At 45.5% G+C, this 144,179-nt stretch overlaps 1 protein-coding gene across 2 annotated transcripts; it reads left to right on the forward strand.

Annotated features, from left to right (window-relative positions):
• The first annotated feature begins 30,589 nt into the window (after positions 1 to 30,589).
• Positions 30,590 to 107,949, forward strand: LOC115076171 (hyaluronan synthase 1-like). Of its 2 annotated transcripts, none has more exons than XM_029577315.1 (5): positions 30,590 to 30,778; positions 83,696 to 84,402; positions 85,315 to 85,540; positions 85,749 to 85,881; positions 106,376 to 107,949. In XM_029577315.1, the coding sequence occupies exons 1-5, from the start codon at positions 30,700 to 30,702 to the stop codon at positions 107,139 to 107,141; spliced, it is 1,911 nt and encodes a 636-aa protein (XP_029433175.1). In that variant the 5' UTR covers positions 30,590 to 30,699; the 3' UTR covers positions 107,142 to 107,949. The 2 variants fall into 2 exon arrangements, with proteins under 2 accessions (XP_029433175.1, XP_029433176.1); XM_029577316.1 differs by having other exon boundaries at positions 30,636 to 30,810.
• Positions 107,950 to 144,179: the final 36,230 nt, after the last annotated feature.

Raw genomic sequence — 144,179 nt, forward strand, 5'->3', positions numbered from 1 at the left:
CGATCCGGGTAGCTATAGACCAATGAGTCTGACTTCAGTGCCTGGAAAAATAGTGGAAACTATTCTAAAGATCAAAATCGAACAGCATATAGAAAGACATGGTTTAAGGATATGCCTTCCAATGGTTCAGCTCATTCCTCGATAATAGAAGTTCCAAGATCACGATCAACAATAAAGAATCTCCTAACTTCAAAACCACTCTAGGTGTTCCTCAAGGCTCCTCTCTTTCCCCCACACTCTTTAATATCTATCTACTGCCTCTCTGCCAGCTCCTCACAAACCTTAACCTAATTCACTACTTATATGCGGATGATGTTCAGATCCTGATCCCTATAAAAGAATCCCTTCCAAAGACGCTCTCCTTCTGGGAGGACTGCCTCAAGTCCATCAACCACCTACTCACCAGCCTGAACCTGGTCCTCAATGCAGCCAAAACGGAAATTCTTCACATCTCCTCCGACCATTCTACCAGCCATGATCAGACAACCTCTACTCCTCAGACCACTCATGTTAGAGACTTAGGAGTCACCATTGACAATCATTTAAACCTAAAAAAATCAATCAACAATATTACAAAGGACTGTTTCTTTAAACTACAAGTTATGAAAAGACTCAAACCCCTCCTCCATCTCCAGGACTTCAGAACGGTCCTCCAGTCAACCATATTTTCCAAAACCGACTACTGCAATACTCTCCTCTTAGGACTCCCGATCTCTGCCACTAGACCACTACAGATGCTCCAGAATTCAGCAGCCAGGATATTAACCAACACTAACCGGAGAACTCATATCACCCCTATACTTAGAAATTTACACTGGTTACCCATTAAATACAGAATTTTGCACAAGGCACTCACCATTATCCACAAATCCATACACAACCAACTTCCTCTAGACCTTCGGTTCCCTCTCAAACTATACACATCTACAAGACCCATCAGAGCGGCACAGAAAGGAATCCTTCAAGTTCCCCCAAATAAATCCACCCGTCTAACCTCCACGAAAGAAAGAGCATTCTCCACAGTTGGCCCCATCATCTGGAACAACCTGCCAACTGACCTAAGACTGGAGCCTTGCCTGATAACATTCAGAAAGAAACTCAAGACTTGGCTTTTCGTCCAAGCCTTCCCTGAAGCCTAACAGTGCAACAGTTTTCTTTCATATAGCCCAACAGACTAAATGTCAGACCCAACCATTGTTCATTCATTCGTGTTCATTCTCCAGTTTTTTTCTGTCCTTAATTTCCTGGTTACTCTAGCCTCCAAGTTTAATATCCTTGTTATTTGTATCTGCGCCTCAGCCTTCTTGTTATATGGTTTTGTTAAGTTAACCCTAAGCTTGATGTAAACCGGCCTGATATGAAGCTTGTCATGAAGTTCGGTATAGAAAAAAGTTAAATAAATAAATAAATAAATAAATAAATAAAGGAACACAGTCAATATGGATTTACCCAAGGGAAGTCTTGCCTAACAAATCTGCTTCATTTTTTGAAGGTGTTAATAAACATATGGATAAAGGTGAACTGGTATTTGGATTTTCAGAAGGCTTTTGACAAAGTCCCTCAAGAGAGGCTTCTAAGAAAACTAAAAAGTCATGGGATAGGAGGCGAAACACTGAAACACTATGTTTTGGAGAATGCACTCCTTCTTCAGGGAAATATAAATCTCTAAGATTAAGCCTCAGTGGACATTATTGAAAGATAAGTAAAGGGTAACTTTATATCAAATTTCTCCAGTTTTTTCTGTCCTTTATCTCCAGTTTTTTCTGTCCTTTATTTCCTGGCTACTCTAGCCCCCAAGTTCTTTCTCCCTGTTATTTGTATCTGCGCCTCGGCCTTCCTGTTATATGGTTATGTTCAGTTAATCCTTAAGTTTGATGTAAACCGGCCTGATATGAAGCTTGTCATGAAGTTCGGTATAGAAAAATGTTAAATAAATAAATAAATAAAAATAAATCAAGAATCCATAAAACTATAGAGTGACTGATGATTATGAAACCCTAGCACTATAAAAGGGTTCATTTAAAATAAGCCTGAAGTGCTATATGATGGTCACTCTAAAATTTACCAACAAGGTTTGCTTATGCCCTTACAGTAATAGTAAGATTCTAATATATTGGACATTCCAAAATTGAGAGCATGGTTTTATTAAAATGGGAACCCCCAGAAACCGGTTTAAAGCCGGTTTAAACATTTCTCAAAATGATATCCTCTCCCATTGGAGGTTCAAGAGCACATATTTCAGATCCACAGAGTAGATACTTTGGTCTCTGCAGTAACCAGAAAATGACAATTCTTGTGGAAGAAAGGCATCTCTTAAAAATCCACAAGTTAAGAAAATAGAGTTTATATTGAAGCATGTCCTTTCAACTAATAGTGCTACTATTCAGAGGGCAATTGGTTTAAGTTATGTATCAAGAGCTCTCTTACACTAGAGTCAACAACTACCAGAGGAGAAGAGACAGCAAGGCTAGAATATGCAGCTGCATATTTAGCAGATATATTATACAATCTCATAAGGCTTTCCTCAAGGTCTCTAGCTTTATATGTAGGTGCTAGAAGACATCTATGGCTTATGCATTGGGCAGCTGACTCATTATCCATGGTCCATCTCTGCAAGCTACCATTCCAAGGACAACTATTGTTTGAAGAGGAACAAGAGAGATTATTAAAGAGCCTGGGAAAACTAGACCACAACGTCTGCCAGAAGACAGAAGCTTGAGGCTTTGAATGGCTGAAAGGTATCACTCTGGTAGACAATTTGCAACACAACTGGTCAGATTCAGGGGAAGAACACAGACATTTCAAGGAGTGAGAAAGATAAGGTCTGATTCTACAAGACTAATTTTACAATTAAGAGTCAACAATGAGGGATTTCAGATCAACTCTTTGATTCAGCAAATAGGAAGGTGACTATAGAACTATTTCAAGGAATGGGCCTGTATAACTACAAACCAGCAGGTCTTGGATATGATTCAAAATGACTATTCTTTAGAATTAGCTTATCTTATTTATTTATTTATTTAAAACTTTTCTATACCGTCGTATAGTAGAGCACCATCACAACGGTTTACAGTCAGGCACAAATATGTGGTTTCTCAATTATCCATAGGGTGCCATTATTATACGGCTACATAGTTCAATAATGTACTCTAAATGGGGAAGGGTGTGGTTACCATTTCTGATTAGCTGTCTTTCTAATTTAATATTTAATTGTGAGAAAATAATAAAAATAAGAAATTCTGCTTTTTTCTTGTTGACTTCCTGCTTTGGGTATTGTTGTTATTCCGCTACCTCACTGTGAAATGCTTTTTTGAAGAGCCATGTTTTTAAGCCTTTTTTAAAGAGTTTTAAGTCCTTCATTAGTCTTAATTCCAGGGGTAATGTGTTCCATAATAATGGTCCTGCCAAAGATAGTGCTCTCTCTCTAACTTGGGTCAACTTTGCTGTTTTGACTGAGGGTATGGTTAGCAGAGCTTTATTGGCTGATCTGAGATTTCTTTGAGGGACATGTAATCGTAATGCGGTGTTTAGCCAGTCAGAATTTTCGTCATTAATTAGCTTATGAACTGTGCATAGTGTTTTAAATTGAACTCTCTGTTTATAGTGTCTCCATGCTTGACTCCCACAAAAGAGAACATGGTACAAGCAACACTAGACAAGTTAAAAAGCTTCAAGTCCTCTGTCCAGTACCTTAAGGCAAGGTTGTTACTCAATATATTTTGTCATACTGAAGAAAGATCGAATTTACCAGCCTATTCTAGACCTAAAAGGGGGTCAACAGAAGTTTACAGGTTCCACATTTTCGTGTGGAAACTCTGTTCAGTTATGTTGTCAGTTGATAAAGAAGAGTTCCTGTCTAAATCAAAGAGGCATATTTCCTTATTCCAAACAGGGAAGATCATCAGAGATTCCTTTGATTTTGCAAAACAGAAAAACATTTTCAATTCAGAGTGCTCCTTTTCAGGCTAGCAACTGCACCAGAGACTTTCATCAAGGTGATGGTGGTTGTAGCATCCCACTTAAGAAAGGAAAGCATTATGGTTTATTCATACCTGGATGATTGGTTAATCAGAGTGAATCTCTTCAAGATGGAATCAGAGATAGGACCAGGGTGATAGAAGTCTTATAATTAGGTTGGGTAGTCAATTATATGAAAAGCAATCTTCAACCATCTCAATCAATAGAATTTTTGAGAACACACTTCAACACCATGGAAGGAAGTGTATATTTAACCAATAAAAGAACAGAAAAGATTATCAAGCAAGTAAAGAAATTCATTGGTTTAGAAGTTCCGAGAGCATGGGTATTACATTCATGGACCCTTAGGCTGAGGCAGGGATGATACAACCAGGCAGACCTAAATAACCTTGCCTTTACCAGCCCAAGTTCCCCTCGGGTACAGCCTTTGGGTGCTGGGGCCGGCAAGTCTTATGTGGGAACCTCTGCTAGTGGTAGACAGATCCATTGAGATGGCTGGGTTGGAGTAGACAATGGTTGGCGTATCTGGTGGCAGGCAAGAGTCAGAGACAGGCAGCGGTCTAGCATATCCAGGGACAGGCAATGGTTGTGGCAGGTGTAAGTCAAGCGTATTCAGGAACAGGTAGTGGTCAGTGACAAGCGGAGGCCAAGTGTATCCAGAAACAGGCAGTGGTCAGTGGCAGACAGAGGTCATGTGGATCCAGAGGCAAGCCAAGGTCAATACCTGGTATACATCTAAAAGTAATGGCTGGATGGATTGGCAGGGCAGGAAGGCAAGAAGAAGAACAGGTGGGCAATGAGGGAGACAATGAGGAACTGAAGAACTAAAGACATGGACACTGGGCTTGGAGAACTGAAGATAAGGATGCTGGACTGAAGAACTGAAGATAAGAATGCTGAGCTGAAGAACTGAAGACAAGGACACAGAAACCAAAGACAGGAACGATAGAAAGAGGACGCTGGAGCAACACGCACTATTGCTGGAGTAGGGAGACCTGTTGCTGAGGCATTGCTGGAGTGTCAGCAGGAGCCTTTTATAGACCTGAGTGGTGATATCATCAAGAGGTGCCTTCAACTCTTTCCTGCCGTGGGCCCTTTAAAACAGGTGACATAGGCCATGCACACACCCTAGTAGGAGCGGGGCCAGGAGATGGTGGCATCCAGTTGTACGTCATTGGTGATACACTGCCACAAAAAGGAGCAGGGTCTGCAGGAGGGAAGTGGCATCCTGCCGCGAGGGTGCCTTGCTGTGGCTGGAGCCCAGCTTGAGAGGTAAGGACAGCAGTTAGCGGGGTTAGCCTGTAGATCACTGAATGCAGCAATGGGTCTATTTTCAATAGTTGGGATCAAAGTCAGCAACCATAGATGCAGTGCCCCTTTAATGTTCTCTTGTTTCAGGTTGGAAACCACAGCAACACAATTAAGATCATCTTCCTCTCCCATTGTCAGTGAAAAAGTGTTGCATCCTGTGGGTCACAGACAGCTGTGACTGCTCTGCCTCACCTCTCTTCTACCCTTTCCCTCCTCCCTGGGAAGGATTTATTTATTTATTTAAAATTTTTATATACCGACATTCATCCAGGATATCATATCGGTTCACATTGTAATGCAAAACAAACGCACGGCATGGTGCTTTACATTGAACAATAAAAACATGATAACAAGGCATTAACGAGGGGGGGGGGGGGGGAAATAACATGGGAAGTTTTGCACTAAAATTATAAAATTATAAACAAAGTTTGCAATTATATACATATGTACAAATGAAGAAAAAAGAAGAAAAAAGAAGAAAAAAAGAAAAAAACTATGAGGTTAATTTTAATCAGGCTAGGAAGTGAGAGGGGGCAGAGGAGAGAGGAAAGCGAAGGAGGAGGGGGCAGTGCGGAAGAAAAAGAAGGTGGGGGAGAGGAGGGGAGGGGAGAGAGGGGCAGTAGAATGGGAAAAAGGGGAGGAGAGTGGAGGGTGGGGACAGTGGGGAGGGAGGGGAGGTAGAGTGAAAAGTTAAGTGTATGCTTTAGCAAAGAGCCAGGTCTTGAGCTTCCGCTTGAAAGATTTGAGGCATTCTTCTTGTCGTAGTTCTACAGGCATTTTGTTCCAGAGGGTCGGCCCGGCTATCGATAGTGCACGGGCTCGTGTGGAAGTAAGTTTATAGAGTTTAGGAGAGGGGATAGGCATGGTTGCGAGATGTGCTAGTCTTGTGGGCTTGTTAGACTGGTGTAGACGGAAGGATTCATTGAACCAGTTCATTTCGGGATTGTATAAGGCTTTGTGGATGAGAGAGAGAGCCTTATATTGTATGCGGGAAGCTATTGGAAGCCAATTTAGGTCTTTTAGAACAGGTGTAATATGGTCATGTCTATGTAAATTGGTCAAGATCCGGGCTGTGGTGTTTTGTAAAATTTGAATGGGATGGATGGCGTTGTTAGGTAGGCCGAGGAGTAGGGAATTGCAGTAGTCAGTTTTGGCGAAGATTGTGGTTTGGAGAACTGTACGGAAATCGGGGGGATGTAATAAGGGTTTGAGTTTTTTTAGTGTGTGGAGTTTAAAGAAGCCGTCTTTTAGAATGTTGTTTATGAATTTCTTTAGTATGACGTGACCATCAAGAATGATACCCAGATCACGGACTTGTTGAGCAAATTGGAACTGCAGAGTAGGGGGGAGAATAGGTTGGTTTTGGGGTGAGATGAGCATAATTTCCGTTTTAGTGGTATTAAGAGCAAGGTGGATGGAGGATAGAAGATTGTTGATGGAATGGAGGGTTTCATTCCAGAAATCCATGGTTTTCGATAAAGAGTCAGTGATGGGTATAAGCAGCTGAACATCATCAGCGTATATGTAATGAGGGAGGTTTAGACTGGAAAGGAAGTAACAGAGGGGCAGAATGTAAATATTGAATAGGGTTGAGGATAGGGAGGATCCCTGAGGGACACCTCGGTTGAGGGGAAAGGCCTTGGATACGTGATTTCCTAGCTGAATTTTGTAATCTCTATTACTGAGGTAGGAGTTGAACCAGTTGTGGGCTACACCTGTAATACCGATTTCAGTCAGCCGCTGAAGGAGAATGGGATGGCTAACTGTGTCGAATGCTGAGGAGATGTCAAGGAAGGCAAGAATGTATGATTGCCCTTTCTCAAATCCTTTGATAATGTGGTCTGTCAGGGAAAGTAAAAGAGTCTCAGTGCTATGAGATTTTCAAAAACCGTATTGTGCGGAGGCCAGGATATGATGGCTGCCTCCGGTGCTGATTGCCGAAACCCTCAGCGTCTCCGACACAGCATGGGCGTCCCCGTCCGCCATGCTTCTTCCTGAGGCCTCCTAGCCGCATGCACGCATGCCACCTACACTTTTGAATATGTCATGGCGGGAACCTCGGGGGCATCCCCACCGCATGACGTCAGTACCTCCGGGTATTTAAACCTCCACTCCGAATTAGCCCAACGAGTTAGTAAGGACTTTGGTTTTGCTACTCTAACCGCTTCTAAGCTGCCCACTTGGATTCCTCGCTACCCTCCGGGGTAACTTGCTCCTACGGAAGCTCTGGGTACCCTCTCCTCGGGGGCCTCTCGCTTCTATCTGCCCTTCGGGGTTCAACTACCTAACCTAGGACACCCACTCCTCAGGGGTCCTATCTACTTTCTTCCAGGATCCTTCGGCACTCCTAGGTACTCGCTCCTCAAGGGCCTAGCCTGCTCAGGGTATCCTGTATCTCGAATCTCGGGTCCCTCTCTCCATTCTCCATTCTTCTACCAAGGAAGTTACCAGCACTGCCACTCTGTGAGTATAGCTACGCTCCAGCTCTCGTTATTCCACCCTTCAGGTTCGGCTTATCCCGTGCTGCGGAACATTACCCAACCTTGTTACACCTGGGTGAGACCATCATCTATAGAGACTGTCTGAGCTTACTGTGATATCGCTGGCCTACCGTACTATCCCTTCCTTGAATCAAGATTCAACTTACATCAGCAGTACATCAGTGTCTGTTTGCTAGAGTCTAGCCTATCGCTGTGGTTCCCCACGGGGTCCCTCCCCATGGTAGAAGTCATCGCCACTTCGACCAAGAGTCCACAATATGCCACAAAACACAACAGATTGCTAACTCTATGGACTCGGCTCAGCTCGCGGCCTTGCAGACCATTCCTGGCCTAGCCCAGCGGATCACCGAGCAACAAAGGTTTCTGGAAAGCCTAGCTACTGCCTTCAGTTACATGCACAACTGAATACTTCAGCAACTCCAGTGAAAGAATTGCTGTCTCCGGTGGTGATTATCAAGACCACCGTACCGTTATCCGCTCCTACCCACTTCACGGGCGAAGCACGGATGTGTAGAGGGTTTGTCAACCAATGCAGTATGCATTTTTCTTTCCAGCCTACCCTCTTTTCCACAGAAGCTTCCAAGACCACCTCTATCCTATCTCTACTTGAAGGAAGAGCCTTGGCTTGGGCTTCACCTTTATGGGAACGTGAAGATCCTATCCTGAATGATCTATCAGGATTTCTGAAACTTTTTAAGTCTGTCTTCGATGACCCGGCTCGCCAGACCGTCACTGGATCTGCTCTGCTTAATCTCCAGCAAGGTAATAAACCACTTACAGACTATGTAATTGAATTCAAGACTTTAGCATCTGAACTACACTGGGACACTGGATGTCTTCGTGCTTGAAGGATGAACTGGTGGCTCGTGATCTGCCTGATACCCTTCAGTCTCTTATGGAACTGGCTGGGATAATTGACCGCCGTTTTCGAGACCGAACTCAAGAGGGTAGGAGTCCTCGAAAGTCCCCCTCAGGAGCTAACCATCCTAAACCTGTGCCTATTGCCTCAAGCCTACTGTCTGCTCCCTTAGAAGAAGATGAGCCTATGCAACTAGGCCGAAGTCATTTAATTTCTAAAGAAAGACGTTTTCGCAAACGCATGGGGTTATGCATGTACTGTGGCCAATCTAGCCATGCCGTCCAGACCTGTCCCATCTGTCCACGAAACTGACGGGCCTAGGATCTGCAGGAGGACTTCTCCTAGACCTCACCTCTCCAACTCCTCAATTATCTTTACCAGTCTCACTACTCTGCGGAAGCCTTGAATTTCAGACCCTCGTTCTCATAGACTCTGGAGCTGGAGGAAATTTCATCTTAAAACGCTTAGTAGAACATCTATGGATCCCTACCACACCAATAGTTTAAACCACACCAAAAGTTTAAACAAAAACTTAAAACATGGATTTTCTTACAAGCATTTAACTAACTCACCTTCACTCATATAATAACTGTAGGCGACTACCTCCCTGATTGCCCCCTCAGCTCTCCACTTATTTTCAATCTTCTTGATAATCTCCCTCCTATTTTACATATCTTCAATTTTTTGTTCATGTTTTCAACTTGTATTTTATCTCGCAATTTTTATTATGTGTTTTGATTGTATAAGTATGCCAATTGTTCTTTAGATTTAACCAGCTTGTTTATTATTCTATCTCAACTGTTCAATTGTAAAGTGCCGTTGCTATCCATTATGTTAAATGGAAATCGATGTGATGTTACTAACGAATGTCAGTATAAAAAAGCTACAAATAAATAAAAATAAAATAAATAAATAGCTAAGCAATTGCTATTGTCTTCAATCCATGGGGAACCACTTCCTGGAGAAGTTTCATTGATTACCCAGGCCATTGGCCTGTGCACTGGAGCTTTACACTCTGAATCCATTTCCTTCCTCTATTGGAAAAGGCCATGCACCTGGTGGTACTTGGACTGCCTTAGCTACAAGATCATATGCCACAGTTTGATTGGGCCACGCTGGAATTATCCCAGTGGGGACCTGGCTGTCATGGTCGGTGTCTCGCGGAAGACTCGCCGCTAATGTGCATGCCCACTACACCATCGTTACCTGGCTTACCTCCACAATACGCCTCCTTCCAGGATGTCTTCTCTAAACAAGCAGCAGATGTACTCCCTCCGCACAGGGTTTTTGACTGCTCTATAAAACTGAAACCTAATGCAAAGCCTCCAAAAGGAAGAGTTTACCCTCTTTCTGCAACTGAGACTAAGGCTGTGTCCACCTATATACAAGAGAACCTTCAAAAAGGATTCATCAGACCCTCCAAATCCCTGGCTGGTGCAGAATTCTTTTTTGTAGGGAAAAAGGATGGCACCTTACATCCCTGCATCGACTACAGGGGTCTGAATGAAATTACCATCAAGGACCGGTATCCCCTGCCCTTCATTTCTGAACTATTTGACAGACTTCAGGGAGCCAAAATATTTTCTAAACTGGATCTCAAAGGAGCTTACAATTTGGTGCGCATTCGTGAAGGAGACAAATGGAAGACAGCTTTCAAACTCCGGCGATAGACACTTCGAATATCTCGTCATGCCTGTCAGATTAAGTAACACACTTGCAGTCTTTCAAAATATGATGAACGACATCTTACGGGACTTACTATATCAATATGTAGTAGTATATCTTGTTGATATTCTGATCTTCTCACAAGATCTGCAAATACATCAAGAGGACATCAAGAAGGTTCTAAGATGCCTGCGGGAATACCACTTATATGCAAAACTAGAGAAGTGCGAGTTCCACGAAAAGTCTGTACCCTTCCTGGGCTACATTGTTTCTAAAAACAGGTTTCAGATGGACCCTAAGAAATTAGAAAGTATCCGGGATTGGCCCCAACCTAGAGGCCTGAAGGCACTGCGCCACTTCTTGGACTTCACGAATTACTACCGTTCCTTTATTAAGAATTACTCATCACTGACAGTTCCTCTCACTGCTATGACCAGAAAGGGAGCCAATTCCGCCAACTGGTCTCCTGAAGCCATATCAGCCTTTTTGACTCTCAAAGAGGCTTTTCAAAAGAAGCCATGCCTCCATCATCCAGATCCGCATCGCCCATTCATTGTCAAGGTCAACACATCGGACATCGGCGTGGGAGCGGTTTTAAGCCAGTACAATGAATCCAATGTGCTCCATCTCTGCTCCTTCTTCTCAAGGCAATTCTCGCCTGCCGAAAGAAATTACGAAATCGGAGACAAAGAGTTACTCGCAATCAAGATGGGCTTTGAGGAATGGCGTCCTTGACTGGAAGGCGCACAATACCAGATAGTAGTATACACAGATCACAAGAACTTGGAGTATCTTAGACACGCTCAATGACTCAATCACCGTCAAGCAAGATGGTCACTCTTCTTTAACAGATTCAGTTTCCTCTTGAAATAATGTCCGGGAGAGAAAAACACTCGGGCTGATGCCCTGTCACGATCCTTCTCACCTCGGGATGTGCCTGATGAACCCCGTCATATCATTGACCTCGAGAGAGTGGTTCTTGCAGCCACTCATGTTGTACCTGCCGAGAAGATGGTTGTGGCTAGAAATCAAAGGAAGAAACTGTTGAAGTGGGCACACGATTCTCGCCTAGCCGGCCATCCTGGACAGAGTTGCACTTTGGCTATGTTACAGCGGTATTACTGGTTGCCAACCATGAAAAAGGATGTACAAGCTTATTTGGATTCCTGCGCTGTCTGTGCCAAGCAAAAGCCACCAGCCGGATGTCTGTGGGGTCTGCTACAACCCCTGCCAGCACCAGATGAACCCTAGCACATATAACAACCGATTTTGTGGTAGACTTACCACTCTCCAACGGGAACAATATCATTTGAGTCACCATTGACCACTTCTCCAAGATGGCACATTCCGTAGCCTTACCAGGATTACCTTCTGCTGTGGAGTTAGTGAAACTCTTCATCAAACATATCTTTCACCTTCATGGAATGCCTAAAAATATTTTGTCCGACAGAGGAGTACAATTCACAGCCAAATTCTGGAGAGCCTTACGTAAAAAATTTGATATCTCCTTGGACTTGACCTCCGCTTACCACCCTCAGTCTAATGGTCAGACTAAAAGAATGAACAGAACAGAACTGCTGCCTTGGGCAGAATTTGCTATCAATTCGCATCCTGCCTCATCTACAGGGTCTTCTCCCTTCCAACTCATCTATGGACGACAACCGCTTCCTCCTCAGCCAATTCCTTTATCTGTCAGGACAGAAAGCAAAAAAGATCTACGATGTTCACCATCGAGAGGCACCTCAGTTTCAGCCTGGAGACAAAGTCTGGCTGAGTACCAAGTTCCTCCATCTTAAACTACCTTCAGCACGCTTTGTGCCTCGCTATGTAGGACCTTTTGCTATCCTTCGGCGCTTGGGAAATCTGACATACAGTCTAAAACTACCTCCATCTATGAGATTACACAACGCTTTACATTTCTCTCTGTTAAAACCCTTGATGCTCTCAGAGTTCTCCAAGAAGACCCCAGAACCCACAAATCTGGACACTGAGGATGACATTGAATATGCCGTAGATGACATCTTGAATGCCCGTAAGAGAGGCAAGACATGGGAATACCTCATCTCCTGGGAGGGCTATGGACCAGAAGAAAACTCATGGGAACCTCTGGCCAACATCATGGATAAAGACATGGTATGTCAATTTCATCTCGCACATCCTCGAAAACCCAGACCACCAGGAAGAGGTCCTGGAGAGGGCCCCTTGAAGGGGGTACTGTTGTGTCCGTTGGTTGCAGATGGTTGCGACCACTCTGGTGTATCGAGAGGGTGCCGAGAGTTGCGTTGGAATTACCTGCCCAAGATCACCCACAGTGGCCTGCACAGGGCCCTGATTAGAGCGGCCCCCCGGAGCCACAGGCGGGGATGGGCAGAGTGGGGTTCATGGGCCCCAACACCTCAAAGCATTGGTTCAGGCCCTCCACGGCGAGACAAGGGTATCCAGGGTCTTTTGCTAATCCTCAGGTGCTGGGCCATTTCAGAATGGCCTGGCGGGCAGATGCCTCCACCGGGTCCATGGACTTGGCAATCTGTTATGCTCAGGCTTGTGAACCCTTGGACCGACGGGAGGATGGTATACCTGAGGAGGTGGATCCCTAGGTTCTCCGGTCAGGTGGCGAGGCAGAGCAGAAGATGCGACCAGCTGACCCTCGGCACTGGAGACTGAGGCGACTGTGGAGGCGGACGAAGAATTGTGACATCAAGGAGAGGAACTGTGTCTTCGCCACTGGAAGCCCACGGTCCCCCCAGGAGGAACCCGTAGGGACCCAGACCGCTGGGACTTAGGTGGACCTTTGAGAGGTCAAGGAGTCGATAGATTGGTGCAAGGGTGAACTGGAGCTTCACCCCTGGAAGCCCGTGGTCCCCCCGGGAGGAGCCCATAGGGACCCGGGCCGCTGGGACTTAGGTGGGCCCTTGGAGACGATGGTCCAGAAGAAGTCCAAGGTCAAGTGCCAGAGGGTCGTCACTTACCAGTCCGAGGTCACACACTAGGAATCACTGCTTGCCAGTCCGAAGTCACACACCAGGAATCACCGCTTGCCAATCCGAAGTCAGGAACCAGGAATCACTAAGACGAGACAGGAACCAAGAAGCAAGGGTCCGAAAAACAAGAAAACTCACCAAAGCAAGCAGACTCCAACAACGCTGAAGGACGTTGCCAAGTCAAGGAATGAGCAGAGGAAGCCTCCTTAAATACTTCCTCTGCTCTGGCTCATTGGAAACAGCTGTAGGTAGTGAAAGGGACGAGGTCCCTTTAAATCTAGCAAGGAGTCACGGCCTCACATCCAAGATGGTGGCGGCCATCTTGGATTTCCTCCGCGGAGGAAAGGCTGCCTGACGCCGCGAGGGAGGAGTAGGGATGGCTCCCCACCTGGCGGCCATCCCAGGGGCCCACGCCGGAGCGATGGGCATGGACTCAGCAACTTCCCTTGAAGCTGCTGCGGTGGGTCGCTGCCACGGGTGAAGTAGGGGACCGCGGTCGTGGTGAAACACAACAGCACCCCCCTCTTTAGGGCGCCTCCCTGGAGGCCTGGGCTTAGACGGATGGTCTCTGTGGAATTGCTCAAGCAAGCCCCGGTCTAAGATGTTGGTCAACAGCTCCCAGGTGTTTTCTTCGGGGCCAAACCCTTCCCAAGCTAACAGGTACTCCCATTTCTTTCTATGTTTTCTCACGTCCAACACCTTTCGGACTTGAGAGGTGAGGTCGTCTTCGGAGGCAATAGGTTGGGGAGTCAGAGGCATACTGGAAGGCCAAGATAGTTCCAGAGGCTTCAAGAGGGAGGCATGGAACATGTTGTGTATTTTGAGCGAAGGTGGCAACTGCAACTGGTACGATACTGCACCGATTCGTCGAATGATGGGGAGCGGCCCAATAAATAGAGGGGCCAATCGCGCTGATGGCAGCTTCAGGCGGATAAAATGGGTGCTCAGCCAGACCTTTTGACCCGGTCTCAGAGGAGGGTACGGCCTCCTTCGCTGGTCGGCATACCTTTTCACCACCTAACTGACTTTAATCAATGCGCGCCGTGTGGAGACCCACAGGCGGTGCAGTTTGTTTTCTGAGAGTTGGGCTACCGGAGACGTGACAGAAATGGGAACTGGCAGCTGCGGGCGTGGCTGCTTCCCATAGACTATCTGGAATGGAGAGGATCCGGTAGCTGTAGAAAGGTGGGAATTGAGTGCAAATTCTGCCCATGGAAGCAAACTTGCCCAGTCGTCCTGTTCTCATTCACGTAGATACGGAGAAACTCCTTTAAGGTTTGGTTTGCTCTCTCTGCTAGACCATTGGTGTGAGGGTGTGGTAGCGAACGTATAGTCCAGAGATGACGTCAAACTTCTGGCAGAGGGCCCTCCAGAATCTGGCAGTAAATTGAGGACCTCGGTCCGAGAGAATGCTCCTTGGTAGACCATGCAGCCTAAAAATGTGCTGGATGAACAGCTGGGCCAACTGTGGTGCAACCCAGGGAGGGGCACAAAGTGTGCCATCTTACTAAACCGGTCATGACCACCCATATTACAGTGTTTCCAGAGGATGACGGTAGATCAACCACGAAATCCGTCGCAAGATTGGGTTCATGGTTCCGAGGGAGCTGGTAAAGGCTGAAGCAAGCCTGGGGTTCACACCTGGAATCCTCTTATGACGAGCACACTGACTGACAGGACTCTACAAATGCCCCAGACATCTTTATTGACCTTAGGCCAATCGGCGAAGGGTCTGAAAAGTCTGATATTGTCCCTGATGACCGGAGCAACGGGAGTCATGAGCCATGCCAGGACTTATTTCCGCAGGTGCGGTGGAACCAGAGTTTCCCGGGAGGGATGGTCGTGGTGGCAGACAGTAGAACACGTGATGGCTTGATGATTGAACTGAGGGTCATCCGAAGTCTCTGTAGTCTCGAAGACACGTGACAAGGCGTCGGCCTTGAAATTCTTCCCGGCTGGTCTATAACTTAGGAGAAAGTTGAAGTGGGTGAAGAATAACGCCCCAATGTGCCTGTCGAGGGTTGAGTCGCTGTGTCCGATGCAGGTACTCAAGGTTTTTATGGTCCATGTAGACCGTAAACTGCTGCTATACCCCCTCTATGCCAAGGACACTATTCTTCTAGAGCCACTTTGATGGGCTAGGAGCTCCTTGTCACCAATGGCGTTGTTCCGTTCTGCCGGAGAGAGAGAATGATGAGGAGAGGAAGGCACACGGGTGCAGCTTGTGGTTCTTTGACGTCTGGCTCAGAATGGCGCCTACGCCTTCTGAGGATGAGTCCACTTTGATGATGAACGGCTGTTGCGGGTCTGCGTGGCGTAAGCACGGCTGCTGTAAAACGCCTCTTTGAGTCGAAGGAAGGCGGGCCTCCGCTCCCGGAAGGCCAGTTCTTGGGGTCCGCCGCCCTTCCGGGTCAAGGCTGTCATCGAGGCAACGATGGACCCATAGTGGGGAATAAAGGTCCGGTAATAATTGGCGAAACCTAAAAACCGTTGGAGTGCCTTCAATCCGGATGGTTGCGGCCATTCCTGAATGGCTTTTAGCTTCTGGGAGTCCATATGGAATCCCTCACTAGAGACGATATACCCCAGGAAGTGAAGGTACTCCCGCTCAAAAAGGCACTTTTCAAGTTTTCTCTCAGGCGTTGCAATACTTGGACGACGTGCTGGCGGTGAGTGGTCAGACAGTCCGAGAATATCAGAATATCATCCAGATACACGACCACATACTGATACAGGAGATCGCGGAGAATCTCGTTCATGGTGTTCTGGAACACTGCTGGAGCATTACAGAGCCTGAACGGCATCACCAAATACTCATAGTGGCCATTTCGGGTGTTGAAGGCCATTTTCCATTCGTCACCCTCCTTGATGCGAATCAGATTATAGGCCCCTCTGAGATCCAACTTGGTGTAGACCTTCGCACCTTGCAAGCGGTCGAAGAGCTCTGAGATGAGGGGCAAGGGGTACCAGTCCTTGACCATTATCGCATTCAGGCCCCGATAATCGATGCAAGGATGAAGGGTTCCGTCCTTCTTCCCAACGAAGAAGAACCCAGCCCCCGCTGGGGACGTTGACTTATGAATGAAGCCCCTCTCGAGATTCTCTTGGATGTACTGCGTCATGGATTGTGCCTCCGCAGGCGAAAGGGCATAGGTGCGCCCTCGAGGAGGCTCAGTGCCCGGAAGGAGGTTGATGGCGCAATCGAATGACCGATGAGGTGGAAGGATCTCGGCCTTTTGTTTGGATAAGACATCTGCGTATGAGGCATAGGAAGCTGGCAGGCCTTGGAGACTGGTGAGAGTGGTGGAGCATGGGACTGGAGTCACCGATTGGAGGCAATTGTCATGACAATTCAGCCCCCAGTGGGATAGTTGCAAGGATTTCCAGTTGAACTAGGGATCGTGTTCCTGGAGCCAGGGGAGGCCCAGGACGATAGGATGTATGGAATACTCCAAGATATGGAATGGCATCCGCTCTCGATGAAGGATTCCAACCCTCAACTGGACGGGAACCATGATGTGTGTCACACCGTTCTGGAAGGGGTTACCTTGGATCGATGATGATGACCAACGGAGCTGGAACACAGGTCTGTGGAATCTTCAGATGCTCCACCAGACTCTTCATAATGAAATTGCCGCCGGCGCCAGAGTCTACCAGAGCTAACGTGTGGAACTCACTGTTCACAGATGTTAGCGCCACCGGTAGCGTTAATGGAGGTGCAGGTGAGGTTAGGCCCAGGAAGAGACCTCCTTCAGGTCCTAGGCCCGGGAGTTTTCCGGCCGTGCCGGGCATGCGGCTATTTGATGGCCCGTTGCGCCGCAATAGAAACAAAGTCTTTCTTTAATTTGCCACCGACGTTCTTGTGGAGAAATTTTCCCACGGCCCAATTCCATGAGCTCTTCGGCTGGTGTTCAAAGGGCTCCCGATGCGCCCTTGGGAGAAGGCGAGGACCTCCTTCCTGCCTTTACTTCCGGAAGGCGAAACAGCATGCGACGATCCACTTGGTTAGCCAAATCTACCATGCCATTAAGATCGTCCGGGAGTTCCCTCGCTGCTAGTTCATTCTGAACTCGCGGAGCTAGCCCCTCCAAGAACATAAGAACATAAGAACATAAGAAAATGCCATACTGGGTCAGACCAAGGGTCCATCAAGCCCAGCATCCTGTTTCCAACAGTGGCCAATCCAGGCCATAAGAACCTGGCAAGTACCCAAAAACTAAGTCTATTCCATGTAACCATTGCTAATGGCAGTGGCTATTCTCTAAGTGAACTTAATAGCAGGTAATGGACTTCTCCTCCAAGAACTTATCCAATCCTTTTTTAAACACAGCTATACTAACTGCACTAACCACATCCTCTGGCAACAAATTCCAGAGTTTAATTGTGCGTTGAGTAAAAAAGAACTTTCTCCGATAAGTTTTTATGTGCCCCATGCTAACTTCATGGAGTGCCCCCTAGTCTTTCTACTATCCGAAAGAGTAAATAACCAATTCACATCTACCCGTTCTAGACCTCTCATGATTTTAAACACCTCTATCATATCCCCCCCTCAGTGGTCTCTTCTCCAAGCTGAAAAGTCCCTAACCTCTTTAGTCTTTCCTCATAGGGGAATTGTTCCATTCCCCTTATCATTTTGGTAGCCCTCCCGTGGAGGCAATCCTCTCTCCAGTTTAGCTCTGCGGTCAGGGTGCGGAACTCTGTCGCATACTCGGCCACTGTCCAAGTACCCTGTCGCAACCGGAGTAGTTCTGAGACAGCAGTAGGTTTACGGACAGGCTCATCAAAAATCTGTCGAAAAGCGGACAGAAACTAGTCCAGATTTCCAAACACTGGGTCTCTTCTCTCCCATAGGTGAGAGGCCCAGATCAAAGGCTTCCCGTCGAGCAGGGACATAATGTAACCAGTTTTGACCAGGTCATTAGGAAACTGCGCGGGCAACAAGGAAAAGCGGACCTGGCACTGGCTAAGGAATCCCCGACACAACTTCACGTCTCTGGCGTATCGAGACGGCGCCGAGAGTTGCGTGGGAATTACCTGCCCAAGATCACCCACAGTGGCCTGCATAGGGCCCTGATGAGTAGAGTGGCCCCCCGGAGCCACAGGCGGGGACGGCAGAGTGGGGTTCATGGGCCCCAACGCCTCAAAGCGTTGGTTCAGGCCCTCCACTGCAGAGACAAGGGCATCCAGGATCTTTTGCTGATCCTTCAGGCGCTGGGCCATTTCAGGAATGGCCTGGCGGGCAGATGCCTCCACCGGGTCCATGGACTTGGCAATCTGTTATGTTCAGGCTTGTGAACCCTTGGACCAATGGGAGGATGGTATACCTGAGGAGGTGGGTCCTTAGGTTCTCCTGTCGGGTGGCGAGGCAGAGCAGAAAATGCGACAGCTGACCCTCTGCACTGGAGACTGAGGCGACTGTGGAGGCGGACGAAGAGTCGTGACATCAAGGAGAGGAACTCTGTCTTCCCCCCAGGGAAGACAGATCTTCCTTTGGGATCTGGACGCTGGGGCTTAGGTGGACCTTTGAGAGGTCAAGGAGTCGAGAGATCGGTGCAAGGGCTAACTGGAGCTTCACCCCTGGAAGCCCACGGTCCCCCCGGGAGGAGCCCATAGGGACCCGGGCCGCTGGGACTTAGGTGGGCTCTTGGAGATGATGGTCCAGAAGAAGTCCAAGGTCAAGTGCCAGAGGTTGTTGCTTACCAGCCCGAGGTCACACACCAAGGGATCGCCGCTTGCCAGTCCGAAGTCACACACCAGGAATGACTGCTTGCCAATTCAAAATTAGGAACCAGGAATCACTAAGACGAGACAGGAACAAAGAAGCAAGGGTCGAAAAACACAAGAACACTCACCGAAGCAAGCAGACTCAAACAACGTTGGAAGGACATTGCCAAGTCAAGGAATGAGTAGAGGAAGCCTCTTTAAATACTTCCTCTGCTCTGGCTCATTGGAAACAGCTGTAGGTAGTTAAAAGAATGAGGTCCCTTTAAATCTAGCAAGGAGGCGCGGCCTCACGCCTAAGATGTTGGCGGCCATTTTGGATTTCCTCCGCAGAGGAAAGGCTGCCTGACGCAGCGAGGGAGGAGCAGAGACGGCTCTCCAACCTGCGGCCATCCTGGGGGCCCACGCCAGAGCGAAGGGCATGGACTCAGCAGCTTCCCATGAAGCTGCCGCCGCGGGTCGCTGCCGCGGGTGAGGTAGGGGACCGCGGCAGATAGTGGAGAATGTGGGTTTCAAGCATTTTCTGAAGGTCGTAGTTCCAAATTACAAAGTCCCCTCCAGAACCAGATTTAGCAGAAAGGTCATCCCCAGCCTGTACCAGCAGTGTCGCAGTCACATCCAAGCGCTGCTAGCTAAGGCAGAGGGGAGTGTGCATTTCACCTGCGATATCTGGACCACCATGAATGCTGCACACTCTTACCTCTCCCTGACAGCACACTGGTGGGACCTGGCTGAGGCAGGGGCAGGCAGCAGCTCTATTACTGAACAAGTATCAGGGTGGAGGAGGGCTTTACTGCACACCCACCTGACGGACCAGGTCCATACCACAGCCAATATTCTAGCATGCATCAGACAGATGCTGGATGGCTGGCAATTACTCCAGCGAGACAGGAATCCTCAGGCAGGGTTCTTTGTCACAGACAATGGAGCAAACATGGTTAAGGCAATAACCGAGGGGGTGCTTTAAGAACATCCGATGTTTTGCAACACACTCTGCACCTGGTAGTGAATTCACCTCTGGGGTTGGAGTCCAAGCACCAAGAGAATGGATACCTGCAGGACTTAATACACAAGTGCAGGAACATAGTAGCGCACTTCCACAGAAGTGTGAAGGCGGGGCACATTCTCCGACAAAAGCACACTTATATGGAGATGCCTCACAAGCGTCTAATTCAAGACATTGCCACCCAGTGTGTTTTAACCGTCCCTTCCCAACGGCTTCACTCCACCTACCTTTCTTTATTTTCATCTCCTCTTGCTGTCGATGGACGCCTGGCTGCCTGCCATCCTCTCTGGTGTCCCCGGACCGGCTTGGGCGCTGCCTCCCGCCATGCTCCGCTGGTACCTTAGGACATCTGTGCGCATGGCCCTCACTCTTATTTCCTACTTGGCGCGAAACATCAGGGCTTCCCCCTGTGATGACGTCACACTGCCCGGATATTTAAATCCTACGATGTTTGCTAGCCTTTGAGTTAGCAAGGGTATCTTATGGATGGGATTCGCTCTCCATACCCAGCTACTCTGCCTCTCCAATTTTCCATTGGACTCTTAACCCTAACGGGTACCTGCTCCTCAGGGGCATCACTTGCTTTTCAGGTCGCTATCAGGAAACCGGTACTCGCTCCTCGAGGGCCCATGTTCCCTGACTCACTGCCTGCTCCTACCTTCTCTTCTGCCTGGAAGGATTCGCTATCTTCAACATCAGTGAGTAAGAACATAAGAACATAAGAAATTGCCATGCTGGGACAGACCAAGGGTCCATCAAGTCCAGCATCCTGTTTTCCAACAGAGGCCAAAACCAGGCCACAAGAACCTGGCAATTACCCAAACACTAAGAAGAACCCATGCTACTGATGCAATTAATAGCAGTGGCTATTCCCTAAGTATAATTGATTAATAGCCATTAATGGACTTCTCCTCCAAGAACTTATCCAAACCTTTTTTGAACCCAGCTACACTAACTGCACTAACTACCTTCTCTGGCAACAAATTCCAGAGCTTTATTGTGCGTTGAGTGAAAAAGAATTTTCTCCGATTAGTCTTAAATGTGTTACTTGCTAACTTCATGGAATGCCCCCTAGTCCTTCTATTATTCGAAAGTGTAAATAACCGAGTCACATCTACTCGTTCAAGACCTCTCATGATCTTAAAGACCTCTATCATATCCCCCCTCAGCCCGTCTCTTCTCCAAGCTGAACAGCCCTAACCTCTTCAGCCTTTCCTCATAGGGGAGCTGTTCCATCCCCTTTATCATTTTGGTTGCCCTTCTCTGTACCTTCTCCATCGCAACTATATCTTTTTTGAGATGCGGCGACCAGAATTGTACACAGTATTCAAAGTGCGGTCTCACCATGCAGCGATACAGAGGCATTATTACATTTTCCGTTCTGTTAACCATTCCCTTCCTAATAATTCCTAACATTCTATTTGCTTTTTTGACTGCTGCAGCACACTGAGCCGACGATTTTAAAGTATTATCCACTATGATGCCTAGATCTTTTTCCTGGGTGGTAGCTCCTAACATGGAACCTAACATCGTGTAACTACAGCAAGGGTTATTTTTCCCTATGTGCATCACCTTGCACTTGTCCACATTAAATTTCATCTGCCATTTGGATGCCCAATCTTCCAGTCTTGCAAGGTCCTCCTGTAATGTATCACAGTCTGCCTGTGATTTAACTACTCTGAATAATTTTGTATCATCCGCAAATTTGATAACCTCACTCGTCGTATTCCTTTCCAGATCATTTATATATATATTGAAAAGCACCGGTCCCAATACAGATCCCTGAGGTACTCCACTGTTTACCCTTTTCCACTGAGAATATTGACCATTTAATACTACTCTCTGTTTCCTGTCTTTTACCCAGTTTTGTAATCCACGAAAGGACATCGCCTCCTATCCCATGACTTTTTAGTTTTCATAGAAGCCTCTCATGAGGGACTTTGTCAACGCCTTCTGAAAATCCAAATACACTACATCTACCGGTTCACCTTTATCCACATGTTTTATTAACCCCTTCAAAAAAATGAAGCAGATTTGTTAGGCAAGACTTCCCTTGGGTAAATCCATGTTGACTGTGTCCCATTAAATCATGTCTTTCTATATGCTCTACAATTTTGACCTGAGAATAGTTTCCACTATTTTTCCCGGCACTGAAGTCAGGCTCACTGGTCTATAATTACCCGGATTGCCCCTGGAGCCTTTTTTAAATATTGGGGTTACATTGGCCACCCTCCAGTCTTCAGGTACAATAGATGATTTTAATGATAGGTTACAAATTTTAACTAATAGATCAGAAATTTCATTTTTGAGTTCCTTCAGAACCCTAGGATGCATACCATCCGGTCCAGGTGATTTGCTACTCTTTAGTTTGTCAATCTGGCCTACTACATCTTCCAGGTTCACAGTGATTTCGTTCAGTTCTTCTGAGTCATCACCCCTGAAAACCATCTCCGGAACTGGTATCTCCCCAACATCCTCATTAGTAAACACGGAGGCAAAGAATTAATTTAGTCTTTCTGCAATGGCCTTATCTTCCCTAAGAGCCCCTTTAAACCCTCTGTCATCTAATGGTCCAACCGACTCCCTCACAGGTTTCTTGCTTTGGATATATTTTAAAAAGTTTTTATTATGAGTTTTTGCCTCTACTGCCAACTTCATTTCAAATTCTCTCTTCGCCTGTCTTATCAATGTTTTACACTTACCTTGACAATGCTTATGTTTTATCCTATTTTCTTCAGATGGATTCCTTCTTCCAATTTTTGAAGGATGTTTTTTGGCTAAAATACCATCTTCACCTCAGAGCTGTTACCTGGAACCAGGTACTCGCTCCTCGAGGGCCTGCCTCTGTTCCAGCCCTAGTGTCATCACCTACGTGGAACCGCTGTGTGAGTACATTACCTTCAAGCCTCTCAGCTCTCAGGGATCAGGTACTCGCCCCTCGAGGGCCTGCTTTCCCTATCCTGGGGTTCTCCATACTGGAGCTTGTGCACTATACTCATTATTCTCAGTTCTTTCCACTACAGCACTGCTACCGGAGAAGTCGCTGTTCCAGCACCTGAGGGATACTAGCCCAGCTGGGCTACTTCTGCTGCTCACTACTGCCACCTCTGGTGGCTTCATCACATTGTCTAATAAAAGATCAATCTGTATTTGTGTGTCCTAAGCTGAGGCCTGACCTGTGGCCCCTCACGGGACTTCCCCCCGTGGTGTGGTCAGCTGCCACAGTGTCCAAGGGTCCACCCAAACCTCACTAATTATAACACGGTGGAATTCCACCTTTATGATGCTGCAGAGGTTAGTGGAGCTGCAGACACCCCTTCATGAACTTTCTGGTTCAATGGACATAGTTGTGCAGAATCCCCTAGGGCATCATGATTGGTTAGTCATGAGTCAGCTGGTAAAAATCTGCAGCCCTTCAAGGATGTCACGGAGGAGCTGAGTTCCAATGGCCACCTTGGCTGACATCATCCCTATAGTTAATTTCATGGATGAAAATTTGGAGGCCTTTAAACAGGAAGAGGGAATGACAGTTGAGGTGCTGCATTATCTGGACATTTTGCAGCAGCAGGTGGAAGAGAGATTAAGGCCTTTAACAGAAGAGAACACATACATGCTCACCACAGTGTGTGATCCCCATGTGAAAGGGAAACTTGCACTACAGTACGATTGTCTCCTATTGGTGAAGGACCTGCTGTTAGCAAAAGTCCGTGAACAGGAGCGCTATATAGGCAGAGACAGATTAGGCATGAAGCAGAGGAGGAACAGCGGGCACTTCAGAGAGTTGTGCTAGCCCAAGCAGAGCAGCACTCTGTCAGCGACAGATAGTCCCTCCTCCTCCTCCTCCACTTCAGAACGCCAAAAGGCATGTTGCCCATAAAGATTTGTCTTTTGTTCCAAGGGCTAGAGAGAAAGCAGCTGGCATGAATGACTCTCAGCCCACCCAAGCAAGGAGACACTAGCACAGCTGACAGTGACACGGTATCTCGCAGAGCCCACAGAGAACATGCAGACAGATCTGCTAGCATATTGGGCACACAAGTCCTCCATCTGGCCACACCTAGCCAAAGTGACTCAGCGATATCTGTCATGTCCACCAACCAGTGTTCCCAGTGAACGTGTCTTTTCAATGACAGGGGATATCATGAGCCCTCGCCGTTCAAGGCTGGCACCAGAGTTGATGGAAATGCTAGTGTTTTTGAAAGTAAACCTGCCTTTGCTTGGGTTTCCAAATTTTCCCTGTGAATGGCAAGATGAATAAAAGCAATTGAAAGCCTTGCAGCAGCTCCAACTGCCTCCTATGCTCCAGATAATATAAGCATTGCAGCACATGTACCTACCTGAAATGCTGGGCCTGTCTGTCCACTGTCCACTGGGTATTCAAAAATAATCTCCAGCTCAGTTCTTGCTTCACAAATGGCAGTCTCTATTGCTCTAAAAGCATCATCTGTAGAATTATCTTTCAGAAATGAAAAAGATGCCATTTTCTTCTGACAGTGAACCAGTTCAGGAAGAAGTGACAGGTCAAACCACAACATACCTGCACAAGGAAATCCTCGAATGCTGTGCCTTTCCATCTAGGCCTTATGTCCCTAGAAGGGTTTGACCTCTGTCCTTGAATGATGTGCTTGCCTGTTTGTCCAGGCCTTATGTCCCTACCTGGGCTTCACCTCTGTCCTTGAATGCTGTGCCTGTCTGTCAAGGTCTTATGTCCCTACGTGGGCTTCACTTCTGTCCTCGAATGCTGTGCCTGTCCTTCTAGGCCTTATGTCCCTACAAGGTACTTGCCAGGTTCTTATGGCCTGGATTGGCCACTGTTGGAAACAGGATGCTGGGCTTGATGGACCCTTGGTCTGATCCAGTATGTCATGTTCTTATGTTCTTAAAGGTTTGACCTCTGTCCTCGAATGCTATGCCTGTTCGTCCAGGCCTTATGTTCCTACTTGGGCTTCACCTCGAATGCTGTGCCTGTCCATCCAGGCCTTATGTCCCTACATGGGCTTGACCTCTTTCCTTGAATGCTATGCCTGTCTGTCCAGGCCTTATATCCCTACGTGGACTTCACCTCTGTCCTCGAATGCTGTGCCTGCCTGTTCATCCAAGCCTTAAGTCCCTACAAGGACTTGACCTCTGTCTTCGAATGCTGTGCCTGTCTGTCCAGGCCTTATGTCCCTATGTGGGCTTGACCTCTGTCCTCGAATGCTGTGTCTGTCCATCCAGGTCTTATGTCCCTACAAGGGTTTGACCTCTATCCTCGAATGCTGTGCCTGTTCGTCCAGGCCTTATGAACCTACGAGGGCTTGACCTCAAACACTGTGCCTGTCCGTCCACATTTGGAATGTACGAACATAAAAAGCTGACTTAAGATGTTTAGAGCTTGCATATTTCATATGCTGAATAGTTTTCATGACCTTCACAATATGGGCCATGTTCCCTCAATCTTTCCTAGGTGTCAACATTAATGTTTCTTCTAGTACTATTGAAAACTAGTGATAGTGGGACTCTAGTTCATCCTCTGTGTTCCCATAGTTTTCACAGGCACTTTAGGGTACAAAGTCAACATAGGTTGATATTGTAGATTTGGGCTTGAAATAACGTCAGCGCTTCTTTTGGTCCTAACAGCTGAACCCTCGTTGCAAAGGGAAACCTCAGTCTCTGGCAATTCAAACTACTAATCTTTGACAGCATGGATCCTTAAATAAAACAAACAATTTTCTTTAGTTTCAGGGCAGAGAAGAGAACTTCCTCCGTCTTGCTCAGGAAGTCATGATCTGTTTGCAAATGCTTAAATCCCAACAATTTGTACCATTATATACTCTAGGGGCCAACCCATTCTAGGGAGCCCTTTCCTGCTCAAAGGAAAGGGAACTCTCCCTGGGTATAGCAGCCTATCTCTTAGCACCTATTGGCCCATGTTCAGAACTAGAAAAGAGCTCCAAGATACTTAGACTGTGGCAAACACAGTGAGACCATGCTCACAGTGAGACCATGCTCCACGTCGCCACACTTTGAAGGCTTGAGCTCCACTCTAGGGGCCAACCCATTCCGGGGAGCTCTTTCCTGCTCAAAGGAAAGGGAACTCTCCCCAGGTGTAGCCAGCCTGTATCTACCCTCTGCCACTCTGCCTTGCTGCCATACACCAGATGACTCACTCAACTCCTTGTGGTGTTCTTGCCACTATCATGGTTCCTCATTGTGTTGGTGCTAGCCTTTCTGCTTGCTATGTTCCCCCTTCATTGTGCTTTAGGATGTTGATGCCACTTGTCTTGCCACTTTGCCTGTTGTGCTGCCTTTGAGGGTTCATGCATCTGTTATCGGTGCTCTCTTTTGAAGCTGTGGTGTGTTTTTGACACTGCTGCTGCTGCTTTGAACCTCTATTAAAGCACTCTTGACACTCCTGGTACCCCTTTGCCTCTTTAAAGTACCTTAGGCTATTCATGCCACTTTGGTGCCACTTTGCCACAGTCTACCTTGGAGCTTTTTTTCTTGTTCTGATGATTGCTCCCCAGAGGTTTAATCAAAATTGATAAGAAAACCCTAATACTGCAGCCAAAAATAGGATGCAAATGTTATATAGTGGACCCTTAACCCGGAGCGAGAGGTCACCCACCTGAGGAAACTTGGTGCCCTTTGCTTCCGGAAGGTGGAAATCCTGGAATAGCCAACCCCTCAGGACCCTTCGCAAAGGTCCACAGCAATAGAGATACAGGCCAAGGAACCTGACACGCAGTTCCGGTTTCAGGCAGGGGTCAGAGTCCGATTCGGGTCCAGGCAGGTAGCAGACCAAGCAAGGTCAGAGTCCAATCCGGGTCCAGGCAGGCGGCAGGCAAACAAGGTCAGAGTCCAATCCGGGTCTAGGCAGGCGGCAGGCAAAGCGAGGTCAGAGTCCAATCCGGGTCCAGGCAGGCAGCAGGCAAAGCAGGGTCAAGGCAAAGCAGGAGTCAAAACAGGAACGCCACAGCACGAACACAGCAAAGCACGGGACCTGTTGTGAAGGCAATCCGTCCCTCACTGAGCAGCGTTTAAATCTCCCTCTTTGGCTGACGTCATCTTCCGGGGACGGCCCCTACTCCGCGTCCCGACCCCTTAAGGGGGCTCCTCGGGGGGAAGCCATTGCTGTGCCGCGGCCCGTGCGCCGCGGACCGCCTGAAGGGAGAGCCGAGACGAGCCCGCCGGAGGAGGTAGGGGGACCCGATCGCGTGCGGTCGCGATCGGGCCTCACAACAGCAAATACTTCCCCATTGACTTTAATGGGAATCGGAAAACGAATGAAACGTATCAACGGATCGGGGGCGCTATTGAACAAATGCAACGTATTTGGCCCCCCGACGAATACGAATACTGAATCGGACGAATCGTCTCTTCTGCACATCCCTAGCATGCACACATGTACGCCCGATTTTATAACATACATGCCGAGCCGTGCTGTCTTCCTCCGTTCCCCTCACAAGCCGCTCCGAAATCAGCATATTTGTTGAAAGGTAGACAAGTTCCAGAATTAATAATAGCAGCACGCTCAAAAAGAGCACATTCAACTTCATGGGGAGAATTAAGCGCCATAAATCCAGCAAAGATTTCTAAAGTAGCTACTTGGTCATTCTTACATACACTTATAAAAACATTGCAGATTGGATGTTTATGCAAAAGATGACAGTGTACTGAGCCAGTGACCGTAGAGCAGGGTTAATATCCTTCCACACAGAATAGTTGGTCTTGGGTAATTTCTAAATGTTCTGGACTGGTGTATCCGAAAGACAAGGAAGAAAAAAATCATTCTTACCCTTACATTTTCTTTCCTTTATTTCGGATACACCAGTCCAGAAATCCATCCCAGACATTTAAAAAAAAAGATATTCAAAGGGAGTTTGTTCAGATGAAATGATCAAGACCTAGCTTTTTCTCTGGCACATATTTAAGAGTTAATTTCTATTTTTGGTCTTCAAATTTTTTTTAAATTAGCTTTGTTAGAGAAATACTGGTTTAACAGGTTCCACACTTAGTGCAAGTATTGTAGTGATGTCATAAACAACCGAGTGCTCTGCCTCCATGAATTGGAAGAGAGTCAAACCCAAACATTCTGGACTGGTGTAGCAGAAGTAAGGGAAAGAAAATTAGCAGGTAAAAATTAATTTTTCCTATAGTACAAAAATGAAATTGTATTATTCCTAGGGACCTTCGTTTTCAGTTTTCATTTTCTTTTTCCTAGGGCATTACAACAAGTACATTTCCTAGTACATTACAACAAGAACAAAAAAGATATTTACCTTGAAAAATGATGAGTCATTTCTTTCCACTGATTTCTCCTGCTTTTATGCTTGCTGTAACAAACACAGATTATTTCCTGGGTAAAATACAATAAAAATCTAAAACAAAGGTCCCTAATTATTCCTAAGACTCTTGAAGTGGATCCTTCCTTCATACTGCAAGCAGCAGCCTTTTCAGGGTAGACAATTCTGCTCGTGGAATTCAACAAAATTTTCAGGCTCTCCACTATGAACATGCATGAGTTATATTTGCATGCAATCTCATACATATTTATCATGGGTGTTTGTGGCATTTGGGGACTGGAGTTGCCTACCCCTGAGCTTTCTCTTCAATGATATCACAAGCAGACACAGAAAGGCAATCAGTACCTGGGGTCATACCCCTCCACTGCTGGAGAGGCACTGCACCCGCAGCAGAGATAAATAACCACTTATCTCATTAGGTTGGCAAGAAAGTACCAGAACGTATGGTGTTTCAGATTTTTTTTTTTGGCTCCAGTTCTCCTGAACAGGCTTGAGCTATACTGCTCCAGTGTAAACTCGCAAACCTGGACATGATCCCTGTCCAAAATAGGGCCGCAAACTGCTGAGGTTTTAAAGATATCTGCAATGAGTATGCATGAGATACATTTGCAGGCATACAATCTCAATTGGGAGAGGAGGCAGCTACTAATAAAACACAGCCTGCAGTAGGGGTGGACTGACCATTTGCACAATAGGACAGTGCCCAAGGGCCCGCAGTACCCACCCCTAGCCTTGGATGGCTGGTTAGGGACAAATGACTATTCAGTCTGCCCCTGACTGGCAGCACAATAGAACAGTGAAGCTCAGACATCCTTTATTTAGCATTTTTATATACCGAAATTCATGTAGCAGAGTTACAAATCAATTCGGTTTAATCCTTGTCAAGCTTTCAGGATAACCCTTGTGCATATATATGAGATATATTTGCATACATTGGAGGCAGTGCATGCAAACCTATCTCATGCAAATGGACGAGGGATATTCTGAAAACTTGATTGTCTATGGTGAGGCCTGAGGACTGGTTTGAGATCCACTGTAAAAGAACTAGGCAACTAGCTAACAAGTATTCCATTACAGCAGGGGTTCTCAGGACACACTCAGCCAATCAAGGTTTCAGGATATCCACAATGAATATGCATGAGGTAAAATGGTATGCATTGCCTCTATTGTATGCAAATCTATCTCATACATATTCATTGGGTTGAGAAGCACTGCATTGCAAAACTCTCATTTATGCAAATCTATTTCATACATATTCATTGGGTTGAGAATCACTGCATTGCAAGACCCTCTGAGGCAGGGGTCCCCAAACTCAATCCTCGAAGGTTTTAAGGATTGTCCCAATGGACATGTATGAGATTTGTGTGTGTGCACTGCCTCCACTGTATGCAAACAGATCTCATGCAGATTCATTATGGAAAATCTGACTGGGTTTGCAGCCCTCGAGGATCAAATCTGGAGACTCCAGCTTTGGGAAAATGGGATGGAATAAATCAACAAATCAGGAGAGCTGCTGTTCCCTCTTTTTGCTTTTGTTATATGGTTGAATGGCAACAAGGGAGTAATAGGAAACAAGTCCCCAAAATATTGAAAAAAAAACATTCATCTTTTTTTTCTTCACAGTGCTTTTATTTTTATTTTGTGGGTATAGAGCACTATAAAGCAGCACTACACACCTTGCCCCAGCTGGTTGTTGCATGGCATTTCTCAGAGGGGTTAAGCCTCTCCTTCCCCAGAAGTGCTTGCCTTACCTGACAGGGAGGGCACATTAAGGACCAAATTTTCAAAAGGCCCAGAGGCCGCAGCCTGGTTCCTGCATGAAAATCTACGTTTGAAAATTGAATCAGGATCTCTGTGTGTAAAAGGACAAACACAGCAGGATTTTGTACAATCGTATGTAGCTGTTCAAAGAGGGGCAGCGTGTGGGAGGGGGGGGGGGGGGAGGATTTATGCATCTACTTTCAAAAAGTCTGCATGTAAATCTACATGCACATCGCTATGGCTGCTGCGCCAGGGCCTGCACGCACCTGTGGATTTTCAAAGCAGATGCACACGCATAAATCCACGTTGGAAATTTGGGCTAAAGTCTGTGGGTAAAATCTACCTGGAAGACTTTAGTCCTGTATGGGCCATTGAAAATTATCCTCCAAATCCTTATTGCTTTGTAATGTGGAGAAACAGAAGAAAAACAGATTCAGAACTTCTGTGTCTGGAAACTCTCTCCTCTGCATGCTTTCTGAAGTGTCCATTATGCTTTGTATTTAAGAACTTGCAGCCAGAGGGTCAAGAGAGACCGAATCCCACCTGGGTCCATGGCTCCGCCTTCCTCCCTTAGTGGGAGCTGAGCATAGGAGGAGGAGGAGGACGCCCTGGTAAGACTGTGGCAGTGAACATGAAAAGCAGAGAGGAGGAGAATGAGGCACGAGACCAGCGCAGCTGCAGCAGAGCCCCAGTAATGATTTCTGCTGAAGGTACTTCATTGTTTTCAGGATCATTCCACCAGGTAGGAGCAGGTTCTTCAGGCACAGCCATAAAAAAAAAAAGGTCTTCTTTATGGAAATAATTTAGCAACTCCCGATTCTTTCCCTTGGCAGATGGCCTTGGGTCTGCGTTTGAAGCTTGAGTGGTGAGACCTGAAACCTCAACTTCTAGTCCCAGTGCTGTCACTAACTTTCACTGTGCAGCCTTCAGAGCTGCGACACTTGCATGTCCAGCTTCCAATCACTGCTACCAGTGATTTTCATTATCAAATCCATTCAAGCTGTGTTGCATACAGACACAGCTTCTGATCCCACTACTGCCACCAACTTACTATGTAAGTCAGTAATTTAACTTTCCTGTGCTCATACTTAGCTTAATGGATTATTCTATTTCATTAAAAGAAATACTATTGCAAACATATGTATGTCTTCTTGTAATGCATTCTGCAACGATGGAATAATTAAGCTTTGTTTTCACACTGAAGCAAGCTTGTCTAGGAACTGGAGATTCTCTGTAAAAAAAAAAAAAAGTCAAATATTATACATGAAAAAGTATGGGTGAATTTAAAAAATGGCCAAGCACTTTTGATCAAGGCAATATATTAATGGTGCACATATCCTATCCACTTTGAGATGCCTGTATAAAGCAGAATATCAAGTTTTAAAAAGTAAAGTAGTGCTCAGGGTTCTCCTAGAATCAAATCAGTTAAATATATGGCAAGAGTCTTTCTCTCCCTTCTCTGTCACGTTCGTCTCCCTCTTTCTCCCACCTCTCCCATAGTTTCCAAAGCTGGATTGGGCTCTCTTTCTGTTGATAAGGGACAAAGAATCAAGAGGATGGAAGTTCAGCCTTGCATGCAACCTTATCCGTGCTTTGCTGCACTGCAGCTCTTGCTCTCATTTCCTGGCTCCGTTACACTGTTGCAGCCAGGAACAGAGCATCTTGCCTTGTGAGGCACGGAGACCTCCTCTCCCTAACATTCATTCTCAGGGTTTCTCAGTTTCAGACCCTGTTGAAAAGAGCATTTCTTTTTTTTTTGTTACGGGACACTTTCACCTCATCTCTCCCACGCTAGTACATTGTACGGCCTTCAGACTTGCATTGTAGCAGGTATTTCCCCTTTAACAAATGAAAAGAGACTGACAGAGAGAGAGAGAGAGAGAGTTAGAATTTTCTACACAGTACAGGGTGGCTAATAGAAGTCAAAGATTTGCCATCAGCCAAGGTGCTCCCTGCACTGAAATGTGCAGACAGATCACACTGGGCTCTGATTCTGGGAATGGTGAGTTAGTGAAAGAAAAGCTCCCTGCCTCTGAGGTGTGCAGTCACACCACACTGGGCTCTGACTCTGGGAATGGTGAGTTAGTGAAAGAGAAGCTCCCTGCCTCTGAAGTGTGTATACACACCACACTAGACTGATATTGGGAATGGTGTATTAGTGAGAGAGAAGCTCCCTGCCTTTGAGGTATGCAGACACATTGTCCCAGAGTCTGATGCTAGGAATGGTTCGGGGAAGGGGTTTGACCTCGTGGTTTCTATGATTTGCATTATAATGTTCAGATTTGCAGCAGTAAAATTTTAAATTAGAAGAGCCCTCCAGCATGTTCATACTGGTTATTTTGGCACATTCATCAATCTACACTAGATTTGTTGAAATTTAAACCCTATACCTTGGGCCCTGGAGATATTTTATCTCCCCACTATTGGAGAATCTACACACTGGGGAAGTTGAAATGTGCAAGGACTTAGCCCTGGGACTGAGAGTGACCCCCCTGCTTTCTCAGCACAATCCAGAAGAGCAGCTATGGGTCTTTTAGTGAGAGGGATGCTTCTTGCTTTGGGATGTGCAGATGCCTTTGCTGGGTTCTCATACTGGGAATGGCGTATCACTGAGACAGAAGCTCTCTGCCTCTGAGGTGTGCAGACACTCCACACTAGGCTATGCAATTCATAGTGTGCCTTGTGAAGGAGAGCAGACAATGGCTGATATCTGAGACTCTCCGTGGACATCTGTTGCCGTGGCCCCATGGCTCCTCCAGGTGCCCTGAAGAAATAGTGAAAGGATTAGTTCTGCAGCCCTAGAAACACTAGCTGAAGACCAAATCTCTGTGCCATTCAAAACAAGAATGCCAGATACAAAATCAGAACCACCCTCCCCCCAGACGTGCTGACTCCCTGCACTACCTGCATCATAGGGAATACTTAGATTTCATGCTGACACCTCTTGTCTGGGTTTCTCCTCACTTGATGTGAAAGATAAATCAAGACTTCTCAGGTTTTTCCTTCATGTCTTTCATATTGTTTGCATGACCACTATATGGGTGGGTGGGAGTTACAATTTCTATTTTTTTCATCGGAGCTTTGAAAATTGCCTTTGCTATGAGTCTGTAGCCAGTTTTCTTGCACCTGTGCTCTGACTTCTAAGTGACGGCCCCTTCTCCGAATATTTTTTCTTGCCATCTCTTCCTGTTCAGTTCTCTTTATGCCAGGGTTCCCCAAACCATGAGATGTATTTACATATTTACATATACTACCTGCACTGTATGCAGATATACCTCATGCATATTCATTGTGGAAATCCTGAAATCCCAACTGGATTGCGACCTTTAAGGACCAAATTTGGAGATCCCCCTGCTTTACACTCTTTTTCGATTCTATATTATTTAAGGTGTCCTAGTGATGCCTCTTGCTGCTGGCCATGTCTCCAGCCAGTAACCTCCTCTGATTGTGCGTTGCTCGTGTAGCTGCAGCATTAACATTAACACTGCTGTTTATTGTTTGTTGGCAATGATGCCATCCTTACTAAGGACATGATAAAGATCGGTTCTGAAAGTGTTTTTAATGGCCCCAACATGCACTGCTGTTGACTCATTGCTCGTGAAGCCTGTTAATTGGGAATGAGGGGGTACACAGTGCCGGTGGGAAGGGTGTCTAGCTGCCCTAGGCGGTGATGTCAACACGTGATCTCTCTCTCTCTCTCTCTCTCAAATTGCATACAATAACCCAACCCAGCTCCTCAAAGAAATACATATCCCAACCCTCTAGCTCCATGCCTCACCCTTGCCACTTCTTATCACGTCTGTCTTTTCAAAACTGGCACCCTTACTGGCTACTCTGTCACCGTGCCCACTTCCGGCACCCTAGGCCACCGCCTACCCCACCTAATGCTTCTGCTGGTCCTAGGGGTACAGCCCAGTGGCCTTGTGACTTTGTAATGCTTTCATAACGCACAGGCCCCAGGGGCAGGCAATTCCGGTTCTCGAAGGCCAAAAACTGGTCAGGTTTTCAGGATATTCCTAATGAGAAATTTGAATGCTCGCTGCCTGAGATGCATACAAATCTATTTCATGCATATTTGTTAGCATGGCCTGTGGGGGAATGGCTTGGAACGCACTTCTTTTCAGACTTGAGAAGCAGAGAAAGAGGAATGTTCTGCTCCAGCCCCTCCCCTTCAGGCCACCTGCAAGGAAGAGGGGAGCACTGAGGCTTTGCTTTCTAATTTAGCCCCTCCTCTCCTTTTCTACAGGGACAGGAGGGGAAGGGGTGTTACTGAAGCAGGTACTGTAGAGCAAAGAATAGACTCAGAAAATGTTTGAATTAGCAGACGTTCAAAATATGATCAGTAGTGCCTGTCAAACAGGCTTAACTCTGGCCTTGATGATTGTCACTACAGCTCACAAATTTCAAACTTCTCCTAATTCATCCCCTTTTTGTGTCTGTTATCCAGGGCTTAATTTATGGTGGAGCAACCCAGAATGGTGTACTGTCACCTTTTTTATGGAATCCAAGGTGTAAGTCAGTTCTGGTTCTCCCACAGAAATGGAGCAGAGCTAGCACTGTAAATCACTTCCAACACCCCTGCAGAAGTGTACTGCTTTTAGTGCTTTATATCATTTCTGGCCCCCCTAGGGCCCCAGAGGAAGCAAAGCAGAGTGTTGGAGCTGCTTACCCTGAAATGGGACAACCAAATGGCCTTTATTTTTTGTGCAATTTCCTAGCACAATTGAGGAGACTCTGAGAGATAATGACCAAGGTCAAAAAGACGAGATGAATGCAGGGCCAGTGCAAGGGGACTAGGCGCCCTAGGCACCTTCTGCCTTGTGCCCACCCTGCTTATCTCGCTGTCCCCACCCAGTCATGCCACCCACCCCCCCTGGTCATGTCACCACTCTCATTAGTGGCTGCAAGTCATGTGGGGCCTTGAGTGTCAGCGCCATGGAGGCAAAGAGGAGTGGAGATTGCCGAATCTCCACTCCTCTTTGTTGCCACTGCTCGTGACCCCACATGGCTCCTGTCCCCTAATGGTCGGCGTCCTAGGCCCAGGCCTAGTTCTACTGCTTCCGCTGGCCCTGGGTGTCAGACCCCTGCTTTTGCTGCTACTGGGTGTGTCATCTTCCTGGATAGATTGCTGCTTACTCTGATGACTTGCCGGGCCCTACTGCCAATGCTGCTAGTGACCACATTAGGAGAGGGAAGGGGAAGTGAATGAGGGATAGTGTCAGGGGGGAGCAGAGGGTAGAGAGAAGGGATTAGAGAAAAGCAGAATGAGGGTGGAAGAAGGACAAAACAGTGAGGGAGGAGACGAAGGGGGCACGAGTGAGTGAGGAGACTGGAGGGAAGGGAGGGCAAGTGAGTAAGGGTATTGGTGGGGCTGTGGGTTGTATATGGGGGAGAGAGTGAGTGAGGGGAGCAGAGGGACCGTGAGCTATGAGTGAAGTAAGAGTGAGAAGCAGTCTGATTGTGTATAAGATAAGAACATAAGACTTGCCATACTGGGTCAGCCCAAAGGTCTATCAAGTTCAGTATCCTGTTTCCAACAGTGGCCAATCCAAGTCACAAATACGTGGCAGGATCCCAAGAATAAGCAGTGGATATCTGCAACTCAACCTTAAGAATGGTTTATGGACTTTTCCTCCGAGAACTTGACTAGACCGTTTTAAACTGCAGCTACATTAATAGCTTTCACCACATCCTCTGGCAACAAATTCCAAACCTTAATTATATGTTGAGTAAAAAAATATTTTCTCTTATTAATTTTAAATGTATCCCTTAGTAAATTCATTGTGTATTCCCTGTTCTTTGTAATTTGAAAGAGTAAACAACTGTTTAACATTTACTCATTCCATTCCACTCATTATTTTACAGACCTCTATCCTATCTCCCCCTCAGCCGTCTCTTCTCCAAGCTAAAGAATCCTAACTTCTTTAGCCTTTCCTCCTAAGGGACTCGTTCCATTCCCTTTATCATTTTGGTCACCCTTCTCTGTACCTTTTCTAATTCTGCTATATCCTTTTTGAGATGTGGGGACCAGAACTGCACATAATACTCAAGATGAGGTTGCACCATGGAGCGATACAGAGGCATTATATTCTCTGTTTTATTCTCCATTCCCTTCCTAATAATCCCTAGCATTCTATTTGCTTTCTTGGCTGCTGACATTTCAACTTATTATCAATGGTGATGCCCAGATCCTTTTCCTGAATGGCGACCCTTAATGTGCATTATGTAGCCATCCTTAAGTGCATTACTTCCACATTAAATTTCATTTGCATGCCCCGTCTCTCATTTTTTCAAGGTCCTCTTGCAATTTCTCACAGTCCTCTTGTGAATTAACAACTTCCAATAATTTTGTGTCATTTGCAAATTTCATCACCTCACTCAATGCTCTCATCTCTAGGTCATTTATAAATATGTTAAAAAGCAGTGGTCCCAATACAAATCCCTGGGGCACTCTACTAGTCACCTTTTTCCATTGGGAAAATTTAATATTTAGCCCTACTCTCAGTTGTCTATCTTTTAACCAGTTGGCAATCCACAATAGGACACTGTCCCCTATCCCATGACTTCTTAATTTCCTAAGTAGTCTTTCAGGAGGGACTTTGTCAAATGCTTTATGGAAATCCAGATACACTATATCAACTGGTTGGGCAGGGGTGGCTCAAGGCAATCTGCTGCCTGAGGCGAGGAAAAAAACACCCAGGGCCAGTGCAAGGGAATTAGGCGCCCTAGGCGAGCCTTCCTCCCCCCTCATTGCGCCGCCACCGCCCGATCTCAGCCCCCACCCCTACCTCATTCTCGATCATGCCTGTTGACTGTGTGGTTTTCTGGGTCATGAGCAGGTTGGGCACTGCTCGCGGCCTGCCAAATCTCCACTCCTCTTTACCATGGCTCACACCCAGTGGCGCACCAAGGGTCTCCGGCGCCCGAGGGCCAAAGCATTTGTGTGCCTCTCCAGCATCCTCCCCGTAATGCTTCTTGTACTAATGCAGAAAATCAGTGACATCTCTAGACAGAAGAATTTTTTTTGGGGGGGAGCCAAAATGACATTTCTTCATCACACCCACCTCTATAGCATGGATCCTGCTTTAAAAATGGTTATAAAAAAAGTGTTAACAAAAAAGTCCAAAGGGTCTTTGCGTAATTTTAAAAAGCTGGCCAGTTTCACATTATAGTAAAACTACTATAAAATTATTTGATAGCCTCATTCAACTAATTCTATATGGCTGGAATTCTGGAATATATAGGAAGGGACAGAATGTCAATACAAATCTTGCACCTCTAGTTCTGTAACTCTGTAATCCACTGAAATTCCCCCAAACAATGGAACTTGGATGTTTCCCTTACAGCTCATTATACTAAAAGATATTTTCAAATTCTGGTGTCACCTCACAGTAACAGCAGCACAAACACCTTTCACTGCCAGACACATTGTGAACTAACACAAAATCCCACAAAAAAGACATTCCAAATCTATACTGCAATCCCATCATAACATAACAGTAATAACACCAAGGACTCAAACAACAATAACCCTACCTGTGAATAAGCAAGGGAAAATATTACACTGGGTCCTAGAATACCAATACACCACTTACTGAGGAAACAAAACAAACCCGATTGCTATAGATCCCTATACAGACACTACATGCTAGCAGAATCTCTCATCATGGTCACACACACAGAGCAGAGACAAATCCTCACCGAATACAGAATACAAAATAAAGGGCACAAATTAGAAAAAACTGAAATGGAAACCCCAAGAAGCCAGACTGTGTATTAACAATGGTAAAACAGAAACACCATTCCTCATAAAACAATAAAATCAAGAAACATAAAGCATCAGTTATAATAGTAAAACCATACTAATAAAAGAATATTTTAAAACTACTGATAAATAGAATTTCTATTAATTAAAATCATATTTATTTATTTATTTTTAGATTTTTATATACCGGTGTTCCTATATGAAATAAAGATCACATCGGTTTACATTGAAACAGAACATGAAAATTGCCAAAAGGCATTACATAGAACAAGGTTATGAAACTTGGAACAGTGTACATAAGTTCAAAATTTAATGATAACGTTGTAACATTGATGACCAAAAGATAAAGGAGAAAAAAAAAAAAAAGACTTAAACAATTAAGTTGACAGGTCTTATTGAGCATAAACATTATAACGTATAAGTGAGAAAGTCTCAAGTGTCCTGCAGCAAGAGATTAGATACCGAAGTAGGTAGTGGTATGGAAAATGGGGGTTTGTGAAGAAGATATGTTCTTGCTGGTTGGAGGGGAAAAAATGATGATCATGGTCCTGGAAAAGCTTGGCTAAAGAGCCAGGTTTTAAGTTTTTTTTTGAATGAAGAGTGGCAGAACTCAAGCCGAATGTCTGGTGGGAGCGCATTCCATTGAATGGGGCCTGCTGTAGATATGGCACGTTTATGATGCGAGGATTTTGTTGAAGGTACATAGAGTGTGCCTTTATATGCTCCTCTGATGGGTCTAGAGGAGGAGTGAGGGCGTAGTTGGTTACATAATTGAAGAGGAGAGATATTGTGAATGGATTTATGAATTCCGGTGAGTACTTTATATAGGATCCTTTGCTTTATAGGCAGCCAGTGGAGGAGCTTGAGAATGGGGGTGATGTGATCTCTTTTATTCGTATTGGTAAGGATTCTGGCTGCAGAGTTCTGTAGCATTTGGAGGGGTTTGATGGATGAATATGGAAGGCCAAAGAGAAGCGAATTGCAATAGTCGACTTTTGATAGAATAATGGCTTGTAGGACCATCCGAAAATCGTTGAAATAAAGAAGAGGCTTCAATTTTTTTAAGACTTGTAACTTATAAAAACAGTCTTTGGTGGTTGTGCTTATGAATTTTTTAAAATTGAGCTGATTGTCTAGCATGATACCTAGATCTCGAACATGTGGTGAGTGATTTAATATGGGAGTGGATGAGTTGAGTAGGTCAGCTGGGTTTAGAAGTTTGATGTTGATGTCTTGATTGATGATTAGGATCTCAGTTTTGTTGTTGTTAAGAATGAGGCAAAGGCTGGAGAGAAGATGATTGATCTGTTGCAAACAATTGTTCCAGTGAGCCAAGGTTTTTTGTAAGGATTCTGAGATTGGGATGAGTATCTGGATGTCATCCGCGTAGAGATAGTGAGTTAGGTTTAGTTTAGTAAGTAGATGACATAGAGGTAAGAGGTAAATGTTGAAGAGGGTAGGGGAAAGGGAGGAACCCTGAGGGACCCCCCGGTTGGAAGGGATCGGTTGTGATTCTTTGTTGTTAATCTTTACTTTGAATTGTCTATTTGCTAGGAAGGATTTGAACCAGCTGAAGACTGTTCCTTTAATGCCTATATCTGCCAGACATTTTAATAGAGATGAATGGTTGACAGTGTCAAAGGCTGCAGAGAGATCTAGTAGTATCAAAAGATGTGGTTGTTTTTTGTCCATATTAGATAGAATAGAATCGGTAAGAGAGATAGGAGAGATTCAGTGCTTAACGATTTCCGAAAGCCATACTGGGAAGATACAAGAATGTTGTTTTCTTCCAAATATTCAGATAGTTGTTTATTGACTATCTTTTCCATAATTTTGGCGATCAATGGCAGATTAGCTATTGGGCGGAAGTTAGCTGGATCTGTGGTTGGAAGGTTAGGTTTTTTAAGTAAAGGTTTGAGAATGGCTAATTTAAGTTGGTCAGGAACTAGACCCTGGGAGAGAGAGCAGTTAATGATGTCTGCAATTGGTTTTGATATGGAGTTTCTTATTGCGATGAGAAGGTTAGTAGGAATTGTGTCTAAGGGATGAGATGACGGTTTCATTTTATTAACAATGGTAAAACAGAAACACCATTCCTCATAAAACAATAAAATCAAGAAACATAAAGCATCAGTTATAATAGTAAAACCATACTAATAAAAGAATATTTTAAAACTACTGATAAATAGAATTTCTATTAATTAAAATCATATACATTTTTTACAATTTCCCAAACACCAATAAAATATTTCAAAACAGCACATATATCAAATAACACCCAATAATTTATTTATTTATTTATTTATTTATTTTAATTTTTATATACCGGAATTCCTGTATGCAATACAAATCAGTCCGGTTTACAAGTAACGAAAAGGTTGCCCTGGTCTGGTAGATTAGACTGGGGTTTTTTACATAGAACATAGAATGACAACAATCAACTATTGAACATTATTACAAGGAACAGTGAAAGTAACAATAGTATTTAACAAACCTATAATATTATTATAACATTATTCGTGTTCACGTTTTACAAGGAACTTTGGTAGCGTAAATAGTCTGCAAGTAATCGGTTAAATAATATAATATGAAAAGGATGACTTAAATAAATAGATATTGTGAATAATCAAGTCCGTGTATGAAATTGAGTGTCAATGTGTTTGTGACACCTTGCAATGGTTGGATCTGAAAGACAGGAGGAGGTGCCTAGTTTCACTCTGGGAATTGGAATGCTTGCCTGAAGAGCCAGGTTTTTAACCTTTTTTTGAACTCTGGTAGATTGGGTTCGAGTCTTATGTCTGGTGGGAGCGCATTCCATTGATGTGGTCCCGCAGTGGATAGTGCTCTTTTTCTTAACGTTGATTTGGCGGGAACTGCGACTAATGTGCCTTTGTAGGCACTTCTGATGGGTCTGGCCGATGATTGTAGGCGAAGTTGGGTTTGTAGAGATATAGGTGCGACGTTATGAATTGTTTTATGGATAATGGTTAAGGTTTTATATATGATTCTCTGTTTGATGGGTAGCCAGTGGAGGTAGCTCAAGATGGGGGTAATATGGTCTCTTCTATTAGTGTTAGTTAGGATTCTGGCTGCGGCGTTTTGTACCATCTGTAGGGGTTTGATGCTGTTGGAGGGGAGGCCCAGTAAGATTGAGTTGCAGTAATCAAGTTTCGAAAAAATAATGGATTGAAGAACGAGGCGAAAGTCATTGAAGTGAAGGAGTGGCTTTAGTTTCTTTAGGACCTGTAGTTTAAAGAAGCAGTCCTTGGTGGTTGTGTTTATGAATTTTTTAAGGTTAAGTTGATTGTCAAGCCAAGTACCTAAATTCCTGACGTCTGCAGAGAGCTCCATGTTTAAAGATGTGGTTTGTGCCAGACTAGGTGGGTGGTTGTTCAGGTTGTGTGAGATTAGTAGCAGCTCTGTTTTGCTGGAGTTTAGAATCAGGTTTAGGCTGGAGAGTAGTTGTTTAATTGGTTTAAGACAATTCTCCCAGTAGACGAAGGTTTTTTGAATTGATTCTGTGATGGGGATTAGGATCTGGATGTCGTCTGCATAGAGGTAATGAGTAAGCTTGAGTTGAGATAGCAAATGGCAGAGGGGGAGGAGGTAAATGTTGAACAGGGTAGGGGAGAGGGATGAACCTTGTGGTACGCCTTGGTCTGATAGGATGGGGTCAGATTCCTTGTTGTTGATTCTGACCTTGTAAAACCTGTTGGATAGGAACGATTTGAACCAACAGAGGGCTGTGCCTTTGATTCCTATGTTTGATAGTTGTTCTAGGAGTTGTGAGTGATTTACCGTGTCGAACGCTGAAGATAGGTCTAGTAGGACCAGTAAGAATGACTGTTTTTTCTCCAGGTTCAAAAGTAAATTATCAGTGAGGGAAAGCAGAAGGGACTCTGTGCTTCGAGATTTGCGAAAACCATATTGTGCCGGGGAAAGAATGTTGTGCTCCTCGAGGTATTCGGAAAGTTGTTTATTTACCGCTTTTTCCATCAGTTTGGAGATCAGGGGCAGGTTTGCAATGGGTCTGTAGTTGGCTGGGTCCATGGGTGATGCAGTTGGTTTTTTCAGTAGGGGTTTGAGGATTGCAAGTTTTAGCTGATTAGGAACTGTGCCCATGGCTAAGGAGGTATTGATGATTTCTGCAATAGGTTTTGCGACGGTGCTAGAGATGGCAGTGAGCAAATTAGTAGGGAGTGGGTCCGAGGGATGTGCCGATGGTTTAATTTTTTTAAGTAAGTTTTCAATCTCCATGGCTGATGTGGGCTCGAATGACTCTAGTCTAGAATTCAGAGTGAGTTGGTATGTGCTATGAGGTGTTGGAAGCGTTTGGTGGGTTGTAAGGGAGAGGGTGAGGTTTGAGATTTTTGTTTTGAAGTAGGTGGCTAGTTCGTTGGCCTTACTGAGCGCTAGGTGGTCTGGAATGGATGGTGGTGTTGGTTTGGTGAGTGATGAGACGTAGGAGAATAAAGCCTTTGAGTCGAAGATGAAGTTATGAATTCTTTTTGCATAGAAGTCCTTTTTTGTTTTGTGTATGGCGTTTCTGTAGGTGTTGAGGGTGGCTTTGTAGTCAAGTCTGGATGTGGGAGAAGGGTTGTTTCTCCAGCTTTGTTCTTTGTTTCGTAATTTCTGTTTCAGGGTTTTGAGTTCTGGGGTGAACCATGGTTTTCTGTTGTCTCGTGTCGGTTGGATTTCTTTTGAGGAGGTTGGGCAGAGTTGATCCGCTATTTTGTTCGTGAGTTTGATCCATGAAGTGGTGGCTGTGTTGGCGTCTGAGAAGTCAATTTGTTTGAGGTCTTTGGAGCATTGTTTGTTGAGTAACTCCAGTGCGCATGGTTTCCTGAAATGAATGGTGGTTTTGGAGATGTTTGGAGGAGGTGTGTTTTTCATTTTGAGGGTTGTGTCTATAAGCTGGTGGTCTGACCATGGGATAGGCGTGCAGGTGGGATTTGTATGGATGGACCAGCTCTCGTTGATAAATATGAGGTGTAATGTATGACCTGCTTTGTGAGTGGGCCCGCTGATTATTTGTGTGAATCCAAGGTGACTGAGGGAGGTAAGGAAGGTTTCGCAGTTAGTGGATTGAGGGGTGGAGTCTACGTGAATGTTGAAGTCTCCCAGTATGATGGTTGGTTTGTCTGAATTTAGATGTTTGGCTATCATCTCTATTAGAGGGGAGGGGTTAGCCTCTAGCGTTCCTGGTGTGGCGTAGATGAGGAATATTTGTAGATGTTGCGATTTGAATATGGAGCATTCAAGTTTTGAGGTGGAGTATGATTGTTGTAGTGTTATACCCAATTGTTTTTTTGCGGCAAGTAGAATTCCTCCTCCTTTCTTTTTCGGTCTAGGTATTGAGAAGAGGTCGAAGGATTGTGTCGGTAGTTGGTTTGTTAATGATATGTCCGTGGGTTTTAGCCATGTTTCAGTTATTGCACATATGTCAGGGTTGTTGTCAATTAGGTAATCATTTAGAAGGTGCATTTTTTTGGACAGTGACTGTGCATTGAATAAGGTTAAAGTGAATAATGAAAGGCCGAGGAGTTGTGTAATGGGAGATGTCATGATGTTGATGAGTCTTTGTTGTCTGGGTGTCTGAATGGGGTCTGGTGGAGAGTTATTTCTGAGTTTTCTCTTGAGTATGGGGATGGAATGGCTGTGTGTCATTATATGCTGGTTTGCTAGAGGTGACCGGATACGTGCGGAATCTGCTAGGATGGATGCTGGAACTGCTGGAGTGGATTCTGTGAAGGCTAGTTAGACATTTGATTTTAGTTGATGGACGCTGGCGAGATTGTGAAGGGTGTGTTGTATTGTAGCTGGAAAGGATTGGTTTAGGTGTTTGAAAGTGGTCGGTGCGTTATGGCTTTATCCGGTCAGAAACATCCGTTTGTCCATGGCTGATTGGCATTTGTTTGTGCTGTAGTTTCGTCTGTGGATAAGGTTCGTGGCTTTCTCGGGGCCGAGACGAAGGGGCGAGACAAAGGGGCAGGCCCCTTTGTCGTGCTCCTTTGGCGTGCGACGCCCGGCGTGCGATGCCAAGATGTCGCGGGTAATTTAAAGTCCTCCTGGCCCTGCTCTCATTGGCGGTGCTGCGCTGCTTTTTAGTGGCTGCCGGCCGGGGGGAGGGCTGAAGGAGGAGCCCGTGGTCCGGGGACGGCGCCTCGTGGTCGGCGCGGGGGTCTGCCGGGGTGAGGGTGCGATTGAGGGCCTTACCCCGGTGGGTCTCGGCGCCGGCTGCGCAGGCCTCGCACGGTCCCGTCCCGCTGAAGAAATCGCTGAAGAGGTGAGTTTTCGTCGCCGCGGGTAATTTAAAGGCCTCCTGGCCCTGCTCTCATTGGCGGTGCTGCGCTGCTTTTTAGTGGCTGCCGGCCGGGGGGAGGGCTGAAGGAGGAGCCCGTGGTCCGGGGACGGCGCCTCGTGGTCGGCGCGGGGGTCTGCCGGGGTGAGGGTGCGATTGAGGGCCTTACCCCGGTGGGGTCTCGGCGCCGGCTGCGCAGGCCTCGCACGGTCCCGTCCCGCTGAAGAAATCGCTGAAGAGGTGAGTTTTCGTCGCCGCGTGTAATTTAAAGGCCTCCTGGCCCTGCTCTCATTGGCGGTGCTGCGCTGCTTTTTAGTGGCTGCCGGCCGGGGGGAGGGCTGAAGGAGGAGCCCGTGGTCCGGGGACGGCGCCTCGTGGTCGGCGCGGGGGTCTGCCGGGGTGAGGGTGCGATTGAGGGCCTTACCCCGGTGGGGTCTCGGCGCCGGCTGCGCAGGCCTCGCACGGTCCCGTCCCGCTGAAGAAATCGCTGAAGAGGTGAGTTTTCGTCGCCGCGGGTAATTTAAAGGCCTCCTGGCCCTGCTCTCATTGGCGGTGCTGCGCTGCTTTTTAGTGGCTGCCGGCCGGGGGGAGGGCTGAAGGAGGAGCCCGTGGTCCGGGGACGGCGCCTCGTGGTCGGCGCGGGGGTCTGCCGGGGTGAGGGTGCGATTGAGGGCCTTACCCCGGTGGGTCTCGGCGCCGGCTGCGCAGGCCTCGCACGGTCCCGTCCCGCTGAAGAAATCGCTGAAGAACTAATTAAATCGCTGAAGAACTAATTAAAACTAATAAGGATTTTAAAAAGCCCCTACTGTCCATACATGGGAGCTCTTGATTTCCAGTGATCCTGATATTGTTGAGGATTATGAGGTTATCCTCTCTCTCACACACATACTCACATGTCCATTCTCTCTCACACATACACTGTCACATACATACACATTTATGCTCTTATACCCACCATAACCTCTCGCTCTCACTGACACACTCGCAGGCTGTAAGACACTCTCTCCCCCTCCACATACCCCCCCCTCCCACACACACACAGACATTCTTGCTCCCCTGGATTTTCTCATACACACTCATGCTCTCACTCTCACTGGCTCCCTCACATAAACATAAACATACACACCCAGGCAAGCTCCCAATCATTCTCACACCACTCCCTCCCCACCAGGTATGCACACATTCATTCTCACACACACAGACCCCCAGGCAGGCACCAATTCATTTTCACACACACATACACCACACACAGACAGGTACCTATTCTCACACATATAAACCCAAGGAAGACACCCATTCATTCTCATACACAGACACACCCTCAGGCAGGCACCCATTCATATACCCATTCATATACATATATCATGAATGCCGGTATAGAAAAGCTTTAAATAAAATAAAATAAATATACATGCGCACACTAAAGGCAGACCCCCTCTCTTTCTTTTGCCAGCGACCTCAGAGCCTCTCTCATTCCTCTGCTGCCACTGTCACTGCTGCCGCGTGACTATTGGTGAGGTGCTGATTGCTGCTACTGGCACTGAAGCCCATTCTGCTGCCTCCTCTGTGCAGGCCCCGTGGGCTTCCACTTCCTCCATGCTGATCTCATACATTGTGAGGTCCACATAAAGTGCTACTCTTGCACATTCCCAAAGATTACATGTGGCAATCAATAAAAAGTATTTTTTTTTTTTACATTTGCTGTCTGATCTTAGTTTTCTAATCGGTTGGTCACAGGCTTTTTTTTTCCACCTTCCCTTTCTTATTTTTTTTGCCAATTCCTTTTATATTGTCTTTTTTTCTATTTCTTTCCTCTCCATCTGTCTTCTTCCCTCAAACACACAGTCAGGTTCTCATTCTCACATGCTTTCTCTCTCTCTCTCTCTCTCTCTCTCTCTCACACACACACACAACACACAGAGGCTCTCACTCTCACATGCTCTCTCTCATACAATCATTCATACACACAGTCTCTCACTGGCACATGCTGTCTGACTCTCACACACATAGGCTCTCTCTCACTCCCACATGCTGTCTTGCTCAAGCACAGGCTCTCACTGTCACATGCTGTCTCTCTCTTACACACACAGAGGCTCTCACATGCTGTCTCTGCAAACATTCAGGTCCTCACTCTCATACACAATCTCTCAACTCATCTCATACACGCACACACACAAACTCTACAGGCCCTCAGCCTCTCTCTCACCTCTGGGCCTCCTCTTCACGGGTCGCCGCAGGATGGGCTCTGCTGCAGCCCTGATCTTTTCAGGCCGCCCGCAATGTGGGATCCACAGCGGTGGCCCTGCTACTGGGCCTCTTCCTCTTCTCAGGCCGCCGCGACTTGGGATTCGCGGCGGCCCGTAAGCGCTGCTCCTCTTCTGCATGCGGCTGATGCTCCTCCTCCTTCCTGCCCGTGTGGCTCCGGCAACATTTTTCTTCCCGGGCCGCATAGGTAGGAAGGAGGAGGAGCACCTGCACATTTAGTCGTGACCTTTTTCTTCAGGCCGTGGTGACATGAGCTTCACCACGGCCCTGCTGATCTTTTTGCTGTGTGTACCTGGCACACAGCACAGCGGTAGTTCACTGCTCAGCCGCCAGTGGGATGAGGTCCACCGGCGGCCGCATGAGCTTTCATGTTGGCTATCAGCAGCTCGGCGCCCCCTAATGCTCGGCGCCCTAGGCCCATGCCTAGTTCGCCTAGTGCTTCTACCGGCCCTGAAAACACCCCCCCCCCCCAAAGACATGGTACAGGTCAAATCACAGAGAGAGCAGGGGGAGGGGGTTATCCCACTTGCAGTCTAGCCATCTTGGTGATTTGAAATGCTGGGGAAGTGTGGATATGAGGATTAGGGTTCCCAGAGGAGAGGCAGATAGAGTGCTAGAGATATTCCAATAAAATTCAGGAAAAAAAGCTTTAGCACACCCCACAGTCTCCTACCTTTCCTCATTTCTACCCCTTTAAACATATGTTCTCAGTAATGTTTCTGTAATGTTTCTCTGGAAGGAAAACCCACGTCACTTCCCACAGTTATGTTTGCGGTAGTTAATCTTTTTGTAACTGATGCTATACCTAATCTGTTGCTATATAAGCGGTGATATATAACCTATTTGTATCTGATGTTATAACCTAGCTGTATCTGATGCTATAACCTAGTTGTATCTGATGTTATACCAATTGTGTTACGCCTGTAATATGTTGTTATACCTGTAAACCGGAGTGAGGGCCTTTCGCTAAACTTCGGTATATAAAAGCTTACAAATAAATAAATAAAACCCATTTGGTATTAGGCCTATTGTAAAGTGTGTTAGGTGTGAGCTTGGCCCTTAGAAAGTTATGAATAAACTGAATTACAAATTACCATTCAGTAAACCACTTATAGCAAAACAGCACTAACTGCCAGAGCTCAAACAGTATCAACCCTACCCATGAAAAGCAACATTGCAAATATTACATCAGGTACTAAAACACCAATTCACCTCCTATTAGGAAAGCAGAACAAGCCAGGAACATAAGAATATAAGAAGTTGCCATACTGGGTCAGACCGAGGGTCCATCAATTCCAGCATCAAGTCCAGTAGTAGCCAATCCAGGATACAAGTACCTGGCAAGTACCCAAACATTAAATAGATCCCATGCTACTAATGCTGGTAATAAGAAGTGGCTATTCCCTAAGTTAACTTGACTAATAGCAGTTTATGGACTTCTCCTCCAGGAGCTTGTCCAAACCTTTTTTAAACTCAGCTATGCTAACTGCCTTAATCACTTCCTCTGGCAATGAATTCCAGAGCTTAATTGAGCGTTGAATGAAAAAGAATTTTCTCCAATTTATTTTAATTATGCTACTTGATAACTTCACAGAATGCCCCTAGCCCTTGTATTATCTGAAAGAGTAAACAACCGATTTACATTTACCTGTACTAGTCCTCTCATGATTTTGTAGACCTCCATCATATCCCCCCTTAGACATTTCTTCTCCAAGCTGAACAACCCTAACCTCTTTAGCCTTTCCTGATAGGGGAGCCATTCCATCCCCTTTCATTTTGGTTGTGTTGCGATGCTGCTCGCAGGCTTAGCTGCCAGCAGCCTCTTACCTCCACCACCAGTCTGCCCCGACACCATTTCTTGCGGCCTGGAGGCCACCGCCTGTCTTCGCGGTGGTTGGAGCCGCCACCGTTCAGCCTCTGTGGCCCGGAGGCTGCCCATGCCATCCTCCTGCACAATGGACTGGCCGCCATGCTTCCACGTGGCCTGGAGGCCACCGTTGTCATCCTCTTCCCTGCGCGGACAGGGCTGCTGCCTCTAGCCTCCTCTTCACGGCCCGGTGGCTGCCATCGTCATTCCTCCAGTGGCCTGGAGCCGCCGACGCCGGGACCTGCCTCATGGCCTGGTGCCACTCCTGCTTTCTCTTCGCAACATGGATGCCGCTCTACATGGTCCTGCCTCCTAGGTGCTCAGCCATGCCCCTCCTGCCTATTTAAAGGGCCCATGGCGGGAAAGGCCCCGCGGCCCTGTCTTATGATGTCATCCAGGTGCCTCCACTTCTGCCCTATAAAAGGGCCCTTCGCCAGTTCTCCAGCACCTTTGCAAGAAGCCAGTCTGCTCCTGGACTTCTCTTCGTCTCCAGCTTCTTCAAGGCACGCCGTTCTTCATGGGAATTCCCTCATCATCTTCATCTGTGGTTCCTGGTCTCTCTTCGGATCCCACGTCCTTGTCTTCAGATGTTCCACACGTCCTTGTCTTCAGAAGTTCCTGATGTCCTCGTCTTCAGGTGTCCTTGATGTCCTCATCTTCAGATTTTCTGCCCCCAGATGTCCACTTTTTCCGGCTACTCTCTTTGGAAGCCTTATCCTCGGATGTTCCTGGTTCCAGGTTCAGCCCTAGCCTCCCCCTGGCAGATACCGCTTCCAAATGGCCTGCCAGGGTGTTGTTCACACCTGGTCACTGAAGCCTCCACTCCAGCTGGAACCTGCTATGAGTGTTGCCCGGATTCCACCTCATCCTGAGTTTTAACCTTGCTGTCGTCTTTCCACTCACCAAGAGTCTTCGTCCACCTAGTTCTCTTTGCCTGTCCTCTGTTTGGATGTTCCAGGTTCTGGGGGTCACACTTAGCCTCTCCAGTGGACTCTGCCTCCAGTGGACCTGCCAGGGCATTGGTCATACCGGGTCACTGAAGCTTCTTCCAGCTGGACCTTATGTCATGAGCCCCCCGGATCCTCTCTTCATCCTGAGCCTCAGCCTTGCCTTAGCCTTGTCCACTCGCCTAGGGTCTTCGCTTCGTCCAAGTCTCCAAGTACCTTTGTCCCAACCATGTCTCCAAATGTCTTTGTCTTGTTCCAGTACCATCGCCTGTCCTTGACCTCTGTCCATCCTGTTGCATCTGCCGATCCCAGGCGGCAGGTCCGAAAGGGCTATCGAGTGGCCGGAAGGTTATCCCAGAGATTAGCATTGCATTGTTGGGTCTCTTCTGGTATGTTCAGGTTCGGCAGAGGTCAGGGCTCCTGGTCTTCAGTCTGTCCACCCGTGCTGGACATATCTTGCCTGCCTCGGTGCTTCCGCAGAGCTCCTCTGCAGTCGCGCCCTGGTCCAAGGGCACACTAATCTCACTGGAATTGGGACCGCTCCCTAGCGCTCCCCCAACAGGTTGTCCTTCTCTGTACTTTCTCCAGTACTCAAGGTGCGGCCTGAACTGGCACTTCCTGCCTGCTAATCTTGCAATACACAAGATCAACAGGCAGGAAGAGCCAGTCTATGAGTTTTGAACATGTAGAGTGGTTGATAGTTGCTGAAAGGGTTCCTGCAGTGGGAGAACTAAGAGGAGAGGATCACCTTGCTGGTGGCTGAAAATTGGCAAGTACTGCTTGGGGAAAATTTTAGAACTTAAAAGTTTTAGGGAGAAGTAAACTATTGGGGTGTATTATTTAGTAGGGATGTGAATCGTTTTCCATATCGTCTTAACGATAGAAATCGTGTGGCAGGGCAAGAAAATCGTCTTAGGCACGATTTTTTAGTTAAAAAATCGTTAAAAATCGTTTTTTCCGATTAGTGCGCACTAACGGGAGTTAGTGCGCACTAACTGGGAGTTAGTGCGCACTAACTGAAAATGATACAATTTGACACTTTTCAGGTCAGTTAAGGTCAGTTTAGGAATGAATATGTATTCCTATTGGCTGCCCTCTTATTTATTCATGTTACCAAGTTTCCTACTGACAGTATATGGGGGATGGGAAATGGAAACAGTTGGTAGCTTGACAAAACAAGTAATGTGATCAGTCAATGTGACTAGAACTTGTGCCCTAACCCTGATACCAGGGGTATTGTGATCTTCCTGCACACAGTGCCCTATCCCTATTAATACCAGGAGTGTTGTGATCTTCCTGCACACAGTGCCCTATCCCTAATACCAGGGGTGTTGTGATCTTCCTGAACACAGTGCCCTATTCCTGATACTGGGGGTGTTGTGATCTTCCTGCACACAGTGCCCTATTCCTGATACCGGGGGTGTTGTGATCTTCTTGCACACATCCCGGTATCAGGGATAGGGCACTGCGTGCAGGAAGATCACAACACTCCTGGTATTAATAGGGATAGGGCACTGCATGCAGGAAGATCACAACACTCCTGGTATTAATAGGGATAGGGCACTGCATGCAGGAAGATCACAACACCCCGGAGGAGTGAGGGTCAGGCAGCTCCCCCCTGTCTGTGAAGCCAGCCTCTCACTAGTAATGCAGGGAGGGAGCTGTCTCAGACTTCACCATCCTCCCCCCCCCCTCACCCACACACCATTCACTAGCTGGGACATGGGGGAAGTCAGGAGTGAGGGTCAGGCAGCTCCCCCCTGTCTGTGAAGCCAGCCTCTCACTAGTAATGTAGGGAGGGAGCTGTCTCAGACTTCACCATCCTCCCCCCCCCCCCTCACCCACACACCATTCACTAGCTGGGACATGGGGGAAGTCAGGAGTGAGGGTCAGGCAGCTCCCCCCTGTCTGTGAAGCCAGCCTCTCACTAGTAATGCAGGGAGGGAGCTGTCTCAGACTTCACCATCATCCCCCCCCCCTCACCCACACACCATTCACTAGCTGGGACATGGGGGAAGTCAGGAGTGAGGGTCAGGCAGCTCCCCCCTGTCTGTGAAGCCAGCCTCTCACTAGTAATGCAGGGAGGGAGCTGTCTCAGACTTCACCATCCTCCCCCCCCCCCCCCTCACCCACACACCATTCACTAGCTGGGACATGGGGGAAGTCAGGAGTGAGGGTCAGGCAGCTCCCCCCTGTCTGTGAAGCCAGCCTCTCACTAGTAATGCAGGGAGGGAGCTGTCTCAGACTTCACCATCCTCCCCCCCCCTCACCCACACACCATTCACTAGCTGGGACATGGGGGAAGTCAGGAGTGAGGGTCAGGCAGCTCCCCCCTGTCTGTGAAGCCAGCCTCTCACTAGTAATGCAGGGAGGGAGCTGTCTCAGACTTCACCATCCTCCCCCCCCCCCCTCACCCACACACCATTCACTAGCTGGGACATGGGGGAAGTCAGGAGTGAGGGTCAGGCAGCTCCCCCCTGTCTGTGAAGCCAGCCTCTCACTAGTAATGCAGGGAGGGAGCTGTCTCAGACTTCACCATCCTCCCCCCCCCCCCCCTCACCCACACACCATTCACTAGCTGGGACATGGGGGAAGTCAGGAGTGAGGGTCAGGCAGCTCCCCCCTGTCTGTGAAGCCAGCCTCTCACTAGTAATGCAGGGAGGGAGCTGTCTCAGACTTCACCATCCTCCCCCCCCCTCACCCACACACCATTCACTAGCTGGGACATGGGGGAAGTCAGGAGTGAGGGTCAGGCAGCTCCCCCCTGTCTGTGAAGCCAGCCTCTCACTAGTAATGCAGGGAGGGAGCTGTCTCAGACTTCACCATCCTCCGCCCCCCCTCACCCACACACCATTCACTAGCTGGGACATGGGGGAAGTCAGGAGTGAGGGTCAGGCAGCTCCCCCCTGTCTGTGAAGCCAGCCTCTCACTAGTAATGCAGGGAGGGAGCTGTCTCAGACTTCACCATCCTCCCCCCCCCCCTCACCCACACACCATTCACTAGCTGGGACATGGGGGAAGTCAGGAGTGAGGGTCAGGCAGCTCCCCCCTGTCTGTGAAGCCAGCCTCTCACTAGTAATGCAGGGAGGGAGCTGTCTCAGACTTCACCATCCTCCCCCCCCCCCTCACCCACACACCATTCACTAGCTGGGACATGGGGGAAGTCAGGAGTGAGGGTCAGGCAGCTCCCCCCTGTCTGTGAAGCCAGCCTCTCACTAGTAATGCAGGGAGGGAGCTGTCTCAGACTTCACCATCCTCCCCCCCCCCCCTCACCCACACACCATTCACTAGCTGGGACATGGGGGAAGTCAGGAGTGAGGGTCAGGCAGCTCCCCCCTGTCTGTGAAGCCAGCCTCTCACTAGTAATGCAGGGAGGGAGCTGTCTCAGACTTCACCATCCTCCCCCCCCCCTCACCCACACACCATTCACTAGCTGGGACATGGGGGAAGTCAGGAGTGAGGGTCAGGCAGCTCCCCCCTGTCTGTGAAGCCAGCCTCTCACTAGTAATGCAGGGAGGGAGCTGTCTCAGACTGGTATCAGGGTTAGGGCACTGTGTGCAGGAAGATCACAACACTCCTGGTATTAATAGGGATAGGGCACTGTAAGAGATGACTGTAGTAGATTGAATAAAGATCTGATGTTTCTGCTCTCCTCACACCAAACAAAAACAACACACAAGCAGAGAAGCCCTTCTTACAAAGCTGAGCTAGTGAGTTAAGTAGGAGGAAAAGTAAACATACTTGTGCCAGTGTGGCTACTTAAAAAATACACTTACCAACAATCAATTACATATATTTGAACTGTGTACAGTTCCAGCCAGGACCACCTTTCTAAAATGCACAGTGATTGGCAAATTCAACATGCACTAGCATTTCAGGTGCCTGCTAACAAAAATAATAAACAAACAAGTTCTAGTCACGTGAGTGCTGATCATTACATTACTTTTTTTGTCAAGCTTCCAACTGTTTCCATTTCACATCCCCCCAACCATTACCTCAGTATTAGCCTTGGTAACATCAATAGATAAGAGCACAGCCAGCCAATAGGAATACATACATACATATTCATTCCTAAGTGACCTTTACTGACCTGGGAAGTGTGAACACTTCAGTTCATTTTCTGTTGGTGTTCGTTAGTTTCCAGTTCCATTTCCCATCCCCCCAACCATCACCTCAGTGGTAACCTTGGTAACATCAATAGATAAGAGGGCAGCCAGCCAATAGGAACACATATTCATTCCTAACTGACCTTCAGTGACCTGGAAAGTGTTTATTTGTATCATTTTCAGTTAGTGCGCACTAAATCGAGTTAGTGCGCACTAACGGGGAGTTAGTGCGCACTAACTCGAGTTAGTGCGCACTAACACGATTTAACGATTTTTAACGATAAATCGTTAGAATTTCTATTGTATCGTGTTCTATAACGATTTAAGACGATATAAACATTATCGGACGATAATTTTAATCGTTGAAAAACGATTCACATCCCTATTATTTAGTGTGTTTGTGTGTCTGCATTAAATAGCTAGTGAGAGGGCAGGCAAAAACCAGAGGTTTGTGTGTTTATTTTTAAATAGTCAGTTAGTGTGTTTTTATTTCCCTCCCTCCCACCCCTAGCTAATCCTTTAATTTATAGGCAAGTGCCACTTGTGCCACTTTCACACAGAAAAAAAAAAAGTAGCCTTTTAACTTCACTTCACGAATTCCCCACACCTTATTGAGAGTTTGATCTCAATATGGTCACCTCCAGACATATAGTGGTCACTACCAGACATATAGTGAATACACTAATATATTTAAAGGACACTAATTAGATACATTCCTACTCCCATAGCAACCTAAAGCTTAACTAGGAACTGAACAACTTTGAGATGAAGGCAGCAGTCCAGCAGCAAGAGGGGGGCCTCCCAGTCTTTTCCATCGAGCGTCACATGTATGATTTTTTACCTGCCAGTGAGAATTTGTATGTGTGCATCCGATGCAAAGAGTCCAATATCTGCAGGCTAGAGTGGTAGACCTGGAAGCGCTGAGGCACACAGAGAGGTATATAGATGAGACCTTCAGGGACATAGTACCAAGTAGAGATGTGAATCGTGTGATCGATCGTCTTAACGATCGATTTTGGCTGGGGGGTAGGGAATCGGATCGTCGGGGTTTTGTTTTTTTTTAAATCGTGTAAATCGTAAATCGGGGGAGGGCGGGAAAACCGGCACAGGCGCCATTTTGGTTCCTGTCCCCCGACGTCACGAGCGCAGGAGATCACTCCCGGACCCCCGCTGGACCCCAGGGACTTTTGGCCAGCTTGGGGGGGCCTCCTGACCCCCACAAGACTTGCCAAAAGTCCAGCGGGGGTCCGGGAGCGACCTCCTGCACTCGAATCGTATTGCCGTATTGCAAAATGGCACCGGCCATTTTGCAATACGGCAATACGATTCGAGTGCAGGAGGTCGCTCCCGGACCCCCGCTGGACTTTTGGCAAGTCTTGTGGGGGTCAGGAGGCCCCCCCAAGCTGGCCAAAAGTCCCTGGGGGTCCAGCGGGGGTCCGGGAGCGATCTCCTGCGCTCGTGACGTCGGGGGACAGGAACCAAAATGGCGCCGGCGCTACCTTTGCCCTGTCATATGACAGGGCAAAGGTAGTGCCGGCGCCATTTCTATTAACGCACCCGTGGCCCGAGAGTGGAAGATCACACCGGGACCTCCCCACTGGACCCCAGGTAATTTAAGACATTTTGGGGGGGTTCGGGAGGGTGGGGGATTTATTTTAAAGGGTCGGGGTGGGTTTTAGGGTTGTTTTAGTGTGCCGGTTTTCCCGCCCTCCCCCTTCCCCCGATTTACGATTTTTGACGATAAATCAGGGGAATTCCTATTGTATCGCGCCTCTAACGATTTTTGACGATTTAAAATATATCGGACGATATTTTAAATCGTCAAAAAATGATTCACATCCCTAGTACCAAGTCCCAACTTCAGACTGGCAGCCCTGGTGCTGCCTTGGAGGAAGAAGGTCTCATGATCAGAGAGCATCAACCTGGTGCAGCAGGAAATTATCCTGTAGCAAGGACCTGCTCTCCAGATGATCCATTGCCCTTTCGCACCAAGGATGTGTCTCCCAGGGCTACTGCCCAGGAGGGAAGGGTTAGGTCAATCCTCACAGTTGGTGATTCGATTATTAGGAATGTAGACAGCTGGGTGGCTGGTGGGCATGAGGATCACCTAGTAACATGCCTACCTGGTGCAAAAGTGGCGGACCTCATGCATCACCTAGATAGGATTTTAGACAGTGCTGGGGAAGAGCTGGCTGTTGTGGTACATGTGGGTACCAATGATATAGGAAAATGTGGGAGGGAGGTTCTGGAAATGTGGGAGCGAGGTTCTGGAAGCCAAATTTAGGCTCTAGGGTAGAAAGCTGAAATCCAGAACCTCCAGGGTAGCATTCTCTGAAATGCTCCCTGTTCCACGCGCAGGTCCCCAGAGGCAGGTAGAGCTCCATAGTCTCAATGCGTTGATGAGACGATGGTGCAAGGAAGAAGGATTCAGTTTTGTAAGGAACTGGGGAACCTTTTGGGGAAGGGGGAGTCTTTTCCGAAGGGATGGGCTCCACCTTAACCAGGGTGGAATCAGACTGCTGGTGCTAACCTTTAAAAAGGAGATAGAGCAGCTTTTAAACTAGAATAAGGGGAAAAGCCGACAGTCGCTCAGCAGCACATGGTTTGGAGGGAGGTATCTTCAGAGGATATTAATGATGCATTAGAATTAGGGCATCCCAACAGTGAGGTTCCAATAATAAGAAAAGTAGTCCAAGTGCCTGTAATTAAAAACCTCACCTGAGCTAAAAAATTTCCAATTTATTCCTATTAATTAAAAAGCAGAATGAAAATACAAACAAAAAACACACTGGTCTAAGATGTAAAACTCCCGTCTTACATCTTAGACCAGAAGTCTAAGATGTAAGACGGGAGAATTAGAATGTATAGCAGTGAATGATGACAGACTTAATTGGCATCTCAGAAACATGGGGACAGTGCTATACCGGGGTACAAATATTGGGGTAGATTTTATAAATGTACGCGCGGGCGTACTTTTGTTCATGCACCAGGCGTGAACAAAAGTACGCTGGATTTTATAAGATACGCGCGTAGCCGTGCGTATCTTATAAAATCCGGGGTCGGCACGTGCAAGGGGGTGCACATTTGTGCAACCTGCGCGCCCGAGCCCAGTGCGCGCTGCCTGTTCCCTCCGAGGCCGCTCCGAAATCAGAGCGGCCTCTGAGGGAACTTTCCTTCCGCCTCCCCTCACCTTCCCCTCCCTTCCCCTACCTAACCCCCCCCCCCCCCCCCGGCCCTATCTAAACCACCCCCTACCTTTGTTGGCAGATTTACGCCTGTGGAAAGCAGGCGTAAATCTGCGTGCGCCAGCGGGCTGCTGGCGTGCCATCACCCGACCCGGGGGCTGGTCCGGAGGCCTCGACCATGCCCCCAGGCCAGCGCCCCGCCCCCGAAACGCCGCGTCACTCGCGGCCCGCCCCCAAAACGCCACGTCACTCGCGGCACGCCCCGACACGCCCCTCCATGCAAGCCCCGGGACTTACGTGCATCCCGGGGCTTGTGCGCGCCACCGAGCCTATGCAAAATAGGCTCGGCGTGTGCAGAGGAGGTTTGGGGTAGGTTTTCGGGGGGTACGCACGTATCGTACGCGCGTACCCCTTTGAAAATCTACCCCTATATCGCAATGACAGATGGAAGCATCTGGGAGGCGGGGTGGCACTTTATGTTCAAGATGGCATAGAGTCCAATAGGATAAAGATCCTGGAAGACACTAAATGCACAATCAAATCTTTATGGGTTGAAATCTCTTGTGTGTTGGGGAAGAGTGTAGTGATAGGAGTATGCTACCAGCCACCTGGCCAAGATGGTGAGACAGACAGTGAAATGCGCTAAGAGAAATTAGGGAAGCTAACCAAATTGGTAGTGCAGTAATAATGGGAGATTTCAATTACCCCAATATTGACTGGGTAAATGTAACATCGGGACATGCTACAGAGATAAAGTTCCTGGATAAATAAATGACAGTTTTATGGAGCAATTGATTCAGGAACTGACAAGAGAGGGAGCAATTTTAGATCTAATTCTCAGTGGAGCACAGAATTTGGTAAAAGAGGTAACAGTGCTGGGGCCGCTTGGAAATAGTGATCATAGTATGATCAAATTTGAATTAATGACTGGAAGGGGGACAGTAAGCAAATCCATGGCTCTAGTGCTAAACTTTCAAAAGGGAAACTTTGATAAAATGAGAAAAATAGTTAGAAAAAAACTGAAAGGAGCAGCTACAAAGGTAAAAAGTATGCAAGAGGCATGGACTTTGTTAAAAAATACCATCCTAGAAGCACAGTCCAGATGTATTCCTCACATTAAGAAAGGTGGAAGGAAGGCAAAATGATTACCAGCATGGTTAAAAGGTGAGGTAAAAGAGGCTATTTTAGCCAAAAGATCTTCATTCAAAAATTGGAAGAAGGATCCAACAGAAGAAAAAAGGATAAAGCATAAGCGTTGGCAAGTTAAATGATAGACATTGATAAGACAGGCTAAGAAAGAATTTGAAAAGAAGTTGGCTGCAGAGGAAAAAACTCACAGTAAAAACTTTTAAAAATATATCCGAAGCAGAAAGCCTGTGAGGGAGTCAGTTGGACCGTTAGATGATCAATGGTTTAATGGGGCACTTAGAGAAGATAAGGCCATTGCGGAAAGATTAAACAATTCTTTGCTTTGGTGTTTATTGAAGAAGAAGTTGGGGAGCTACCCGTTCTGGAGAAGGTTTTCATGGGTAATGATTCAGATGGACTGAACCAAAGCACGGTAAACCTAGAAGATGTGGTAGGCCTGATTGAAGAGTGGTAAATCACCTGGACCAGATGGTATACACCCCAGGGAACTGAAGGAACTACAAAATATGAAATTTCAGGTCTATTAGTAAAAATTTGTAACCTATCATTAAAATCATCCATTGTACCTGAAGACTGGAGGGTGACTAATATAACCCTAATATTTAAAAAGGGCTCCAGGGGTAATCTGGGAAACTACAGACCAGTTAGCCTGACTTCAGTGCCAGGAAAAATAGTGGAAAGTAGAGATGTGAATCGTGTGCCAGATCGTCTTAACGATCAGATTCGGCTGGGGGGGGGGGGGGGGGCTGATGAGTAAAGATGGTGCCGGCCATCCAGTGCTCCTACCATGTGACACGGGCCGACCAATGGCACGGATACCCTGTCACATGGTAAGGGCAAAGGGGCATCAACGCCATTTTTTTTTTAGAACAGCTGATGCCTGGGAACGGGAAATCTCTCTCCGAGGCCCCCCTGGATCTCTCCTCCCCCCGAGGCCCCCCTGGACCACCAGGTAATTTTAAAAGGTTTTGGGGGTGGGTGGGGAGGGTGGGGTCGATTTAAAGGGTCGGGTGGGGTTTTTTTTTTAGCAGCGCGGGCCTCCCTAAAAAAAAAAGGGTCGGGGGGGTGGGGGAGGCTAAGGGGGGTCGATTTAAAGGGTTGGGTGGGTTTTTTTTTTTATCGGGCCATCGGCGCCATTTTAATTAGTGGCAGCCAAAATGGCACCGATGGCCCGAGAGCAGGAGATCACGCCGGGACCCCCCCACTGGACCACCAGGTAATTTAACATTTTGGGGGGGTTCGGGAGGGGGGGGGAGGGTAAGGAATTGGTTTTAAAGGGTCGGGGTGGGTTTAGGGGTTGTTTTGGTGTGCCGGTTTTCCCACCTTCCCCCAAATAATTCCCGTGCCCTTTTTAATGATACAATACAAATTCCCCTGACGATAAATCAGGGGCATTTGTATTGTATCGTGCACTCTAATGATTTAGGACGATTTTAAAATTATCTGACGATAATTTTAATCGTTCAAAAATGATTCACATCCCTAGTAGAAAGTGTTCTAAAGATCAAAATCACCAAACATATAGAAAGGCATGGTTTAATGGAACAAAGTCAGCATGGCTTTACCCAAGGCAAATCTTGCCTCACAAATCTGCTTCACTTTTTTGAAGGAGGTTAATAAACATGTAGATAAAGGTAAACCGGTAGATGTAGTGTATTTGGATTTTCAGAAGGCATTTGACAAAGTTCCTCATGAGAGGCTTCTAGGAAAAGTAAAAAGTCATGGGATAGGTGGTATTGTCCTTTTGTGGATTACAAAACTGGCTAAAAGACAGGAAACAGAGAGTAGGATTAAATGGACAATTTTCTCAGTAGAGGGGGGTGGGCAGTGGAGTGCCTCAGGGATCTGTAATAGGACACGTGCTTTTCAATATATTTATAAATGATCTGGAAAGGAATACGACGAGTGAGGTAATCAGATTTGCAGCTGGTACAAAATTATTCAGAGTAGTTAAATCACTAGCAGATTGTGATAAATTGCAGGAGGACCTTGTGAGACTGGAAAACTGGGCAACAAAATGGCAGGTGAAAGTTAATGTGGATAAGTGCAAGGTGATGCATATAGGGAAAAATAAACCATGCTATAGTTACATGATGTTAGGTTCCATATTAGGAGTTACATGATGTTTGGTTTTATATTAGGAGCTACCTCCCAGGAAAGAGATCTAGGCATCATAGTGGATAATACATTGAAATCGTTGGCTTAGTGTGCTGCAGCAGTCAAAAAAGCAAACAGAATGTTTGAAATTATTAGGAAGGGAATGGTGAATAAAACGGAAAATGTCATAATGCCTCTGTATCGCTCCATGGTGAGACCGCACCTTGAATACTTTGTACAATTCTGGTCGCTACATCTCAAAAAAGATATAGTTGCAATGGAGAAGGTACAGAGAAGGATGACCAATTATGATAAAGGGGATGGAAACAGCTCCCCTATGAAGAAAGACTAAGAGGTTAGGACTATTCAACTTGGTATGACCCAGTATGGCATATCTTTATGTTCTTATGTAAGTTAGTAGATGCAGAGGAAATTGGGCATCTGGGAAAGAGGCAGGGGGCAGATGCTGGGGGGAAGGAGGGGGGAGAGTAAGAGATGGAGGTATTGGATTCTTGGAAGAAGAGAAAAGGCATAAAGGAGGGATGCTGGAGAAGAGGGGAAGGGGAAGAGGAGAAATCCTGAGAAAGGGATAAGTGGGCAAGATGCTGGGGACAAGAGGAGAAACGGCAATGGGGAGGAAACTGAAAAAGGGGGCTAAGTGGCAGGAGAGTGGATGTTAGGGCAGAGTGTAAGAGGTGGAGCAAATTCTGAAGCAGAGGACATCAGGTGGAGGCAGATACTGGGGAAAGAAGCAGGAGAGAGAAATGGGATTGCTGAATCTAGGGGTAAGAATGGGAAAGGCGGCATTAAATAAATAAATAAATAAATATATGATATGGATGAGGGATAATGGGGGATGGGAATGGGAATGGGAAACAAAAGGAAATAGTAGAAGACAATAAAATGGAGGTGAAAGAGCTGAAAGATGTGAGAAAAGCTAGGGAGGAGCTAGAAGAGAGAAAGGCAGAACTTGGGTCCCTGGTTGCCAGAGCAGTAAGTGGCATACGGGATACACCCACCATTCACTTGAGAAAGTTACGTGTACAATTTAGTGCACACATGTTAACTCCCTCTTTCCCTGCTGGAAAAATGATGGAAGATAGTTGAATGCAAGTCAAACATATTTATGGATTGTATTACATCATACTGGTGCTTTTGCCTAGCTATGACATCACCAAGCAATCACACCTCAGCATGAACTCGCTGGAAAATCATGAGACTCCCAGCGCCGGCCCTAAATATTTCCTGGTTCCTGTCTGACTAAGATGAGTCAGTCTTGCTCTTTCTGCCATTCGCCTCCTTTGGAGGTCAGCGGGGCTGAAGGTTTGTTACATTTGGGCCATTAGAATGGCTGCATTGTAATCCCAGTTGCAGGGTTACATTGTGTCCTGGGAGATGCACAATAGCTTCTATGCAGCTTCTGACATTACTAAATCAAATCCAAAAAAGTGGCAAAAGATAGAACATGTATAAGAAGAGAGAGAGCGACAGAACAGATTCATTAACAGATTAATTGAAAGGGACTTTCATAAATACATCAGGAAGTGTTTATCTACCAAACTATTCTGCTTTTACTTAGTAGCCTCCATAGAATTTTGGCTGCTGATCTTAGGATTTGTAGGGTGAATTAGAATCTGTTTTTAGTTCTTTACTCATTGTTTTCATTTCCCTTTATTGATTTTAATTAATGTTTTTACGATTTGTGTAACTATAGCTGTTTATGCTATTTATGAATGTTTTCTTTATATTGCTTGTTTATTTATTTGGAAGATTTCTCACCTGCTAATCCTAGTGATGCTTTTTTATGTGAACTATTATGACTTGTTCTGAGCATACTTGTTATGATGTGTGGCTCACGGGAAATCCCCGCGAGCCATCTCACTTACCCCTGACACTTCTTCAAGCCACACGAGGTGGGAATGCCGCTCCAGTCTGCCAGGGCTGCACCGTGTGGCTCACACACCAACACAGTGTCTAGGCCCCGCAACATTCCTGCTCCTCCTGGGCCTCTCTAGGCATGTGTGTGCTGCACTCACCTGTACTTAAAGGCCCAGCATGGGAAACTTGAACCCGGTGCCTTCCAATGACATCACAGCTCCTACTATTTAAGGCGGCCTCAGACAATCAGCGGTGTTTGAACAATGGGTCTCCTGCTTTGCAGTATGTTTTGCTCTTGTTCCTGGTTCTTGATCGTCTTGGTGTTCTTGCATTCCTAGTTCTTGTCCAGGCTTGCCTCATTCAGCTTTCCTGTCCAGCCTTGCCATGTCCTGTTAGATAAGAAAATAAGATATGACATACTGGGTCAGACCAAGGGTTCATCAAGCCCAGTTTCTTATGTCCAACAGTGGCCAAACAAGTCGCAAGTACCTAGCAAGTACCCAAACATTAAATTAATAGATCCCAAACTACTAATCCTTATTGATTAATAGCAGTTTATAGACTTCTGTTCTAGGAACTTATCCAAACCTTTTTTAAACCTAGTTACATTAACTGCCGTAACCACATCCTATGGCAATGAATTCCAGAGCTTAATTATGCATTGATTGAAAAAGAATTTTCTCTGATTTGTTTTAAATAAGTTACTTGCTAACTTCATAGAGTGCCCCCTTGTCCTTCTATTATCTGAAAGAATAAAAAAACGATTCACATTTACCCATTCAAGTCCTTTCATGATTTTGTAGACCTCTATCATATCCCCCCTCAGCTGTCTCTCTTCTCCAAGCTGAAGAGCCCTAACCCTCTTTAGCCTTTCCTCATAGGGGAGCCGTTCCATCCCCTTTATCATTTTGGTCACCCTTCTCTGTACTTTCTCCAGTGCAACTACATATTTTTTGAGAATCGGCATCCAGAACTGTAGACAGTATTCAAGGTGCGGTCTCACCATGAAGTGATACAGAGGCATTATGACATCCTTCATTTTATTCGCCATTCTTTTCCTAATAATTCCCAACATTCTGTTTGCTTTTTTGACTGCCACAGCACATTGAGCCTAGCCTAGATCTCTTTCCTGGGTGGTAACTCCTAATGTGGAACATAACTTTGTGTAACCACAGCAAGGGTTATTTTTCCCTATATGCATCACCTTATATTAGGGATGTGAATCGTTTTTTGATGATTTAAAATATCGTCCGATATATTTTAAATCGTCAAAAATCGTTAGAGGCCATATTTAATAGGAATTCCCCTGATTTATCGTCAAAAATCGTAAATCGGGGGAGGGGAAGGGGGAGGGCGGGAAAACCGGCACACTAAAACAATCCTAAAACCCACCCCGACCCTTTAAAATAAATCCCCCACCCTCCCGAACCCCCCCAAATGCCTTAAATTACCTGGGGTCCAGTGGGGGGGGGTCCCGGTGTGATCTTTTACTCTCGGGCCTCCGGTGCGTTGTAGAAATGGCGCCGGTGCTACCTTTGCCCTGTCATATGGCGCCGGCCGTATGGCCGTATGGCCGGTGCCATTTTGTACGGCAAAATGATTCGAGTGCAGGAGGTCGCTCCCGGACCCCCGCTGGACTTTTGGCAAGTCTTGTGGGGGTCAGGAGGCCCCCCCAAGCTGGCCAAAAGTCTCTGGGGGTCCAGCGGGGGTCCGGGAGCGATCTCCTATGCTCCTGACGTCGGGAGACAAAAAACAAAATGGCGCCGGCGCTACCTTTGCCCTGTCATATGACAGGGCAAAGGTAGCGTCGGCGCCATTTCTACAACGCACCGGAGGCCCGAGAGTAAAAGATCACACCGGGACAGCCCCTCTGGACCCCAGGTAATTTAAGGCATTTTGGGGGGGTTTGGGAGGGTGGGGGATTTATTTTAAAGGGTCGGGGTGGGTTTTAGGGATGTTTTAGTGTGCCGGTTTTCCCGCCCTCCCCCGATTTACGATTTACACGATATTTAAAAAAACAAAACCGTGACGATCCGATTCCCTCCCCCCCCCAGCCGAAATCGATCGTTAAGACGATCGATCACACGATTCACATCTCTATTATATATTAAATTTCATCTGCCATTTGGACACCCAATCTTCCAGTCTCACAAGGTGCTCCTGCAATTTATCACAATCTGCTTAAGATTTAACTACTCTGCATAATTTTGTGAGATCTGCAAATTTAAGCACCTCACTCATTGTGCCCCTTTCCAGATCATTTATAAATATATTAAAAAGCACCGGTCCTAGTACAGATCCCTGAGGCACTCCACTGTTTACCTTTTTCCACTGTGAAAACAGAGCATTTGTTCTTGTCCAGTGGTGTCTTATCCTCTTCATCTCATCCAGTGTTCACTGTATATCTTTATCTACCTTAGCCCTGACTCCAGATCTTGGCTTTTTGCCTAGACCGGAGCTATTGTCTGGACTTGACCATGATTGCCTGACGCCTGGACCTGACATCTTGCCAGGATGTGGCCAGGTTTGTCTGCAGCCTGCCCCAGCATTGGCCTGTCTCTAACTCCTTAAATATGCTGCCTGTCCTAATCCCAGCATGCCCTCGGACTCTTGCTTACCAGACCAACCTAGGGACCCACCTAAGCCCTGCTGGATGCCAGAATCCAAGGGCTCAACCTGTGGAGAAGGTGGCTGGTATAGATGAATCTCCTGCCTGTCCCACTTCTGGGCACAATTGCCAACTGTTGGCATAGGCTTCATAGGTTCACCTACGAGGATGTGTCAACTACGCCACATCAACAAGGGCTTACACCCACACCAGTCATCATAGTTTGCTGAGACCATGAGCTCTATGGACTCGCCTCAGGCCTCCGCTATCACCGGGCTGGCACACCAACTTCAGCAGCAGCAGGATCAGCCAAATACTTTTTCCAGGGCATGGCTTCCCAGTCTGTTCCGGTACCCATGATATGGCCTACTACTCTCACGCTTCACCTGTCTCTGTCTCCCGAGGTACAATGGAGATCCAATGAAATGTAGAGACTTCCTAAACCAATATTGGGTGCAGTTCTGATTAGAGGAACCCTTGTTTCCAATGGACTGAGTCAAGGTGACATATTTGGCTTGGGGCCCACCCCTCTGGGAAAAGGATGATCCGCTCTTCAGGACCTGATGCAAGAATTCTGGCAAATGTTTGATGAGCCCGGTCACAGAGCTTCCAATGCATCTGAACTCCTGCAGACAAGGCTCTCACTCTGGGGGGGGGGGGAGTACGCGCTGTACTTCCACACTCTGGCCTCCAAACTTCAGAGGGGCAGTGACAGCTGATTGCAGTTTTCAGGCAAGCACTCAGAGTGCATTAAATATGAATTGGCTACCCAGGATCTGCCAGATATGTTGGAGGGCTTAATTAGCCTAGCCATTCGACTATACCTGAGGTTCCAGGAAAGGGCCAGAGAGAGAGGCTCAGCTCACTGCTCTGTGTGCTTCACCCTGAACCTCCAGTGACCAGTAACCTTGTGCTCTCCTCTTGAGCTGGGATCAGCACCAGTAGAGGCCATGCAAGTTGACTGCCTTCAACTGTCAGCAGAGGAGAAGCAGAGGTGCCATAACCTTAATTTATGCTTATATTGTGCCACATCTAGGCACTTCTCAGATTGCTGCCCAATTAAACTGGGGAGCTTCAGGTCCTAGGACTGGTGGGAGAGGCCACCATAGGTTGTCCCAGCACCTCTCCACAACTACTGGTACTGATATGTCTTTCTCTTGGGGACATTCGTCTTGATATTCTTGCCTTCCAGGATACTGGCACTGGGGGCAGCTTTTTCCATGAGGCCTTGGTCCATCACTACCGGATACTGGCAGTCTTTCTGGATACTCCACTCTCAATTTCATCTGTATATGGAGACCCTCTGCTTGGGCATGTTATGAGAGCCACCAGTCCCCTTACCATGTACACTGGCATCCTGCATGGGGAACAGATCAGTCTTTATGTCTTGCCTAACATAGTCAACGCAGCAATCTTGGGTCTGCTATGGTTCATGCTACACCAACTTCATATTGATTGGGTCACATTACAGATTGCCAAATGGAGCTCTCGCTGTCATGAACAATGCCTTACCAAAGTTTTGCCTGTGGTGCCCTTGGCACAGATATTTACCTCAGAGCTCCTGAGTCTGCCATCCCAATATACAGAGTTTGCTGATGTGTTCAGCCAACAGCAAGTGGAGGTCCTGCCACCACATTGCTCCTACAATTGTGCAATTGACTTGGTTCCTGGCAAGGTTCTGCCCAGCAGCAGGGTATACCCACTCTCTACCCCAGAAACAGAGGCTATGACCAAATTTATTAAGTAGACTTTGGGCAGAGGTTTCATTCACCTTTGTCAACTTCCTGGGCTGGATTCCTTTTTGTAAGGAAGAAGGATGGGTCACTATTTCCCTCTATTAACTATTGTGGTCTTAACTCTAGTGCCAAGAAAAATGGCTATCCTCTTCCTTTTATCTCTGAGCTCTATGACTGCCTTTAGGGCTCACAGATATTTACCAAGCTGGATCTTTGGGGGGCATACAACCTCATCAGGTTCCAAGAAGGCAATGAATGGAAGCGTTTAATACCCTCAATGGACACTGAATACCTAGTGATGCCATTTGGGTTGTGTCTGGTCAGCAAGATCTTTCAGGACCTGCTCTGCTTCCATGTAGTGGTTTATTTGGATGATATCCTAGTTTTTTCTAAATCCTTGACAGAACATCAATGTCACATGAAACAGGTCCTCCAGAGACCTTTCCTAGGATATATTCTCTTGCCCTGGCCTGCGGGCCTCAAGGCATTGCAGCACTTGCTGGGGTTCACAAATTACTGCAGGCAATTTATTCAAGATAATTCCATTTTGGTGGCCCCACTCACAGCCCTTACTAGGAAAAGCTCAGACACCAAGAATTGGACCATTCAAGCCTTCCAATGCCTCAAAGATAAGTTTACCCACCCAGACTCTTCCAAACCATTTATTCTGGAAGTAGATGTGTCCACTCTCAGGGCAGGCACTGTTCTCCTGCAGCACAACCATAATGGTACCCTGTGACCTGCTCCTACTGCTTGAAAAAAATGATCTCCTGCAGAGATTAACTACACCATTGAAGATCGTGAGCTACTTCCAGTCAAGCTAGCCTTGGAGGAATGATGACACCGGTTGGAAGGGGCCAGGCATCCTGTGACCATTTATACGGATCATAAAAATCTGGAACACTTGGCTCAAGCACAGAGAGTGAAACCCTGGCAAGCCTGCTGTTCTTTATTTTTCAATCGGTTTGACTTTGAGTTGCAGTACCAGTCTGCTGAGAAGGAGCCCTCTCATGCTCCTTTGATACTGAGGGATCTCTGGAATCTCCGTGGCATATCATCAACTTTGCGAAGACTGTAGTTGCTGTTGCATAAACAGTCATTCCAGGGAAGACTGTTGTGCCCCAGCATCAATGACAGAAGGTTCTGCAGTGGGCCCATGACTCCTGCTTGGCAGGTCACCCAGGTATCACCCAAAATTTGAATTAATCTTTCAACACTACTAGTAGTTTGAGATGAAGACCGATGTTCAGTGCTACGTAGAGTCCTGCCCCACATTTATTTTTCAATCGGTTTGACTTTGAGTTGCAGTACCAGTCTGCAGTACCAGTCTGCTGAGAAGGAGACTGTTCCATCAAGCTAGGCGGAGAGAACATTGTACAAATCTCATCTTTGAGTGAGTTTCCTCACTCCGAAAGTCATCAAATCGTCACAAGAGACCATTGTTCTGTTCGTACGTCTCACTTTGAATGTCAAAGTGGCCCCTAAACTAATATCTAAACCTCACCTCGAGTTACTAGGTGGGCCTCCCATAGAGATATAAATACCTATCTAGGGAGCAGCCATTACAGCTGCTCTCTCTTTCTCCCTCTCCCTCTCCCCCCTCCCCCATTAGCATAAAACATGCAATACTTATTGCATTTTGATAAATCCAGGCCTGAATGAGTAAATCAGAGTCTCAAGGCCTTTTGTGAACCAGCGGCAGGATAACTGTGCATCCCTCCTTCCATGGACCAAATTCTGCCATAATAACCATGTGAGCAGTTCCACTGGGTCATTGCCCTTCTACATAATATTCAGACATCATCCTCATATACCAGCCCCTATGACTTGCCTTGCAGCCAACTTGATGGAGGGTGAACTCCAGGACCTCTGGCAGAAGACGCATCACCTCCTGGAGCAAGCAGCAGAGCAGTTCAAGAAGCAGGTGGATAAAAAACATCACCCGCACCCCAACCGTGACTGGGTTACTTGGTATGGATCAGCACAAAGAACCTATGCTTCAGAATGCCCTCACTGAACTTTGCTCCTCATTTGTGGGCCCATTCCCTATCTTGCAGCAACTGGGATCAGTGGCTTACAAACTGAAGTTACCCTCATCTATGGGTCCACAACCTCTTTCATGTATCTTTGCTGAAACCCACAATTCTCTCATAGTTGGGCAGACTTGCTCTCCAGCCCACTGAAGTCTCTGTGGAAGAAGATACTTAATATGAAGTACAGGAAATCTTGGATTCTCAAAAGGTCCAGAATCAGGTTCAATACCTAATTTCCTGGAAAATCTATGGGCCTGAAGAAAATTCATGAGAGCTGGCCTCTAACCTCCCCAAATAGTATAGGAGTTCCACAGTCAACACAAGCCCAGACTGGGGATAGGACTTTGGAGGGGCGGGGGGGGGGGGGAACTATTACAATGTACAGCTTGCAGAAGGCCCCCACAAGCCATCTCACTTAACCCCAAACATCACTTCAAGTTGCACATTGTGGGAAAACCACTCCAATCTGCCAGGGCTATCCAGTTCCCACCACATTCCTGCTCTTCTTGGACCTATCTAGGTGTGCACCTATACTTAAAGTGCCCAGCATAGGAATCCCAAACCCAGCACTTTCCAATGACATCACCTGCTCATACTACTTAACACAGCCTTGGAAAATCAGTGCTGCCTCAGCAATGGGTCTCCTGCTTTGCAGTAGTTATTTATTTATTTTTATATACCAACATTTGATCTGAGATATCACATCAGTTTATATTCAGGTACTGTAGGTATTGCCCTATCCCCAGAGGACTTACAATCTAAGTTTGTACCTGAGGCAATGGAGGGTAGAGTGACTTACCCAACGTGGGACAGCAGGACTCAAACCCTGGTCTCCCAGTTCATAGCCACTACTCTAACCACTAGGCTATTCCTCCTCCCTTTGCATTTGCCCCTGGTTCTTGATTGTCTTTAGGGATGTGAATCATTTTTTGACGATTTAAAAAATCGTCCGATATATTTTAAATCGTCAAAAATCATTAGAGGCGCGATACAATAGGAATTCCCCCGATTTATCGTCAAAAATCGTAAATCGGGGGAGGGGGGAGGGGAAGGGGGAGGGAGGGAAAACCGGCACACTAAAACAACCCTAAAACCCACCCCGACCCTTTAAAATAAATCCCCCACCCTCCTGAACCCCCCCAAAATGTTTTAAATTACCTGGGGTCCAGTGGGGGGGGTCCCGGTGTGATCTTCCACTCTCGGGCCACGGCTGCATTAATAGAAATGGCGCCGGTGCCATTTTGGTTCCTGTCCCCCGACGTCACGAGCACAGGAGATCGCTCCCGGACCCCCGCTGGACCCCCAGGGACTTTTGGCCAGCTTGGGGGGGCCTCCTGACCCCCACAAGACTTGCCAAAAGTCCAGCGGGAGTCCGGGAGCGACCTCCTGCACTCGGGCCGTATTGCAAAATGGCGCCGGCCGTATGGCCGTATTGCCGTATTGCAAAATGATGCTGGCCGTACGGCCGGCGCCATTTTGCAATACGGCAATAAGGCCCGAGTGCAGGAGATCGCTCCCGAACCCCCGCTGGACTTTTGGCAAGTCTTGTGGGGGTCAGGAGGCCCCTCCAAGCTGGCCAAAAGTCCCTGGGGGTCCAGCGGGGGTCCGGGAGCAATCTCCTGCACTCGTGACGTCGGGGGACAGGAACCAAAATGGCAAAGGTAGCGCTGGTGCCATTTCTATTAACGCAGCCATGGCCCGAGAGTGGAAGATCACACCGGGACCCCCCCACTGGACCCCAGGTAATTTAAAACATTTGGGGGGGGGGGGTTCGGGAGGGTGGGGGATTTATTTTAAAGGGTCGGGGTGGGTTTTAGGGTTGTTTTAGTGTGCCGGTTTTCCCGCCCTCCCCCGATTTACGATTTAAACGATTTTAAAAAAAACAAAACCACGACGATCAGATTCCCTCCCCCCCGCCAGCCAAAATCGATCGTTAAGACGATCGATCACACGATTCACATCTCTAATTGTCTTGGTGTTTCTGTGTTCCTGTCCATTCTTCCTGTCCAGCCTTGCCTCATCCAGCCTTTGTTGCCCAGCCTTGCCACGTTCTGTTGTTTTTGACCAGCAGTGTATTTATTTAATGGCCGTGTATTCTGCTGATCTACAGTTCTCCAGATGACCCAAAAGAATAGCTTGAAAAATAGGAATAACCACAAGTGAATCAATTCAGCTATATATGAGAACTCTTCTTAAAAGGATATCTAGCAACCGTCATAAATTGCCACAAAATGCTTTTTGGTCAGTCTCGGAGCAGGTTGCTGGCAGGCTGCACTCTGGTAGTGCACCGCTGAAGTATACGCTGTCATCCGTTTATGGACTGATCATATTACAACCATTTAATGTGCATCGACAGTATGTTGTTTCCTGGAGCTCCCTGAAGAAGGAGTATTACACTCCGAAACCCTGCCGTGTCAGAAGAAGCCCTTCAGGACTGTACATGCCATTAAATTCATATGTGGACTGAGATAAGTGCACGCATTAGTTTTGTTTCACATACAATGCCTGCTCTTGTGATATAGCTCTGGAGAGAGAATATCTCAATATCTATACAACCTATGATTAGATAAGCCCGGTGCTACACAGGCTTCACTACATAAGCCAAAAAGCATTTTGTGGCAATTTATGACGGTTGCTAGATATCCTTTTAAGAAGAGTTCTCATATATAGCTGAATTGCTTCACTTGTGATCTACAGTTCTCAGGAGAATTCACCAATATTGACAACCATTCCAGAATTTGAACTCAGAGAAGCCGATTCCAAGTCTTTCTTCACTTACAGGCCGATACAGTACAGTGCGCTCCGACGGAGTGCACTGTTAACCTGCCCTTGGACGCTCCCTTGGACGCACTGTTAACCTGCCCTTGGACGCGCGTTTTCCCTTCCCTTACGCGTCCAAACTGCGGCACCTAATAGCGCCCTCAACATGCAAATGCATGTTGATGGCCCTATTAGGTATGCCCGCGCGATACAGTATGTAAAATGTGCAGCCAAGCCGCACATTTTACTTTAAGAAATTAGCGCCTACCTTTGGGTAGGCGCTAGTTTCTGCTGGCACCGGGAAAGTGCACAGAAAAGCAGTAAAAACTGGCGATATTAAGTTGGAGGTCCCGAAGAGTAAAAAAAGTTTAAAAAAAAGAAAAAAAACATTTTTAATGGGCTGGCGGCTATCGGGCCGAAAACCGGACGCTCAATTTTGCCGGCGTCCGGTTTCCGAGCCCATGGATGTCAGCGGGCTCGAGAACCGATGCAGGCAAAATTGAGCGTCTGCTGTCAAACCCGCTGACAGCTGCCGCTCCGGGCTAAAAGGAGGTGCTAGGGACGTGCTAGTGTCCCTAGCGCCTCCTTTTGCCCGTTTCTACCGCACCACCTAATTTAAATACTGTATCGCGCGCACAGGCGACTGAACTGTGTGCGCGCCAGGAGAGCGGGCGTTCATCCGCTCTCCCGCGGACTTTACTGAATTGGCCCGACAGTCAGCAAAAGCATACACCCAATCTCCTCATGTGCATTCCTGCGCAGTGGTTAATGGGTATCTAAGCAAACATTCAGCTATACTTGTTTTAGTGCTTTCAGGAGAAATCAGCTTACATATGTGAACATTCTAGGGTATTATTGATTTTGAAATGCCTGCAAGCTAAAAAAATTAATCAAAAATGTTAACTTTGAAACTCTTCAACTTTTAGTTTCTTAGGTGCTGGCTCTTCAGACTTCTGTTCATCTAAGCTCCTAGTATCAAATTTGGCATTTTCTCTGGACAAATAATGCCAGAAAGAAAGTAGCATCCACTGCCACTCATCAACAATTTTACAGTCCAGCAAAATCCTGATAATTCCTTAGCCAGGTTTCAGAGAGCCTGAGATTGATAACACCACCTGTTTCTCACAACTTTGTGTAGCATTCTAATAACGGCTCTTTGTATTAACTCCGAGGGTCATCAAATGTTCACAAGAGACCACTGTTCTGTTCATACGTCTAACATTGAATGTCAAAGGGGCCCCTAACCCCCTACACTGATACCTAAACCTCACCTCGAGTTACTAGGTGGGCCTAATATAGGGTTACAAATACCTATCTAGGGAGATGGCATTATGGCCAGTCTCTCTCTCTCTCTCTCTCTCCAGTGTTTTTCAAAAATAATTATTTTCCTCCTCTGTATCTGCACAGCTTTAAACACATCTTCTCTCTTTAGGACCACCAAGTGCCCCTCTTGGATCATGTCCCCAAAACACACCCCTGCAAGCTGCAGACCTTCCATCTCTGGTCGGCAGCAGGATCTAAAGCAACTCGCCTCCCCCATACCCCAACCTGCTTTTTCCTAGCACTGCATCCTTCTTTCTTCTGCTTTCCAGAGTGCACAGGCTTGGGAAGAGTAGGGCTGTGAACTGAGAGCTGCTGAAACCTAACGCAGAGAAAGAGAGAGAGAGAGAGAAAGACTCATTGCAGTCCTGGGAGGAGACATTGTTCATTTCATCCAGTGTGTCTTTGTCTACCCTTGGCCTGACTTTCTGTATCTTGACTTCTTCTCTGGACCTGACCACATTTGTCCACAGCCTGCCCTGACTTTGGCCTGTCTCTGACTCCTTCAGTCTGCTGCCTGTCCTGACCCCAGCATGCCCTCGGACTCTTGCTTAACAGACTGCCCTAGGGCCCCACCTAAGCCCTGCCAACTGCCAGAACCTAAAGGCTCAACCTGTTGGGGAGACAGTTGGGATAGGTGAAACTCAAGCCTATCCCGGTACAGGGTGCATTCGTCAGTTGTTGGTGTAGGCCTCGTAGGTTTGCCTACAAGGCTGCGTCAACTATGCCACAGCAACAAGGGCTCACACCTACAGTTTGCTTAGAGCATGAGCTCGGTGGACTCACCTCACACCTCTGCTATCGCCAGGCTAGCACACCAACTTCAACAACAGCAGAATCAGCTGAATACTATGGCCGGATACTTTCCAATCCAGCACACGTGATACGGCATACTACTAGGTGGGCTGTTATAAAATTACCCCTGCTATACGCACAAGTGTCCAAAAAACCTTTATTTATTTATTTATTTATTTATTTATTTAAAATTTTTATATACCGACATTCATCCAGGATATCACATCGGTTCACAGTGTAACGCAAACAGACGCCATGAATGTTGCAATTGTTATGTTGTTTATGTTGCAATTGTTCCTACATTATGCAACATAATAGGAAATGTCTTCTTAATTATGCACGGCAACGCGATCTGCCTTTTTCCCAGTTCCCTCCCAGTCCATTCCAATTAAGGAGTGGACTGGGAGGGAACTTTCCTACCCCCCCTACCTAACCTTCTTCCCTCTTTCCCTCTCCTCCCCCCCCCCCCCCCCCCCCAAAACCTAACCTAACTATCCCCCAAATTTTTTATTTTGGTACTTACTGCTCCTGTGGAGCAAAAGTAGTCTCCACATGCAGTCAACCGGCCAGTGTGCGCTTCCCGGGTCAGCATTAAATGGCGCTGTCTCAGCTCGCCCAGACCCCGGCCCACCCCTTTGTAGAAGCTATGGGGTTTATGCGGGTGGCTGGGCACGTTGTAAAATGTGCACGGTGCGGGCAAAGCCCAACCATGCACGTAAACCCCGAAATTTTTGCACGTAGCCATTTAAAATTTACTTGTTAGTGAATCAAGAACTCAATGGGATAAAAAAAGGTACGGCATCAAACGGGCTGCTAGGACATTTTAAAAGCTTAGTTCAACACCCTGATGCTCATTATTTGCCATATAGTCCTTGTTTTCAAAGGTTTTATTTAGATACATGCATGTAGAAATAGTGACAAAAATTACTTAGCTGCTTCAGATGGCATAAGAATCTTCTCGGGCATTGCAACATTGATGATATCAGTGTTTCTCCAATTTTGTTTCTTCAGGGGATCTGGAAAAGACTGACAATAGATGAGTGTATTGAGCTTCTTTATATTTGCCATCTTAGAGTATCCTAACCAATCACACCTTCAGCCCAAATACAAAATAGGAATGACTGTTTTTAAACTGATTAATTCTTTTTTTTTTTTTTTAATTTTTTATCTATAATCTTTTAACAAATATACAAATAAACATTTGTATTGGGAATACAGAGATATATTATTACATATAATCTAAGGCAAAAAACCTATAAATTTTAAACACCAAATTCTCAATCTCAATCTCTTGTTTCATAGGAAAAACTGGAGAGAACAGAAACTCTTACGAGGAGTGTATAACATAAACATTTTCAAAAATTAGGAGCCCTTACCACCACAGTATTAATTTACACCCATTATTCCTCATCAGGAAGTCTCCTACTAGAAATAAAAGCCCTCAACTGTTCCGGTAAAAAGAAAACGTAAGTATTTCTGGCCAGTTGGATTATGCATTTACAGGGGTAGCGCAACTTAAAGCTGCCCCCCAATGCTAAGGTCTCAGCTTTCAAAGATAGGAATTCTTTTCTACGCAACTGCGTAGACCTGGCTAGGTCTGGGTACACTCGTACTAGGCCCCCATGAAAAGAAACATTTATATTCTTAAAATAACTCTTCATTATCAGAGATACTGCCATTTCATCAAAAAAAGTAACAAAAAGCACCGCACGGTCCATTATATCATCATTAGAATTTTCCAAGTAATCTGTCAGGTTTTGGAAATCTGATCGTAGAGGAATTGTTAACGGTGTGCTGCTTCTCTTAGGTAGAAAGAAAAGTTTTTTTTATAGGTGGTATCTCTTCAGATGAAATTTTTAATACCTCCATTGCATACTTCTTGAAGGACAATAGGGGTATTTCCCCATTAATAACTAGAAAATTTAATAGTCTTAGATTACGATGTCTCATATAGTTTTCAATAGACTCTAGTCTTCTCAGGGATGATAGTTTTTCTAAGACCATTGCAGCGTTAGCAACCTGGAGACTTTTTATATCTTCATTAATTTTCTTTATGGAGTTATCTTGCTCATTAAATTTAATTCTTGTGTCCGTTTCGAGAACTCCAACCTTAGCTACTATTTCGTCCAGTTTTTGAGTTTGAACATCTAGTTTAAGGGACATTCCTGCCATGAGTTCCCAGATATTATCTAGGGTTATTACCGCTGGTTTATTCAATTGCTGGGGAGGGTTCCTTACCCCAAGTCCGACGATTTCGTCGGTTTCGCCCGATGTTCTGGGAGTCACCACTCTCCTTCCTGCCTCTTCTCCCGGCGTTTCAAATTCTCGGGGGTCCAGAAAGACTCCCTCCACTCCACTCGTTTGGCCAGCGTCTGGGCCACCCAACGGGCTCTGTCCGATGATGTCATCGGGTTGAGACTTGTCTCCTCGGTCAGCTGTTCGAGGCAAAGCTCTCAGCGGCGTTCTAAATTCGGGAGGGCTCAGTGAAAGTTCCCCAGGAGAGTAAAGCTCTCCTCTCGCCTGCTCTCCAGTGGAGTCTGACGCCCTTAGTTGTGGTGGTTGGGGGGCGAAGTCGGTAATCAGTCGCTGTCCGGCAGCAGAGTTCGGGTCCGGTGGAAAGACCTGAACTTTACCTTTCCTTTTATGAGGCATTGGTAAAAATCAAGAACTCCAAAGAAGATAACAAGAAACTGGAACCGGAGCTAGCGACAGCACACCCTCTCAGGGCGCCATCTTGGATCTCTCTCCTAAACTGATTAATTCTGAGTCCTGCTCATGCTCCAATTCTCTACGTAAATTGTACCAACCGTCACGCTTGTTAAGGTCATCGCAGAGAGACCTACTCAACATCCCCTCTCTTGACTCGTAAGCAGAGAGTGCTCTTTTTCCATGGCGGCTCCTGTATTATAGAACACCTTTTTTATGGAACTGCAATTAAGTGACATTAAAGACATTTAGAGGCCTCCTTAAGTCATTTCATTTTAGGCAGGCTTACCTGTAAGACCAATGCGTGCTGTAATAAACTAGAGTCCATCCTTCAGGCACTATTGAATTCAAATGATTCATAGTTTTTGTTTGCGAACTGAGATTGACCTACAGACATTTATTGAGAGTGAGGATCTTGTTTAAGATAAATTTTATGTTATAATTTGTTTTTGTTCTATGTAACATTTTGGCTATGAATGTTTTTATGTACATCGCTTATAGCATTTGTGTTAAGCAATTAACAAATTTTAATAAATGTAAATAAATGACCACCAAAACGATTTCTTTTACAAAATGTTAAAGAACCCACACTTCCAAGATACTTAATACCAGGTTGCCTCTTTAGAAAAAAATCAGGATAAAAATCTAGAAAATGTTCCAGTCTATGTCCATGTTGAAGCCCTGAGGGGGTCACTGTGTGATGGGTTATTGTAGATTGTGTTCCTTCATCTCTCCATGGAGGTGACAGGGATGGGATTTTACTCCTTTCTAAACCTCACTGGATTTATAAGCTTGATAAAATGACCCCTCGGGACTGATTGTGGATATAGACTGGACTCTTTTCTAGTTTTTTATCCTGATATCTACAGTACCTGAATATAATCCACTCTGAAATGCTTGAAAGGAGGAATATAAATTTAAAACTAAATAAATAAATAGATTGTCATAACAAGGAATAACCCTCATCCAGACCAATCACTAAAGCAGAATATCAGAAATAAATACTTGCCTCATTCATAGGTGCATTTAATCATTCACTTGTCAGTTGCCCCAGTTGAGTGAATTGAATATAAACATTGGTCAGGAGCTAAATTGATCACATCTGCTATCCATGGGGATGTTTTCAAAGGCAGATATGTAGGGGCTGATGCAATACCAAGCATAGCAGCTAGCGCACTGTTTAAGGCACGTTTTGGATGCGCATCCATAAACCCCAATGCAATACGGGGATTAACACATCCAAAACGCGTATCCAAATAACTGCAAAGCTAATAGCACTCATCACATGTAAATTTCATGTAGATGAGGCTATTAGCTAATCCCCACAACGCAAAAAATGTCCTGTGCAGTCAATGTGTCCATTGCAATGTGGCAAATTTTACGCCAGCCCGGGGCTGGCAGAAAGGTATGCCACACTCAAGGGTGCGTTGAAAAAAAAGAAAAAATCCTGCTAATAGTATCATAGCAATGCTAAGTTGGAGAAATCAAATAAAGCAGATTTAGTTAACAAAAAAATGTTTGAAAAAACAAATTCTGGACGACCCATAGACATACACAAGATACACGTCCCAGGCTGTACATCTTGTGTGTGTCAATTCCGGTAGCGGGAGAAAACGGACCCTCATAGATTGAGCATCTGTTTTCCCAACCAGCTTGACAGCCACCTCTCCTGTACGCTCGATGCCGAGGAGGCGCTAGGGATGCACACATTTTCCCTAGCGCCTGCTTTTTTGCAGGACCCCTAATTTAAATATTGGATTGCGTGCCCAGGAGAGGTGCTTGGGTGCGTGTTGGGAAAATGGGAGCTCAACACTGAGTGCCCATTTTCTGCGCTCAAATATTGCATCAACCCCATTGTTATTTACCAGAGAATAGCTTGGCTGAAAATTACTTTCTACCCAGCTAAGAATACATGAGGGCTATCCCAGCAGTTGTACTTTTAGTATTCCTGAGAGTGCAAAGCTTAAGAACATAAGGCTTGCCATATTGGGTCAGACCAAGGGTCCATTAAGCCCAGTATCCTGTTTCCAACAGTGACCAATCCAGGTCACAGGTACTTGGCAGGATCCCAAGGGGAAAACAGATTCCAAGCTGCTTATCCCAAGAATAAGCAGTGCATTTCTGCAACTCCTCCTTAACAATTGTTTTATGGACAATTCCTCCAGGAACTTGTTCAAACCTTTTTTAAATGGAGCTATATTAATAGTTTTCACCACATCCTCTGGCAACCAATTCCAGAGCTTAATTATGCATTGAGAAAAAAAAAATTTCCTCTTATTAGTTTTAAATGTATTACCCAGTAACTTCATTGTGTGTCCCCTGGTCTTTGTACATTTTGAAAGAGTAAACTGATTAATGTTTACTCATTCCATTCCACTCATTATTTTATAGACCTCTATCATATTTCTCCTCAGCTCTCTCTTCTCCAAGCTGAAGAGTCCTAACCTCTTTAGCCTTTCTTCATAGGGGAATTGTTCCATCCCCTTTATCATTTTGGTCACCCTTCTCTGTACCACTTCTAATTCTGCTATATCTTTCTTGAGATGTGGTGACCAGAACTGCACAAAATACTCAAGATGAGGTCGCACCATGAAGCGATACAGAGGCATTATGATATTCTCTGTTTTATTCTCCATTCCTTTCCTAATAATCTCTAGCATTCTATTTGCATTCTTGGTTGCTGCTGCACACTGAGCAGAAGATTTTAACGTATTTTCAACTATGACAGCTAGATCCTTTTCCTGAATGGTGATTATTAATGTGGAACCTTGCATTTTATAGCTATAATTTGGATTATTTTTCCCTAAGTGCAGGGTCAGGGGAACCACTAGGCAAACTAGGCCTGGACTTAGGGCACTGACCATTAGGGGGCGTAAACCTTGTGGTGGCAAGGAGGAAGAGTAGAGTTTCAGCTGCTTGTGGCCCAGCAAGATCAGGGCCGAGATCTGGGTGGTGGCACGACGGGGTGGCGCAGCAGGGGGGGGTGCGACCAGAGGGGGGGGCAAGTGCAAGCAGAAGGTCCCTATGGCACCTAATCCCCTTGCATCGGCCCTGCCTAAGTGCATCACTTTTTATTTGTCTACATTAAATTTCATTTGCTATTTGCATGCCCAGTCTCCCAGTTTTGCAATGTCCTCTTGCAATTTCTCACAATCCTTCTGTGATTTGACAACTTTGAACAATTTTATGCCATCAGCAAATTTGATCACCTCACTTGTTGTTCCCATTTCCAGAACATTTATTTATTTATTTATTTATTTATTTAAAGCATTTTTATATACCGGGGCACGTTAGAAACATCACCTCGGTTCACAGTGTAACATAACATAGCAACAAGCTTTACAATAGTTTAATGTCAAGCAAACAGTAAGTAATCTAGAGAGTAGGCAGAGATATTGTGTGGGAGAAAATCGTGTTGTTTTGGAAAAATCAATTAAACAAAGAAGACTAAATATTAACTCTTAAAATGAGAAAAAGAAGAAGAAGTCTAACTATCAACATGAGAAAAAGGATATAAGGGGTGAAAGCTTGGGATAAGGATATCAGAGAGGGTGAATGACAGGTGGGGGGTGGGAGGCAGGGGAACAGGGATGTAGGAGGAGGCGAGGATGAGAAAGGGGGGGGGGGGGGGAGTCTGAGGTAGATATATTAAGGTGTGTCAGTCAGGTAGGGCGTATGATTTCGGGTATATACCTTTGGAGGTAGTCAGTCAGTCGGGGTATACTAGTTTGAAGAGCCAGGTTTTAAGATTCTGTTTGAATTTTTTATGGCATGGTTCCTGGCGTAGGTGGGGGGGCATTTTATTCCAGTGGGAAGTTCCTGCTATGATGAATGATCGTTCTCTAATCGTGACATGCTTGATGATTTTGGGGGAGGGTGTCAGGAGTTTGGCTTGGTGCTGCTTTCTAGTTGGTCTGGTTGGATTGCAAAGATAGAGATATTCAGGGAACCAGTGCATGTTTTGGTTGTGGATGGCTTTGTGAATGAGAGTGAGGGATTTATATATTATCCTAGAGGTTACTGGGACCCAGTGTAGGGATTGAAGAACTGGGGTGATGTGGTCATGACGGTGAGTATTGGTAAGAATGCGGGCAGCGGCGTTTTGTAGGAGCTGTAACGGTTGAATGGTATTTTTTGGTAAGCCTAGGAGGATAGCGTTACAGTAGTCAAGTTTGGACAGGATCATGGCCTGCAGCACTGTTCGGAAGTCGGAAGTGTGTAATAGTGGTTTGATTCTCTTCAAGGTGTGGAGTTTGAAGAATCCGCTCTTTATAGTAGCAGAAATGAATTTTTTGAGGTTAAAGTGGTTGTCTATCTATATGCCTAGGCTGCGGACCAGTTGAGTGGAAGGGCAGCAGGGTGGCAAGGGGGGAGAGAGGCTGAGTGCGGGATTGTTAGGAGGAGAAAGGATGAGTAGCTCTGTTTTGTTGGTATTGAGTGCCAGAAAGTTGTCAGTGAGTAATTTGTTTATTTCAGACAGAGCAGAGTTCCAAATCTTCATTGCGTTTGGGATAGAGTCAGTTATTGGTATGAGTATCTGCACGTCATCTGCATATATGAAATGCTGGAAACCCAGTTTGGAAAGAAGTAGGCAGAGGGGGAGGAGGTAGATATTAAAAAGGGTTGAGGAGAGGGAGGAGCCTTGTGGTACTCCTTGTGATAGCCTAACAGGTTTGGATTCGTTGCAACCAATTTTTACACTATAGCTCCTGTCGTGTAGGTAAGACTGGAACCAGAGAAGGGCAGTGCCAGAGATGCCAATTTCCTTGAGGCGTTTGATGAGTGTGTTGTGATTGACTGTGTCGAATGCTGCCGATATATCTAGTAGTGCGAGTATGTGGGATTGTCCTTTGTCCAGAGCTCTAAGTATGGTTTCCGAGAGGGAGATAAGTAGAGTTTCTGTGCTATGGTGTTTATGGAAACCAAACTGGGATGAGGAGAAAATATATTTATAAATATAAATATATATATATATATATATATTTATAAATATATTTAAAAGTATTGGTCTTAGAACAGATCCCTGGGGCACATTTTCCACTGGGAAAAGTCACCATTTAGCCCTACTCTCATCTATCTTTTAACCAGTTGGCAATCCACAATAGGACACTGCCCCCTATCCCATGACTTTCTAATTTCCTAAGAAGTCTCTCATGAGGGACTTTGTCAAATGCTTTCTGGAAATCCAGATACACTATATCAACTGGCTACTTTTATCCACATGTTTATTTACACCCTCAAAAAAAAAAATAAAAAAAAGCAGCGCACATACAATTCCAGAGAGCACACCTTCAAAAGAAAATAAACCGGATTAAATTGGTCCAGATACTAAAATGATCAATGGTCTTTGTTATAAAGCACACGGAGACAAAGTTAAAGCTCTAAATATGTATGGCCTAGGGGAAAAACAGGATAAGAGAGATATGATGTTTGGATAGCTCTAAGGAATAAATGCATAGGAGGTGAACCTCTTTCAACAGAAAGGAGCTTCTAGAATGAGGGGGTCATGAGATGAGAATGAAAGGGGTTAGACAGAGAGGGTGGTGAATACATGGTGCAGCCTCCCAGTGGAGCTGGTGGCGGTAAGGACAGTATCTGAATTCATGAGAAGGTGGGAGAAGCACAGAGAATCTCTGAGAATGATGTTGGGGCTATGAAGTTGAGCAGGAGTTGTGGATAGGCAGACTGGATAAGCCGTATGGTCTTTATTTCCCATTGTGTTATATGTTTTTATGTACTTGACATTTTCAAAAGCCTGTGCACTATTCTACCCTCTCATGACAATGCTCAGATAGAGCAGATGCACAATAAGAAACAGCTTTTAGCACACACACACGTTGCATTGTTTCCCTTTGAAAAATAGGCTAAATGTACCCATGTCCATTGCAAAATTGCCCCCAGAGTGCACATTAATGTGTCAGTGCCAGAGAAAGTAGAATGAATGCTATAAATAACAGGAAAATATCTTCAGACATGTCATGCACATAATTTATTGAATGATGTCATGAAGAAGCATTGTCATCTGATGAGCTGTTCCTTCACCAATCGCTGTTTGTTAAACCCAGTCCTATTAGCAGGTGGCTATGATAAACTCGCTTCATGGCCCAGAGATGAGCGGTTTGCAGAAATTCAAATCCAAATATTCTTGTGCAAGAATGGACCCACAAAGCACTCCCACCAGATACATAAATAAGATCCATATACACTTTTCAGACATCCGTGGGGCTGAAGCCTACAATCAAATGAGAGCTCACCTAATCAAATTACAAACAGGCATGTTTGACTTATTAATTTTCCTAAAATATAGATGGTTTGATCATGAGAGTGACTTTCCGGAGATATGATTGAAGTGTTAAAAATACCAGAGGGCTCGTAACCTCCTACTGTTAAATCATTTTTATGTTATGGATAAAACATTAGCTCTGAGGAACTGGAGAACATAGTCCAATCTGTGAATATGGTAGATGTTTGATGTGATTATATATATATATATATATATATATATATATATATATAATTTTTTTTAACTGTTGTGTAATTCTGATGTAAACCATTTCACACTGCTTTTCTGTGGAAAGGTGGTATATAAAATTTTTTGACTCTTTAAATTTGTCTCAGACTTTCTGCATTGTGCCACCTTCCAAATCTACCTTAGTGGTGGAATTTGCATTCCAATCTGATAAAAGGCTGAGCTGCGGAGCCTGCAAAGCTGTCTTTCACGGGGAAGCTCTTCATGGCGCTTCTATTTGAAAATGAGGGCCAGCGAGCAAAACACGGGAATGGGAGCAGGTACCATCTCCAAGTGGAGATCTGAATGTGCAATTTCTGCATGTACACTGACTCCCCCAACCCGTCCCCTTTTTTATGGCGGTAAAATTATGGGCACCTGCTTTTACCCACACCAAGGGGGAGGAGGGAATAATCACCGCATGGTTTTCCGCAGGGATAGATTGGTCCCTATATCATATTTTATACAGACACAGAGCACATGTCTTACTCTCTAGATTTAGATGTTACCAAATATCCTGGCGATGCAAGCCAGAAAGAAACATTTTTTGCAAAGCGCTTGGATGTGAGAAATCTGAGTGCTGCTTTTTCTTTGTGATTTCCCACTACGTGCCCTGCAGTGCATAAAGAGCTAAGGGCCATAGTTTTTCAACCGGAACATCTGGAAAAACCTTTAGCCACCTGCAAGGCAAGCCCGGACACTTAAAGAAAGAAAAACATCTACAGTACCAATAAAATGTCTATGCAGGAGAAATTAGCGAAGACTGACGAGTTCTCTATCCTTTTATTTTATATACCTGAAATTTTATTGAGTTGATTGTCTGGGTTTTGTCTTACGTTGATTGCTATATTTCCTGTTTTTGTTAACTTTATCTTGTTTTCCCCATGAAGACATTTGCTGCATTGTTACACAGTCTGGTGGTGTTGTACTGCAGGAAATATTGAATTTCCCTTTCTGTCCATAGCATTGCATTCCTGCAGAAAGCGTGTGATAGCATGGTACATTAGCTTGAACAGTTGCTAACAATACATACAATAAAACAAATCCTTTCAGCCAAACAGGATCCCCAAATTTTTTAATACTTTAGGAAAATATATGCAGTGACCCCTGGCTGCAAATTTTAGGTACCTGGGCTACATGAAAGCCTCTTAAAGGATGACAGGAAGAAAAAGTGTATTATAAATTGTTATTACCAAATTCCAGCTGAGTAACATGAGGCAAAGGGAGGTAAAGTGACCCTCCCTAAGGTTACACATACAGATTCAGTGGCAAAGCTGGGATTAGAACTGAGGTACACACAAAAATGTCAGTGGCAGGATTGGGAGGTCTCTAGGACTTGTTCCTAGGTTCTTCATCCTTTAGACCTCGACTTCATTCCAACACATACATCAACTTTGGGTCTAAATACTGTTGTGATGTATCATTCCTCAAGAGAAGTATTAGCCTTAAGCCTCACCTCAGGCAATAGTTTCCTTCAATGTCTGAAATACTTTACATGCCATTTTTGTATAATATCTATATGAAATCATGAACCAAAATCAGCCCTACCTTTAGCAATAATAAATCTATTTTCCTTTCTTTTCTCCCTCCCTTTCTTTTAGCTATGGGGTACACCAAGCTGCAAGAAAACCCATCATCCCTGGCTAGACGCATTATTACCATTGTCTTTGCTGTGATAGTCTTCAGTTGCGTCCTGGCAGCCTACATAACTGAGTTTCAGATCACTCATGACCCCTTCAAACTCACCTCTTTTGGTCTCTATGGTGTTATCTTGGTTTTCCACTTGCTCATGCAGAGCTTCTTCGCCTACCTGGAGCACCGTCAGATGAGAAGAGACAGTCTAGTTTGCAGTTACCAAAAGAAAGTGGCCCTGACCATTTCAGCATTCCAGGAGGATCCCACATATCTCAGGCAGTGCTTGGTCTCAGCCAAAGACACCGAGTACCCACCAGACAAGCTGAAGGTCATCATGATCATTGATGGAAACAGCCAGGAAGACTTGTACATGATGGACATGTTCCTAGAGGTCTTCAGGGAGGAAGAAGAGGTGGGGACCTATATTTGGCAGGAGAACTACCACTCCTGGTGGACTGAAACCGAGAAAGAAAAGAAAGGAAATATCGCTGAGTTAAACCAGAACAACAGCATAGGGACCCTCCACCACTCCTTGAGAGACACTGGCAGGGAGAGGGTAGAAGAGCTCATCAAGACCAAGCGTTGCGTTTGCATCATGCAGAAATGGGGAGGAAAAAGGGAAGTGATGTACACCGCATTCAAGGCCCTTGGAGACTCGGTGGATTATATTCAGGTACAATCAGATGATGACAGGGTGAAAATGAAACTGTTGGATGATATCTGCAGATGACATTTTTGTGACATCTACTTCAAATCTGTTCAGTTTGCTGTTTAAAAATAATTTTGTAACATTGTCATTTAGTGCACACTATCAATAGATTACAAAGCTTAGAATGCTCAGACCAGGAATTCCTGCATAATCTGATGATGTGAATGTTAGCTTTGGGTTCCTTTTACACTAAAGCAGTAAAACCTTCCACACAACATTTACTAGCAGTAAATTTGAGGTATTGAGATTATTTGCATCATACCATACTTATGAATGAGGATCATTCCTGTTGAGGTATGTGCAAAACCAACCCATTTGGAGACACTTCTCCAAGAAATTCAATTTACTGGTAGTTTATGCCCATACAAAGGAGGGAGGATATGGACAGTCATTAACTGCTAATAATAGCCCTATCCAGAGCAGATTATTGTATTTAAAAAAATGTTGATTGTTATTATAAAATAGGAGAGGCAACCTTGAAAATTCTGAACAACCGAGTAAAGGGCTACCTAAGAAAGAGGTGGAATCTCCATCACTGAAAGTTTTTCAAAGCAGCAAAGATATACATTTGCCTAGAAAGGTTTAGATATGTTAGATCTTTTCTGGAAGAAGGGGCCCTTCCAGCATGCTCTTTCATTGATGCTAAATAATATCAAGGTTTCTTCCAACTGCATCTTTCTATGATTCTCTAAGGAAATAGGTACATTTATAAGTAGCTGAGGCCCTGTTTTCTAGCAAATCAAGTTGACCTAGTAAGTGTTCTCCTTGGCAGCCTGCTCTTTAGCAGCCATAGTCACATTCTGTAATGCCTAGGACTCTCTCTACAGGATTAGATATTCCAAATCTGGGTATCAATGTTCTTGATTTGAATGCTAGGTCTGTGATTCTGACACGAAGCTGGATCATTTGGCTACTGTGGAATTGGTGAAGGTCTTGGAGTCTAATGAGAGATATGGAGCGGTGGGAGGAGATGTGAAAATCCTGAACCTCTCTGATTCCTTCATCAGCTTCATGAGCAGCCTCAGGTATTGGATGGCCTTCAATGTGGAGAGAGCCTGCCAGTCTTACTTCAACTGTGTCTCCTGCATCAGCGGACCCCTGGGTGAGTTGATGGTCTGAAAGACAGGTGAGATTGAGTACAGGACACATTAGGCGTAAACGTTTGATGTTGTCCAGGTATGAGGACCACAGAGATTGAACTTTCATTAATAGGGAAGTTTAAACTTACCACAAATCAGTTGTAGCCAGAAGCCTTTGATGACTAATTGGTGGTCATCTCAATCCACTCATGGCTACATCTTGCATCACAGGCTTATACCGAAATGACCTTCTGCAGGAGTTCTTGGAACCCTGGTACCATCAGACCTTCCTAGGCACCCACTGTACCTTTGGAGATGATAGACATCTGACCAACCGTATGCTCAGCATTGGCTATGCCACCAAGTAAGTCAAGTTATACAGCTGACCTGCCTCTCATGTTTATATGGGCAAGGAAAAATAGGACTTTCCAATATAAAGCCTCATGGGTCCCGTGCTAAAGTCTCATGAGGCCCAAAGCTGAGCTCTCCCCAGTACTACAACCTGATGGGTCCAGCATTCACTGTCACCAAGCTGAGCACCTGCTAAACTTAGTCCCATGGTTTAGTTGGCCCTACTGTAGCTGAGAAGATATATACCCAGCTAGAAGATGTAAACTTATTTTCCAATTTTCCATTTCCTATAAGAGCTTTCATTTTCTATATGTGTTTAATTAACAAAAGGGTAGGGACTTCATTTATTTTTTTTAGAAATGATAAAAATTGTTGGATTTTTTAAATGTATGCATTGGAGATCCTGTTTATTGATTTTTACCTGAATTCCATAAAACACATCAGCACACTGTTACAGTCCTGGGCCGTGCTCCGGTACCTCCACTCACCTCAGGCCGGCCCGGGCCGCTGAAGTGCCTCCCCGCTCGACTAGGCCCGATCCTGGCCTCTGCTGTGGTGCTCCCTCCGTGAGGGAAACGCCGACACGCTTGGCCCCGCCCCCTAGGCGCGTGCGCGCACGGGGGGGGGGGCTCGAGTTTTAAAGGGGCTAGCGCGGGAAGAAGCAGGACAGCCCTTGGATGACATCAGGGGTATTTAAACCCTGCAGCAAGGCCTATACTTTGCCTTGCAAAAGGTTCACTCTCTGCTGAGAGCTACTAGTTGCTGCTTTCGTCTTCTGGCTTCCGAACCCGGCTTCTGACTTCTGTATTCCGACCCCGGCTTCTGACTATTGGCTTACGACCCCTGGCTTCTGACTACTGGCTTCTGACCTTAGCTTCTGACTACTGGCGTCTGACTTCGGCTTCCGACTACTGGCTTCTGACTCCAGCTTCCGACTACTGGCTTTTGACTTCGGCTTCCAACTACTGTTCTTCTTCTTCACCGGGCTTAAAAGCACAGACACGTCCGGCACCGCTTCCTTTTCATCGCCCGCGGACCCTGAGGGAGTGCAGGCCTGCGCGATCGGCGCGAGGAACCCACCGGGGTAAGGCCTAAAACTTGTACACTTACCCCAGCGGGTCCACTCTGCCGTCCACAAAGCTCCCTCCGGTGCGTGCCCGAAGCCGCTTCTTCCTCCTCGCAGCAGCGCTCCGCCCTCTTCAGTCGTGCCGACCAACCCGGGGAAAGCTCCCAGCAGCCACCTGGGATTCCCCCACCGGGCTTAAAAGCACAGACACGTCCGGCGCCGCTTCCTTTTCATCGCCTGCGGACCCTGAGGGAGTGCAGGCCTGCGCGATCGGCGTGAGGAACCCACCGGGGTAAGGCCTAAAACTTGCACACTTACCCCAGCGGGTCCACTCTGCCGTCCATGAGGCTCCCTCCGGTGCGTGCCCAAAGCCGCTTCTTCCTCCTCGCAGCAGCGCTGCACCCTCTTCAGTCATGCCGACCAACTCGGGGAAAGCTCCCAGCAGCCACCTGGGATTCCCCCACCGGGCTTAAAAACACAGACACGTCCGGCGCCGCACGCCGAGCGTCGCACGCCGAAGGAGCGTGACAAAGGGGCCCGTCCCTTTGTGCGCCCCTTCGTGCAGACCCGAAGGGCTTAACCAGGAAGCTCTCTACAAAGTCTCAATTGTTTAAGCCTTCCATTCTTTTTGCCTACTTGATTTCTTGCCATCTGCCTTATCAGATTGTCCAAACTTGCTCCAGACCCGCCCTCCCCCCCTCGTACTCACATCTGGCTCTCTGCACCTTTGGTTCCAAACCTAGGATCTCCTCAGCACACCCTCCCCCCTTGTAAGCCTACTCCATTATAAGCCCAGACCCTATTACAATCTGAAGCTTTCTTGTAGTGCTTTCTAGCAATCAAGGCCAAGTTAGACAGAGTATAGCGTTTCCCCTATTGTGCCCTGCCCCCGCAATCCTCCCACAATGACTACCTTTCCCATTTCCAAACTCAGATATAATTTCCACAGACACACAGCACACTTCCACACTCAATCACACCGGCAACACAACTCCCTCCTCCCTATTATGCTCACTCCTTTCACACAACTACTAGGCATCTCAACCATCGCTATGCTATTGATCAACTCACAATCACTAACCAAAAAAAAACCCTTATCCTGAATGATCTGCTCCTTGATGAAAAACCTGATATCTGTGCCATCAGAGACATGGTTGAAGGATACAGATTCTGTACTTATCAATCAACTACCCAACACTGAATATGACATCCATTCCATTCCAAGACCCAAAAAAAGAGGTGGGGAATTACTCCTAGCTGCAAAAAAATACCTCAAGCTTAAACAAATTCCAGTATTCCTCCCTTCCAAATACGAAGTTGGCCTATTCAAATCCCCCATCTTACAAATATGCCTTATATACACCCCTCCCGGCGTCTTAGATTCCGACATCTCACCTATCATTGAATGCATTGCAGCAAATATCACCAGAGACATACCTGCCATAGTCCTTGGAGACTTCAACCTCCATATTGACACACTCCCACTCTCTCACAGCTGTGAAGCCCTCCTCTCATCCCTTAATGCGATGGACCTCCATCAAATCATTACCAGCCCCACACACAAAGCCGGACACTCCCTCGACCTCATCTTCATGAACTCCCACCTCCTCCCACAACCCACTACATACACTCCTGTTCCCTGGTCAGACCACTTTCTTATTAAAACCTCCTGCACAATCAAGAACATCACCAGCCAACCTAATACAAAAACTACAATACAATACAGGAGAGCCTGTCCTAGAGATGACCTTATTGACACCCTCACGGACAACCTCAAAAACCTAGACCTCTCAGATCCCCATAAGGCCATAACCACATGGAACCATATTACTAACAACACAGCCAACAAACTGTGCCCTATAATAACTAAAGAGATCCAGCCATCCACGAAAACTAAGCAACCCTGGTACACCCCTGAACTAAAACTACAAAAACACAATCTCAGAACTCAAGAAAAAATATGGCGCAAAGACCCCTCTGCCAAGCAACTTGCCAAGTACAAATCCTTACTACATGACTATAGAACTAACACTCTCAAAGCCAAACGCGACTACTTCGCCGCCAAAATCCACGACTTTCAATTCAACCCGAGAGCTCTGTTCTCTCTTATCTCGAACCTCACCAAGACATCCCCATTGACACCACCATGCGAGGACACTAGCACCAAATGCAACCAACTCGCCCACTATTTCAACGACAAGATCGCCACTATCGCCTCCCGCTTTCCCCATTTGCCCTCACCGACCAAATTTACCCCAAAAGTCATTGACTTCAAAATGGACACATTCGAAATCACCTCCCCTTCTGAAATTTCTACTATACTCAAGAAAATGCGCCCCTCCACCCATCCTTTTGACTTGATCCCCTCCAAAATGCTCTTGACCATCCCTGACAGCATTTCCCAACCGCTAGCTGATATTATCAACACCTCCACCTCCACTGGGGATGTTCCTACACAGCTCAAATCATCCATAGTCAAACCCATTCTTAAGAAACCGAAACTTGACCCTTCCAACTTGTCCAACTACCGTCCCATCTCCAACCTCCCCTTCGTTGCTAAAATCCTTGAAAAAACTGTCAACACCCAACTCTCAAACTACTTAAATCAACACCAAATACTATATCCATCACAACACGGTTTTAGAAAGCGTTTCAGTACTGAAACTCTACTTCTCTCCCTCTCCGACCTTGTCATCAGAGGCTTTGACAAAGGTCACACATTCATCCTGGCTTTATTAGACATCTCAGCTGCCTTCGACATCATTAACCATTCTATTTTGCTCGACAGGCTAGCTGACATTGGCATCTCTGGGACTCCACTTCGCTGGTTCAAATCATACATAAGTGACAGACACTTCAAGGTAAAATTGAAAACCACGAATCCGAACCAATCAATATCACAAGGGGCGTACCCCAAGGCTCCGCCTTATCATCCACCCTCTTTAACATATACCTCCTCCCCCTTTGCCAGCTTCTCTCAAGGCTCAGTCTCCTACACTTTGTCTACGCAGACGACGTGCAGGTTCTTATACCCATTACTGACTCCATCTCCCATGCCCTAAAAAGATGGGATAGTGCCCTCTCATACATCAACTGTCTTCTCACTCAACTCAACCTGGCCCTCAATCCTAATAAAACTGAACTTATGATCATCTCACCCCAATCCATCATTTCTCCACCTACACCTTCAGCCAATTCACCTCTCTCTCTCCCTGTCCTCTCACAAACCGTAAGAGACCTGGGTGTCATCCTTGACCCCCAATTCAGCCTACAGAAATTTATATCTTCCACCATCAAAGACTGTTACTACAAACTACACACTCTCAAAAAACTTAAACCCATCCTGCATTTCAACGACTTTAGAACTGCACTACAAGCCCTAATATTATACAAAATAGACTACTCAAACGCTTTACTCCTAGGACTTCCCGAAAAACAGCCTTGCCCCCCTTCGACTGCTTCAAAATGCAGCTGCACGTGTATTAACAGGCTCCCGTAGAAAAGAACACATTACACCTGTTCTCAAACAACTTCACTGGCTCCCTATCACAGCCAGAATTCAATTTAAAACACTCACCCTTATTCATAAAACCGTCCACAATCCTGACATGCTCTAGTTCTCAGACAGTTTATACATCCGTTTCCCCACCAGACCTACCAGAACGCCCTACACAGCAAACATTCACACTCCTTCTCCCAAACTCTTCCACCTAACAACCACTAAACAACGTGCGCTATCCCTTGCTGGACCCTCTCTATGGAACTCGATGCCCACCTACCTACGCCTTGAGACCTGCTCCAAAAAATTCAGACAAAATCTCAAGACCTGGCTGTTTACACGAGCATACACATGAACCTCCTTTCATCTCTCTACTTTCTCCCACACCCCTCCCCTCCCGCCCCTCCACTCGCCCCCCCCCCCCCCTAGCATAAGACCGATTTCCCTCCCTCATTATCTCTCTCCCCTTAACATTTTATTGTAAATAATACACTTGTATATAATTATTTTTATTGCATTTATACAACCATTTTATAGCATTTATTTTTGTTGTACAGCATTACCTTTGTTCCCCCCCCCCCCCCTCTCCCCCTACCCCAGTTCTCTTATCAGTTCAATGTAAGCCCCGTTGGCTATTTTTGTTCCATGGAAACCGATGTGATGTATCTCCTAACGAATGTTGGTATACAAAAACTTTAAATAAATAAATAATAAATACTGTCTTCTGACTCTGGCTTTCTCCCAGGAGGCCTCTCCTATGTCCAAGCGGCTTGGGTCCTCACGAGCTCCTCTCGGGGGGACTGCAGGCTTCCAGTGGTGAAGTTCCAGTTGGCCTCCTGTTCAGTGCCACCTCCCGCTTCGACATCCACTGTGGCCTTCCCACGGTGAGTCTTCATCTGTCCCAGCCGGCTCAAGGGTCACGAATCCAACAGTTTTGCAAGGCCATGGACCCCGCAGATATGGCTGGCTTAAAAGGCCACTCCGGTATTGCTCAGCATCTGCAGCAACAGCAAATCTGCCTGGATGCCCTGATGAAGACCGTAGGGAGATTGGCCATCGGATTGATGGTTCACCTGAACAGGGTACATCCTGTGCCAGTTGCCGTGGCCGACCCTGACCCACGACGCCCACACAGTTGCCGGCACCCTCATGGTACTCAGGGGAAGCGAAATACTGCCGCGGATTCCTCAATCAGTGTTTCATCCAATTCAATTTGCTGTCTTCCTAGTTTTCTACGGATCAGATTAAGACCAGTTATATCATTTCTTTGTTGGACGGGAAACCCCTGGCCTGGGCTTCTCCGCTATGGGAGCATAGGATCCCCTTTTAAGGAATCTGGAACAGTTTGTCTCTGCCTTCCGACATATCTTCGATGAGCCCTCTTGCAGGCCCACTGCTGCCACCGAGTTACTTCAGCTATGTCAAGGGTAACCGGTCCCTTGCCGAGTATGTGGTGGAATTCCGTACCCTTGCAGGCCGAGCTAGACTGGGGGGATGACAGCCTCCATGGCATATTCTTGGAAGGTATCTCTTCAAGACTCCAAGATGAGCTAGCGGCAAGAGACCTCCCAGATGACTTGAACAGCCTGATTGACCTGGCTGGACGGGTGGACCTCTATATCCAACGCTGTTTTCGGGAAGGGAGGTCCGGTCGTAAACCCAGTAACTCTGGGCATACATTTCCCTGACTGGTACCCTCCTCCTCTGCTTCTCCCAGAAACCAAGACGTAGAGCCTATGCAGATAGATCGAGGTCCCATTTCGCAGGAAGAGAGGAGACGCTGCCGCGCTCAAGGTCTGTGCGTATACTGCGGTGGCAAGGGGCACTTCCTAGCCCGATGTGGTGAGCGGCCGGGAAACACCAGAACCTAGGGATCAATGGGGAGCTGACCCTAGGTAATACATGTTCTGCCTCCTCATGTACTGTACCGGTTACCCTCGTCTACCCTGGGGGGTACGTTTGATACACTGGCTTTGGTCGACTCTGGAGCCGGAGGGAATTTCATTCTCGCAGACCTCGTCCAGCAGTTGCAGATTGGGGTCCAATCCCGAATTCCTCCAATCCGGGTATCTTTTATTCATGGTACTCTCCTGCCGGGGAGCATTACTACCTGCACCAAGCCCTTGATCCTTCGTACCGGTCTCCTGCACATGGAAGAGATTTTCTTCCTTATACTGGAGAAATCCATGCACCCCATCATCTTGGGCTTACCCTGGCTACAGAAACATTCCCCAGTCATACAATGGGATACCCTTCAGATCGCAGCTTGAGGCCTGTCTTGTTTTGACTCCTGCCTGATGAATATTCCTCGTCCTAGTGTGCCTCAGTACCAAGTACCAAGACTTTGAAGAAGTCTTCTCTAAGGAGAAGGCTGAACTTCTCCTGGAACACGGCCCTTTGACTGTGCCATTAACCTGGTCCCAGGCACTACGCCTCCCAGGGGGCGGGTTTACCCCTTGTCACTTCCGGAAACTTGGGCCATGTCTTCATATATTCAAGAGAATTTGGACAGAGGTTTCATTCGGCCCTCTAACTCCCCTGCCGGGGCCAGGTTCTTATTTGTGGCCAAGAAGGATGGGTCACTCTGACCCTGCATCAATTACCGTGGCCTCAACGCCATCACACGATGGGACAGGTAAGAACATAAGAACATAAGAAAATGCCATACTGGGTCAGACCAAGGGTCCATCAAGCCCAGCATCCTGTTTCCAATAGTGGCCAATCCAGGCCATAAGAACCTGGCAAGTAGCCTTTGCCTCTGATTCCAGAGTTACTAGACCGGCTGCAAGGAGCGAAGGTCTTTACCAAGTTGGACCTACAGGGTGTCTACAATTTGGTATGGATACGAGCCGGCGACGAATGGAAGACCGCCTTCAATACTAGAGATGGGCAGTACGAATATTTAGTCATGCCCTTTGGCTTGTGCAATGCCCCTGCAGTCTTTCAAAACCTCATGAGTGAGGTCTTGAGGGATATGTTGCATGGCTCGGTTATAGTGTACCTCAACGACATGTTGATATACTCTAAGGATTTGCCCATGCACAGAGTACAAGTGCGGCAAGTACTACAGAAACTTCGGGACAATCGTCTCTTTGCCAAGTTAGAGAAGTGCCAGTTTGAGCAGGAATCCTTGCCATTCCTTGGATATATAGTTTCATCCACGGGCTTCTATATGGACCCTGATAAAGTGTCGGCCATCCGGGATTGGCCATAGCCAGTAGGGGTCAAGGTCCTACAATGCTTCCTGGGCTTTGCCAATTTCTATCGCCAGTTCATACCCCATTACTCCCGGATGGTAGCACCACTTAAGGCCCTTACTAGGAAGGCTGCGAAAAATTGGTCCCAGACGGCAATAGATGCTTTCCAGAATCTGAAGGAAGCCTTTCTCCTTGATGTCTGTCTCCACCATCTGAATCCGCAGCGTCAGTTCATCGTGGAGGTAGACGCATCTGATGTGGCAGTAGGGGCTCTCCTGAGCCACTTATCCACGAAAGGCAAATCCATACCATGTTCCTATTATTCCCGAAAATTCTCTCTGGTGGAGAGAAATTATAGTATCGGTGATAAGGAGCTCCTGGCCATCAAGCTCGCACTGGAGGAGTGGCGACAATGGCTGGAGGGGGCCCCAATACCCCGTGATTGTCTATATGGATCACAAGAACCTGGAATCCTTGTGCCGAGCCCAACGCCTTAATTCTTGACAAGCCCGATGGTCGCTCTTCTTTAGCCGGTTCAATTTCCTTCTCCGATATAGGCCAGCCTCCAAGAACATTAGAGCGGACCCCCTCTCACACCCGGCTGAAACAGAGGATAACCCGGAACTGCCTCGTTATATCCTCGATCCAGCCAAAGTCCTTCTTGCAACTTCGGAGGTGGTTCCTATGGGCAAGACAGTCGTACCCGTTCACCTGCGCAAGAAGGTATTGTCTTGGGCTCATGACTCCTTGACCGCAGGGCATTCGGGGGTCGCTCGGACTTTGGACCTGCTGACCGAATATAAACTGGTGCCTCAGATAAGGAGAGATGTTCGTCTCTACGTCAGCTCCTGCCCAACCTGTGCTCGACAAAAGACACTGACTGGTTCGCCCGTGGGGGCTCCTTCAACCATTACCTATCCCCCACCGAGCCTTGGACCCATTTGTCCACCAACTTCATCGTGACTTGCCACCTTCAGAAGGGAAAACAGTAAATATGGGTCATGATCGACAGTTTTCGAAGATGGCCCCCTCACTAAGTTACCAACACCACCTGAGCTCGCTAGCCTTTTCTCCAAGCACATCTTTCGCCTACACGGACTTCCTCTCCATATTGCCTCCAACTGGGGCTCACAGTTCACGGCTAAATAATTGGAGAGCACTCTGCAAAAAAGTTGGGGTCCAGTTGGACGTCACAAAACCGCCTTTCATCCCCAAGGCAATGGCCAAGCGGAGCGCACAAACTGGAGCCTTGAAAGCCTTCTCCAAGCCTTCGTGGGAGACATACAAGATGATTGGGTGGCTTTTTTTCTCCCGTGGCAGAATTCCCAGTGGGCAGAATTCTCCTACAACCCTTCCCAGGTTGTCTATGGTCGTGTCTCCATCCTCCTTTGCCTTGCATTGGCTGTTCCGTCCCCAGCTGTGCAACTCACAGCTCAACAGCTACGCAGCCTCTGGGGCTCTACCTGGGAGAAAACTTCAATGCACAGCAGTCACGGCAAAGAGGTATGCGGACCATCTGCGACGTCCAGCTCCAACGTTCCATCCCGGGGACAAGGTATGGTTATGTACCAAACACCTTTGTCTGTGGGTTCCTTCTATGCGCTTGGCTCCGAAGTACGCTTGGCCCGTTTCCAGTCACAGAACGAGTGGGTGCGGTCCCCTTCCCTCTACGCTCTGGGTTCATAACGTTTTTCACGTTTCATTGCTCAAGCCGTTGGTCTTGTCCGTCTTCCATAAAAAGATGCCAGAACCTGCCGCTCCTGCGCTCAGGAGGATAAGGTTTTACCAAGTAAAAGGACGTCTTGGATGTCCGGTTTCACCATCGCAGATGGGAGTACCTCCTTTCCTGGGGGGGTTACAGTCCTGAGGAGAATATGTGGGAACCATCCTCTAACATCCTGGACAAGGGTCTTCTCCATCAGTTCCACTTGGATCATTCTGCAAAGCCCAGGCCCCTGGGAAGAGGGCGTAGGAGAGGGGGTACTGTTAAGGTCCCAGGCCGTGCCCCGGTACCTCCACTCACCTCGGGCCGGCCCGGGTCACTGAAGCGCCACCCCTCTCGACTAGGCTCGATCCTGGCCTCTGCCACGGCGCTCCCTCTGTGAGCGAGACAACCGCCGATCCGACACACTTGGCCCCGCCCCCTAGGCGCATGCACGGGGGCTCGAGTTTTAAAGGGGCCAGTGCGGGAAGAAGCGAGACAGCCCTTGGATGACGTCAGATGCTGCAGGGGTATTTAAACCCTGCAGCAAGGCCTATACTTTGCCTTGCAACAAGGTTCACTCTCTGTTGAGAGCTACTAGTTGCTGCTTTCATCTTCTGGCTTCCGACCCCGGCTTCTGACTACTGGCTTCTGACCTTGGCTTCCGACTACTGGCTTCTGACTCCGGCTTTCTCCCAGGAGGCCTCTCCTAAGTCCAAGCGGCTTGGGTCCTCATGAGCTCCTCTCAAGTGGTGAAGTTCCAGTTGGCCTCCTGGCTTCAGCTCTACTCTTCTCGATCCTCTGGAACTCCTTTTCAGACACCGGCCCACAGGAGGACCGCACGTAAGTCCAAGCGGTCTAGGGTCCTCACGGGCTCCTCCTGGGGGGACCTCGGGCTTCCAGTGGTGAAGATCCATCTGGTCTCCTGTTCAGTGCCGCCTCCCGGCTTCGACATCCACTGTGGGCCTTCCCACGGTGAGTCTTCATCTGTCCCAGCCAGCTCAAGGGTCCATGAATCCAACAGACATAGCAGACGTTCTGTCATTAGTTTCAGACCAGCAACTCTGAAGCAATTAAATACTCCATGCTGATTGCACTTCTAGTATCAGAATATTTCTAGTATTTATATAGCCTCTGCCCCACTCTGAACCCAGGCACAGGGATTCACGGGGAGGCTCATGGACCAGGCCTGGTCCCATAACCTCCCAGATATTCTGGCTCAGAAAAGAACAGATCTTTCCAAGGGTTTCTTCTTACTAGGACTCCTCCACTCATCAGTTCAGCTGACACTTAACCGCCAAACAGGCTCCTAGATTTGTTATTTAAGAATAAAAGTTCATTTACTGAAATGGAAGATGGGCAATACAAAGTCCAAAAATATACTGGTACACTAGCGAATAATGCACCACACTGCAAACAAGTCCACAAATGGTACAAAAATCAAATTGTCTCTCTCAGCAACACCACTCTCTCTCACACAGGTATGCTCCCATAGGGACCCTTCCTCACTGCAGCTTCCTCCTCTCTTTCAACAGCTTCTATCACTTGGCTGACCTCCCATGTCAGACAGGAAATCCACATGACAAATACTCCTTTGAGTTGCTTCCTCTTCTCCAAAAAACACTCCTATTTTGGACCTGCCCTCTCTATAACCACTTCTCCAAGAATGTCTTCAGGAATGAGTGAGGTTTTCTCCTTCCCTTCTCCTCCTAAGACTTCTTCTGGTCTGTTTACACTTGTGTGCCAGGCTTTCACTTTTCCTAGACTTTGAGACTCTTCCATACCTGGGAACTCTCCAGATTTGGACGAGAGTCTGGAATTCTAAAGGAATTTCTGGGTCTCCGAGCCAACATCAGAAAACTCTGAGTGCTGCTGTAGAAGCAGATCTCAAGAAGAAAAAGTCACTGGGTGCACAGCTGGGAGGAGTTCTGTCAGGAGAGCACAGCCAGAAGGAGGAGTGGTGTAGATCCCATGCCAGATAGAAAAGACCAGTTGAGCCACTAATACAAGGAGGAGGAGTGTAGGCCCATGATGGAATGAAGATGGACTGTAATAACTTATGGGAAACACCTGTATCATTCACAATGAATAAAAATCACCCCTCTGGTGTACATACTTTTAAACTTCTGCTGTATAACATTTTTAAAAAAATATAATATCATCCTTATTTTGTGAAAGGGAAACTTGTAGCACTGAATCCAAAACCAGTCAGTACAATCACTGGTCTAAAAACCTCTCTTTTTATTTAAAATTTGAATCTAAAAGTCCATCTCTTTTTCTTTACATTTTAAATTTTATTGAAACTTCAACTTTTGTACAATTTTCATATAGCAGAAGCATGCCCAATGGGAATACATTTTCACAAAACTCTGTTATTTCTGCGTTCACTTATCTTAGAAGTCCCAATGCTGTTTGCAAATATGGGTTCCATGGAATGCTGAAGCTTGTCTGGAAAACACCAACATGGCCAATGTTTCACAGATATCGCTGCTTCAGGGCTTTCACAAAAATCTAATAAAAACAAAATGTTCAAATTATTCTCCAAATGTCAATGACTTCTTGTAGGTTAGTAATGTTAAAATTCACTTTTTCAGTCGGTCACGCCATCCGTACTTATATAATTAATTACCCGGGTTCTTAAACATGGATGCAACCTTACTTTTTAAAACTCACCAGATAATTCCTAAATGACCAATAAAAACCCACGACTACTTAGTGACACCAATGCTTCATACTGCCCTTTGGCATTTGAAACGCCATTAATACATTAATGGCTGATTTTAATTAAACTTCCGAAACAACTTGACCTGCATTATTAATCACTGTTGTCCTCTGCTTCTTCATTAATTTATCATACCAATCAGTTTCTTGTCATCTCTCTTTTATTATTAAATACAATTTTTAATAAATTATAATTGTTTTCTACCATTGATAATCAAATCCTATTTGAATCTTAAATTATTAGCTATCAAATCAAAGTATTCCAGTCGATTTTACTATTTAATCCTTGTGGTTCTTCAGCCTTCAATATGCAGATCCACTTCTGTTCTCTATGATATGATGCATGCTCTCTGTCACCCACTCTTACATTCTTCATCATATGATCTAAAGCAAACCATCTCAGATCCTTGATCTTATCTTGTTTTAATATGCAATGTTGAACAATAGGTGCCTTTTCCCTGACATTTCGCAAACAGTTCTTATGCTCACTCAATCACAACCGTAACGATCTTTTGGTTTTCCCTATACAGATTTTCTCATATGGACATTTAGTAACATAAACCACAAAAAGTAGACATTGCATTAGTAAAGTGTAGATCTGTCCACTCTGTAAGAGGAGCTGCTGCTGTTTGGGGTGAGGAAAATAAGGAGAGTGAGTGAGAGTGGAATGTGGGAGAGAGATATGAGAGTGCAGTGAGCATGGATATGCTGTGAAACGAGAGAAGCAGGTGAATGATCCGGTGTTTGTATGGGAGGAGTGAGAGTGAGCTGTTTTTGTGAAAAAGTATGAGCATGAACGCGTCTGTGTGTATGTATGTAAGGAAATCTGTGCACATGCTGCTGCACCTCTCCCTCCCCCCCCCCCCCCCCCGCTAATCTGTGACAATTCAGGGTGACAAGAATTAAAAGTTCCCAAGTATGCTCTTTTCTCCCTGAAAGGCATACCTATGCTGTCTCTAGGCCCCCAATCACCTTTCTGAGCCAGTAAGAGCTCTGTATCTCCTCTCTCCTAGAAACCTTCTGGCAGTCCTCTGTGGAGTGATAGGTACTGTAGACTCCAACTCCTGGAATCCTGGTGCTTATCTCTCCAGACATGGACTCTCAAAAACTTAATGCACCTCCTCACACTGACCTCACAAAACATGGAGGGTCTGTTGAGAACATTGACTAAATTACTGGTGCACCAGGTCTTTTGAAACCATGGTGGCCATTAAAGTTAAGGAAAAATCTGCTGGCAAGGGACAGAATTGAGATTCTCTTTATATATATATACATCTTGTAGCTACAACTGGAACACAGAACCTGTTTATTAAAGGGTGTTAATACATACGTTAAGTCATTGTTAACATTAATGCAAATTGTATTGAGTTAACATGAGAATATTTAAATGCGCTACATCACATGCAACTACATGCAAAGCAACTCAGAAATATTCACATGGACTACCACACGATTTGTGTTAACCCACATGCTAACACAAAATCTTAACTACATTCTGTGAGGTTTTATTTAATTATTATTTATTTTTATTTATTTAAAGATTTTCTAGACCAACATTCGTTGGGAACATCACATTGGTTTACATGGAACATGTACTGCAGCGAAAATGCTTTACAAGGAACAGTTAACATCGATACATAACATAGGGCAGGTTGCTTAGCTAATGGAAGGTGAACTATGTACATAAAATACTGACATAATGGGGGTTAAATAAAAGGGATGAGATATGTACTTAAAAAGGTATAGAGGTATCACAAAGATAAAAATTGCTTAAATGGAGATCAGACAATTAACCAATGGCAAGGATTACAGAACAGGTTTAATAGATTAAGCATTATATGAGGAGAGGAGGAAACAGACTGGGGGCAGTTAGTCATGGCATCGAGCTGAGCATAGATGGCAGGAAGGAAGAGAGATGAGGTAATTGCAGGGTGGAAGAGGGAGGGAGAATAAGATCAGGTGAAAGCTTGTTGAATAGCCAAGTTTTCAGTTTTTGTTTGAAATTTTTTGGGCAGAGCTCTTGTCGTAGGTCAGTGGGCATAGAATTCTAGATTACAGGCCCTGCAATGGATAGGACACGCTCTTTTGTAGTGGTAAGATGTGTAAGCTTAGTGGGGGGGGGGGGGGGGGGGAGATGTAAGGTAGCCTTATAGTGTGATCTAGTGGGTCTATTGGGGGTGCGGAAGTGTAGTGAGTCATTGAACCAATGCATTTTATGGGTGTGTAAGGTTGGAGTATGATGGATAGGGCCTTATAGCGGATGCGAGATGCAATAGGGAGCCAGTGTAGTTCTTTGAGGATGGGGATGATATGTTCAGTTTTGCGAGTGTTTGTGAGGATGCGGGCGTCGTCATTTTGCAACATTTGGAGTGGGGAGATTGTATTTTTGGGTAGGCCTAGTAGGAGGGTATTGCAGTAGTCAATTTTGAAAAGATCATGGAAAGGAGTATTTATTTATTTTATTTATTTAAACAGTTTTATATACCATTACATTGCCAGGTCCATCTCAACAGTTCACAATTAATCATAGTAAAAATAGAAGGAAAAGTAAAAATAACAATTATATATTATAATATACATAAAGATCTAGATTTTTTAAAACTCATAAAATTACCAAAAGATAAAAAAATAAAACAGTAAGAATAAAAAGTTAAGACATAATAAAGAGTCTAAAACTCCTATATTAATTTCTCTTGTCTGCCATCAGCTTGTGGAAGTCCCCTGAAGTGGCATTGATAAATTTTTTTAGGTTTAGTTGATTGTCAATGATCACGCCTAGGTCCGGTACGTGTTGTGAAGTGGAGATTGTGGAGGGGAGGGTGATGGATTGGGAGCAGATGATGTTGTTGTATTGGGGTGATATGATCATGATTTCTGTTTGGAGGTGTTGAGAGCGAGGTTGAGGTTAGTGAGGAGTGTGTTGATTGCGGCGAGAGCAATTTCCCAAGTTTTGATGGCATTGGGTAAGGAGTCAGTTATAGGGATGAGGATTTGTATGCCATCCGCATATATGAAGTGTGAAAGACTCTGTTCAGAAAGAAGGTAGCAGAGTGGTAGTAAGTAGATGTTAAAAAGGGTAGAGGATAAGGAAGAGCCCTGGGGAATGCCTTGTGATAGATCGATTGTTTGGGATTCGGTGTTGCCTATTATGACTTTGTATTGTCTGTTTAGGTAGGATTCAAACCAGTGAAGTGGGATACCTGAGATGCCAATTTCCTTGAGCCGGCTGAGTAGGATGTTGTGGCTTATGGTGTCGAATGCAGAGGAGATATCTAGGAGTGCAAGGATGTATGAGTGGCCTTTGTCCAATCCTTTGAGAAGGGAATCTGTGAGCGAGATCAGTAAGGTTTCCGTGCTGAAATGTTTACGGAAGCCGAATTGTGATGGGAAAAGAATATTGTGTTTTTCTAGAAAGTCAGTTAGTTGGGTGTTTACTACTTTTACCAGAATTTTTGCTAAGAAGGGTAGGTTTGAGACTGGGCGATAGTTGGTTAGTTCAGTGGGGTTGAGTTTTGGTTTCTTTAGAATAGGTTTGACTATAGCTTGTTCTAGTGAAGTTGGGACATCGAGTGTGATTGAGCGGTTGATGATGTTGGTTAGGGGTTGTGATATTATGTTAGGGATGGTCAGGAGTGATTTAGCGGGAATCGAATCTGATGGGTGTGATGAGGGTTTCATTTTTTTTTAAGAGTGATTCTATTTTGGTGGATGCAGTGGTCTCAAAGGTTTTAGGGAGGCAAGTGGGTTTTTTGGAAGGGCTTTAGTGGGAAGTGGAGTTGTTGGAAATCATGTCATGATTTTAGATATTTTGTCGTAGAAAAATTGTGCTATTTCTTCACATTTTGTTTTGGCATCCTCATCGGGTATAGGTGAGGGGGCAGTTTTGGTTAGATCTGAGACGTATGCAAATGGGGCATTGGCATTGAATTGTAGGTTATGGATTCTCTTAGCGTGGAAGACTCACTTGGTTTTAAGGATAGTCTCACGGTAAATGTATAGGGAGGATTTGTGTTTTGCAAGTTGTGTGGGAGAGGGGTCTTTACGCCAGTTCTTTTCCTGGCTTCTAAGGTTGCGCGTCATCTTTTTAAATTCTGGAGTGTACCATGGGATTTTTGAGGTGAGTATGGGGTTTAGTTCTTTAGATTGAAGGGGGAAGATTTTATTGGCAATGTTGCTAGTGAGGTGGTTCCAGGATGAGAGTGAAGAATCGGTGTCAGTTAGACTGAGTTTGTGAAGATCGTTGGTGAGGGCTGTGATGAGGTCATCTCTAAAGCAAGGTTTTCTGAACTGGATTTTTTTATTTATTTATTTAGCATTTTTTATATACCGAGGTATAGCAGAGTTGCCTTCACTCCGGTTTACATTATAACAACCTGTTACATTGAAATTTGATAAATTACATTAAACCGACTGAGAAACTGACATATAAAATTAGTCTAAACAGAAACAAGATATACTAAAGTTAGGTATACTGAAAAACAGGGTTCATAGATAATAGGAGATGTCTGTAGTTAGAAGCAGGATAAATTGTCCAATCAGTGAACTGATAGATTATGAGATCAAAAGTCTGAGTTGTCAGTGAGAGATTGGCTTAGTAGCCAAGATTTTAATTCTTTTTTAAAAGATTTAGGGTTTTCTTGACCAGCGAGGTGCTGAGGTAGTGAGTTCCATAATTTTGGGCCGATGATGGAAATGGCTCTATTTCTGGTGGAAGAGAGTTTGGCGAGAGGGATAGATGGAATCACAAGTTGTATTTTACTAGTTGTTCTTGTATTGCGTAGGGAGTGGTGGATATGTATGACGTCATCAAGAGCAGTGTAATCTGCTTTGTAGATTGCTTTCTGCAGTATTGAGAGGACTTATTATTTTTTGTGTGTGGGGGGGTGGCTGTGTTTTTTATTGCATTGTTTGCTCTAATGAGGTAGTGGTCCCACCAGGGTACTGGGGTGTAGGAGGGAGTGTCAGGTATTATGAGAGAGTTTATAAAGATTAGGTCCAGGGAGTGACCTGCTTTGTGCCTAGGGCTTGTTATGATTTGCTTGAAGCCCATAGCATTGAGTGAGGTCAGGAGAGCATCACATGTGGGAGAAAGTGGTACTGAGTCGACGTGGATATTGAAATCTCAGAGTATGATAGCAGGAATGTCAATTGCTATGTTCTCAGCTATGTAGTCGATGAGGGGGGATGCATTTTTGTCAAGGAGACCAGGGGGGGTGTAGACTAAGCAAATTTGTAGTTGCAATGATTTAAAGAGACCAGTTTCAAATTTGGGAGCAGTGCACACAGTATGGGATATCAGTTTGAGGTCTTTTTTTGCTGCAAGTAGGAGTCCTCCACCTCTTTTTTTGGGTCTTGGTATGGAGAAGAAGTCATAGGTGTGATTAGGGAGTTGATTGATTAGTACTGTGTCTGTTTGCTTGAGCCAAGTCTTGGTTATGGCACAAATGTCAGGTTTGTCATCTAGGAGGATGTCATTGAGAATGGGGGTCTTTTTAACGATGGATTGTGAGTTGAAAAGAATGAGGGTAAAGGCAGTGAGGCCAATGAGTTGTGTGAGAGGAGTAAGCATGATTGGTAGCAGAGATCTGGGTTGTTCAATGGGGTGGGTGGGGAAGGGTGTGTTGCGCTTGGAGTGGTAGTGTTTGAGTGTGGGTATTGGATGTCCCAACATGTTTAGGAGGTGTGATTATATGGGTGGTGTTGATAGTAGGGGATACTGCTACTGAGGAAAATTAGCGGGGGAGGCAAAGGAGGGAGGGAGTGGGAAGTGAAATGTGCAGCTAGTTGGGTGGAGGTAGGTAGGTCTGACAGGGCGAGGGGCCCGTGGGATGTGGTAAGTGGAGGAGGGTTGATAAATAATAATAAAATATTTAGGATGGGGGGAGGAGGAGGGGGCCAGGGGGTTTAATGGGAGGCGCTGAGGGTCGACACTAAGGGGCGCGCCAAGGGGCTTGCTCCTTGGTCATGCTCCTTAGGCGCGCAACGCCCGGCGCACGATGCCTAGGCTTGCAGCGTTACTTAAATGGCTCTGGTAGGTTGCCGTGGAGATGATGATGTCACTAGGTGGGCCATCGTCTCGAGGAGAGAGGTGCGGCCTGGTCTGAGGATGTCCCGGGGGTGGTCAAGAAAGGTGGTCGTGGCGTGCTCCTGACCCCGATGGGTCTCTCGCTGATCGCGGGGAGCGGGGCCGAGTTGGACGGATGGAGGAGCCGGAAGGAAGAGGAGGCATCCAGGATCGCGGCCTTACTTAAATGGCTCCAGTAGGTCGCCAGGGAAATGATGTCACTAGGTGGTCCGTCCTCTCGTGGAGAGAGGCGTGGCCTGGTCCAAGGATGTCCCGGGGGTGGTCAGAAAATACGGCCGCGGCATGCTCCTGACCCCCAATGGGTCTCTCACCGCTCGCGGGGAGCGGGGCCAAATCAGACAGATGAAGGAGCCGGCAGGAAGAGGATGCGTCTGGGATCGTGGCCTTACTTAAATGGCTCTGGTATGTCGCCAGGGAGATGATGTCACTAGGTGGTCCGTCCTCTCGTGGAGAGAGGTGCGGCCTGGTCCGAGGATGTCCCGGGGGTGGTCGAGTAAGGCGGCCGCAGCATGCTCCTGATCCCGATGGGTCTATCGCTGATCAGGGGGAGCGGGGCCGAGTCGGACGGATGGAGGAGCCAGCAGGAAGAGGAGGCATCCGGGATCGTGGCCTTACTTAAATGGCTCCGGTAGTTCGCCGGGGAGATGGTGTCACTAGGTGGTCTGTCCTCTCGTGGAGAGAGGTGTGTCCTGTTCCTAGGACGTCCCTGGGGTGGTCGAGTAAGGTGGCCGCCGCACACTCCTGACTCCAATGGGTCTCTCGCCGATCGCGGGGAGCAGGGCCAAGTTGGACGGACGGAGGAGCCAGCATGAAGAGGAGGCATCTAGGATCTCGGCCTTACTTAAATGGCTCCGGTAGGTTGCCTGGGAGATGATGTCACTAGGTGGGCCATTCTCTCATGGAGAGAGGTGCGGCCTGGTCCAAGTATGTCCCGGGGGTGGTCGAGTAAGGTGGCCGCAGCGTACTCCTGACCCTGATGGGTCTCTCGCCGATCGCAGGGAGCGGGGCCAAGTCGGACGGACGGAGGAGCCAGCATGAAGAGGAGGCATCTGGGATCTCAGCCTTACTTAAATGGCTCTGGTAGGTCGCCAGGGAGATGATGTCACTAAGTGAGCCATCCTCTTGTGGAGAGAGGTGCGGCCTGGTCCGAGGACGTCCCAGGGGTGGTCAAGTAAGGTGGCCCATATGGGCTGCAGGCTTGGATTTAGGCATAGGCAACTACTTAGAGTGAAAAATATTGAAGACTCCAAATATCTGGACCAAAGAGGACACTGCTTCCACTTGCTTTAGGGTTGTAGCATTCTTTTCTCACCTTCCCTCTTACCACTCCAACAGTCATACTTATGAGACCAAAATCTTAAATTCTGCCCTGCTCTCTAGGTTCAAGATTCTTCCCTGTCTTCCTCTAGGTCAACATCAAATGGCCTTCTGGCTGAATAAACCCTTTTCACCTGATTTATACAGAAATGGCCACTGGTGGCCAAACAGCCCCCATAGAGCTGGCTTCAGAGTCAAGTTCAAAGGCCCTCATCAGCGTCATTGACAATCCCCACCGCCTCCACCCCCGCCCCCACATACGTCCCTCTTTTCCCTCAGCCAGGTAACCTACCCACATTGGAAATTGTCCACTTGAGGATGGGAGCACAGATCATCACTCCCTCTGTTCCTGGTGATTCCAAATTAAAAATTGGTTCCAGGTGACCTCAATTAGCTTTTTGATCCAAACTGGTTCCACCTTTTAATTTGAAGTCACTGGGCTGGAGGCAGTGGTGCTTTCTGCTCCTATAGTCCAGTGGACAGCTTCCAATGGAGTAGAAGGTGGGGTTAACCGGCAATGGGATGGAAGGGGGCTGGAGAGGTTTATCAGCCCAATAAGAGCCTTTAATCTTGACTCAAGAGGTCAGGCTGGCAACATCAGGGTCCTTTCTGGTGATGAAGGAATCTTTGATTCCTGGGGACCTGTTAACCAAAGTGAGGGGTGGCATGTGGCAGTCTTTAGCTCAGAGGGGCCTTTGAAGCAGACTTGGTAACGCATTTGTATTAAATCCAGTTTTAACTTTGGATTTACTAAACATTTAACACTCTTTAAGTAAACTGGGTTTTGAAATAACTAAAATAGCCCCATTACAATTGGGCATTAATACCTTATTTTAATGTGGTTTAGTTTAATGGTATACTGTTGTGTGTTTTCAGCTTTGCTTTGTAATGGCTTCCTTCCATTTTATTCTCATCATCAGGTACACTGTGAAATCCATGTGTTACTCGGAGACCCCAGCTCAGTACCTGCGGTGGCTAAACCAACAGACTCGTTGGACCAAGTCTTTCTTTAGGGAGTGGCTTTACAATGCTCTCTGGTGGCACAAGCATCATCTTTGGATGACCTATGAATCCATTGTGGCTGGAATTTTCCCCTTCTTTGTCACTGTGACCATGGTCAAGATCTTCTACACTGGTGGCCTCTGGCATATTCTTTGGGTTTTGCTCTGCATCCAGATCATGGGCTTGGCCAAGGCCCTCTATGCATCATGGTTCCGTGGAAACCTCATTATGGTCTTCATGTCCCTCTACTCTGCACTTTACATGACAGGGCTGCTTCCAACCAAATACTTTGCCATTCTTACTATGAACAAGACCAGCTGGGGAACATCTGGTCGGAAGAAGAAGGTGGGGAACTATATTGCTATGGTCCCATTGTCAATATGGTGGATGGCCCTTCTAGGAGGACTGGCCTATACTATCTCCAAGGACCTTGCAAAAGACTGGGATGCTCTGCAACAGCAAAAGGAGAAATTTTATCTCCTTTATGGCTCCTTAGCCTACATTTTCTACTGGGTTTTCATGGTTTTACTCTACTGGGTTTGGGTCAGGAAATTATGCCGTAAGAAATCAAAGACCTATCATGTGTCCAACAACAATGATAACACAAAATCCCAGGAGCACTATGAAACAGTGGAAAAGGGAAGTATCTATGGGTTGTACATTCCCAATTCAACATTTGTGTAATATTCCAGCTCAGCCTCTGTAATTTCCATCTGCTAGACAGCCTCGAGATGGGCAAGTATTTTCCTGCCAAAAGCAATACGTGTAAGAGCCAAACTATGTGCCCCTTATGAATAATTCACCTAAATAATACACCTTTTTGCAATTATATTTAGGGGGCAAAAAACATGGCCAATAGGTTTTGAGTTGTTTTTCAGATTTTGCAAGAATACACCATAATTCTCATATCCCTCATTTCTCCCCAGACATCCTACTATTGTTGGGTTTTTTTTATAAAAAATCTTTTGCCACATTGAAAGATTTTCTTTAACCTTGATGGGTATTTTAATAAAAGCATCCCTAGTATTTCTTGTGAAGTATTTTTGCCGTGCAAGATTTTTACTACTCATACATCCTTATTAGCAATGGGATCATCAGATCTCAAAAACCAGTGTCATGGACACCCCATTTGGTTGAACCTTCCCCAGGTTTAAGGAGGAAGTCTAGTTTAAGAATGAAATGATATTTGTTCTGAGATTTTGGGGTTTCTTAAAAAGAAATACAGTAAAAGGCTCAGAAAGCATGGAGCCTCTCTACATGCTAAGACGTAATTGTTCTATACTTCTCTTAGTGTGATTGTAGTTTGTTCCTGGTTTTCAAAATGTCATCAGTAGTTAACCATGGATATATGTTTATTTAATAAAGCTGAAAAATTTGTTTCCTCCAAAGCGATGTTTTGTTACAAAATTGTAATGCTATAGGTTATTATACAATAAAAGCAACAGTTATCAACAGGCCTGTTTCTGGGTTCTGTTGTATCTTTATGGTCTTATTACTGGGTTTTCTTTATTTCCTTTTGTCCTATTTTCTTTCATGTATTTTACACTTTTCTTATGGGAGACTACAAAGTGTGCATTTATTATTACGATATAATAGAAGTATAACAATCACTTCCTCTATGCATAGTAATGCCAGATATAGGGGCCGATGCAATACAGTGTGCTCAGCCTCTACAACACACGTCCAACGCGGAGTGAAACTAATAGCGCTCATCACATGCAAATGCACGTGAATGAGGCTATTAGATATTCACTCCCAATGCAAAAAAAAAAATTTGTGCATCTCAGTCGCAAATTTAGCACCCAGAAATTAACACCTGGTCGGAGCAGGACTTAATTGCTGAGCACTCCTAAAACCAGTACAGAAAAGCAGAAAAAACTGCTTTTCTGTACTGCCTCCTACTTAATATCGTTGGGATATTAAGTAGGAGGAACAACTCTTTAAAAAAAAAAAAGTGCTGGCAGTGTGTCATAGATGTGAGCGTAGTCTATCAGGTGTGTCACGATGGGAAAAAGGTTGAGACCCATTGATTTAGAGTATTCATGTGTTTTGTTTTAAATAAGTAGTCAGAAAGGCAGACAACAAACAGAAGTTTGTGTGTTTTTGTTTTAAATAGGTAGTCAGAAAGGAGGGCAACAAAAAAAGTTTTTGTGTTTGTATTCTCCCCACCTGCACCCCTACCCCTCTCGCACCCACCCCGGCTCATCCTTTAATTTATAGGCAGGTATCACTTTCCCACTAAAAAAAAATGAAATCAACCTTTTAAATTAAACTCAGAAATTCTCCACACCTTATCAAGAGTTGATCATTCCCTTGCAGGTCACTACCAGATATATAGTGAATACACTAATGCATATAAAGGACCCTAATTGTACACAATCCTACACTCATAGCAACCTAAAACTTAACTAGGAACTGAACAAATTTAAGATGAAGGCAGCAGTCCAGCAGCAAGAGGGGGCCTCCCAGTCTTTTGCAAAGACTGCTCTCTCTCAGCTAAAGACTCTCAGCTAAAGCTAAAGACTCTCAGCTAAAGACTCTCAGCTAAAGATTCCTCTCTCTCAGCTAAAGAGTCTGATCTCTGGAGGCTAGAGTGGGAGACATGGAGGAGCTGAGGCAGACAGAGTGGTATTTAGATGAGACCTTCAGGGACATAGTAGCCAAGTTCAAACTCAAGTCTGGCAGCCCTGGTGCTGTCTTGGAGGAGGAAGATCTCGTGGTCAGAGAACATCAACCTGGTACAGCAGGAAATGATCCTGTAGCAAAGACCTGCTCTCCAGGTGGTGCATTGTCCTCTCACATCGAGGATGTATCTCCCAGAGCTACTGCCAAGGAAGGAAGGGTTAGGACGGCCATCATATTTGGTGATTCATTTATTAGGAATGTAGACAGCTGGGTGGCTGGTGAGTGTGAGGATCGACTGGTAACATGCCTACCTGGTGCGAAGGTAGCGGACCTCATGCATCACCTAGATAGGATTTTAGACATTGCTGGGGAGAAGCCAGCTGTCGCAGTGCATGTGGGCACCAATGACATAGGAAAATATGGGAGGGAGGTTCTGGAAGCCAAATTTAGGCTCTTAAGTACAAAGCTGAAATCCAGAACCTCCAGGGTAGCATTCTCTGAAATGCTCCCTATTCCATGTGCAGATCCCCAGAGGAAGGTAAAGCTCCGGAATCTCAATGTGTGGATGAGACGATGGCGCAAAGAGGAGAGATTCAGTTTTGTAAGGAACTGGGGAACCTTTTGGGGAAGGGGGAGTCTTTTCCAAAGGGATGGGCTCCACCTTAACCAGGGTAGAAGCAGGCTGCTGGCGCTAACCTTTAAAAAGGAGATAGAGCAGCATTTAAACTAGAACAAAGGGGAAAGCCGACAGTTGCTCAGCAGCACATAGTTCAGAGGGAGGTATCGTCAAAGGATACTAATGAAGCATTAGAGGTAGGGCATACCAACAGAGAGTTACCAATAATAAAAGAAGTCCAAGTGCCTATAATTAAAAACTCACCTGAGCTAAAATATTCCAATTTATCCCTGTCAACTGAAAAGCAGAATGTAAATACAAACAAAAATCACACTTTCAAATGTTTGAATGCTAATGCTAGAAGTCTAAGAAGTAAGATGGGAGAATTAGAGTGTATAGCAGTGAATGATGACATAGACTTAAGTGGAAAGAAGATTACCAATGGGATAGTGCTATACCAGGGTACAAATTATATCACAATGACAGAGAGGAGCTTCTTTGTGGCATGGTGATGCTTTATGACCAGGATGGCATAGAGTCCAACAGGATAAAGATCCTGCATGAGACTAAATGCACAATCAAATCTTTATGGGTAGAAATCCCTTGTGTGTTGAGGAAGAATATAGTGATGGGAGTATACTACCATCCACCTAACCAAGATGGTGAGACGGAGAGTGAAATGCTAAGAGAAATTAAGGAAGCTAACCAAACTGGTAGTGCAGTAAAAATTGTTATGAACCCTCCTGTAGCTGTGCTACGGGAGGCTTCTCACCTCTTTCCTGGAGGCCGCTCCGAAGCCGGGGTCTCGGCTATAAACTATCCAGGATTTGCTCCAGAGCCTTGGCGGCCTTTGATGTCCTTGGGGCCTGCCTGAGGCTTGCTTGGGTCTGCATGGACTTCCTGGTTTGGGCCACGCCCTTCTCCCTAGGGGCCGGGCCGCAGCACTTCTCCTCATAGGGCCAGCTAGGTGTGGCCCATCCAAACTCCTCCCAGGGAGTTTGCCTGTCTTCAGCCCTATAAAAGGACTTACACACTTTCCACTCAGCTTTGCCTTTGCAATGAGCCAGTCGTCTGAGGAGCTTTTTCCTTCCCTTGGACTCCACTGTTCCTGCTCTTGCTTGGTGTTCCAGTATTTCTAAGGGATCCCTTTTCGTTTCGTCTCTGCTGTTTCCTGATCCCAGTCTCTGATGTCCTGATGTTCCTGTCGTCCTCCGTCTCTGCCCTCCTGATGGTTCCTGACATCCTCCGTCTCTGGCCCTCCTGATGTTCCAGAAAAGCCTGATGCTCCTTGATGGCTAGAGGTCCCTTTATACCTGATCTTCCTGATGACTGTTCCTGCTTATGTTCCAGCTCCCCGAGTCCTCCAGATGGTCACCCCGAGGGTAAATCCCGTCGGTTCCTGTTTCCGGTCACTGGAGCCTCTGTCAGTTGGATTCCTTTCCTGAGCCTGCCCCATTCCCGCGTGGTCCATGACCAGCCTCCTTAGGCTTGTGTAGGGCACATAGAGGACAGGGTGTCTGTGACCAGCCCATTGGGTCTGCCCTGAGTAGTGGGCTGTGTGTAGGGCACCCTGAGGAACAGTGCCCAACTTGTCTTCGTCTAAGTCTTCCAAGTCCTTTTCGTCTCATCTGGATTTCCTAAGGTCCGTAAGAGTCATCCTTGCCTCGGACATTTCTGTTGCATTGAGACTCCACCTACTCTAGTCTCAGATGCCTTCTATGACTGGAGCTTCCATCTGCTCACCTTTCTGGATATCGATGCCTTGTGTTCATCTCCTGAGTCCTGAAGCCTTCGTCTCAGCTTTCAAGCTTCAGCCCTTGTCCACCCTCGTCCTCTTGTCGGCCTGCCCGCCTGTGCTGCTCCCTGCAGCAGGTCCGAAAGGCCTGGGAGTAGACAGAGGACCACTCAGAGACCAACCTTGCGTGGGTTGGCCTCATTCAGGCATGCAGGTCGGCAGGGGCCTGGTCACCTCCAACCCTAGACGAGGTCCGTCTTACCGCAAGGGGGCACCATCTCATCCTTAGCACTCCCAGCCACCAGAGTGCAACAGATTGCGAAGGCCTCTCAAGGCCGTCCGCTAGCGCAACAGATTGCGAAGGCCTCTCAAGGCCTCCCATTACATAACAATAATAATGTAAAATACCTACAGAATCTGAATGTAATCCGCTTTGAAGGTGCTGAAAAAGTGTGAAAAGCGGAATATAAAAATCTAAAATAAATAAATAATGGGAGATTTCAATTATCCCAATATTGACTGGGTAAGTGAAACATCAGGGCATGCTAGAGAGATAAAGTTCCTGGACTGAATAAAAGACAGTTTTATGGAGTAATTGCTACAGTAACCAACGAGACAGAGCAAAAGCAATTTTAGATCTAATTCTTAGTGGAATGGCAATAGTGATCATAATATGATCAAATTTGAACTAATGGCTGGAAGGGGGGCAGTAAATAAATCCACGGTTCTAGTGCTAAACTTTTAACAAGAGAAAATTTGAATAAAATGAGAAAAGTAGTTAGAAAAACACTGAAAGGTGCAGCTACAAATGTAAAAAGTGTGCTACAAATGTAAAAAGTGTACAACATTGTTAAAAAATACCATCCTAGAAGCACAATCCAGATGTATTCTACACATTAAGAAAGGTGGAAAGAAGGCAAAACGATTACCGGCATGGTTAAAAGGTGAGGTGAAAGAAGCTATTTTAGCCAAAAAGATCTTCATTCAAAAATTGGAAGAAGGATCCATCAGAAGAAAATAGGATAAGCATAAGCAATAGCATTGGCAAATTAAATGTAAGACAATGATAGGCAGGCTACGAGAGAATTGAAAAGAAGTTGGCCATAGAGGTAAAAACTCACAATAAAAACTTTTTAAAATATATCTGAAGCAGAAAGCAGGCAAGGGAGTTGGTTGGACCATTGGATGTTTATGGGGCTAAAGGGGCGCTTAGAGAAGATAAGGCCATCCTGGAAAGATTAAATGATTTCTTTGCTTCAGTGTTTACTGAAAAGTATGTTTGAGAGATACCAGTTCCGGAGAAGGTTTTCATGGGTGATGATTCAGATCAACTCAAGTGAATCATGGTGAACCTGGAAGATATGGTAGGTCTGATTGACAAACTGAAGGGTAGTAAATCACCTGACCGGATGATATACACCCCAGCATTCTAAAAGAACTAAAAATTGAAATTTCAGACCTATTTCAGTTAATTTGTAACCTATCATTAGAATTATGTGATGTACCTGAAGAGTGAAAGATGGCCAATATAACCCCTATATTTAAAAAGGGATCCAGGGGTGATCTGGGAAACTATAGATGGGTGAACCTGAATTCAGTGCCAGGAAAAATCATGGAAACTATTGTAAAGAATAAAATCACAAAACATTTTGATAGACGTGGTTTGATGGGACACATGCATTTACCCAAGGGAAGTCTTGCCTCACAAATCTAATTTTTTTTGAAAGGATTAATAAATATGTGGACAAAGATGAACAAGTAGATATAGTGTATTTGGATTTTCAGAAGGCGTTCAACAAAGTCCCGCATGAGAGGCTTCTAAGAAAACTAAAAAGTCATGGGATAGTAGGCGATGTCCTTTTGTGGATTGCAAGTTGGTTAAAAGACAGAGTAGGATTAAATGGTCAGTTTTCACACTGGAAAAAGATAAACAGTGGAGTGCTTCAGGGATCTGTACTTGGACACCCTCAGTCATCTAACAGTCCAACTGACTATCTTGCAGGCTTCCTGATTTGGATATATTTTTTAAAAATGTTATTATGAGTTTTTGCCTCTATGGCCAAATTCTTTTTAAACTCTCTTTTAGCCTGTCTTATCAATGCTTTACATTTAACTTGCCAATGCTTGTGCTTATGCTTTTTTCTATTTTCCTATTTTCTTCTGTTCATTTTGATGCTATACTCTTCTCCATCACACATTGGATTTCCACCCATAAAGATTCTACTGTACATTTAATCTCCTGCAGGATCTTTATCATGTGGAACTCTAAGGACCCGATATTCAGCACTACTTAGCCAGATAAGTAGCAATTTATCTGGCTAAGTGGCGGCTGCTGAATATCCAGCTAAATTCAGTGGCTGCCACTTAGCTAGATAAGTCACTTATCCCGCTAAGTAGACAGCCAGATATTTAATGGGCAGGCAGTGGGCAGATCGGGGCGGCACTACTTATTAGTTAATATAGATGGATAAGTAGAGAAATTCAGTCATCTGGTTAAGTTAACCAGATAAGTTAGATGTGCCATAGAGCAAGTCTTTCTTTACCATGTGATGCTTTCAAGGGGACCCTTTCTTTCCTCGGACCAGCAGAGAGCTGTATAAATGTGACATACCTTCCCCCTTCATTGGACTTCCCCCAAAAACTGCTTTCTCCAACATGAAAAGAGGCTTCAGTAGTAACTGTTTATGATCCTTAGTGAAGACAAAGGTCCTTCACTGAAGGTCACCAAAGAAAGGAATTTCCAGTAAGTCAAATTTTTGTTTAAATCATTCCCATGAGCAAGCCTCACCCTCAATAAGCACCTGAGAAAAAAACACTGAGTGGGAAATTGTAGACTATATCCCAGATCTTGTTGTTGCAGACTGAACGGTGGACCCTTGAGCCGGCTTGGCGGAGAGTGATGATTGGAAGAGAGCTCCGCAGAGAAGGGGCAGGCCGGGAGGTGGTTCCAAGACTGGCGTAGAGAAGAAGTCTTCACCCTGGAGATCCGAGATACCCTCGGGAGGAGCCCGTGAGAACCCGGACCGCTGGGACTTAGGCAATGGAAGCGAGACCTGAAGAGAAGATGGAATCTTCACCCTGGAAGCCTGAGATCTCCCCGGGTCGAGCCCATGAGGACCCGGACCGCTGGGACTAGGTGACGGCAGCGAGACCTGAAGAGAAGACAGACCAGAAGTCGAGGCAGGCGGCAGACATGAAGAGTCAGAAGCGGAACCGGAGTTAGGAACCAGGAAGACAAGCCAAGGGGAATCTGGAACCGGATCAGGATCAGGAGCAGCAGGACCAAGAGCAGGATCAGGATGAGCAGGATCAGGATCAGGATCAGGATCAGGAACAGGCACAGCAAGATCAGAACCAGGAATGCAGCAACTAGTGACTCCTGAGAGTGAACCTCATTGCAAGGCAATTTCCCTAGTCAGACACCGGGTTTAAGTACCCTGCCAGTGTCTGACGTCATCTAGGGGGCTGGCCAGTGCTTCCTGTAGCTGGGCCTTTAAAAGGCCCTCCCTTGAGCGCGCGCATACCCATGGGGGGGGTGGAGTCAAGATCGGAGCTCGGCGGCGTCTCCCTCGTGGAGGCGCCGCCACGGAGAGGCCTGGTAGGCCCGCGGAACGCCAGACCCTGTCGGAGACTGCCGCATGGAGAGGACGGTAAGGACCCGGTCGCGAGTCTAGCACCGGGACCGCAACACTTGTGCCACCAAAGACCAGGTAATTTGTTACAGGCCGAAACAGAGGTGCTGCCTAATGATTTGAAGGTAGCAAGAGTAAAACTAGTATTAAAAAACCCCCATCATTTGAGTTTTGAAAATGTTCAGAATTATAGATCAATATCAAATTTGCCTAGTTTATCAAAACGTATTGAAAAATGTGTCTTGGGCCAACTAACTGTTTTTCTAGATGATAATGCAGTAATAGATCCCAAACAATGTGGGTTTCAGACATGTCATGAGTCTGAAACATTTTTGACATCTGTAATTGATTCTCTTTTGATGGATAAGAGAGGTCCTGCTGTTATATTTTTAGATCTTGCTTTAGTGTTTGATAGTTTCTCATCAGATCTTACTGGCTAGACTTTATGCCTCTGAGGTCCATGGGACTGGGTACAACTAGTTTTCATCCTTTCTTACTGAGCATACTTTCCATGTTCATTGGAAAAATAAGATCTCCCAGGAAAGATCCTTACAGATTGGGGTCCCTAAAGGATTGGCTTTGTCAGCCCTTTTATTTAATGTTTTCTTGGCCCTGCTAGCAAAATTGATTAGGACACTGGGAATAAAGTTTAAATTCTACACTAAAGATATTCAGCTTATTTTCCCAGTAAATAGTGCAGTAGTAGATATAAATGATCAAGTAACACTCTGTTTGAACAAAATTAGAGAATGGATGATTCCCAACAAGATAGTGTTGAACCTGGCCAAAACAGAAATGCTCTGGGTTAGTAAGACAATTCTGCTGGAAAATGCACTCCCATCACATTTGATGAAAGGGTTTTTCCTATGCAGCCAGAAATGAAGGACTTAGCCATATTATTGGTCACAAATTTATCCCTCAAACCACAGGTAAATTTTGTTAAAGCAGCCTTTTTTAAATTGAGGGTTGTACGGCGTTTACTGTATATTTTGAGTGAGCTCGATTTTAGGACAGTTATCCAAAGTTTAGTACTTTCGACATTAGATTATTGTTACATTATATAATGGACTGTCCTTGAAAGCATTGCAAGTGTAATAAATAATTCAAAATGCAGTTGCTAGATTGATAGAGCTTATATTATGCCTGTATTGATGAAGTTACACTGGTTGCCCATCTTACATATGGTAAAGTTCAAATGTCTTATTCTGGAGTTCAAAGCTTGTCAAGGGACGGGGCAAACCTACTTAAGTGATTTGCTTGTTCCTTTCAAACAGGTAGAGTTTTGCAATCAACAGACCAAGATTTATTAACAATGCTTTCCCTAAAATTGTGTCGTCTAGCAAGTACTCAGAAAAGAGTCTTTATTGCTCTGGGACCTATCCTATGGAACAGTTTACCTGGGGATCTTAGAACGGAGGTTGATATAAAGCAATTTTGTAAGGGAGTAAAAACCATCCTTATTCATGAGGCTTTCTCAAACTGAATCACTAGCTGTTGCGGTCCCGACCGCCTCCACCCCCGTTGGGCTCAGGGCCTCTTACCTTCCCGGGGGCCACGGAGAGGGACGCCCTGCTTCTGGACTACTGGACCACATGGCCCCTGTACTTCCTCGTGAGGACTCCCCACTTGGCTCTGGTCTCGCTTCACTCAAGCCCGGGATCTCTTGCCTTCCTCCTGTCCATGGAGAGGGACGCCATAGCTTGCCCGGGCCCAGCCACATGGCTCCGGCCTTGCCTCACGAAAACGCGCGCGCGAGGGCTGGGTACTTAAGCCTCAGTACCCGGAAGTGCTGCTCCGCCCCCGAGGTGATATCACTCTTCGGCAAGAGTATTTAAGCAGACATCAGACTTCCTCACTTTGCCTTGCAACAAGGCTCACACAGTTCCTCTGTGCCTTGAGTTGCTGCTGATACTCCAGTTCTGCTGCTGATTCTTGTTTTCAACTCCGGCTTGTTCCTGATGCTCCTGCTTGCTTGATACTCCAGTCCTGCTGCTGATTCTTGGTTTTCGACTCCGGCTTGTTCCTGACGCTCCTGCTTGCTTGATACTCCAGTTCTGCTGCTGATTCTTGGTTTTCGACTCCGGCTTGTTCCTGATGCTCCTGCTTGCTACCTGCCCCGACCTCGGTCTGGCTACTGACTTTGGACTCCAGTCTTGCTGCTGATTCCTGGGTTTTGACCCCGGATTGCTCCTGACTTCCCTGCTGGCCGTCGGCCCCTACCTTGGCCCTGCTGGAGCTTGAGTTCTAGGCTTGGCACGCTCGCCTGCCTCCGTTGCCAGCCTGGGCCCGATTCTCCATCCGGCCCCTGGTCCTGCTCGTGGATTACCATAGACTCTGAACTCCAGTTGCTGGTTGTCCTTTGCTCTTGTTCCAGTTGGTACCAGCCACTCCCGAACTTCTCACGCCTTAGTCCCCGCGGTCGGTCCCTATGGGTGCCTCCTGGGGGGTACCGCACCGCGTGGGTGAAGTCTTCTGCTACTCCTTCCCAGCTCCGCCTCCCGGCCTCCTTTTTACAACCTCCAGGCCAGCCCAAGGGTCCACAGCTCCGCCTGTACGCAACACTAGCAGATAACTCTTAAGTTTCAGTTTTACTTGCATATGCAGAAAATGTTTTTTGTAAAGTTATTTTTTGTATTTATAGTATTGTTTTATATTTTGTTTTATATTTTTGTTTTGTGATTTTATACATTGTGCTACGCCTCAGACAGTATTGCTGAGAACTCACAGAATATAAAAGTTTAAATAAATAAATAAATAAATAAATAAATAAATAAATAAATAGAATAAACAACATCTACAAACTGCTTGCAAAATTGCATCTCAGCATTCTCAGAAATGGTTCCAGAGAGGGAAGAGAGATTTTGATCAAAGGGTGAAGGGTATGGGGGAGGGACAGGGTACTGCTGAGAAATCACAGACACAGAGGATGGCATAAGGTACAGGACACCTGGGAAGTGACTCCTTATACTGTTGTACAAGTACAGAAGGGTATACTTACCAAATAAAGGCACAAGATGGAGGAACCAAAATGGTACTCAGGAATGACTTTAGAATATGCCCATTTCCTGCAGAAAATGATATTAGAAAGGACTGTACTAAGCCCTTAAGATACCTTCTTGAAGGTGCCCCACTGGCATGCTTACAGGCTGTCTGGCACACATTTGCTGACATGGTTTAGGGTTGGGTGGAGCATGGGCTGTTCTAACCCTAGCGAAGAAGCTCAACCAGGAGCAGTGCTGAGAGCCTGATTTTTAAAAAAAAAAAGAAAATAAAGTTGTTTCTTTTCTCCTGCAGCTCACTACTTTACCTGCAGCCCATTGTTCTACTCATCCCCCTTCTCCCAGCACTTTGACTGCAGGAAGAGTTCATCCTATCAATCACAGTACCCTGATGGGATAGCCTCGTGGGCTCATGGAAATAAGATGGGTTGGGCTGGAGAAACGCAGACGTGCTGTACTGTCATACTCCAAGAGGAAAAAAAATATTTATTTTACATTTTTATATTCTGCTTTGAGAAAACTTAAAGAATTCAGCTACCAGTTAAAGGGGACAGCTAGAAAAAGTACTGCAATATCAGTTTTAGGAGATTTAAAAAGACACAAGAGTTTTTTTATTTACTGGAAGGTAATCCTGGTTCCCTGAGTCAAGATAAAGGGACATGAAAGTAAATTAAAAGGATTTGGGACTGGAATACAAATTTGGACCATTGGATGATCAAGGGGTTAAAGGGGACCTTAGAGAAAATAAGGCCATCATGGAAAGATTAAACAATTTATTTGCTTCAGTGTTTACTGAAGAGGATATTGGAGAGATACCTTTTCCGGAGAAGGTTTCATGGGTGATGATTCAGATCAACTGAATCAAATCACGGTGAACCTGGAAGAAGGGTAGGCCTGATTGATAAACTGACCAGTTGTAAGTCACCTGGATGGTATACACCCCAGTGTTCTGAAAGAACTAAAATATGAAATTTCAGACCTTTTAGTAAAAATTTGTAATCTATCATTAAAATCATCTGATGTACCTGAGGACTAGAAGATGGCCAATGTAACCCCAGTATTTAAAAAAGGGATCCAGGGTAATCTGGGAACCTATAGACCGGTGAGCGTGACTTCAGTGCCGGGAAAAATCATGGAAAGTGTTATAAAGAATAAAATCACAAAACATTTAGATGGACATGGTTTGATGGGCACAGCCAGCATGGATTTACCCAAGTGAAATCTTGCCTCACAAATCTCCTACATTTTTTTGAAGGGGTGAATAAACATGTGGACAAAGGTGAACCGGTATATGTGGTGTATTTGGATTTTCAGAAGGTGTTCGACAAAGTCCCACATGAGAGGCTTCTAAGGAAACTAAAAAGTAATGGGATAGGAGGCGATGTCGTTTTCTGGATTGCAAGTTGGTTAAAAGACAGGAAACAGAGTAGGATTAAATGGTCAGTTTTCACAGTGGAAAAAGGTAAACAGTGCTCAAGGATCTATACTTGGACCAGTGCTTTTTAATATATTTATAAATGATCTGGAAAGGGGTACAACGAATGAGGTGATCAAATTTGTGGATGACACAATTATGCAGAGTAGTTAAATCTCAAGCGGATTGTGATGAATTGCAGGAGGATCTTGCAAGACTAGAAGATTGGGCTTCCAAATGGCAGATGAAATTTAACAAGGTCAAGTGCAAACTGATGCATATAGGGAAAAATAACCCTTGCTGTTGTAACCCTTAAAGTTCAATTTTCTTTATGACTCCTTGTGTCTGAAACCTGCACTTTGATTCCCAACCCAGTATCAGAAATGAATCCACACGCTCTTTAGTGAGTAACAGTTTTATCTTTACTGGAATGAATGACTGAAATAAATCTGTTCACTTCCTAAGCATCTGCATTTATCATATAAACACATGTATATAGTACAAGAGAAACTCAACTTTGTCATAAACTCATGTTAAGTATTTCAACCAGAATCAGCATGTGATATAGCACCCGACCTTAAGCAGTCTCTGAACAAGCAAAGTCCCAGATTGTATCCTACTGTGTGTCCATTTGAATTTAGAGCTGAAGAGGGCGTCAGTACTGCTGCTTCAACTGCCAAATCCACAATACAGCAGCCTCTATCCAAAAGAAGAGCTTCAAATCCTGACAGGGCACAGTTCAACTACTCCCAAGTCGTCCACAGCAGGGTTCCAGAAAAGAGAACCTTAATCAGCACAGATAATATTTATTAGTTCAGAGCAGGGCAGGAACTCTGTTCAAGCTGAGCAGTGATCTGTTCGCACACGCTCAATACAATCAAATTTTTATACATCTCTTTAGGTAAAGTAAAAAACAACTTCAATACATCTCAAAACAATGTTAACTAACATAAATACATTACACATGAATACAATTATAGAGGGCTGCTCACCTTAATCAGCACAGATAATATTTATTAGTTCAGAGCAGGGGCAGGAACTCTGTTCAAGCTGAGCAGTGATCTGTTCGCACACGCTCATACAATCAAATTTTGAATCTCCTTTCCCCCCCCTCAGCTCTTAAAGAGACAGCACTCTATTGTCAGTCTTTTCATGTCACAATGATGATTCAACATTTCTCTGCCCTAGTTCCTAGAGGTATGTTACATGGTCCCCTCCTAAAACCTGACGTCCCCGGCAGGTATTTATGTCCACAGCTTATATATTAACTCTGTTTGTTTGCTCAATATCTCTTGCATCATACTACTTAGTTGCTGCATGGATATACACGTCTCCAATGGATTCCTTGAATATGACTGTCTCAATATGTTGTGGCTGTGCAACCCCTTGGGCAATTGCACTTCAAAGTCATCGAATCTACTAGGCAGTCTCCTTGGTCTCTGCGATCTTTGAGGTAACGGTAGAAGTCCTATTTTGGTCATTGATTCATCAAGAGTTTTCCTCTTCCCCAAGGAGGATGCACGCTGTTCTTCATTGACTGAGCTGTTCAAATCGCATGAATTGTTATGATTTACTGGTATACTAACTTCCACAGGATCCTCTTCCCATGACTCTGGATGAAACTCCTCCGCATTAGGATTTAATGTTCCATTTGACTGAATTTCACCAGTAATTGGACTCTCTTCCAGTTCAGCTGGATCTGAACTTCCGCTCTCCATGATAGAGCCATCCATACTATCCTCAGCATCCTCCTTCTGCTTTTTCATCAATTGCTTGGTACTATTGAATGGTTCACAGTGAATATCAGCCTCTTCTCTTCCAGAAATAAATCCACAGGGGCGCAGTAGATCCCTGTGTAACGTCCTTTCGGGTCCATCCCCTGTTTCTGGCTTCACCACATAGACTGGTATACCTTCAATTTGTTTTACCACAATATACACTGAAGACTCCCACCAATCAGCCAATTTGTGCTTGCCCCTCAACTTCACATTCTTGACCAATACTCTATCACCCTCTTCCACTGAGGATGGCATTACTTTCGCATCCCATCTGCGTTTGTTGGCTAGTTGATGTTTCTCAGCTTCCTGAGTAGCCAGCTCGTATGCATACTTCAACCTCTGACGTAACTCTCGTACATATTGGTGATGAGTTTTAGCGTTATGACCCACTGGACTGATGCCGAAGCATAAGTCTATTGGAAGTCGAGGTTCTCTTCCAAACATGAGAAAAAACGGAGAAATTCCAGTACTGTCATTCCGAGTACAATTATAGGCATGTACTAGTGGCCGAACATATTTTCTCCAATGTTCCTTACGCTTATCCTCTAATGTACCCAACATTTCTATTAAGGTTCTATTGAAGCGTTCTACTGGATTTCCTCGAGGGTGATATGGAGTGGTTCTGGATTTAGTGCCTGCTATTCTACATAGCTCTGAAATGAGTTCAGATTCAAAATTGGCTCCTTGGTCACTATGGATTCGTTTTGGAAATCCATAGTGGCAGATGAAATTCTCCCACAGGGTAACAGCAACAGTTCTTGCAGTCTGATCTCTAGTGGGATATGCCTGAGCATACTTAGTAAAGTGATCCGTGACTACCAAAACATTTCGTGTATCCTTGTCGTCAGGCTCTAAGGTAAGGAAGTCAATGCAAACTAGCTCCATGGGGGCGTAAGCTTTTATATTTACCAAGGGGGCTGCTTTTTCTGCTCTAGCTTTTCTCCGCACACATCTTTCGCATGTCTTCACCCATTGCTCTACCCCATGTGCCATTCTCGGCCAATAAAAACGTGCACGTGCTAAGTCCAAGGTCCGTTCACAACCCAGATGGCCAGTTTCATCATGTACCCCCTCCAGAGCTCTCTGACGATATTTTCTTGGAATCACAAGTTGTTGGTGTGGTCCTCCACTCCTCATCACTTTTCTGAAAAGTACTCCCTCTTGAAGACATAGTTTTTGCCATTCTCTGAAGAATAATCGCAATTCTGGATGCTCCCGATTCCTGTCTCGATCTTCAAATTTCTCACCTCTCTCCAGCATCATTATGACTCGGGATAAACATGGATCTTCCCTCTGGAACACTCTCCAGTCACCCAAGGTAAACCCAGGTAGGGTGGGTTGTCCAGGCCACAGGTCCGGGTCATCAAAATCATCTGGAACAGCATCTCCTCCTGCAGGTAAGATTTCCACCAAGGCACCAGGGCTGCACTCAAACTTGGAAGTAGAATGAGGTGTAATGGGAGTGTCGTAGTCTCCCGAATCTTCTGAAATATGTGTCAAAATAGAGACATCATGCTTCTGGAATGCCGCCTTACATATTACCTTAGATAGAGTGTCCATTCCTTCTAGATCTGTCTTCACACGAGATAGCATCTTGGCAACCCTCTCCTCATATTTCAAAAATTCTTCATCATCTTCTTCAGGATCATGTGGTCTCCTAGACAACCCGTCAGCATCTATATTGGCTTTACCAGATTTGTATCCGATGTCAAAGTTGTACAGGGAGAGGGATGCTAACCATCGATGACCTGTGGCATCCAGTTTAGCAGTCGTCAGGACGTACGTCAGAGGGTTATTATCTGTCACTACTTTAAACTCTGCACCATATAGATAATCATGAAATTTTTCACAAACTGCCCATTTAAGGGCTAAAAATTCCAATTTGTGGATAGGGTAATTCCGTTCACTTTTAGTGAGCCCACGACTGGCATATGAAATCACTCGCAGTTTTCCTTCTTGAATTTGGTAAAGTGCAGCGCCTAGCCCTGTAGTGCTGGCATCAGTGTGTAATACATAAGGTAGCTTCCAATTTGCGAAAGCCAACACAGGGGCAACCGTGAGTTTTTCCTTTATAATTTCGAATGCTTTCTGACATTCTGAGGTCCACCGCGTACCCAATAGCTGCTGACTTTGAATCCGGGCTTCTTTCCTATCCTTTCGACTGTTTGTTAGTCCCACCAACAGATTACTGAGCGGCTTCACCAAGCGTGAGTATTGATTCACGAATCTTCGGTAATAGCCCGCAAATCCTAGAAAAGATCGCAGCTCTCTAATGTTTTTAGGTTGTGGCCACTTAGTAATGGCTGAAATTTTCTCTTCATCGGGGAGCACCCCCTTTTCTGAAATATGATGACCCAAATATTTCACTGACTTCTGAAAGAATTTACATTTAGATGGAGAGAGCTTCAATCCACATTTCAACAGTCGTTGTAACACCCTCATCAATCGGTCCTCATGCTCTTCCAGTGTGTCCGAGAATATTATAAGATCATCCAAGAAGGCCACAACTTCATGTAGATTAATATCAGTCATTACTTTCTCTATCATTCTTTGAAAACTTGCTGGAGCATTTGTCAGTCCTTGAGCCATTCTCTTAAACTGCCAGTTTCCAAAGGGCGTGGTGAATGCAGTTTTAGGCCTATCCATTTCTTCTACCTCAATCTGATAGTACCCACTCTTGAGATCTAGTACTGAGAACCACTTGCTACCTGATAGGAGAGTGAATTCGAGGCAACGGATAGGAGTCTTTTCTGGTTATGTTGTTCAATTTACGATAATCAACAACCATCCTCAAGGTACCATTCTTCTTTCTAACCAATACCACAGGTGAAGCATAAGGGCTATCAGACTCCTCAATCACTCCTGTGGCTAATAGCTCCTTCAGGTGCTGCCTGAGATCCTCAAAGTCAGCTGGGGATACATGACGTGTGCGCTCTTTAAATGGAGTTGGATCCAACAGGGTGATTTTATGCATTATTCCTGGAATACATCCAATATCAAGGTCATGACAGGAAAATGCTCCTTTTGCCTCTTGATTAATTCTCTTTTCTATATGCTGTTTAAACTCTTCAGATATTGGAGAATCTCCGAAGTCTAGCGACACCTTCTCAGACTCCATGTTACTCTCTCCAATAGATTCTAGTTTAGCACCATCCTTATAGGTCGAGCCTGTAACGTTCATGGTCCTCACTATATCGACTGGCTCACCTACACCCAATGTCCTTCTAGGAGGCAAACTGATGCTACAATCCGATATATTCTTCAATAGCACCCTAGCCTTTGTGTGCGACTTACTGCCAGTTCGGATGAGTTGAGGTTGTACTAGTAAGCCTCCGGGTAGAGGATAATTTTCTGAAGCCTCAAGCAATATGGACAAACTCTGACCATGTCTGGGCATTCTCAGAATGCATTCCACTTCCTTCGCTTCATCCCTTTCGAACACTATTGGTCTGGTGCTGGTCAATCTAGCCATCATTGGCCTAGTAACTCTTTGATTGGAACTTTGATGAGAAACATAGGTCTGATATGTAGTTACCCAATTTTTGTCCATGGCTAACTCCTTAAGGTAATTTGGGCCAGCCAGTTCTTTACAGTCATGTATTAGATGTCTGAGAATATTTGTTCCCACTATTAAAGGCAGGGGTTTGTTCTTTTGATCGGGACAGACTAGAGCAAGGACAGAATATTTGTTCCCACTTCCACAGGCCTCCTTGGGAAACTGTACTTCAACTTCAATATACCCCAGATAAGGAACAGGTTGACCTCCTGCACCCGTAACACAAAGTAAGTCTTCTAGCGGGTATAGCTTCCGATGTGATAAATAGTCTTCATAGAAGGTTTGTGTTATGCACGTCACTTGAGAGCCAGTGTCCACTAAGCAAGGGCACTGCACACCATCCAAATAAGTGGTTGCAGAACAAACCTTTCCCACGAGGCGTTTCAAAACATCATCTGGTAGAGGACATGGTGGGATATGATCACTGGATATTTTTCTTTTGGGACTTATCTGAATTGTATTTGGTGCCTTTGTCTGCCCCTCGCAAAAGCACCTTTTTAGTTTAAAGGAGTATTTGAAACCTGCCTAATGCTGGGTATTTTTTTTTTTTCAAATTTTTCCCGCAATTTCTGTTGGACTAGAGCAGCATTTACAGAATTGATGCATTCTCCCATCATGTGTCCATTCTCTCCACAGTTATAGCAAAATGAAAGTATCTTGGGATGATGCCTCCCTTTTTGAGGCATCTTCTCTACCCAAGAGTTTCTTCGCATCATGCTGTTTGCAACAGGGCTATTTACTATTTCTGAATTGGCAGCTCTACAATGAGTGATCAATGGGGCGAGCAAAACATTATCTTCTCCTGAAAATGTTCCCAACTCAGATCCCACCTTAAACTCACTTGCCTCTGGTGTCATATGTTGAGCAATGCTTATGTCATTTGCTAGGTAAGTCCTGCTTACAGGTTTAATCTGGGTAACTCCCAATTGACGTATCCTCCTAGATTCTTTCATGTTTCTTTCTTCCTCAATCGTTCTGATTTTAAATAGCAGCTCCGAGTACTGTGGCAGTTTCTTCGACTGGCTCTCTAATAAGTCCCTCAATTGCAGTCTGGTAATCAGGGTCTCCTCCCAGCACCCACGTACAAACTGTTGTAGTAACTGCCTGTCTGGGGCGAGCCCAAAGAAAATTCCCCGCTCCACGACTTTCTGTAACAGGACCTGAAGCCTTCTCAAATAGTCTGAAGATTTTTCTTTGCCATTCTGGAAAGTTTCAATAAATTGAAAAAATAATTCCTCTCCATTAGTTACACTGCCATATGCCTTCTCCAGTTCCTCTAAACACTGCTCTGCTGTGGCGCTTTTATCTATGTAAGAGACAATATTTAAAGCTGGAGGAAGGAGACTTTCAATTAATTTCCTTTTTTTTGCACCTGCAGTGAGATCTGGATCCTGCAGTAATTGCTTAATTTGAATATGCCAAGTTTCATAGTCTCCTTCATTACTAGGTTTAGGGACATTTCCAGAGAAGACTTTAATTTTGTAGTACGTATGATTCAACTCTGCGCCCTTTTCCTTAGGAGTTTTGATCACATGCTCCACTATAACCTTTGAAACATCCGCAGGAATAGAAATTGGTGGAATGGAATATTGAGAAGAATTGACTGCCACAGGATTTTGGGTTAGCATAGCATCCAAGCACTTGGGGACTCTTTTTCGGCTTTTAACTGGAGTCTGCAATATACTCTGGGGTGATTGATCTATATCTCGTGTTTCTTTTTCTTGTGACCCCAAACTCTCAATCATGAGAGCAGATGTTCTTTTTCTCAGATCTTGAATATTGATTTTATGACTGTCAGCTATATATGCTAATTCTTCTTGAAGTCGATCTGTCATATCTAAAAGTATGTCACTCACTAGTGGGTCAGTGCATGCTTCAGGGGACATTGACTCAACATCCTGTTCTGATACTGTCTCATCTAAGACAGGTAAAATTATCCACTGACTGTCCAGTTCCCCTTTTAAGCTCATTCTTTCTAAAATAATTATAGAAAGCGGTTCTTCAAACTCACACAAAACTTGATCAGATGACTCAGTTCTTAAACGTTTCAATTTTGTAACTACACCCGCTGGGCTTAAGGCATCTTCTACACTTGCTAAAGATATTTCAGGATTTACAGAACTCAGAATAACAGATCTATCAGGAATACAATCATAGTACTTGCAATACTCCATTTTGTATGAGAAAGAAACAAAGAGAATACTGTGCTCACTTCACTAATGATGCTGGGTCGCTCAGTAGCAGGTCAGACAGAGAGAAGAGAAAAAAAAAAACACTGCCCCACGTTGGGCGCCAAAATTTGTTGTAACCCTTAAAGTTCAATTTTCTTTATGACTCCTTGTGTCTGAAACCTGCACTTTGATTCCCAACCCAGTATCAGAAATGAATCCACACGCTCTTTAGTGAGTAACAGTTTTATCTTTACTGGAATGAATGACTGAAATAAATCTGTTCACTTCCTAAGCATCTGCATTTATCATATAAACACATGTATATAGTACAAGAGAAACTCAACTTTGTCATAAACTCATGTTAAGTATTTCAACCAGAATCAGCATGTGATATAGCACCCGACCTTAAGCAGTCTCTGAACAAGCAAAGTCCCAGATTGTATCCTACTGTGTGTCCATTTGAATTTAGAGCTGAAGAGGGCGTCAGTACTGCTGCTTCAACTGCCAAATCCACAATACAGCAGCCTCTATCCAAAAGAAGAGCTTCAAATCCTGACAGGGCACAGTTCAACTACTCCCAAGTCGTCCACAGCAGGGTTCCAGAAAAGAGAACCTTAATCAGCACAGATAATATTTATTAGTTCAGAGCAGGGCAGGAACTCTGTTCAAGCTGAGCAGTGATCTGTTCGCACACGCTCAATACAATCAAATTTTTATACATCTCTTTAGGTAAAGTAAAAAACAACTTCAATACATCTCAAAACAATGTTAACTAACATAAATACATTACACATGAATACAATTATAGAGGGCTGCTCACCTTAATCAGCACAGATAATATTTATTAGTTCAGAGCAGGGCAGGAACTCTGTTCAAGCTGAGCAGTGATCTGTTCGCACACGCTCAATACAATCAAATTTTGAATCTCCTTTCCCCCCCCTCAGCTCTTAAAGAGACAGCACTCTATTGTCAGTCTTTTCATGTCACAATGATGATTCAACATTTCTCTGCCCTAGTTCCTAGAGGTATGTTACACTGTAGTTACACAATCTTAGTTTCTATCTTAGGAGTTACCACCCAGGAAAGAGATCTAGGCGTCATAGTGGATATTAATAATACATTGAAATTGTCAGCCCGGTGTGCTGTGGAGATTAAAAAAGCAAATAGAATGTTAGAAATGATCAAGAAGGGCATGGAAAATAAAACGTAAGGTGTCATAATGCCTCTGTATCGCTCCATTGTGAGACTTCACCTTGAATACTGTGTTCAGTTCTGGTCACCGCATCTCAAAAAGGATGTATCTGCAGTAGAGAAAGTGCAGAGAAGGGCAACCAAAGTGATAAGAGGCATGGAACGGCTGCTCTATGAGGAAAGGCTAAAGAAGTTAGGGCTGTTCAGTTTGGAGAAGAGATGACCAAGAAGGGATATGATAGAGGTCTACAAAATCAGGAAAAGACTTGAACAAGTTAATGTAACTCGGTTATTTACTCTCTCAGATAATAGAAGGACCAGGGGCACTCCATGAAGTTAGCAAGTAGCTCATTTAAACAAACTGAAGAAAATTATTTTTCAGTCAGCGAATAGTTAAGCTCTGGAATTCATTGCCAGAGGATGTGGTTACAGCAGTTAGTGTAACTGGGTTTAAAAAGGTTTGGATATGTTGTTCCTATAGGATAAATCCATAAACAGCTATGACGGTAATTAATAAGCAATAGTAGCCTGTGATTTATCTAATGTTTGGGTATTTGCCAGGTACTTGTGACTTGGATTGGCCACTGTTGGAAACAGGATACTGAGCTTGATGGACCCTTGGTCTGATCCAGTATGGCATGTTCTTAGGTTCTTATGTCCTTATTAGAGGAAAGAGTGGAGATTTGTGAAAATGAATATGTGCTGTTCTCCTTTAACAAAATACAAACAGGGAATTTTCGATCACCATTTATTTGCCTAGCTACTTAACCAGTTCATTTAAATTGTGGAAGATTTCCGGTGCCGTTGAGTTAGCTTTTTTTTAATTGATTTTGTATAGCCAGGGAGTAGGTTGTCGTGGAAGAAAGAACAAACACCTTCTGCCATATGACCTTCCAACTGCACCGCCACTGCCACAGAGACCACCACATCCGAGCGTGTACCTGAATGCAGGTCTAGAGTTAAATGTGCACACTCCCCTACCCGGGACATACACACTAGACCTGGCCAGACTAGCACCCCTTAATAAAAAGCAGCACAAAAGAAAAAAAAACATGCAAAGGTACTTACCTAGAGGGACTCAGTATGTGCAGAGTCTGTAAATAGAGAACATAATACAAAGAATCATTTTCTAAAATACAAGCCACATGCTTAGGGGCGGATTTTCAGAGCCCTGCTCGCGTAAATCCGCCCAAAACCGGGCGGATTTACGCGAGCAGGGCCCTGCGCGCCGGGAAGCCTATTTTACATAGGCCTCCCGGCGCGCGCAGAGCCCCGGGACTCGCGTAAGTCCCGGGGTTCTCCGAGGGGGGCGTGTCGGGGGCGTGTCGGGGGCGGGCCCGGTCGTCGCGGCGTTTCGGGGGTGTGTCGGCAGCGTTTTGGGGGCGGGTACGGGGGCGTGGCTACGGCCCGGGGGCATGGCCGCACCCTCCGTACCCGCCCCCAGGTCGCGGCCCGGCGCGCAGGAGGCCCGCTGGCGCGCGGGGATTTACGCCTCCCTCCGGGAGGCGTAAATCCCCCGACAAAGGTAAGGGGGGGGGTTTAGACAGGGCCGGGCGGGTGGGTTAGGTAGGGGAAGGGAGGGGAAGGTGAGGGGAGGGCAAAGGAAAGTTCCCTCCGAGGCCGCTCCGATTTCGGAGCGGCCTTGGAGGGAACGGGGGTAGGCTGCACGGCTCGGCACGCGCCGGCTATACAAAATCCATAGCCTTGCGCGCGCCGATCCAGGATTTTAGTGGATACGCGCGGCTCCGCGCGTATCTACTAAAATCCAGCGTACTTTTGTTTGCGCCTGGAGCGCAAACAAAAGTAGGCTATTCGCGCGCCTTTTAAAATCCGCCCCTTAGAGTAAAGCAAAGAAATATTAAAGACAATACTTATCTGACTCTTATTTGAAAAGGGTATAAGGTTTGTATAAAAAAAAGAACATAATCTTTAATGGTGTTTTAGTGCATTTTATATTAAAAGAAAACGGTTTGAATTGATAGAAATTTCTGATTGTATTTAAGAATATACAAGTGTGTATAAAAAAGTCTTTTCTGGGTTTCTTGTTTAAAATGAAAATATTTGTTGAGAGTTCAAGTATCTGTTATATTGTTTATTGCCAGACTATATTAAAAACTTTTACAAATTTTTCTTAATAAAATAAAACTGTGAAACTTACTATAGGAATTGTTTATTGTAGGGTATTTGTTGATAACCCCCCCCCCCCCCCCCCCGCCTTCATAAGACATTTTCCTAATTTTTATCCCTGCTTTCCCTCCCTAGCTCTGGGAGACAAACTGGGTGGTCCACATTTGGCTTTTTAGAGTAGAGTTGCCTCCTCAAGGGAACATCGCAAGTCCCTACCTCCTCCCCCATCCTCAGCCCAGGACATCCAAGGACACTCCACCTTGAGGTGGCTTAAAAGACAACACCAGACTTTAAATATATCCATCAAACTCTATTTAATGGTTGCCTTAAGTGTACCCTAAAGGTTCATGTGGATTTCAGTATTGGAATAGGAGAGGGTGCTGCAAGGCAGGATTAAGCTGCAATGTCAGAGCTATGTGTGTGTGTAAGGCAGGGTGTCAATATTAGAATATCAAGGGGTGCTACTGAGCAGGATTAAGGTGCAGTGGCAGAGCTGTGTGTGTGTGTGTTTGAGGCAGGGTATCAATGCTAGAATATCAAGGAGTGCCACCAGGCAGGATTAAGGTGCAGTGGCAGAGCTATGTGTGTGTGTGTGTAAGAGAGGCAGGTTGTCAGTACTAGAATATCAAGGGGTGCCACCAGACAGGATTAAGGTGCAGTGGCAGAGCTGTCTGTGTGTGTGTGTGTGTGTGTGTGTGTGGCAGGTTGTCAGTACTAGAATACCAAGGCATGCCACCAGGCAGGATTAAGGTGCAGTGGCAGAGCTGTGTGTGTGTGTGTGTGTGTGTGTGTGTGTGAGGCAGGTTGTCAGTACTAGAATATCAAGGGGTGCCACCCGGCAGGATTAAGGTGCAGTGGCAGAGCTGTGTGTGTGTGTGTGTGTGTGTGTGTGTGTGTGTGTGTGTAAGAGAGGCAGGTTGTCAGTACTAGAATATCAAGGGGTGTCACCAGGCAGGATTAAGGTGCGGTGGCAGAAGTGTGTGTGTGTGTGTGTGTGTGTGTGTGTGTGAGGCAGGGTGTCAATACTAGAATATCAAGGGGGTGCCACCAGGGAGGATTAAGGTGCAGTGGCAGAGCTGTGAGAGTGTGTATGTAAGTGTGAGGCAGGGTTGTCAGTATTAGAATATCAAGGGGGTGCTGCAGGGCAGAAGTAAGGTGCATTGGAAGAGCTGTGTGTGTGTGGGGAGGGGGGGGGGTGGTGTCTCAGCACTGGAATAGCAGGGAGTACTGCCAAGCAGGATTGAGGCACATATGAAGTTTGCACAACTAATAGGGACAATACAGACCAGCACCAGAACTTGGGAATTGTCTTTTTGGTATCTTGTAATTTTGTCTTACTGTTATTATTATTTTTTAAAAATGTTTCCTTTTTATTGTAATCACTTTATGTATCACTTTGGCAACATGTGTAAAAAATTGACATGCCAATAAACTGAATCCTGCCCATACTGAGGCTGGATCTCGCCACGGTCTCTCATCTATTTCAACTGATTCACCAAAAATGAAAACCCAGTCAAGGTCAGTGAGATGAAGCCCTTGAATTCCCAGAAATATATGAAGAAACTTAAGACATAAACAAGAAACCACAAAGCCAGACTGTGGTACATGGAAAAGCAACAAACAAGAGTATACAATGTGGCTTGCCAGTACAAACAGCCTTCAGTCCCCTTTTACTGCACTTCTGCTCATATCTGCCTCTGGAGGGGTCCTGTGCTTTGTTCATGGATTTGTCCAGTCGCCTGAATGGTTCTATGCTCAGACCGAACTTCACGGTGGGGCAAGAAAGTGTCAAATAGTGCCAAGAAGTACAGACAGGATGTGTCAAGACCAAGGCCCTCATCACAGGCCTGTCATCGCAGGGGCCTGGGGCTTATGCAGGGCCATTGGAAAGCTCCTGTGCAACACCTCTTGTTCTCTAAGCAGGAGATTTAGTCCTTCTGAGAAGGGTCACATAGTCACGTTCTCCTGGGATGTGATGGCAGAACATTAGTGCCTCCCAGTCCCGTGGTACAGGTTCTCAAACTCAGCTGACACCGTCCTCAGCTGATGGATCTTAGCCAGAAGGCTGAGAAATGCTCACTATCACAACCTGCTAAAGACTCCTTGTACCTAATAAACTCTCTTCTGTTCCCATTCTGCCTAGATCCTTCCTCAGGCTCAGTGCAGTAGATTCATTGCCTGGGAAGAATAATCTGTGGAGTTTTAAGGATAGAAAAACCAACAAAGTAATTGGGTGCATCTGATCCCCTGCTGAATGTTTGAAGAGCCACAGGGCCCGCCAAGGTCTCTTTCCTGAGCCTTGAAGTTTTTGTTAATTAAATAAAGGTGAAACCCCCACTTTACTGCTTTAGGTTTTATTTTATTATTTATTTATTTATTTATTTACGTTTTTATCCATCATGTCCTATCCTTCACAATAATCTTAAATTGTATCTGCATTGTGAATTCTATCCTCCCCTATATCTCCTTGTCTAGCATGGTCTCTCCGCAGATGGGAAAAGTCTTGGCTCTCTGCTCTCGAGAACATCTCATTATTTTAAGGGCAATAAGATAAATGACAGACATTTGTGTCTTGGCAGAAATGAGTTGTGAAACCATCTCGTGCAGAAAGACCAATGAAAACTGACATGCCAGTGTACATACACAAACACACGCACAGGCACATACACAAACATATGCACTTTTGCAAACACATGCACACGCAGGTAAGGTCACAATCATTTTTCTTGCTTACTGAAGTGACCTTTCCTGATCATTTGTTCTTTTTAAATTTTTCATTCATTTTCTTTTCATCTTTCTCTGTTTTTCCCCCACTTTCTTCCTGTCTCAATATCTCTCTGTCTCTCTCTTGGTCTGTCTGTATGGCTGTCTCTTTGTTCATGTGTGTAGCTGTCCCTTTCTATCTGTATGTTTGTGTGTGTGTTTGTGACTGGGTAGCTGTCTCTCTGTCTCAGTGTATTTGCATCAGTCTCTGTGTGTGACTCCATAGCTGTCTGTGTAAGTGCCTGTGGCTGTGTAGCTAGCTATCTCTCTGTGTTATTGTATCAGTTTGTGCGCGTGAAAGCTGTCTGTGTCAGTCTATGTATGGCTGCCTCTTTCTCTGTGTCAATCTATCTGGGTGGATGTTTTTTTACGTCTTTGTGTCTGCGTGTGCTGCTGTCTCTATGTCTTTATGTCAAGTCTTTTTGTCCAGGTAACTGTTTCTTGGTGTGAATGGCTGTCTCTCAGTGTCTTTGTGTCAGTTTGTGTGTGTGGATAAGAAGCTATTTCTGTGTGTGGTAGTTGCCTCTCTCTATGTGTCAGTCTGTGAGTGTAGCTGTATCTCTCTCCGTGCATGGCTGTTCCTCTCTGTCTCTGCGTTTTTATGTCAGTTTCTATAACAGTTAATCGGCAGAGGAGCAGGTCAGGCATTGGGCATCACAGTTTAAGCATTTTTGGCTGGAGACCCTGAGTTGCATGCCAGCATGTTCTGCGACAGGTGTCTGCTGCTTGGGAAATATTAATGCAATAATGACACAACTGGAAACAGCTGGATAATGAGAGATGCTGAAGGGAGGGAGATGAGCTTCTGGTTTCCAGCAGTTTTGCTCTCCTTTTTCTTCCCCCTTGTATTTATGTGTTCTAGGGTGGCAATCTGCTGCTGACCAAGCCTTGCATTCCCCAGTGGCCTGAGGGCAAGTCCTGTTAGTCACTGCCAACGCTTGTTTTATAAAAAGCTTGTGTTACCCCTTGGCCCGGCAGCAGAGGAGGACTGGTTGGTTGTGGTGTCTGCCTTTCCTGCATTTCCATGATGTGGGTTTCCAGGAGCAGCCTCTGTCAAAATTATGGAAATGTGCAGGGAGGAGCCATGTGGTCAGAGAACAGATGTCCAAGTCAGAGTTCGGGCATGAGTGCTGCCCCTCGGTTCTTCTGCCTCCTCTTCCTCTATGAGTTTGTGCCTCAAAAGTAATCCTGCTTCTGCCATCAAGCTGTATAACTATGTTTTTCAGTTTTGGCAGTTTCCTTCTGCTCTTTTGGGCTTGCAGCTAAATCAAATCTGGATTACAGCTCCACCATGAACCATCATGGGTCCCCTATACCCCTCCCTCCCATGTCAGCCCAGCTGTTGCAATAACAGTTCCAGGGCCAGAGGCCAAAAACCACAGCTTGCCATAGAACTCAGCTAATGTGGATCCTCTGTCTGGCTTCTAGGTGCCACTGTTGAACGATGCCTGAGACCCCCTTCCCTCAGGGTCTGTGGATGGTGCTGGCCCAGGAAGCAGAAGCCAGGCCCAGAAATCAAGCCCAGGTGCAGTGCACATCACTCGCCCACTGAGCCACTGGGCGGGCTTATCTGATTGTACAATAAAGATGACTACATTGCTCTGAGTTCCTTTTTCTTATTTGTTTTCTTGGTGCTGAGTGAGACTGCTTCTTCCTTCCTGATTCCTCCCTTTGCAAATGCAACATCAGGAACGAGTCAACATTCCTGGGCAGTAACAAGAGCTTGTATTAGCAAACAAGGAACAGGTTGCCTCACACACTCTCGCCTGTCTGATGCTTACAATTCTGGCTCTGGATTTCTTCATGAGAAATAAACATCCCGCTGAATATACTTGCTTCAATTTATCTGGCTACATTTAGCTGGCTAACTTAAAAACCTAACCAGCTATGTCTGAATATAGCCATTTATGTTTTTAAATTATCCGGTCTTGTGTGGGCAGATAACTTGCTATTTACCTGGATATCATCTAAAGATACCCAGATAAGTAGTGCGCTACTTACCCAGCTACATTTAGAAGTTTTGCAGCTAAGTAGTGTTGTTTTAAAAAAATAAATAAATATATGTAACCCCTGAGCAGGACGGATCCTCCAACTGGCACACAGGGACACACAGAAAGAATTAGAGACAAAACCTTTCTGCTTAAAACAACTCCACAGTCTCTAGCTCTCTCCCTTGCTCTACAGATAGCTTTAGTCTCCGAGGCCAAACTCCCATTTGTGGGGATGAACAATAAATCTTGTACCCTGCTTCTTTGCAATCGAGCCCTGTCTCCATCCTTTAGGTCACAGCCCTGCCAATTTACACTGTCTTTGCATGCAATAAGCACACTGGAGAGCGGTGGTTTGCAACTTCTTTACTGATAGTTTGATCAGATGATTGAATAATATTTACACTTCTCTTATTTGATTGATTAGCAGCAATAAATAATAAGACAGCAGTTAGATAGAATAAACTTGTATCCACATCTTCTAGCAAAGTTGCTTAATTACTTTGGAAGCACTCCTTATTTACACTGAAATTTCTTCTTCTCCCACTTACTCAATTTCCTCACAGTATATAGATTGATGTTCATTCAATCCTCCATTACCTCCAAATTTAATTCTTAAATCTTCCCACTGAAAGTGGCTAGAAAGTATAGAGTCCCAATATTTAATAGAGATGAGCTTCGTTTTTCTGGCTCGGGTCGGGTTTCAGTTCAGGCGCTTCGTGGGAAAACTCGTTTTCCCATGGATCGTTTTTTGCCAAAAACGAAACTGGAACCCGAACCCGAAACCGGAAAAACGAATTAAAAAAAAAACACAAATCGGGGAAAAAAACCATGAATCGGGAAAAAAAAACCACCCCAACCCTTAAATTTTACTTTCTTACACCCCGCCCCCCCACCATCCCAATCCCTCCCCAAGACATACTAAAAGTCCCTGGTGGTCCAGCGGGGTCCCGCGAGCGATCTCTCCCTCCATGCTGTCGGGCTGTCGGGCCTGCTATGACTCAAAATGGCGCCGATAGCCTTGCCCTTACGATGTCACAGGGGCTACCGGTGCCATTGGTCAGCCCCTGTCACATGGTAGGAGCAATGGACTTGTGCTCCTACCAAGTGACAGGGCTGACCAATGGCACCGGTAGCCCCTGTGACATCGTAAGGGTAAGGCTATTGGCGCCATTTTGAGTCATAGCAGGCCCGACAGCATGGAGAGAGAGATCGCTCGAGGGACCCCGCTGGACCACCAGGGACTTTTAGTAAGTCGTGGGGAGGGATCGGGATGGTGGTGGGGGGGGGGGGGGGGGTGTAAGAAAGTAAAATTTAAGGGTTAGGGTGGGTTTTTTTGTTTTTTTTTAATAAATGTGGCTCTCCCCCCGCACTAACCCAAAAAATGAATTTTCCCTGAAGCTCGGGGAAAATCTGTTTCGTAGTTCAGGTCCCTCCGAACCACAATGAATTAGGCAATTTCGTTGAAATTGCCTAATTCGTAATAAACGAATGCACATCTCTAATATTTAATCAGTACTGAGTCCCGGATTAAGTATCTTCTATGAAATCCTTTAACTCTTCAGATGGCCCCAGAAGGGTACCTCTCTTGATTCGAACTCCTTAGGCAGTGCCTGGTGGGCACTTCTCCCCTTTATGTATGACTTCCCTCAGAAGAACAATGTTCTTATCATCTTTGTTTCTTCTGGTAGTGCACTTTACTGGGATCCCTTACTTTAGATGGCATGTGTAACCTTCTGTATCTTTTTAGATGAAAGATGTCCCTCCTCCAAAAGTTTGGTATGATGACTCTCAGGTACCATTGTTAGTTTCAATTGGAAAAAATATTAGACTGAGCCCAAAAAGGAGGAAAAATCAAGCAAGAAACAAAGAAACAGATGTGATGGCAGAAGAAGACCAAACGGCCCAGCCAGTCTGCCAAGCAAGCTTTCATAGTTATTTTTCTCATACTTATCTGTTACTCTGACCGCTGAGGTCAGGGCTCTTATTGGTAACTTTTTGGTTCAAATTTTCCTTCCACCCCTGCCATTGATGTAAAGAACATTGCTGGAGCTGCATAAAAGTGAAGTGAGGGAGGAGCTGCATAAAAGTGAAGTGAGGGTGGAGGAATAGCCTAGTGGTTAGAGCAGTGAGCTATGCACCAGGAGACCAGGGTTTGAGTCCTGTTGTCACTCCTTGTGACCTTGGGCAAGTCACTTTACCCTCCATTACTTCAGGTATAAACTTAGATTATAAGCCATCTGGGGATAAGGAAATACCTACCGTACCTGAATATAAACCAATGTGATATCTCAGATTGAATGTCAGTATATAATAAATAAATATCAAGCCTAATTGGTAAGGGGTAGTAACCACCACAAGCTACTCCCACACTTATTTGTTTACCCAGCTTGTGCATTTTAGTCCTTGTTGGTTGTCTTAATATAAATCCTCTTTTATTCATCCCCCCTGCCGTTGAAGCAGTGAGCTGCGCTGTATATGTATTCAAAGTGAAATAGCAGGCTTAATTGGTTCAGGGTAGTAACCGCCGCAACAAGCAAGATACTCCCATGCTTATTTGTTTACCCAGACTATGCAATTCGATCCTAGTTGGTAGTTGTCTGAATGTAAATCCTCTTATTTTTATTCCCCTCTGCCGTTGAAGCAGTGAGCTGCGCTGTTTATGTGTTCAACGTGAAGTATCAGGCTTAATTGGTTCGTGGTAGTAACCGCCGCAACAAGCAAGCTACTCCCACGCTTATTTGTGAATCAAAATCCTTTGTCCCACATTTCCTCTTGCCGTTGAAGCATAGAGCAATGTTGGAGTCGCATTAACCATGTGTATGTTAATAAGGGTATTAATCACCAGGTAGTAGCCGTCATTTCCGCAAGCCATCCCCATTCCTCTTCTGTTCATTCACATCCTCAAGACTTTATGGATCCACAGTGTTTATCCCACACCCCTTTGAAATCAAGAGGAAGGGTGGAATCAAACTTCCTTGCTTCCAAACAGAGGAGATAGTGCAGAAAGACATTTCATACAATAATATAATTCCTCTGCATCGGGTCACCAGCCAGCTTAAATCCTCTGGAGGAGAGACAAAAGTCTGCCAGGATCTTGCCTTACACATGATCTAACCTCACACAGCAGACACCCCAATCCACTGCAAAGGGTTTCCAAGGTTCAAACATTGGCATAAAAGAGTCCAAAACAATCTTTAAAAGCAGGCAGACGAGTCAACTGTAGGCTGTCCCCTAAAAGGAACTTTCTTATTCCTTTTGCTTAAATTAAAAGGAGAAATTAGAAAGCACAAGGCAGACCACTTCTGCCTCCTTGAAAGTCTATCAGGAAAATCATGAGGAAAGACTGTGCTATGAGATGATAAACAGCTAGGACATACCACCTGCAACGTCTCTCGATTATCTCTGCATAGAACCTCTCTAGTCAATTGGTACACTCCTTTAGTAAGGGGAAACCGAAAGTGCCTTTCAGATATAAAAGGGCCTGTGACCCAAGCTCCAACTTTTTTGATAAAATCTAATTTGGCCCCATCGGGCCGACAAGAACTGATTGCTAGGCGTTTTAAAGAGGGAATGAAAAGCATGCAAGTCTGGATTATTGGCAGTGGAATGGATGATACAACTCTCAACTTGCTCTCACAAGATCAAAAATAACAATACGCTGTAAAAAAAAAAAAAAAGCACAGAAATACATAACATGAGAAATGAACAAAAGGGCTCATAGCCTATGCCATTCAATTTTTTATTTAGTCCACATGTAGTTACTCTATTTAGGGTGTAAAGCCAATATTGCTTGTGCTTTTTAAGAAAAGGTAACATACCACACCCTTGAGGAGACAGCCTATGGTTTCCAAGATCGTCCACTTCATTTGGTCAAAACTGTGTCCATAAGAAAAGCAATGTTGAATGGTCGGTGCTTGCAAATTGGCTGCTTTCACCCGGTATGCCCATTCAGGAGAGCAGTGACAGAGAAGTGAAGGAGGCCCACAAGGCCACTGGTGGACCCCAACCCACCAGCAGCCGAGAAGAGGAACAGGCCCGGGAGGCTGCCAGGTGACCCTAACCCACCAGTGGTTGAAGAAAAAAATAACCTCACCTAGAAGGAGCCTGTTCTCCAACTCCTCTAAGTGTGCTGACCCTATGTTTTCCAAAACACATGCAGCCAGTAGGTGCTCTATGCTGATCAGCATAGAGGAAATGCTAGCCCCCAAGAGTTTTGAATACTGCGGGGCAGGCACATGAGGAGCAGCAGCATAATGGACTTACCTTTCTGCTCCCGATGTGGAGCCTGCCTGTGGTTTTTGTGTGAGTGAATGGTAACCTGCCTGGATGTGTGTGAGTGAATGGTAGCCTGCCTGTGGGTATATGTGTGTGTGGATGGTAGCCTGCCTCTGTGCGTGTGTGTGTGTATGTATGTGTGTGAATGGGAGCCTGCCTAGGAGTATGGATGTGACTGCCTGTATATATGTGTGTGTGCAAGAGAGAGCATGTGGGAGAGAGAGAGAGAGTGTGTGTGTGTGTGTGTGTGTGTGTGTGTGTGAGGGAGTATATGGGTAAGTGGGATTGGGAGCCTGCATGTGAGAGAGAGTATGTGAGAACCTGCGTGTTTGTGTGTGAGAAAGCATGTAAGCGTGGGATCCTGTGTGAGAGAAAGCTTGGGTGTGAAAAAGCACATGCGAGAGAGAGCCTGTGTGTGTGTATGTGGGAGGAGGAAAAGCAGACATGAGAAGAGAGAAGAAGCAGAAAGAAGAGATCCTGAAAAAGGAATAAGAAAAAGACAAAGGGAAAAAAGAGACTGGGACCAACTGATTAGAAAAATGATTTTGCCTTTCAGCGATTGGAATATGCCATCTTTGGGAATCTGCATTTCTTATATATTTGTATTTTGCTTTTTCTTTAATATTCCAGAATTCACAGAGTCTGGTTTCTAAGGCTTGCCATTTCAGTTTTGGCTACGTTTCCTTTTCTAATTTGTAGTCCTTAATCTGTATTAGGTAAGGGTCTGTCTGTGATGAGCATGTGCAGTATTTTGACTAGAGTGTTTCTTTGTAGGGTTTGTAGCAGTCCAGCTTGATCTGTTTTCCCAGTAGATGGTGTAATGTTTGCCCTGCTGCCTTTTCATAGATAGGTTTGCTGCTGTTTGAGTCCTGGGAGTTACTGCTGTTATGGTATGGAATAGCAAGTTTCTAGGTTTCATTTTTTTTTGTGTGTGTAGGGGTTTGTGTTACTGGATAGAGTTTGTTTTGTGATCACTGAGGTGACACTAGAATCTGAATATATATATTTTTTGCATGCCCTAATTCTATTCTACACCCATTGCAAATCTTTCTTATGATGATTATTAGGTTATTGCTGTTTTATTGTAGTTATGATATTCTCCGCATTTTTTGGAATGAGGATTCATAAAAGAATAATTTGATATTTATAACAGGGTCCCCCAAAATTGACCTGGGAGATATTTGTGGGTAAGAGTCCCCAAAATGTCTTTATGGAAAAATTGAAAAAAATTGTTTTTATATGTGCAATACCAGAGAACTGCCCACCTGAAGGCATAAGGCAGAGCTTTCCAAACTTTTCATGTTGGTGACACACTTTTTAGACAAACATAATTTCACGACACGGTAATTCAGTCTACTAGTAAACCAGAGGTTAAAGGTTAAACGAACGAAACATATTTCGACAATTTATGTATGTTTCCTTAAATATATACATAAATAAAATGTTTCACGACACAACCTATCTCATGAAAACTTTAAATTTATATTAAAAATATATATTCCAAGATTCATGTTATTGTTATAATTTATGAGAAACAATAATAAAACAAATTGTCTGTCCCCCACACACTCATCTCTCTCCTCCCCCCAGCACATGTTCGGCCCCCACACACTCATATCTCTCCCCCTCAAGCACATGTCTGTCCCCCCAGCACGTTTGCCCCCCACTCACTCATCTCTCTCCCCCCAGCACATGTCTAGCCCCCACACTCATGTACCTCGTCTTTTTGATTGTTTTTGGATTTTCCCATGAGAGATGTATTATTAACATTTAAGTTCGTCCCTTCCATGGTCACCAGACACTGCTGCTTGCAGTCAGCACTCCTCATGGCCAGGCCTCATCGGCAGCAGCAGCCAATGCAAGGATGGTTGGGCTCGTTCCACCCACCAAGCCCCCCCAAAAAACACGATTGACAGCAAAAATCACCCAATAATAAGCAACCCATAAACTGAAAAAAAAAAATGAATCTCTAGAAAAAAAAAAGCCCAAACTCGCATCAGAGTTGACCGGGCTTGCGCGACACACCTGCACACTGCAGGCGACACACTAACGTGTCCCGACACACAGTTTGGAAAGCTCTGGCATAAGAAATGGTTGTAAACCCTCTTTCTATGTTGTTTAATGGGGAAGTTTCTAGAAAAAGTTAATGATGGGTTCTAGTGACTCTGGTTCCTTTAAGATGGTTGAGAAGATGATCCTCTGGGGAGAGAGTGCCCAAAAAGTATATCATTTTGGTTCAAGATTTGGCAGACTCCACCACTGACTAAGAGTGAAGGGAGCTGCAAACTGAGGCTGATGAACCAGGGGAACCCTCTTTTTAGGAGTATTTTTCTTCTTTCTTTACTGCTTTTCTGAGAGAAAGGTTTCCTGTTTCTCATGCAGGCAAGAAATGAGGCCTTGCAGCAAGCAAGATGTAGGAAGGATGTGGGAGTAAAAGTCAGAACAGAGTAGTAAATAGCTTAGTGACAGATAAGATTGTCAATGGTTGGAAAGTCACTGCTTGGCCTGGTCAAAGCCACACCAACGTACCCCTCCAGCCAATCAGCAAGAAGAACCGGGCAGACAACGAGGAAACCCAACCTTTGCAATAGCTCTGTGGTGGCAGCAGAGCTTTGGAATGCCATTCCGCATGAGATGAGAGTTGTTTCCTGTACAAAGATGTTTAAAGCTATGTTAAAAACATATCTGTTTAGACTAGCATATGAGTAAATGTTTCAATTTTGGAAGACTGGTTTTTTTTTTTTTTCTGTTTAAGGGCACTGAACGGTCTCATTTCAAACTATGAAAGTTCCTTTTTTCTTAGGCTGTAGTATGGTGGAAGAGCAAAAGAGGGTTTGTTCTCATTTGTTTTAATTATTGTTTTAACCATTGATTATGTATGCTTTATTGTAAACCACCTAGGGACACAGTTTCACTGGTATAGAAATACATAAAATAAATAGAATGAAATGAGGCACTTGTGCATAAGTGACATTTTGATGAACTAATGATAACCTTGAGGGGGTTTTGCCAGGATGTGCCTACTGGAGAACCAACATCAAGAGCCATGGATCCTGTCTGGACTAACCAGCCATTAAGGAACATATTGCCAGTTCATGAATTTAGATTGGTTGTTCAAGCCATAGTGCTCAGAAATTTAGATTACTGTAACGCTTTATAGTTGGGCTTGCCAAAATAATTAAACCATGTATTGTAACTGGTTCAAAATGCGGCTGTTCAATCTGTATTTGGCTTGCATTGGGGTACAAGTATCACACCATATATGAGGAATCTTCAGTAATTAACGAGATCTCAGAGAATCAGATTTAAGGTGCTTGTTTTAATTCATAAAGCCATTTATTCGGATTCTTTTTGCTTGGCTGAAAGACTGGACTGGTACGTGCCTAAGCGTTCTTTGCATTTGTCCTCACAGAGGCCGTTTATTATTCTCTCTATTATTGAATTTCATTTATAGGAAGCCAGAATGAAAGCTTTTCCAACTCTTTGGAAGTCTTTATGATAGCCAGCTGTATTCCATAGTGCAGTTGCACTAATGAACATACTTTATCCGGCTAACCTCGCTATGCAGACAGTGACTGTGCATGGACCTTTATATAAATAAACATGTCTGATGTTGCATATTATGTCACATGGAAAACTCGCTCTGATGTGGACAAAAAAATTACCACAGGCATCAACTGAATAGAGAGACTCTCTTTGCAGCTGGTGCTTGATGCGCATCAGCATCTGAACTGCAACCAAAAAGATTGCAACACTTCCTGAGCAGAGATTAGAAGTGCCCAGGAGAAAGAAGGAGGGAGAGACCTTGGCAAGCACCGGAATCCATGCTGGGAGGCTTCCGACCAGGATCGGAGACTTTTTCAGACCAGAGAAATTCCTGGTTCAATCAGAAACTTGAGTGAGATAAAATCATGCTGGGGTATTAATTGTTTTGGGTTTTTTCTTTTCTCTCCTCATATAAACACAGTGCTGGGTTCACATGCTTATGGTAAGCAGAGAGACATATTTTTAGTAAATAAAGTTTGGCTACAATTCTTATCATATCCCAATAAGTTCTGATTTATAAGTGCTCTGGGTTTATAAGATAATAATCTCTAGAGATATTTGCAACATTACTGGTGCTTCCTTTTCTAATGAGAAACCTGATCACATATTAAAGGTATAACAATACTTAAGATCCATATGCAGCTTGCTAGTTAGTCAGATAAACGTATCTGTCTAACTTAGCCTATATATTCAGCTGCTCAGCTAGTTAGCCAGTTCATTTATCCTGTTTGCAGGTATTTTTTTTTCTGCCACTTTAAATGTGCAGTGGAAGCCTCAGGACCCGCATTTCAATGAGGTGCTATTTTAGCACAACTGACCACCTTCTTGGTTGCCCGCAATAAAATATTTAAATACAATTGACTAGTAATTACCTTAATTGCATTGATTTGCATTATTCATGCATGCAAATCACATGCAAAGGAGGTCATTGTAATAGAGTAATCTGGGCAGGGAGATGCAAAATATCACATATATCGTGCGATATAACGTGCGTTAGAATCCTAACGCAGCTTAATGACTCACTTGACCTTGTCCAACCCATGTGGCCTGGATTCAATCCCTAGACTTTATCCCGGGCAAGATCAGGTCGGTGCCATTTTTTAAAATGGAGCCAACCAGGCCAGGTGCGCGAGTGCATCCAGCCCCAACGTAGGATCCATTTTAAGGGGGGGGGGGGGTACTGGAGAGGGGATGGGATGCGGGGACAGTATGGGGGGGTGCTGAACTTTAAAAAAAAAAATTTAAGGGTGGGAATGGAATGTTGTAACATTGGGGGCTGGGGGTTGAAGGGATGGAATGTTTT

This window comes from Rhinatrema bivittatum, chromosome 14 (assembly GCF_901001135.1).
Source record: "Rhinatrema bivittatum chromosome 14, aRhiBiv1.1, whole genome shotgun sequence".
Taxonomy (NCBI): domain Eukaryota; kingdom Metazoa; phylum Chordata; class Amphibia; order Gymnophiona; family Rhinatrematidae; genus Rhinatrema; species Rhinatrema bivittatum.

Bases quoted from the DNA above. Each gene is read 5' to 3' on its own strand.
- LOC115076171 (XM_029577315.1), top strand. From the start codon at position 30,700: ATGAAAAGCAGAGAGGAGGAGAATGAGGCACGAGACCAGCGCAGCTGC. The intron at 85,541-85,748 runs GTGAGTTGATGG...CTTGCATCACAG, and splicing joins CTGCATCAGCGGACCCCTGG to GCTTATACCGAAATGACCTT. The intron at 85,882-106,375 runs GTAAGTCAAGTT...TCTCATCATCAG, and splicing joins AGCATTGGCTATGCCACCAA to GTACACTGTGAAATCCATGT.